This window comes from Gopherus evgoodei, chromosome 2 (genome assembly GCF_007399415.2).
Source record: "Gopherus evgoodei ecotype Sinaloan lineage chromosome 2, rGopEvg1_v1.p, whole genome shotgun sequence".
NCBI classification, from domain to species: domain Eukaryota; kingdom Metazoa; phylum Chordata; order Testudines; family Testudinidae; genus Gopherus; species Gopherus evgoodei.
The window spans coordinates 250,392,695-250,536,873 of NC_044323.1; the positions used below are offsets into that span (position 1 = coordinate 250,392,695).

At 42.0% G+C, this 144,179-nt stretch overlaps 2 protein-coding genes and 1 pseudogene across 8 annotated transcripts; all 3 read left to right on the plus strand.

The window, feature by feature from the left end:
• The first annotated feature begins 32,070 nt into the window (after positions 1–32,070).
• On the plus strand, positions 32,071–70,990 carry RIPK2 (receptor interacting serine/threonine kinase 2). Of its 2 annotated transcripts, XM_030553408.1 has the most exons (11): positions 32,071–32,491; positions 40,573–40,726; positions 50,782–50,937; positions 55,663–55,820; positions 59,430–59,479; positions 59,679–59,840; positions 64,052–64,137; positions 64,291–64,386; positions 65,854–65,959; positions 68,161–68,340; positions 69,411–70,990. In XM_030553408.1, the coding sequence occupies exons 1-11, from the start codon at positions 32,304–32,306 to the stop codon at positions 69,761–69,763; spliced, it is 1,689 nt and encodes a 562-aa protein (XP_030409268.1). In that variant the 5' UTR covers positions 32,071–32,303; the 3' UTR covers positions 69,764–70,990. The 2 variants fall into 2 exon arrangements, with proteins under 2 accessions (XP_030409268.1, XP_030409269.1); XM_030553409.1 differs by lacking the exons at positions 32,071–32,491; positions 40,573–40,726 and adding an exon at positions 48,388–48,491.
• A 10,046-nt stretch (positions 70,991–81,036) lies between these two features.
• On the plus strand, positions 81,037–117,015 carry LOC115646941 (Y+L amino acid transporter 2-like). 6 transcript variants are annotated; one of them, XM_030553410.1, is made up of 11 exons: positions 82,054–82,138; positions 88,101–88,296; positions 89,157–89,664; positions 95,017–95,142; positions 100,221–100,365; positions 101,238–101,361; positions 102,130–102,233; positions 104,679–104,775; positions 112,231–112,380; positions 115,134–115,317; positions 116,592–117,015. In XM_030553410.1, the coding sequence occupies exons 2-11, from the start codon at positions 88,261–88,263 to the stop codon at positions 116,681–116,683; spliced, it is 1,566 nt and encodes a 521-aa protein (XP_030409270.1). In that variant the 5' UTR covers positions 82,054–82,138; positions 88,101–88,260; the 3' UTR covers positions 116,684–117,015. The 6 variants fall into 6 exon arrangements, with proteins under 6 accessions (XP_030409273.1, XP_030409271.1, XP_030409270.1 ...); XM_030553413.1 differs by lacking the exons at positions 82,054–82,138; positions 88,101–88,296 and adding an exon at positions 81,037–81,334; XM_030553411.1 differs by lacking the exon at positions 88,101–88,296 and having other exon boundaries at positions 82,052–82,138.
• Positions 117,016–131,904: 14,889 nt separating this feature from the next.
• On the plus strand, positions 131,905–132,033 carry LOC115647373 (annotated as a pseudogene).
• Positions 132,034–144,179: the final 12,146 nt, after the last annotated feature.

The following is a 144,179-nucleotide window of genomic DNA, read 5'->3' on the forward strand; positions in this document are numbered from 1 at the left end:
TTTTCTGGGAGGTGACCAATGCATTGTAGTTTCCTCAGGAAATCAGTGATGTCACAGAGATAGCTGGGAGTGCTGGCGGCATAGGGTCTGAGTAGAGAGTCCATATATCCAGACAGTCCTTCAGTGAGAGTGCCAATGCCCGAGATGATGGGGCGTCCAGGATTTCCGGGTTTGTGGATCTTGGGTAGTAGATAGAATAACCCTGGTCGGGGCTCTATGGGTATGTTGATTTCTTCTGGTGTTAGTGTAGGGAGTGTCCTGAGTAGATGCTGTAGTTTCTTAGTGTATTCCTCCGTGGGTTCTGAGGGAAGTGGCCTGTAGAATTTGGTATTGGAGAGTTGTCTGGCGGCCTCCTTTTGGTAGTCAGACCTGTTCATGATGACAACGGCACCTCCTTTATCAGCCTCTTTGATGATAATGTCAGGGTGGTTTCTGAGGCTTTGGATGGCATTGCGTTCTGCACGACTTAGGTTGTGAGGCAAGCGATGTTGTTGTTCCACGATTTCTGCCTGTGCACGCCGGCGGAAGCATTCAATGTATAGGTCCAGACTGTCATTTCGACCCTCAGGAGGAGTCCATGTGGAGTTCTTCTTCTTGTGCTGTTGGTGGGAGGGCACCTGTGTATCAGTGCACTGTTCAGTGTTGTCCTGGAAGTATTCTTTGAGTCGGAGACGGAGAAGGTAGGCTTCCAGATCGCCACAGAACTGTATCATGTTGGTGGGGGTGGCAGGGCAGAAAGAGAGTCCCCGAGATAGGACAGACTTTTCTTCTGGGCTGAGTTTGTAGTTGGATAGATTGACGATATTGCTGGGTGGATTAAGGGTACCACGGTTGTGGCCCCATGTGGCAGGTAGGAGTTTAGACAACTTACAGTCCTTTTTCCTTTGTAGAGAGGTGAAGTGAGTAATGTAGATCTCCTGTCTTATTCTAGTGAAGTCCGTTTGTATAGAAGTTTGGTTATTAATGAGAGTCTCCAGGTTGGAGAGCTCTTTTTTGATGTTTTCCTGTTTGCTGTATAGGATGCTGATCAGGTGGTTCCTCAGTTTTTTGATAGAGTATGGCATAATCTCTCACTGTGGTCTGTGTAGTATGTAGATAGCAGTGGATTTTTTACCTTTAGTCCATTTGGTATGATGTCCATCCATTTGCATTTGGAAAGGAAGATGATATCTGTCTGTATTTGTGCAAGTTTCTTCATGAGGTTGATGGATTTCCACTCCATATGGCTAAATGCAGTGCCTTGCATGGTGTCAAGTATCAGAGGGGTAGCCATGTTAGTCTGGATCTGTAAAAGCAGCAAAGAATCCTGTGGCACCTTATAGACTAACAGACGTTTTGGAGCATGAGCTTTCATGGGTGAATACCCACTTCCTCAGATGCATGTAATGGAAATTTCCAGGGGCAGGTATATATATGCTAGCAAGCAAGCTAGAGGACTCATAGGGGGACACACCTTGGAGAACTCCAGTTATTGTCCTTCTTTGCATAGCATCTCTATGAGTGATCCATGTCAGGAGACACTCAAGCAGTACCTCTATCACGGAAAAGGGTGCCCAGGAGGTGAGTTCAGTACAGATTGTAGGACAGCATTTCCTGGAAGCAGGTATGAAAGCATCATGCTGGCAAAACCTGTGCAGCAAAACCAGATGCCTACCCCGCAGATGTTTGAGATTGGTACATTTTTGAGAAGTGTTATTGAGATATGAGCCCTGGTGGAATAAGCAATAACTCTTGAAGGTGATTGAACCCCTGCCCTGAGGCTTCAAAGCATGGCAGGACACAACCTGCAATCCATTTGGACAGTCTGTGGATTGGATGTCCCTTCATTTGTTTTGCAATAGAGATGAAGAGTCTAGGGGAAACCCAAAAGGGCCTAAACTCCTGTTGAGGTAAAAATCAAGAGCTCTTTTAATATGCAGTGCATTGAAGCTAGCAGTCAGGCCTGGTGGTTGGATCAGTGGTCAAAGCCAGACATAGGGGTGGACTGGGCCGAGACAGGGGCAGTGCTGAAACCAGGGTCTAGGGATAGGCTGCATTTCAGACCCATGGTTAGACTCCATGGACAAGCCAAATCGGGATTGTATTCAGAATCAGGTCAAAGCCAGGTTGGCATAAGTCCAAGGGCATGGGGGTCAAGAGGTGGGTGCAAAGTTAGAGAGGGTCAGGAACAGGGCTGGATCAGGATCTGGGTAGGGCAAAGACAAGGCTGAAGTGGGCTGAAACCAAGCTTGGGCAAGGCTGGAGCAGGGACAGGAAATGGATTAAGGGCAGGCTGGAAGCCTAGGGAGTCTGACACCATGAGGCAGAAGCAGGGCTGGATTACCCAATAGGCAGACTAAGCACATGCTCAGGGCACCAGCAAAGCAGGGGGCACCCAAAAAAATAAGATTTTTTTTTTAAATTGATATTTGATATTTCAAGAAAAGCATCGAAGTAGTCATCATGGGAAAAATCAGAACTTTGTCAGACTTCATTACACTCCACTACACACACTTCCCCCATTTTTCTGTTCTCTTTTTATTACTTATCCCCACCTAAACCAGGGAGGTGTCCTACTAATGTAGATCAAAATAATGCAAGGAAAGCAGATCCTGTCATGTAGTGCAATAAATTTGTTTTATTATTGATATATTCTTCCAAGTTATACGTACTTGATTCGTTTTTTCCCCTTTTTTATATAATATATATAAAAAATAGTGTACATTGTATAATTTGGGGGGGGTTGAGTTCAGATAACTAAGATAAGGGGCAGGATGAAACTGAACCAACTGAGTGGAGCACAGAAACGTGAACTGGCAGGAGAAAAGAAACAAAACACTAGTGAAATTTTCCAAAATCTTCCAAAGCTGACATCATTTTTCAAAACCAATCCATCAGAAGCAACATCTTCTCTCAGTAGCACAGACATCGTTCCAAAACCTGTGGGTGTTTTAGATACTGACCCTTCTTCTATTGGTGAAACAAACACCATTCCAGAACATGTGGATGAAATAAGTACTGCTGGGCACTTCCGTTTATCTGTCAACTCTACACCTGATCTTTCACATATTGATCAACTGAGTATTGTACTAAGATATGTGTCTCCCACAGATGGAAAACCATTTGAATTATTTATAATATTCCTCAATTTGAAAAGCCACACTGGTGAAGAAATTGCAAATCAGGTACTGCATTATCTGTGCCAAGTTTGCAAAATAGATTTCTCAAAGTGCGGAGGTCAATCTTATGACAACGCTGCCAACATGTCAGGTGTTATCAAGGAATGCAGAAGAAGCTTTTAGAATAGAACAAGTATGCCATATTCATACCATGTGCTGCCCACTCTCTCAGTTTTGTTGATTGTTGTCTGGTGGCAGTAAGGTTTTTCTCAACAGTCCAGTTACTTTATACATTTTTCTCTGTCTCAACACACCGATGGGCAGTTCTTAACACATATTTGGGCAATGATTGTGTGTTGAAATCTCTTTCTAATACTCACTGGGAGGCACATGCAGTGGCAACAAGTGCAATTTTGGAGTCCTCAAAGATTGTAGATGCATTAGAAAGTATAGCTGAAGACCAGTCATAAAAGGGAGAAACTATATGAGAGGCAGAAAACATTGCAAACAAGATGCAAGAACTAGAGTTTGTATTCATGTTGACCATGTGGAATGAAATTTTACAACACTTTTATCACATAAGTCAAACTCTTCAAGAAAAAGAATTGGATTTGAAAACGTGCAGACCTTTGTGAATCATTAGCAGACCACTTACTTTGAGGAATGATTCTGAAAGATTTGAAGACATATCAAAAGATATCTTGCCTGATACTAACTACAAAGAAGCTCAATCCCGCAAGCGAATCAGGAAACAACAAGCAAATGATAGCAGTGCAACTGAAACAGCATTGAATCCTAGAGACAAATTTTGCGTATCTACTTACTACGGTATAGTTGATATACTCGAAACTTATGAGAGTTTACAAAGTGTACAAAGAAGTATTAAGTAGATTTTCTTTTCTAAAAGATATGGACTTATCTGATGAACAATATTCACAAGGTTCCCAAAGGCTAGTTGACTCATACCCTGTTGACTTGAACATGAATCTCGGTGGAGAAGTACAGCAGTTCCACTGTTATATGCAAGCAAAGTTTAGTGAAACAGAAAAAATGAAATTTAGTCACATTGATCTTCATGACACCATATTGAAAGACAGAATAAAATGTGTATTTCCATATGTAGAGATCACACTACGTATTTTTCTAACATTGATGATTATTAACTGCTCCACAGAACACTCTTTTTCTCAGCTGAAAAGAATAAAAAACCCAAGAGAACAACAATGTGTTAGGACAGACTTGATTCACTTTCCCTATTGTGTATGGAAGCAGACAGGTTTTGTCGAATCAGCTTTGATGAACTTATCCAGAATTTTGCAGTCAGAAAATCTAGAAAGAAGCTATTTTAATTTCAGCATACATGTAAGTTTTGTGTCATTTCAAAAAAATAAAATTTTATTTTACAGTATAGTACTGTTATTATTTTGAATTACATATGGGGGGCACCATAATCTTTTCAGTGCTTAGGGCCTCTGAAGGTCTTAATCTGGCCCTGGGCAGAAGGGGTGTTTCTGGCCAAGCAGTGCTGTTGCTCAGACTAACTTGCAACTCTTGAAGGGTCAGTGAAATAGCTGTACCTGGGGGTAATCTGATGCAGGCTCTGCTCAGGGATAGGCTGCTGCAGCATGACTGAGTACTGAGGGCTTGGCTACACTGGAGAGTTGCAGCGCTGGTGGTGGGTTTACAGCGCTGAAACTCAGTAACTGTCCACACCTGCAAGGTACATCCAGCACTGCAAATCCCTGGCTGCAGTGCTGGCTGTACACCTGGTCTGCTTGGGGGGTAACGATTGCAGAGCTGGTGATGCAGTGCTGCTCATCAAGTGTGGCCACCAAAAGCGCTGTTATTGGCCTCCAGGGTATTAGGAGATATCCCAGAATTCCTGTCCACAACAACTCAGAAGAATGGCTGAACTCTGAGCTCCCCAGAGCTCTTATCTAAAAAACAAATACAGCTGCTCTTTGCTCCAGCGAGCGAGCGGAGGCAGGGGAATTGCTTTGGAATGTTCATAGCTGTTTGCTTGAGGAGAGAGGGGAGTCCGTGTTGAGCAGCTGCTTATGTGGTCTGAAGGCTATTTAGGAGTGCTTAATTTGCATTTAGTGAACAAGAGAGGGGTGGGGGAAGGTGTCGAAACTTTTAAAATGATTGAAGGTAGGTGCTGTGTATCTTCCAGTCCTTAGAACTTGCAAGGCAGGGAGCTGAGAACAGTGTCAGCTCCAAAAATCCACTCTCTCTGTCTCCCCCACACTCCCTGTCACACTCCACCCCACCCCCCTGTTTTGAAAAGCACGTTGCAGCCACTTGAACGCTGGGATAGCTGCCCACAATGCACCATTCCCAACAGCGCTGCAAATGTGGCGACACTGCAGCGCTGGTAGCTGTCAGTGTGGCCACACTGCAGCACTTTCCCTACACAGCTGTACAAAGACAGCTGTAACTCCCAGCGCTGTACAACTGTAAGTGTAGCCATACCCTGAGTCACTGCAGGATCTGCTTCTGAGATCACTCAGCACAGTACAGCTGAGTTGCTGCAGCATGTTTGAGTGATGAGTCACTGCAGGCTTTGCTGGAGGGATGAGTCATGGCAGCTAAGTGAGTAGCCCTGGTCTGGCTGTGGGTTTGCCTCATATTTCTACTCTAGAAAAGGGAGGCTTGGGGTAAAATACTGGTAGGTGACTCTCCTGATTAATGTGGAATTCAGAAGATACTTTAGGAAGGAGAAAAGGATGTGGATGTATAATGTCAGTCTTTAAGGCCAGAAGGGAACGTTGTGATCATCTAGTCCAGGGACGGGCAACCTTTGGCAAGCGACCCATCAGGGAAATCCACTGGTGGGCCGGGACAGTTTGTTTACCTACAGGGTCCGCAAGTTCAGCGGAACGCAGCTCCCACTGGCCGCGGTTCGCTGTTCCAGGCCAATGGGGGCTGCGGAAAGTGGCGGCTAGGATATCTCTTGGCTGCCAATCCCTGATTTAGTCTGATTTCCTGCACATCACAGATCACAGAACCTTACCCACCCTCTCCTGTAATAGACCCATAACCTCTGGCTGAGTTACTGACGTACTCAAATCATGATTTAAAGACTTCAGCTTACAGAGATTCTTCCATTTACACTAGTTAAAACCTGCAAGTGACCCATGGCCCATACTACAGAGGAAGGCAGAAAAAAATCCCAAACAGGTTCTCTGCCAATCTGACCTGGAGGAAAATTCCTTTCTGAACCCAAATATGGTAGTTGGCTGAACCCTAAGCATGTCAGCAAGAACCACCAGCCAGACACTGGGAAATAATTCTCTGTGGTAATTCTCAGTCCTCTATATCTAATTTCCCATCTACAGCCGTTGGGGATTTTTGCTACTAGCAATCACAGATGGGCCACATGCCATGGTAGGCAGTCTCCTCATACGATCCTCTCCATAAACTTATCAAGCTCAGTCTTGAAACAAGTTAGGTTTTGCTCCCTCTCCTCCTCTTGGAAAGTTGTTCCAGAACTTCACTCTGATGGTTAGAAACCTTCATCTAATTTCATGCCTAAACTTGTACTTTGCACTGGATGGAGTTGTAAAGGGATCTACCTGTGCATGGCTCCAGGTAAGATATATCTCTTAGAACACTTTGTTGTTCATTTCTCAATCATGGTCAATGCTGAATGTCTGCTGAAGGAATCTGCCACTCTATTCTGTAGTCCAAGAAGATAAACCACTGAGATCTGTACGTGGTGTGATATGCATCAGTACCATAGTTTCATGGCTTCAGCACACAAGGATCAAGATCTTACTCCTCCTTGCGGATTGATGTAATACATTGTTGCTCTTTTATCCAGAATTATTTTGATTGAGTGGTTCTGTTACCCACACAAAATTCTCTGTTACTCACACACTCAAGGGCACCCACCCTTTCCCAGTTCCTAGGGCTCCAGGCAAAAAGCACTAACTTATCCCTCAGTGGGCTCCGGGCTCTATTCCTCCATGGGCTCCGGGCAAATACCCTTTCCCTGTGGACTCAGGGCTTAATCTTTTGTGGGTTTACCGGGTCTTTTACCAGTGAAAGAGCGTTACACAGTAATTTACTACATAACCTCTATTTATTAACAAGCACCAAACACAGAATGCACACACTACACATACAGTGCTCACCACTCCCAATAAGACAGATGAACTTTTCTTGATGGCCAGCCAGGATCATGTCCATCTGGGGGATTCCAGTTTCTGCACAGTGGCAGAGTGTTGAGATTTGGCTGGTCTGATCATTGCGGCTGTGTCCTGGAGGGGTTCCCAAATAACTTCTTTTTGGACCCAGTTAATACAGTGAAATTTGAGTTCTTTTTAGTTATAACTTAACCAATCATTATACTAAAATTTTACTAATCAATCCTAACATAGTGTAACAAAATTCTTTAACCAATCCTATCCCACCACCTTAATTAATTTACACCTAGCAAAAATAGTTATGTAACAGAAACAATTAAAGAACCAGACAGAGACCATATAGATCAACAATAGGGAAGTGGGGACCATAATGACAAAACAATGAGAAATGAGGATTTCACAACCACAATTATTTATAAGCGATTTCTTGACAGAATGCTATCAAACTAAGTTTTCTTTAACCATCTTAAGATCTGTTTCTTTATCTGGTCATAGTGGGTGCCATTAGGATGGGATCTCCTTCTTAACAACCTGATATTACATTGTTTTAATGTAATTTAGATGGAATGTGAGGATGTGACTTTCTGCTTCTCAGCTAATGGCTACTGTTTGGCTGCTCTTTAAATCTGGCTGCAGGCGAAGGCCTTAGGCTTTAGGCCTTACAATATGGCTGCAGACAAAGGCCTTATCCTTATAGTTCTTGATGTGTGGTAGGAAATGTGGGCAAGTGTAGTGGTCTGCTCTGAGCTCCAATATGTTGATATAAAGGTTGTCTCCTGAAGAGTCCATTTTCCCCTGAGCTATGATGTTTTGGAAGCATGCATCCCCAACCTATTAGAAAGGCATCTGTGCTGGTAATACTTGTGGGAAGAGGATGTACAAATGGAACTCCCATGCACTTTGGGGATACTTCCACCAGTTCAGAAAGAATCAAGGATCTGCAGAGGTACAGACACCTGCTTGGATAGATTGTGTCTGTTAGGTGTTTGGAACTGTAGACTGTTCTCAACCATGTTTCAAGATATCCAAGAGTGAAGTCTTGCTAGGGAAGTCACAAACGTACAGGCTGCCATATGGCCCAGATGTTGTAGGCAAGCCCTTACAGTGGCTTGTGGACTCTGTTGGGTTGTTATAACAGAGCTGGACATTGTGGTGAATTTGTCCCTGTGCTGTGGCAGAAGAGAAATACCAGAGTGGTGCCAATGAAGTCTATACATTGTGTGCATTTTAGGGTAGATTTCTCCACATTGATGTGGAGACCCAGAGAGTGAAACAAAGACAGGGCCTTGCTGGCTGTGCTTCAAAAGGGAGCAGCCTTGCAGGAGCAAGTCATCCAAGTAGGGAAAGATGATAATGCCAATCTGGCAAAGATAGGCTGCTGCGGTTGACCAAACTTTGATAAAGACCCTTGGGGCAATGGAAATGGCTCTACTTGGCTTCTCTGTGCACAACACTGTCTTCTTAGTTGGTACCATAGTTATGGTACCAAAAGGAATGGGAGCCTCAGCAGTACCCATATTAGGACATAAGGTCTCCGGAGACCCAGATCAAGGAGATGACTTTCCCTTTTTCTTTTCTCATTCCAGAGAATTGGGGTCTCTTCTTATTAGAGGGGCTGGAGAGTACCTCAGAGCCTCCAAGGTCTTTGCTTACCATGGAAGCAGAGGTGGTCAGCAGAACCAAAGGGCCTCAGAGCGCACACCACAAGTAGGAGTTCAACTCAGATTTTTAGTTCTTTTAAATCCTAAGTAGATCTTATATCTAGAAGGAATATGGGTTTCTTCTAAGCAGTGGAGGCAGTGTGAATGTCTGTTGCTGATAGGAAAGGAGTTGTGGCAAGTCTGGCAGGGTTTGAAGCCCAGGATCGTGGGCGTAATCTGCACTCGATGCTGTGGATGAGGCCCAAGGGAAAAAAATCTCTGAGGGCCCAAAATGGGAAAACAAGAAAAGGGGACAGGGAATCCCCTTAGAGCATAAATTTGTGCTAATAATAGAAAAAATAAAGAAATACCTAAGGAAAAAGGTATAACAAAGCAAGGTGTAGTGAGCTGAGTGGCTCAGCTAACAGATACCATGATGCCCCATCTCAAGCCACAGGCAGATGAGAAGGAACTGGAGTGGCAATGGTTCCAGTCTTCCCTATATATCCTCGTATTGGGGAACAGGGTGTTTACAGCACAGTGCAGATCCATGGGCTCTGCTGCATAGACATAGTTTGAGGGGAGAGGGGAGCATTCCCCCCCCCCAAAAAAAACTGCAAGCCTCAGGCAGGTATGGAATTTGTCCCCTCATAAGCAGCCCTGTTGGCCTGACTGGAGCTGCCCACCCAAATATAGAAGTCAAACTACACCTATGCTTTGCCAACAAAAATCTCCAGTCAAGAGCACATTGCTGCATACATATCCTGACATGGAACACGGACAATACTTGAAGAAGAATATGAAGTTTTGTCCCTGAAGAAAGCAGGATTTGGGGACAATTTCTCTTTGATGCAACTTGATTATCTAAGGCTAGGTCTGCACTGGGGAGGGGCAGGGGGCAACCAAAGATACACAACTTCAGCTACACAAATAGCATAGCTGAGGTCGGCATATTTTAGGTTGATTTACCCGGCCGTGAGGATGGCGGCGAGTCAACTGCTGCCGCTCTCCTGTTGACTCTGCTACTGCCTTTCACCACGATGGAGTTCCGGAGTCGACGGCAGAGCGATCGGGGATTGATTTTATCGCGTTACACTAGACATGATAAATCGATTCCCAATAGATCAATCACTACCTGCTGATCCGGCGGGTAGTGTAGACGTACCCTAAGCAAAACAGACTTTACAGAACCAGTCACCAGAGTTGGTACTTGTGATATGTAAAGTTTTGAAAAAATAATATCTGGAATAATTCGTGATCAAAAATAATAGGATTATCTGTTGTGACCCTATACCTTGCAGTGTGCCTTGGAGGTCAACAGGGCTATTTTGGACTATGGAGTTGGACTGGGGAGCTTGTTCCAGAGCTGATTAGAACTGGGTTATGATGCTGGTGTGTGTATGTAAAGGCTGATTCCCCACACTGGCCATTTGAGTGCAGAAGGTGGGGGCCCGCAAGGACTTTAAAAATTAATAATGGCCACTTCAGACTTGTATTACTTGGGGGGAGGGATAGCTCAGGGGTTTGAGCATTGGCCTACTAAACCCAGGGTTGTGAGTTCAATCCCTGAGGGGGCCATTAAGGGAACTGGGGTAAAAATCTGGGGATGGTCCTGCTTGGAGCAGGGGGTTGGACTAGATGACCTCCTGAGGTCCCTTCTAACCCTAATAGTCTATGATTATTCCCAAGGTTACAGCTTTTCTCTGCCATTGGATTGGTAGATGCTGTCACCACCCAAGTGCAAAACCCTTCTGATAGCCCAAGAAGGTGCATTTGGGAATTCCTTTCTGTGGGGTACCCTCACGCTCTTTCACCATCACACCTCCAGGGAAGAGCTGAGACAGGGGAAAGAAGGAAATTACCTGTTGCCACCAGATCATTAAACAACATGTGCACAACCTTTTAAGACATAAAAACGCAATTCTGTTCTTAAAAAAGGTAAATTTTATTTAAAATAAAAAGAAAAGAAAAAATACATCTGGGAACTCAGGCTATTGCTAGATTTTAAAAGTGCAACTACAAGGATTAAGCACCAAAAATAGCTTTATTCAGGTCCAGCTTAAAGGTTACAAGCAAAACAAAAGCACCTGGGGTTAGCACAGAGGAATCCACAAGCCATAAAGAAATAAAAGGGATAAACCTAACCATGTCTTACTAGACATTTTCTGATTTACTTACATATCTGGAGTTTTAAATGAGTAGTTTCCAGGTATGATACTGATGATATTTTATACCTGGCCAAGCTTCTTACAGCATGGCTGTTTCCCTGTCCGCCTCTCCCTGGGAGAACAACAGATAGACAGACAAAAGGGAGTCTCTTCTCAATTTTAAAATGTTCTAGCCTTCCCATTGGCTTTTTTGGCCAGTTGCTCACTCACTTCCTTTTGCCTATGCATAGTATTGAGAGTTTCTAACCCTTTACAGGTAGAGAAATTAGAGAACAGCTACTAAAAGGGATTTTAGAGCTACTGGCTGGATGGGTGTCCTTAAAAGGTAGCTACCTCCGACCCTTCATATATCACATGCCCCACAAATCACAGACAGTGTTAGCCAGTCTGGTTCAGGTTGGTTCACAATGGGTGGGATTTCTTCCTGGAGGTTTAGGAAAACAGTAATAAGTTTTCCTAAAACAGTTACATGCACCTTTAATTTTACTACTAAGTACATGAAGAACTAAACAGCATTTTCCACATTTTAAGGACTACAATGACTTAGAATACAGGGACATTTTTACCCAGCTGATGGTGGGAAACCTTCCTGGGAGAGTGCATCAGCTGTTAGAGGCTTCTGAAATGTGTTGTATCTCGAAATTAAAGTTTTGAAGAGCTAACCTCCACCAGGCACCATAGAACCTGCATGTGCAGCAGCAGCTAAACCAGCACAAGAAGCTCAACCAGAGCCTAAAATACAACCAAGTGCACCAGTGGAGAGTGGTTCACAGTCGACGGAGACACTCTCATCACCTGCATCGCTTCCAGTGGGACCAAGCCAAGTCAACTCAACCCAGCGAGGAACTAGTGTCTCCAGCATCAAGGGAGAAGTTCCAGGCAGAGCAGAAAGTGCATTTAAGCCTCATGGAAGCTTGGATGGCGGCACAGGATTGACCCACCACCTCTCACCTCTTCTAATAGGTCCAGGTTTGTTGTAGAAGGAGAACTCTTATACAAGGAAACCCTTTCTGTTGGGCACAAGGAGGCATCCTGGCATCCTCAGAGTTGGTAGTTCCATCTAAGTATAGGGAAAAGCTCTTGAGCTTAGCCCATGATCACCCTAGTGGCCATGCTGGGGTGAACAGGAACAAAGACCATTTGAGGAAGTCATTCCACTGGGAGGAATGGGAAAGGACATTGATACCTGTGAGGTGTGTCAGAGGGTGAGAAAACCCCAAGACCAGGTCAAGCCACTCCCCATAAGTGAGGTTTCATTTCAGCATGTAGTTGTGGATATTCTGTGTCCTTTCCCTAAGACGACACCCAGAGGATGTCATGGATTTTGCCACCTGATGGCTGGAAGCAGTAGCTCTTAGGAAAAGCAGGGCTAAAAGCATGAGCCAGGCAATGGCAGACATTTCTGCCTGGGTAGGTTGGCCCTCCGACATCCTTATGAATTTGGGAACTATCTTCCTGGCAGGGACCATGAAACGTCATTGGGGAGATCATGGGGTGAACCACTTGGTTGCCACCCCTTACTACCCTCTAATTAATGGCCTAGTGGAGAAGTTTAATGAGACTTTGGGGGCCATGATACGTAAATTCGTGAATGAGTATTCCAATGATTGGGACCTAGTGTTGCAGCAGTTGCTCGTTGCCTACAGAGCTGTACCACATCTCAGTTTGGGGTTTTCACTCTTTGAACTCGTTTATGGCCACGAAGTTAAGGGGCCATTACAGTTGGTGAAGCAGCAATGGGAGGGGGTTACATCTTCTCCAGAAACTAACATTTTGGACTTTGTAACCAACCTGCAAAACACTCTCAAAAACTCTCTAGCCCTTGCTCAAGAAAACCTACAGAATGCTCAACAAGAGCAAAAGGCCTGGTATGATAAACATGCCAGAGAGCGTTCCTTCAGACCAAGTCATGGTCCTGAAAGTGCTCCAGACCAATAAGATGGAAGCATCGTGGGAAGGGCCAATTATGGTCTGAGAGCACCTGGGAGCTGTTAATTACCTCATAGCATTCCCAAACTCTACCCTAAAACCTAAAGTATATCAAGTTAATTCTCTAAAGCCCTTTCATTCCTGAAAAATCAAGGTTCTCCAGTTTACAGCCCAGGAGGGAGACAACACTGAGTGGCCTGAAAGAGTGTACTATGAAGGGAAAAGCAAAGGTGGTGTAGAATATGTGAGCCTTTCTAGACTCTGGGTCGTAAGCAGTGACAGCAAATCCAGAAGATGTGCACCAGCTTCATGCCAATGTTTTCAGCCACTCCAGGATGGACAGAATGGGCATACCACTCCATTGACACAGGTGATGCTCGCCCAATTAGAGCCCAATCCTACCGGATGGCTCCTCAAGCCAAAACCGTGATAGAAAGGGAGATCAAGGACATGTTACAGATAGATGTAATCTGCCCCCTGAGAGTGCATGGGCCTCTCCAGTGGTTCTGACACTGTTGGGATTGCAGGCATGGATTCTGGTGCTGACTGCTCTGCTAGTTCTGATTCTTGGGTTGGTTCTGGCTTGGTCCCAGGAACTGGATCTACAACTGCTGCCATTGACTCTGGTCTGGGGTCTGGTTCCACCACCTCTGGTTGGGTCCCCGGGCCTGTGATTTCAGGGGACACAGATTGGATCCTTGTAGGAGGCTCAGGAATGGAGTTAGATGTGGAGGCCTGGCTGTGGGTGACCATTCCCACCCTTTTTGTTAGCCTCACATGGTTGGCTAAGTCTTCTCCCAGCAGCATGGGAATGGGATAATTGTTATAGACTGCAAAAGTCCATATTCCTGACCAGCCCTTGTACTGGACAGGCAACTTGGCTGTAGGCAAGTTCAAAGAGTTGGCCTTAAAGGGTTGCACTGTCTCTTGGGCCTCTGGGTTGATGAATGTGGGGTCCACCAGGGATTGGTGGATAGCTGACACCTGTGCTAGCCTCATCCTAATTCTGGCCTTTTGTTTAAAAAGTTTGTACCTGTTCATGTCTTCTTTAGGCATTTCAGCTGCCCCCTCTGCTAAGGGTCCACTGAGTAGTGGCCTCAGCTCCACCATATAATGGTCTGTAGGGATGTTGTATCCAAGGCAGATCCTTTCAAAAAATTTTAAGGCCTTTGAATCATCGCTTACCTTGTATGTGGGGAATTTCTTGGAATGGGGAGCAGTATCTGGAGGAGGACTGTTAGGGCTCCCTGGTTGATCCAGCTTAGCCCTTTCCAGCTCTAAGTGCTTCAGCTCCATTTCCACCTCCAAGCGCTTCTCCTTTGCTTCTGCTTCCAAGCGCTTCATTTATAGGAAGAAAGTCCTGTCTTCCTGTCATAACTTTATTCCCAGATCTGGACCTTAGCGTCCAAAATATGGGGGTTAGCATGAAAACCTCCAAGCTTAGCTACCAGCTTGGACCTGGTACTTGCTGCCACCGCCCAAAAATTTAGAGTGTTTTGGGGCACTCTGGTCCCCCTGAAAAACCTTCCCTGGGGACCCCAAGACCCAAATCCCTTGAGTCTCACAACAGAGGGAAATAATCCTTTTTCCCTCCCCCCCTCCAGGTGCTCCTGGAGAGATACACAGACACAAGCTCTGTGAATTCAAACAGAGTGACTCCCCCTCTCTGTTCCCAGTCCTGGAACAAAAAGTACTTTCCTCTTCACCCAGAGGGAATGCAAAATCAGGCTAGCCACTTCAACACACACAGATCTCTCCTGATTTCTTCCTCCTACCAATTCCCTGGTGAGTACAGACTCAATTTCCCTGAAGTAAAGAAAAACTCCAACAGGTCTTAAAAGAAAGCTTTATATAAAAAAAAGAAAGAAAAAATACATACAAATAGTCTCTCTGTATTAAGATGACACAATACAGGGCAATTTCTTAAAAGAATATTGAATAAACAGCCTTATTCAAAAAGAATACAAATCAAAGCACTCCAGCACTTATATTCATGCAAATACCAAAGAAAAGAAACCATATAACTTACTATCTGATCTCTTTGTCCTTACACTTAGAAACAGAAGACTAGAAAGTAGAACTACTTCTCCAAAGCTCAGACAAAGCAGGCAGCCAGAAAACAAAGACCTCAGACACACAATTCCCTCCACCCAAAGTTGAAAAAATCCGGTTTCCTGATTGGTCCTCTGGTCAGGTGCTCCAGGTGAAAGAGACATTAACCCTTAGCTATCTGTTTATGACACGCCCCCCAAATTGCAGACAGTGGGGAAGCTCACTGGCGGCGATTTCCTTCTAGAACTTGAAAATAAACAGATTAATACAACACATGCACCTTTACATATACCCCTAAGTATATAACTAACAGACTTCTACATTTTAAGAACACTTTTTAACTACTGGATTCTGGGAAACTCTCATGGGAGAGTGCATCAGCAACTTTGTTAGAAGCTCCTGTGATGTGTTGAATTTCAAAATCAAAATCTTGGAGAGCTAAACTCCAACGAAGAAGTTTCTTGTTGTTCCCCTTGGCAGTATGAAGCCACTTTAGTGCAGCATGGTCAGTTTGTAGTTTGAATCGCCGTCCCCAAACATATGGGCATAGCTTTTCCAGGGCGTACACAATGGCATAGCATTCCTTTTCACTGACTGACCAGTGACTTTCCCTCTCAGACGGTTTCTTGCTGAGAAACACGACAGGATGGAAGTTGTGATCTGTTGCTTCCTGCATGAGCACTGCTCCTATACCACGCTCAGATGCATCTGTGGTTACTAGGAATGGCTTGTCAAAGTCCGGGGCCCTGAGCACAGGGTCAGACATGAGCATCGCCTTAAGCTGGGTAAAGGCCTTTTGACACTCATCAGTCCACTTAACGGCATTTAGCTGGGTCTTTTTGGTCAGGTCGGTCAATGGGGCAGCGATTTGGCTGTAGTGTGGTACAAATCGCCGGTAGTATCCGGCCAAGCCTAAGAAGGATTGGACCTGTTTCTTTGACCTTGGGACAGGCCACTTTTGGATAGCATCCACTTTGGCCTGTAGGGGGTTTATGGTTCCTCGACCCACCTGGTGCCCCAGGTAAGTCACTCTGTTTTGGCCTATTTGACACTTTTTGGCCTTAACAGTTAGAACTCGGTCTGGGTTAAGGGCATCCCTCCATCTTGGCACCTGGATCTCAGGGTTGGGAAGGGCTGACCATTCCCTCTGGGGAAATCTCTGGTCCCCCATCCCCTTCCTGCATTTCTGTCATGGAGCTGGATGTCTGGGCTTGATTTGGGTCTGTCTTCTCCATGACGAGCCACTTTGGGAAGACTGGTTGTTCTAGGGTTTCAGTGCCAAACCGCAACCTCATGCACAGGGCTGCCCTACTCTAGCCTAGCTATTTTGTTGCCACAAAGTTAGAAAAAAAAATAAACTGCTTGTTGGACTCCGTGGCTTTGCAGGCTGAACCCTTTGTGTGCCTGTTCCCCCTCAGGCAGCAAAGAAAAAAAGGAGGAGGGAAAAACCCTCCCTGGCTTTGCAGACTACCAGAAGGAAAAATGTGTCCTCCTAAAATCCTGAGGTCTGTGCCTCTGGTTCAAAATGATCCCTCCTTTGCTACCATGATTATTTTATACGTGGCTCAAGCTTCTTACAGCATAGTTGTTGCCCTGTCTGCCTCTCCCCAAGAGAACAACAGACAGACAGACAAAAGAGAGTCTTTTCTCAATTTTAAAAAGTTCTAGCCTTCCCACTGGCTTTTTTGACCAGGTGCCCACTCACCTCCTTTTACCTGCATAACAGTGAAACTTTTTAACACTTTACAGGTAGAGCAATTAGAGAACAGCTACTAAAAGGGATTTTATAGCTACTGGCTGGCTGGGTGTCCATAAAAGGGAGTTACCTCCCCCCTTCATTTATCACAGTGTACATTTAGGGTGGAGGCATCATGATTTCCCAAATATTCTTCCTTCTATTTAACAGAAAAAAACTTTCATACTTTAAACTTAACAGAAAAACAAGTCTTACCTCTAGAAAATTCAATATATGAAGCTAAACAGTCTTGCAAATCAAAATGCAAACCTCTCCTTCATTCAGATGTAACCTGATAATATCTAGGTGAGTATGCCAGTATGTACATTTCACCAAACCAGTCTGGCTACTTCATCTGATCTAAGGTTTGTCTGAATCCTGGGAATTCCCTACACCAGCAGAAGTGGTATAAAAACTAGAGGAAGTATATGCACACACAGAGCTTGTTCTTGTCTTTCACTTGCTGTCTAATCCCAACTCTACTCCATATAGGTAAGTAATTGAATAGCAAACAAAAGGCCACATGGTCCTCTTTGTAGTAGAAAAAAAATACAGCAAGGGCAAAGAGACCTAAAATTATATTGCAGAGAACAGCTGCATCTGTATCATGTGAGACAGTCAGGAGAACAAAATGTAACAATCAGTGGGTGTGACTACAAACACCCACTGAAGAAATTTTAAAGAAAACCTTTTAGACGATGTGTTGGAGAAGATACAGAGGACTGCTCTGAAACTGAGCATATAGTTCATAACATGACCAATAACTAGTTGAATTTCATATCTTTTTCTGTTCCCTTAACAGGCAGATTGTGTAATTCTTCAATTTTATTAACATTTTGCCTATATGATAATCTTGCAAACAGTTCACTGCAAATATTCAAACCTTGAAGAAATTCATGCTGTGTTAATTAGCTATATAAAGTATGTTCTATGATTGGATAATTATCTAACAGAACATGAATTTTGATTATAACTGAAAATACAAATTGAAATTTGCTTATCACAAATCTTTGAACACTTTAACTTAACATTCTCCTTCCATTGATATGTGTTAGTTAAGCTCAGAAGTTCACTTAGAGCAAACACAAAAGAATTGCAGTCCTGGTCAAATCAAAATTTATTTATTAAAACACTATTTTCTCTGTTCTACCCTGACTACACGTATGGCAGCAAGGGCCACAGAATATGGAAATGTGTAAATGTTAACAAGAACTTGGCATATTTTCAGATTTAATAGATAAGAGTCAGGTCGGTCTTCCATCTACCAGTAAGCATCAGCAGCAGCTAAATGCAGAAGAGGGCTGTGTTCTGAGTTCTTGACATGCTTTGGTGTTGCTTCATATGCTCTTGTAAATAGTCTTATCTAGGTGAGCTAGATTAGCTGCATTTAAGATTAACATTTGTTTATTCTTATGTTAGTCATAAGTAGTAAATTGTGATAGATTACTAGAGTTTACATTTTTAATATAAAGTTTATTTAGCAGTAAATTATTTTGACAAAACACAACCACCTTTACCATTTGATTTTAATCACTGAGTCATGAAGTTCCTGAGTTATATGGCAAAACTGTAGCAGTTTACTATACTGTCTGCCACAAAATTCTACACACAAGCTAAAAAATTCTTAGTTATTATACTGTCATACCAAAGTCCAGCACAAAAATGATTCCACTCAGAATACTTCCAAAACATCTGCAAACTCCACAAAAGAAGGTGTGGTTCAAAGAAAGGTGTGAAGGAGTCAGGACAAAGCCAAAGTACTGAGAGCCTAATTTTGCTCATTATTTTGATAATTCTAGTTTAGTTTTAATTATTTATAATATGTTTGTAGATTCATAGATTTTTAAGGTTAGAAGGGACCTTTATGAGCATCTGCTTTGACCTCTTGCATAGGCCATAAAATTTCAGTAAGTGATTACTTCATGCAGCTCACACCTTCTGGTGAAACTAGAGTAATTTTTATAGAAAAACATCAATCTTGTATCCTGTAAAATTAATAAAATATTGTATGTGACCACCTTAAGTTTGCAGTTACTAAATTTTTGCTGAGGAGGAGGAGTAAGGTTGCTAGTTCTGTGGCCTTATTAGTAAAGTATGGATCAGAAATGTTTTTATCATGAATTATTAAAAGAAAGTGACAGCCTTGCTATCAGCAGAAATATGTATGTCAGTGTGGCAAACTATAAGTGTCAGTAGATGCCTAAGCATACAGCAGCCACCAGTGGACTAAAAGCATGTGTGTAATCTGTCTCCGACTGCAAGGTGCTCAGAAAAGGACATTACATATTTCCATATTGTGTGCCCTCTTTTTACCATATAAGTTAGTTACTTAATTAAATGGGAAACCTAACAGGTCTTTGAAGTTCACATTGCTCACAGGGAAGGATGTCAGGAGTGACACTGACCTGAATTCCTACTTTATGTGACTGCAGTAATGGGAAACTTCTGAAAACCTTAGTTGTTCTATTTATCCATGATCATGTAGAGAGAGACATAACGTGTGCACTCCATTTTGAATGGTGACATCATGACATACTGAGAATATAATAGCTGTCCTGTATGACCTCACAAGCTTAAGACGTAAGTGGGAACATCACTACACATTATTTATAATATGAAAAACTGCCATGAAAACAATCACAGAAGAGGCAGGTAGTCAGCATAGGTGAAAGTGCTTCTCAGAATAGTTTGTTTCTGTGATGGTTTGGGGAAACTGTCCAATTTATGAATTCTGGGTGATGTTTATGAAGTTATGAAATACTGCATTTTTAATGCTTCTATGTGAATGTGGAATCCATGATTTGCTGACAAGATCTGTAGCATGTACCTATCAGACTAGGGACAACCGAGAGTCATTAAACTTGGCAATTGTGCTCTGCACCAAACAATGGGTATGCTAAGGAGGATAACTGGGATGGGAAACCAATGTGACCAAATGTCTATGCAGGACACCGTTGGAGTGAAGGGAGTAGAAAATTCTCACACCGGATATAGTCAGAAGTAACAAAGCAGGTATTTAAAAAGGACTCATGGGGAAGGCTTTAGGAGAAACAGGAAGCTTTGGACAAGAGAGGGAAGAAATGACCTTGCTTTTGTAGCAGAGGGAGAGGGCTAGTTTAGCTGTGAGACTAACCATGTTAAAAACCAGCTAACCTAGTTCAGAAGACAAGCCATGAGCTGCAGGAGATGGGTCCTGGATACCCCCAGAGGACTCTGACCCCTGATCAAAGAATTCTCTGAAGCAGTGAGAAAACTCAGGCAGATAAATGTGTGTACGGTTTTATTATTTTTGTCTAGAGCTGGGTATTTCTGTGCAAAGTTTGTGTGTCTTATCTGTTACAGTTTCCTCTTCAGGAACATGATGTAAACCCAGAGGCTGTGCTTAATCTACAGGAGAGTTTGAGGGGTCAGCACTAGTCTCAAAAGCTAGGCAGTCGGACCACACGGTTTAAGCTCTCAGGAGGTGATGCTACACATAGGATCCAAGCTCACAGGAAGAGGTGCTAGACAGAGGATCTGCTGCCTGCGAGTGCACCCCATAGCAATCTGGTGAGTATCTGCTAGATCTGCAGCTTTAAGACCTCCTGCAACTTTAACTCTTCACTTTGATGTCTGAAAACAGTTTCCTAAAATTAGGAAATTCCAGTTCCTTGAAACACAAATAAGTTTTAACTAGGAAAGCAACATTTCTTATTAGCAATATCACATAGGCACCAAGTTACCCCAGGGATGGGAATTTGACTAGCTATCATCTCAGGCACTCACTTGCTCTTGTAATCCAGGCTGGTTATTTTGCAGTTCTGATTAGAGCCATTGACTTTGGAAGTCTAATGCCTACTATCATCCACTCATACGGTATTTATATTCCCATACAGTGTGACCCAAGTTTGAAAACAAAGGCTGCACTGCTGCTGTTCAACAAAATCACAGAAGTATGGATTCTTGCATGCAAACTTTTGGACAGGAATACCCAACTTTGCAGGTGTTCTTCAGCCTTTAAAATTCCAAAAGAACAGATCATTTCTAGTCACTGTCACCTATGCAGCCAGTGATAGCAATGGTGGGAGAACCAGTGTAGGCAGGCTGACGGTAGTTGCTGAAATCATCAGACTCTAGACCTCTTTGAGCAGCATTAGACAGGATGGTGGCTAACACATGGAACTGTCTATTGCCGGTGCTACGTCTAATTTTATCACAAGAAGTGCAGTGCTAGATAATTTTGAGGAACAATGCTAGGGTAGACACATGTCCTGTTATACTTTATACTTTTGCAATTCTGCTGAATTTGAATGGTTTCCATGAGCATAACTGCAGTCAGAATTTAGCAGTGTGCCATATTCATGCATAATTGGTGAAATCCTGGATCCACTGATGCTAATAGCAAAACTCATTGATTTTGATGAGGCCAAGATTTCACCTATTATATTGAATGGTGACTCTCACAAAATTGACAATGTCCTTTTAATATCACAGTCCACCCAGAAAATATCGTCAATCTTTGCTGATTAGACTTTGCAAAAATAGATGTCACATTAACAGTGTCTTGAAACAAAATATTTTAAAATTTCAGTTTGCAGCATTCTGCAACTTTTGAGATGCAAAACTATCACTTTGTTTTCTAGCAGCAGTTAATGCCACACATCTTAAATGTACAGTGATGTGAAACCCAAAGCCTTTCAAATTACTTGGTAGGATGCCAAGTAAAATACCAAAGAATAGGATTTTCCAGAATCAGTTGCAGATTCTTCTAAACCATCCATTTACTCACTCCTGCCTGGGGAATTCCCACTAGATTACATATATTTTAAAAAGGAAAAAAAAAGTTATTTAAATATGAATGAACTGTTGGTTTTAGTTCATCAAATAAAATATATAGCTATATAAAATAAGATAGCTACTGCCACAGAATTTGAATCAGATGGAAAAACTCTGCTTTCCTTCTGTCTTATATTTTAACAAGTGGAAGTGCTATTCAGTTCAAGCCCCTGAGCTGTCATTCTTTAAAAAAAAAAAAAAAAAAAAAGTGTAGTCAGCAGCAACTGGCTACTGCTTCCTATCAACCATTTGTTTTCCTTTTATTTATTGTTCCCAAAGTGGGGCGAATTCTGCTCACACCCAACAGGCAGAAGTTGGGAAGGCCATCATTGACTTCAGTGGATTTTGGATCAGGGTCTAAGTGTAATTTACTGTACTTTTGGAGTAAAATCCTGGCTCCTTTGAAGTCAATAGGAGTTTGACACCCAGGGTAAAACTCTCATTGGCTTCAACTTGGCCAAGATTTCATCTCTGGTTAATAAAACAGGTGTGCAATATGTTTTACGCATCTTTACAAACTGTGAAAATAATCTATAACAACAGACTTCAGACCATAGTGATATTGTACAGTAAATGCTGAGCCATTGTGAACATATTTTTCTGTTACTCTTCTGTTTGTTTGTTTTGTTTTAAAATGTAATGCTCTTTCGCCACTTTTAATCTCTATCTTTTTGCAAGTTTACATTTTACATAACACAAAATATCAATATAAAAATGGACAAAAGATACCAAGATACATAATATACTTTTTTGTATGAATTCCTTGAATCTTCAATAGTGATATTTGTAATTTGTGATGAACAGTTAGAATGGGTGCCATTAAAACTACATTTACTATTTAGTGTGGTTAAATTTATCACAGTATTTGAATTAGTTCACATTCTAAGTATAACAAATACCAGCATAACAGTAAAACTGCAGTGTAGTTAAGGCATATTTTTAATAGTTCCCACTATATTTTCATTGTTGAAATGTTAATATTGTTATGAGCCAGGTGAAACTTTGTTATGGGTTGAGTTAAAACTGATGCCCTTCAAGTAACATAACTGTAAGGATAATTGCCCACCTGGAACAAAAGGAGTATGTGAACCTGCCCTAGCTGGCTGAGAGAGAGAGAGAAGACAGACAGAACACAGAAGACAAGAGAGAAATGCAAACAGCCAGAAGGAGCAGCTGAAAGCATGGTGTCTGACCCTGAAAAAAAATTGAGGGAGAGGTTTTTCGGTCAGGGCGCAGGATGAAAAGTGTGTGCCTGGCAGTGTGAGCAATAGAAACTGTTTACTGCTACTTGATTTTTTTTCTTCTGTTTTCAGAGACACAGAACTTTGTACATTCCTTGTAAATAAACAAGATTGCATTAAGGAAATACCTGACTATCCCCAATTTCTCCTTCTAACTGGAACACTCTAAGGGCCCTGAACTCTGACTAGCCAGTCATGTTGTAAAGGGGCAACAATATTAAAAAAAAAACAGTTTGATGAATAGCACAGCAGTACTAACATGCAAATAAGGAGGAATGTATATGCAAAAACACGCACATCCTATGGCAGATTGCATCCATCTGGGAAAACCACAGTGTTCTTAAACGACAGATGAAAGTGAAAGCTGAAATTAGAGTAATTCTGAGCTTCCCCTATTACTTCCACAGTTTACTATGTACAATATAATATTGAAACACAGGAAGTGAACCCTCTGAAACTCAAGAACAGAGAGGTTGCAGGTGGCAAATGCAGAGAGAAAACAGAGATTGTGCTAAAATGGCATCTAAACAGAGAGGTGCAAATAACTGTTGTTAGGATATAGCTATTCAGGCTTGTCTGCAAAGGCCTATACTTTAAGAATTTAGGTGTATTCTTATCACTTAGCTAGTTATAGAGGTATAAAAGAAAGAATCAAAATCACTGTCTGCCAGTATAAGGGCCTTCTCTTACTGTGACAGTCTGAGGCCTGCTTCTTAGGCTAAGGCCTTCAGCTAAGCAGCAGAGGCAGACATAAGCTGGGAAGGGTAAGGTCACATCCTTACATTCCAAACCAGTCACACTGAAATAAGGTGTTATTGGGCTGTTAGGAATATCAGGACAAGATTGTATTCCTATCACCTCCAGAGAAAGGGAAGAGCCTAGAACACGTGAAAGGAAACTTAGTTTGATAGCATCCGTCTGGCAAGAACTCACTTATCAATAGCTGGGATGTGAAATCCTCATTTCTGTATTGTTCTGTCCCTGTAGTCTCCACTTCCCTATTGTTTGTCTGTATAATCTCTGTCTGGTTTTGTGATTGTTTTTGTCCGCTGTATAATTAATTTTGTTGGGTGTGAACCAATTAAGGTGGTGGGATATAATTGGTTAAATAGTCATTTTACAGTATGTTAGGATTGGTTATTTAAATTTCAGTAAAATGATTGGTTAAGGTATAGCTAAGCAGAACTCGAGTTTTACTATATAGTCTGCAGTCAATCAGGAAGTAAGGGGGGAATGGGGATCATGTTTTGCTAAGGGGGGAATGGGAACAGGGAATAGGAACAAGGACACAGACAAGGCTCTGTGGTGTCAGAGCTGGGAAGGGGGACACTAAGGAAGGAAACTGGAATCATGCTTGCTGGAAGTTCACCCCAATAAACATCGAATTGTTTGCACCTTCGGACTTCAGGTATTGATGCTCTCTGGTCATGCGAGAAGGACCAGGGAAGTGAGAGGGTGAAGGAATAAGCCCCTTAACAATTGTCGTGCATCACCATGTTGCAACAGTGAATAATATAATTTTATTGCAATTTATCATCAAGTATAGATGCAATGTCAGTATCTGAAAATTTAGCATTCTCATCTTATCTTCTGACCTTCACTGGCTGCTGGAAGTAAAGGGATGGACAGAAGGGATATCCACACTCCTTATTTTCTCCTGGCCATAGGCTCCATTCATGAAAGAAGGGTAGGCATTTTTCTTATTCACAATGTCCATTTGCTTAGCACTCCACTTTTTGATTAACTTGCATGAAGTCTTGCAAACACCAGTTTACTTGCTTTGTTCAGGATGAAGTAGAGCTAGTAGGACACAAAATGCACTGAAGAATTACATGTATAGCTTTGAAGAGTTGCATTCATAAGAACCACAGGTCAAGCATCATTGATCTGGATATTTTAGTCTTACTCCAATGTCCCCAACTACTTCTAGATTTTCTTTCATGAAATATAGAGTAGTTCATTCTTTCTAGATCATGAGGTTGATATAGTATGACTGAAAAAAAGCACTTAAGGGGTTCAGGAGCAAGAGCATCTGTAAAAGTTGACTAGCTCAAACCAAATTCTAATTGACAAGTTGAGCCTTTCTGAATCTGTTACTATTGTATAAGTCCCAATGGTGCAGTACTGGGGCATTACTGAAGAACAAAGAAACCTTTTTATCTGTGAAGTTAAGTAAGTGTTAACCAGGGAAGAAAGACCGTACAAATTGAGGCTCATCTACACTACAGAGTTTTGTCGACAAAACAGTGGATGCATATACACTACAATGTGACTTTTGGCATCAAAAATGCCCTGTTTTGGCGACAAAATAAAACCACCCCAATGAGAAACATAAGGCTTTATGCACAAAAGTTTTGTCAACAAATACCAGTGTAGACTTTGTGCTTGATTTTACCACTTTAATTGGCCCCCAGGAGGTGTCCCACAATGCCCATCCTGACCGCTCTGGTCAGCAGTTTGAACTCTATTGCCCTGCAGCCAGGTAAACAACCACCCGTCCCTCCTGCTTTAAAGCCCCAGGAATTTTTGAATTTCCATTTCCTGTTTGCTTGGCATGGAGAGGTCTCATCACATCTTCCCAGGTGACCACGGCAGCCTCCCGCACCAAACACTCTCACTTGGACCACTGTGGAGCTGTTGGCTCTGCTCAATATTTGTGGAGAGGGAGGCTGTGCAGTCCCAGCTGCGCTTCAGCCATAGGAATTTCTATATCTACAGGCAGATTTCTTGAGATTTGTGCAAAAAGCGGTATGACCAACACACAGTGCAGTACAGAGTGAAGATAAAGAAACTGAGGCAGGTGTACCAGGAAGTGAAGGAGGAAAACCATGGCTCTGGTGCAGCACCCAAGACCCGCCAGTATTATAAGGAGCTGGATGCTTTCCTCGGCGATGACCCCACCTCCACCACTAAGAATCCCATGGATACTTCGGCGAGCCTGGAGGCAGCAGCAGAAAGAGGACCTAACCCAGAGGACAAAATTGTTGATGAAGAGGTGGAGTTAGACAATGATTTTGAGCCCATGCCGGGTCATCCAGTGGGGAAGGCAGCCAGGAACTGTTCACCACTCCAGAGGAGACTAGTCAGTTTCAGCAGTTGCTCTCCAGCGAACAAGAAGCAGGAGAGGAGACACTGGGAAAGAAGTTTGTGTAGTGCAGAGCTGGGTTCAGGGTACAGAAATATACAAGGCTTGCTGTGTTTCTGTGCACTGGACACTTCCCTGTGCTCCTAATCAGTACGGCGGAACAAGGTGTTGATGCACTCCAAGATCTGTAGAAAACTTTCTTGGAGGTACTCGGCAATCCCCCGCTAAAGGTTCCTGGGCAGAGCTGCTTTATTCCTTCTCCCATCATAGGAAACTTTCCCATGCCACGTGGCAATCACTTGTGCAGGGATCAATGTGGCAAAGAGGCGAGCAGCGTAAGGACCAGGGCAGAAGCCACAAGGATGTAGTAGATGTACTCCTGCTTCCCTCTGCAGTGAGATATCTGCTACAATGACCCCCACCTGTGGAAAAGTGTGGGAGATTTAGAATTTTGTCCATAGCTGGATGCACTGTGACCCTTCCAGAGTGCTCTATTCCCCCGGTAGATCACCCCTGCCCCAGCCAACACTCACCAGGCTTGGGGTGTTCGCCAAGGTTTGTGCTTGCCAAAGGTCAGTGAGAAAGTGATTTGTTATGTTACCAGAGATATATTTTACTGAAATGTTTCAATGCTGTGAGTGAACTTAACGATCATGCTTCTGTGTATTATTTATTGTGCTTTCAGAGATGTGGCCTTCAGGAGCACCCTCTACACACCAGCGGAGCCTCTCCGACAGATAAGAAAGTACCCAGGATGAAGCAAAGATGACTTGTTTCGGGGGTACTGCAGTGCTCCAGTGCAGAGAAAAGGAATACAGAGAGTGGAGGAAAGCTGAAAGGCAGGACAGAAAAGAAAATCAGTTCATTAAGGATGCTACTGTGCAGATAATTAGTCATGGAGGAGCAAACACAAATGCTAAAGTCCTTAACAATGCTGCAGATACATTCCCACTGTCTCCTGCAGCACATTTATAACTCTTTTCCGTGCCCACCCCCAAACTCCACCCATACATTCCTTTCCACTTTTGGGGACTTCTCGGTTTCCCATTCACTTCACCCCCTCGGACAACTTTCAAAATTATAGCTGGACCTACACACAGCTCTGAAAGTCTGCCCCTTCCCTAGTACCTCCTTTCCCATCAAGCGTGTTTGTGTGTGTGTTCTTTTTCATGTAATAAGAGCGAAGTTTTTGCACAATAAGTAATCTTTATCTGTGTCCTACATATTGAGATAGCAGGCACTACCAGGACACATACAGGCAGTTTAATCATTTATTTACTGGAATTTAAGGTCCCAAAATACACAATTGCTTCCTAGGATAACTAAAAGTAACATAACATTGCAGTACCAAGCGCAGGGATATACAATACTGGTTCTCATTTTCAAAGTGTTGCCTCAAAGCCTCTCTGATTCAAACCGCCCCCCTCTGTGCCCCTCTGATAACCCAGGTATTTGGCTGCCCAAAATCAGCAACCAGGCAGTCTGCCTCAGCATTCCACCACGAGCAAACCTTTCACCCTTAGCTTTACAAATATTATGCAATGTACAACACATGGCTATGACCATGGAAATATTATCCTTATTGAGGTCTAACCTGCCATAAAAGCATCACCAGCGCACCTTTAATCTTCCAAAGGCACATTCCACAGTCATCTGATATCTACTCAGCCTGTTGTTGAACTGCTCCTTACTGCTATCAAGGTTTCTCGTGCAAGGTTTAATGAGCCATGGCTGTAAGCGGTAAGCTGAGTCTCCCAGAATCACTATGGGCATTTCAACAATCCTCACTGTAATCATCTGGTCTGGAAAGAAAATCCCCACTTGCAGCTTTCTGTACAGGCTGCAGTTCCTGAAGATGCATGCACCATGAATCTTCTGGAACCACCCCACGTTGATGTCAGTGAAACACCCATGGTAATCCACAAATGCCTGCCATACAATGAAGAAGTACCCATTCCTATTGATTACTCTGTCACAAGGTGGTCTGGTACCAAAATTGGAACGTGTGTGCCATCTATTACCCCGTCACATTTAGGGAAACCCATTTCTGCAAAGCTGTCCACTATTTCACGCACATTTCCCAGAGTCTTGGTCCTTCATAGCAGAATGCGATTAATGGCCCTGCACACTTGCATTAATGCAGTCCCAACAGTTGACTTCCCAACTCCAAACTGATTCACAACCGACCGGTAGTAGTCTGGAGTTGCCAACTTCCACACTGTGATCACCATGCATTTCTCTACCGATAGGGTAGTTCTCATTTTGGTGTCCTTGCACCGCACTGCTACCGTGAGCTCCTAACATAGTTCCTGAAAGGTGGCCTTCCGCATCTGAAAGTTCTGTAGCCACTGCCCGTCATCCCAGACCTGCATGACAGTACAATCTCACCACTCGGTGCTTATTTCCTGAGCCCAAAAGCGATGTTCAACCTGGTGCAGCTGTTCCTTGAATGTCAAAGAAATTCTAAAGTTGCTTCTATCCGTATCACAGCAGGTCAGGCAACTGGGAGTCCTGTTCAGTTAGCAACTTCATAATTAACTGAACTGCCATTCACAATGTGTTAATGACAATAATCAGAGCATGGGAGAGCAGTGAAGGATCCATCCCTTCACATAGAAATGCCGGGGAGCACAGCAAACCAACGGAAAAATGCTACAAAAGAAAGCTGTAAGCCCGTGGAATCCTAGGATAGAAAACAATGCCTCATGGGACTTTGAACCCAGTCCCAAGATGTGCCGCAATCCGCTCTGCCTTCCTGCAAGACCTAGTGGCAGTAGGTGTTGAGCTGGACTGTGGGACTGTACCCTGCTCACACTGTCAATGTTAGGGCTCCAAATGTGGATGGGCTCTGCCACCAGACGGAACATAGTGTGAAAATGAAATACTGATTTTTATTATAGCACTTTTTTTTAGTGTTGACATATCATTAGTCAACAAAATTCTGTAGTGTGGACAAGACCAGATGGAGGGAAGGAAGCAAGGTAGCTGAGGCTGTAGGACTGGAAAAGAAAGCAATAGTTTTTAAACTGATTCTCTCCCTCCAAAGTGACACACTGCCTTTTCAGTAGCAGTTTGTAGCTCTATAGCCCCTTTTAGCTCACTTTCTGTTTCAAAGACTACAGTGGGGATTATTAAATATTCCAACTTTACTTCTTTTAATAGAAAATGAAATCAGTTATTACAAACTGTGACTGAAAGGGCGACCAAGCTTCTTGGGGCACAAAAACACAACAAGGAGATATAAATAATCCAATGAATCAATAGAGGAGCAGGGGTGGGGGGAATTGAAAAATATTTAGCAGATATTAGAAACGGCACTTTTTTTGTCCTCCATTTATTAGAAACCACTTTTCATAGGAAGACACTTAGAATCTCTCTCTTCTTCCTTTACCTCAACTTCCCAGCTTCTTGAAGTTTTAGGGATAAGTTGCCAACTTTCTAATTGCAGACAACCAAACATCCTTGCCCTGCCCTCTACCCAACCCTTTTCCTGAGGCCCTGCCCCTTCTCCAAGGCCCTGCCCTTGCTCACTCCATACCCCCCTCCCTCCATCACTCGCTCTCCCCCACCCTCCTTTACTTTCACCAGACTGGGGCAGGGGGTTGTGGCACGGGATGGGGTGATGGCTCTGGGTTGAGGCCAGGGATGGGGGGTTTGGTGTGTAACTGGGCCTGAGGGGTTCAGAGTGTGGAAGGGCACTCCAGGCTGGGGCGGGTGAGGGTTCTGGGGTGGGGACAGGAATGAGGGGCTTGGAGTACAGGAGGGGACTCCGGGCTGAGACAGGGGGTTTGGGTGTGGGGTGCAGGCTCCTGGAGTTTGGGTGTGGAAGGAGAGCCAAGCTGGGGCAGGGGTGGGGGTACAGAAGGGGGTACGGGGTGCAGGCTCCAGGGAGCACTGACCTCAGGTGGCTCCTGGGAAGTGGTGACATGTCCCTCCAGCTCCTAGGCAGAGAGGCAGCCAGGGGTCTCCGCACATTGCCCCCGCCCATAGGCACCATCCCTGTAGCTCTCATTGGCCGCAGTTCCAAGCTGGCGCCCAGGGCAGGGGCAGCACACTGAGCCTCTGTGGCTGCTCCTCCACCTAGGAGCCAGAGCCACATGCCAGCCACTTCCTGGGAGCTGTGTGGAGCCAGTCAGGGAGCCTGCCAGCCCCACTGCACTGCCAATTGGACTTCTAACGGCCTGGTCGGTGCTGCTGACTGGTGCCTCCAGGGTCCCTTTTTGACTGGGTGTTCTGGTAAAAAACTGAACATCTGGCAACACTATGTAGGAATCTTTTTAAAATAAAATTGAAATATAATGCTCCTTTAATGGCAATAAAACCACAGCAAGAGAAATGAATTAAATTGCAGGCTACTGCCATACTCCCCAGATGGTGTTGCATATCGCCTTCAGTTTCAACATGTGACAGGTAGGCCCACTATCATGATTTAAGTATCTGTCAATTCTGTTTGAAAAAATATATTTTTTACTTTAAACTTCTTCATTACAATAGAAGAACTATAACTGGTAAATATGCAAATACTGGTCCTGATCCTGCAACGATGGACACACGAGTCATATTAAGCATCTGTATAAAGTGAATCAGGTAGATACATTTTTGCAGAATTGGGGCCATGGGGAGTTAATTATTTTCTACTTTTAAAATAGCAATACACAGAAAAATCTCTAAGAAACAAATCTAAATAATACAAGAGCTGCCATACTGGCAATTATCATTTTAATCTGGTCCATCTACCCTAGTACTTTATGTCAGAGAGAAAATATAAGTGGACGTGAGATTCAGAAAAACCCAACAACCCACAGCTTTCAATTACCGGCTTTCATTTCTCAGTATTTCCATAGTGGAAATGAAGATTTTATTCTGTTGATTTCTTATACCACACCCATTACCGCAACTGAAGGGGGCAAAAGGAAGAACTTTTAGTATTAGGTCACTCAGCACAAGTTACTTAATAAGGTTAGTGAGCTTTATGTTTGCAGCAGCTCAACATGCAGAAAGTCGCTGAAAGTGACAAGGAAGAGTTCACGCTTGTGGGTCCACTGACTTCCCAAAAGCATCACCTCTAAAGTCACTTTGAAAGTAAACACTTACCCGATTTTTCCTGATCTAAAGTCCACTTGCAAAGCAACAAGAGTAACAAAAAAAGGCTGTCAAGGAAAAACGGCAAATTGCAACGTTTTAATAAATTTTATGGAACAAAGGCGTTATGCGGCGGCTGTCCTTCACTTTGCCATCCCTTATGAACAGCGATTCTTTTAAAGTTTTGTTTCAAACGTTTCCTTCCGAACAGCGCACGCCTCCCTTGCCTGGCATGTACACGTGATCAAAACCAGTTACAAGACAGTAACACCCTGGGCACTGATACTTATGACAGTTACCAAAATGTTGCTACAATAATGACGCGCTCGAGCTGTAGTGCTCGCCTCGCTTGTATTCCGAGAAAGCACGTGGGAAAGCAGACAGCGCCCGACACTGAGCCACTGGTTCTGCCCTCCCGCAAGCCCGCCCTGCCGCGCTCGCTCCCAGCCCCGGCCGGCCGGCCCGTGCGGGGCTTCACGCACCGCTCTGGTTCGGACTTCCCTGAATACAAGCCGCCGATTTCCGGAAAGGGAAGGGTGAGGGCTCCCGCGCTGCCGCCGAGAGCAGCTGAGATTGGAGGGTCGCTGTGTGTGCGGCTCCCTGGCTGGGGGCGGCGCTCGGGCCCCGGCGCTCTCCGAGGCTCCCGTCCCCAGCGAGTGGGGCTCCCCTTACTTTTGATCTTTGAAGATCTGGTGCGCGCCTATCCCCCTCCCTCAGCTCAGGCTGGTAGGAGGCTCCCCGCGTGCGATGATGCTTCTGGGGGGCTCTTTTGGCTGCAGGAAGAAGCGCCCGGAGACGGGGAAGCGGGGGGCCGAGTTCTAGCCCCTGGCGGCTACGCTCGGAACCGTGAAGGGGCTGAAACCGCAGCCGCGCTTTGTTGCTGGAGGGAGGTCCCGGCGGAGGGGCAAGTGCGCTGGGAGGCTGTGGGGAGGTCCCGGCAGCTGGAGGGGGGGGGCTAAGGGGGCTGGGAGGCTGCGGGGAGGTCCCCGTGGCTGGAAGGTGGGGACTAAGGGGGGGCTGGGAGGCCGTGGGGGGGTCCCCGTGGCTGGAGGGGAATAGGGGGCGGGGGTACTTAGACGGGGTTTTTAGCGGGACCCCCTGACGAGGCTGGCGACGCGTAGTGGAGGGGAAGAGGCGAGGCCGGCCCGGGGGCGCTCTGGGCAAGTCCCCGCTCTCTTTGCCGGTGCGTGGGAGGCCGGAGCCAGCCAGCCCGGAAGCCGGCTTCCTGCGAGTCCCTCTGGCCGCCTCCCAGCCCTAGTCAGCGGGGCAGCAGCTGGGCCGTGTCGGCGGCCGCGGAGCCTGGCGCCAGGATGAGCAGCGGGGTCGGCGGCGGCTCGCCCCACAGCATTAACTGCGCGCTGCCCACCATCCCCTCCAGCAAACTGCCCGACCTGTGCTTCCTCAGCCGGGGCGCCTACGGCACCGTGTCCTCGGCGCGCCACGCCGACTGGAGGGTCCCGGTGGCCGTCAAGTGCCTGCAGGGGCCGCTGCTAGACAGGTAATTGCGGGGCGCGGCCTGGGCCGGCTCCGGGGAGTTTTGCTCCTGACTCTTTTCCAGCCGCCGCAACGGGTCCTTCCCTCCCCCATGGGGATCCCCTGCCGCCCAGTCTGGTCCAGGGAGCGCCTCCGGGGCCGCCACTCCGCCTGCACCCATGGCCCCGATCCTTCTCCCCGGGGGGAACCAGCGGGTGCTGCTCGGAGACTCGCCCCAGGGAGCTGATCCTACCTTAATCTTTCCGTGGCTTTGGCCCGTTTCAAAGGTCTGGGTTGGTTACCCGTGTTCCCCATGAAGGCTAATGGGACCTGGTGGCTACTATTCGAGCGCCCAGGGCTGTGATATGTTGAGTACTTTTTCGGCCCCAGTGAAGTCAAGAGCAAGGATCAGAGTGAGATGGAGTGTGTATAGTACAGCAGATGACCCTGCCAGTGTGCCCAGTCTGACCTGCACCTACAGAACCCCTGCTTATTTCAGCCCTCCACCTCCTCTTAATAATTACCATTTATAGAGAGGTAGCACATGGAGGCCCACATCTTCCCCATTGTTCCAGCCACTGCCCAAACATAGTGAGAAGCAAGGAAAGCCCTGCCTCAAATCGTTTACAATCTGGTTTAATCAGAAGTGAGTGTGCTGACTGTGCTGAATTGCTTGGTGGAGTTTATGATGATACAGGTTTCAGAGTGGTAGCCATGTTAGTTTGCAAATTAATTCTAGTTCTGCAGTTTCTCATTGGAGTCTGGTTTTGAATTTTTTTTTGTTGAAAATTGCCACTTTTAAGTCTATTGTGTGTCCAAGTAGTTTGAAGTATTCTCCTACTGGTTTTGAAATGTTAAAATTCTTGATGTCTGATTTGTGTCCATTTATTCTTTTGCATAGATACTGTCCAGTTTGGCCATTGCTAGCACATGATGGCATATATCACATTGGTAGATGTGCAGGTGAATGAGCCCTTGATGGTGTGGCTGATGTGATTAGGTCCTATGATGGTGTCCCTTGAATAGATATGCAGACAGAGTTGGCATCAGTTTATTGCAGAGAATGGTTCCTGAGTGTTTTTGTTGTGTGGTGTGTAGTTGGTGGTGAGTATTTGCTTCAGGTTGGGGAGTTGTCTGTAAGGGAGGACTGGTCTGTCTCCCAAAGTCTGTGAGAATGAGGGATCCTCCTTCAGGATAGGTTGTAAATCCTTGATGATGCACTGGAGAGGTTTTAGTTGGGGGCTGTAGGTGATGGCTAGTGGCGTTCTGTTACTTTCTTTGTTGGGCCTGTCCTATAGTAGGTGACTTCTGGGTACCCTTGTGGCTCTGTCAACCTGTTTCTTCACTTCAGCAGGTGGGTACTGTAGTTTTAAGAACACTTGATAGAGATCCTGTAGGTGTTTGTCTCTGTCTGAGGGACTGGAGCGAATGTGGTTGTATCTTAGAGCTTGGCTGTAGACAATGGATCATGTGATGTGGCCTGGATGAAAGCTGGAGGCATGTAGGTAAGTATAGGGGTCAGTAGGTTTCCAATATAGAGTGGTGTTTATGTGACCATCGCTTATTTGCACTGCAGTGTCCAGGAAGTGGATCTCTTGTGTGGACTGTCCAGGCTGAGGTTGATAGTGGGGTGGAAATTGTTGAAATCCTGGTGGAATTCCTCAAGGGCCTCCTTCCCATGGGTCCAGATGATGAAGATGTCATCAGTGCAGTGCAAGTAGAGTAGGGGCGCTAGGGGACGAGAGCTGAGAAAGCATTGTTCTAAGTCACCCATAAAAATGTTGGCATACTGTGGGGCCATGCGGGTACCCATAGCAGTGTCAATGACTTGAAGATATAAATTATCCCCAAATCTGAAATAGTTGTGGGTGAGGATAAAGTCACAAAGTTCAGCCACCAGGTTTGCCATGACATTATCAGGGATGGCTTGTAGTCCATCTTTGTGTGGAATGTTGATGTAGGGAACTTCTGCATCCATAGTGGCTAAGATCGTGTTTTCTGGAAGATTACTAATGATGATACAGTTACTTCCTAATAGGAGGTCATCAAATCCATTTTCATTTGCATATCAGTCTCCCCTGTATTCCAGATGCATTCATTGGCTGACAGTATATCCTCATGAACTTTTAAGATAGTGTTTTCATGTACAATGAAGTTGTGATTTTTAGCACTGGAAAACAAATCCCAAAGGGTGACAACCCCAAATATTTCAGTGTAGCTCTCTCAGTCAGAAGTTGATTGGAGTAATGATCATTGTCTTTGTCTTTGACAACAAAACTTTGACCAAGATATGTCAAAAAAGCCTGTTGGCTTATTATTTTTTAAAATTGAATTGCCAAGTTCAAAATATTCATCTTTTGAGTTTTTCCTGTTTCAGCTGCTGAAGAGTAGTAGCTGCTGAGAGAAGGGTTTATTGGTATTAGTCTTGGCATCCCCAAGAGTAAATGTAAGGCTTTCAAAAAGATGAGAAATCATTCTGCTGAAATTAGACAAAATTTAGCAAAGAAGGGAACTCCAAATGCTGCTAAGTAATATGGTAAATTTTAAAATATAAGGACACGTTGTTTAGTGTCTTGTTATTCAAACTCTTTTGCTTCTCATCAACCAGGTGCAAATATGCTTTATTATTGCCTTGGAAAACTTACCACCATGAAGCATCAGATTCTCAACCAATTTTGTGGCAGACCTCTTATTCATGTCTTCATCCTTTCTACCTGACCACTACAATTCTCTTCTTTTAATGTCTCCTTCAATTCCACATCATCCAAAATGAGCTGTCTCATCCTATCAACTTTCCTAGAAACAAGTACACATCACTTTCTCCCTCTAGAAATTTCCATGGTTTCCCGTTTACATCAGAGTCCAGTACAGCATGAATATTCCTTGTGGAGTTAGGCTGGGTAAACCCCTGCTCATATCTCTCTCAGATTTAGTCATTTAGGGATTTTTCTCCATACTTCAAACTACTTTTTCTATAGCATTTTCATTTTCTATAGTGTCTAATAGCAAGATCCTGCCTTCTTGCAACATCAGGAACAACTCCAGCTTCTCTATACCTATTTGGCTGCAAGATCTGATGACTACACTTCTTTTCTAAATACCCTATTTTGTCTCACAGGCCTACAGATTCTAACCTTCTCTGTAATAAAATAATCTAATCTTAGTTTCAGAAACACTCCCTTTCCCTTCCAGAACCTAGTGGGCTCTTACCCTTTAGGGCAGTGGCTCTCAACCTTTCCAGACTACTGTACCCCTTTCAGGAGTCTGATTTGTCTTGTGTACCCCCAAGTTTCACCTCACTTAAACTAGTTGCTTACAAAATCAGACATAAAAATACAAAAGTGTCCCATCACACTATTACTGAAAAATTGCCTAATTTCTCATTTTTATCATATAATTATCAAATAAATGAATTGAAATGTAAATATTTTACTTACATTTCAGTATATAGTATACAAGTCATTGTCTGTATGAAATTTTAGTTTCTACTAACTTTGCTAGTACTTTTTATGTAGCCTGTTGTAAAACTAGGCAAATACCTAGATATTTATCCTCTGGAAGATCTCTGTGTACGCCCAGCGGTACACGTACCTCTGGTTGAGAGCCATTGCTTTAGGGCTCCAAATCCTGCAGTCAGATATCATGGGAAAATCCTTGTGCTTGTGCAGAGCCCCACTGACCTAGAGTCTGGGTTTAGTTTCTTTTCATTGCTCAAGCTATGTAAACACTACCGTTTATATTGGTATAAGTTATGTCTCAGTCAGTGTTGCCACAGTTTTTTTAAATATTTTAATACTCTTTTTAAAGAGGTCAGCCTCCAAAAATGATTTGTTTTAAATATCATGATATTGAAAACATCTCCCTCCCATATTTTGAGGTTTTTACCCTCTACCTCTTTTTTTTTTTTTAAATATGTACATCCACTCAGATCACATTATCAAGCTTTACCCTACAATCTTGAAGGCAAGAAACTTTGTTTTCTTAATATCGTTCCCTGGAATTAAAGACCAATATTAAACTGTAATGCCTTCTTCCAAACAGCACAGACAGTATATTTCCAACTGTACAACACATCTTCCCGTGCAGCTGAAAAGCATCTCCTGTGGATAGCGTTGCTTTTCATGTCTTTCAGGGCCACAACAGGCTTTGGTGATATTTTTTTATTTGATAAGCAAGATTGGAAAATTTTCTTGGTAACCAAGAATAGTTAATTTGAAACATTTCTCTTTTCCCCTCTTTGGATAATTATGTTTTCACGGAATGTGTTTATCTTAACTTGTATTTTCCTACAGTGCACTGGTGTCTGCTCAGTCAAAGAAGCTAGAAACCTTTTGAATTCCATTAGCTTTGGCTCATGAGATGAATATGGAAATTCCTCACTTTATACTAAAGAACATAAGAACGGCCGTACCGGGTCAGACCAAAGGTCCATCTAGCCCAGTATCTGTCTACCGACAGTGGCCAATGCCAGGTGCCCCAGAGGGAGTGAAGCTAACAAGCAATGATCAAGTGATCTCTCTCCTGCCATCCGTCTCTATCCTCTGATGAACAGAGGCTAGGGACACCATTCTTTACCCTCCCTGGCTAATAGCCATTTATGGACTTAGCCACCATGAATTTATCCAGTTCCCTTTTAAACATTGTTATAGTCCCAGCCTTCACAACTTCCTCAGGTAAGGAGTTCCACAAGTTGACTGTGCGCTGTGTGAAGAACTTCCTTTTATTTGTTTTAAACCTGCTACCTATTAATTTCATTTGGTGACCCCTAGTTCTTGTATTATGGAAATAAGTCAATAACTTTTCCTTATTCACTTTCTCCACATCACTCATGATTTTATATACCTCTATCATATCCCCCTTTAGTCTCCTCTTTTCCAAGCTGAAGAGGCCTAGCCTATTTAATCTTTTCTCGTATGGGACCCTCTCCAAACTCCTAATCCTTTTAGTTGCCCTTTTCTGAACCTTTTCTAGTGCTAGAATGTCTTTTTTGAGGTAAGGAGACCACATCTGTACACAGTATTCGAGAGGTGGATGTACCATGGATTTATATAAGGGCAATAATATATTCTCAGTCTTATTCTCTATCCCCTTTTTAATGATTCCTAACATCCTGTTTGCCTTTTTGACCGCCTCTGCGCACTGCGTGGACATCTTCAGAGAACTATCCACGATGACACCAAGATCTTTTTCCAGACTCGTTGAAGCTAAATTAGGCCCCATCATATTGTATGTATATTTGGGGTTATTTTTTCCAATGTGCATTACTTTACATTTATCCACATTAAATTTCATTTGCCATTTTGTTGCCCAATCACTTAGTTTTGTGAGATCTTTTTGAAGTTCTTCACAACCTGCTTTGGTCTTAACTATCTTGAGTAGTTCAGTATCATGTGCAAACTTTGCCACCTCACTGTTTACCCCTTTCTCCAGATCATTTATGAATACATTGAATAGGATTGGTTCTAGGACTGACCCTTGGGGAACACCACTAGTTACCCCTCTCCATTCTGAGAATTTACCATTAATTCCTACCCTTTGTTCCCTGTATTTTAACCAGTTCTCAATCCATGAAAAGACCTTCCCTTTTATACCATGACAGCTTAATTTACATAAGAGCCTTTGGTGAGGGACCTTGTCAAAGGCTTTCTGGAAATCTAAGTACACTAAGTCCACTGGATCCCCCTTCTCCACATGTTTGTTGACCCCTTCAAAGAACCCTGATAGATTAGTAAGACCCGATTTCCCTTTACAGAAACCATGTTGACTATTGCTCAACAGTCTGTTTTTCTATATGACAATTTTATTCTTAACTATTGTTTCGACTAATTTGCCCAGTACCGAGGTTAGACTTACCGGTCTGTAATTGCCGGGATCACCTCTCTAGAGCCCTTTTTAAATATTGGTGTTATATTAGCTAACTTCCAGTCATTGAGTACCAAAGCCAATTTAAAGGACAGGTTACAAACCTTAGTTAATAGTTCCACAACTTCACATTTGAGTTCTTTCAGAACTCTTGGGTGAATGCCATCTGGTCCCGGTGAATTGTTAATGTTGAGTTTATCAATTAATTCCAAAACCTTCTCTAGTGACACTTCAATCTGTGACAGTTCCTCAGATTTGTCACCTACAAAAGCCAGCTCAGGTTTGGGAATCTCCCTAACATCCTCAGCCATGAAGACTGAAGCAAAGAATCCATTTAGTTCCTCCGTCTTTAAGCGCTTCTTTTGTATTTCGATCGTCAAGGGGCCCCATTGGTTGTTTAGCAGGCTTCTTGCTTCTGATGTACTTAAAAAACATTTTGTTATTACCTTTGGAGTTTTTGGCTAGCCATTCTTCAAACACCTCTTTGGCTTTTCTTATTACACTCTTGCACTTAAGCTGGCAGTGTCTGTGCTCTTTTCTATTTGCCTCACTAGGATTTGACTTCCGCTTTTTAAAGGAAGTTGTTTTATCTCTCACTGCTTCTTTTACATGGTTGTTAAGCCACAGTGTTTTTAGTTCTTTTACTGTGTTCCTGAATTTGGGGTATGCATTTAAGTTGGGCCTCTATTATGGTGTCTTTAAAAAGGGCCCATGCAACTTGCAGAGATTTCACTTTAGTCATTGTGCCTTTTAACTTTTGTTTAATTAACCCTCTCATTTTTGTATAGTTCCCTCTTTTGAAATTAAATGCCACAGTGTTGGGCTGTTGAGGTGTTCTTCCCGCCACAGGGATGTTGAATGCTATTGTATTATGGTCACTCTTTCCAAGTGGTCCTGCTATAGTTACGTCTTGGACCAGCCCCTGCGCTCCACTCAAGATTAAATCTAGAGTTGCCTCTCCCCTTGTGGGTTCCCGTACCAGCTGCTCCATGAAGCAGTCATTTAAAGTATCGAGAAATTTTATGTCTACATTTCATCCTGAAGTGAAATGTTCCCAGTCAATATGGGGATAATTGAAATCCCCCACTATTATTGGGTTCTTAATTTTGATATCATCTCTAATTTCCCTTAGCATTTCATCATCACTATTACTGTCCTGGTTAGGTGGTTGATAATAGATCCCTAATGTTATATTTTTATTAGAGCATGAAATTTCTATCCACAGCGATTCTATGGAACATGTGGATTCGCTTAAGATTTTTACTTCATTTGAATCTACATTTTCTTTCACATATAGTGCCACTCCTCTCCCTGCATGACCTGTTCTGTCCTTCCGATATATTTTGTACCCCAAAATGTGTCCCATTGATTGCTCTCAGTCCACCAGGTTTCTGTGATGCCTATTATATCAATATCCTCCTTTATCACAAGGCACTCTAGTTCACCCATCTTATTATTTAGACTTCTAGCATTTGTGTACAAGCACTTTAAAAACTTGTCCCTGTTTATTTGTCTGCCCTTTTCTGATGTGCCAGATTCTTCTTTATGTGACTGTTTATCATCTGATCTGGCCCTTACATTATCCTCTTCCGTCCTCTGTTCCTGACTGTAACCTGGAGAGTCCCTTTCATCAGACTTTCCTCTAAGAGAAGTCTGTGTCCGATCCACATGCTCCTCTGCAACAGTCGGCTTTCCCAACAAGCAATGAATATAATTGAAAATTCCCATTTGTAGTTATTGTGGTACCATAATATGCCAAAAATACGAGATACTAATTGTCACTGGAGTGATACATTTGGAAATATTAAGGGCACCCACTGTATTACCCATGTTTCAAGTATTATTGAAATACACCCGAGAGTATAAATACTAGAAAGACAACCTGCCACAGCAAGGCACAATTATTCTTGCTGAAAAAATTAATTCCTGCTGTGGCATATCTATCAGTGCTACTGTGTAGTAAAACATAACCCATCAGGTTTACATGTATTTGTATCTATAGATTGTAATCTGTTGTGAAGTATTTTATGATAATTGTATACAACAGTCCAGTAAAAAATAAATTGTAGTGCTGTCAGTGTTTTCGTATAGTGAGATCTTAATTTTGTAAAGCTAATTCAGAGCACCTTTCATCTGTGTATTTCTTTTGTTACCTTAAAAGTAAACATAATATATTTAAATGAACTAAATCATAATTGCATGTTTCTTAGCACTGATTTAGTCGTTTAACTTTTTTTCTTGCAGTGAAAGAACCAATCTCTTAAAAGAAGCGGAGATTTTACACAAAGCCAGGTTCAGTTACATTCTACCAATTTTGGGAATTTGCAATGAGCCTGAATTTCTGGGAATAGTGACTGAATACATGACAAATGGTTCATTAAACCAACTTATACATGGGGTAAGTGTATGGTGTTTTCTAAAGCTTTTTGTGTGTCACTTCAAGTTGTTGTTGTTAAATGGTCTGTTTTGCATGCGTGAGGAAATTAAGTAGTAAACATTTTTTTAATGGAAAAAAATATTGGGTTCTAACCTGCAATTTACTCTGTGCAGGCAGACTACATCTATGAAGAGCCCCTTTAAAGTCAGTGGGGCCTTGTCTGGGTGCAGCAGTCTACTCCTATTAAGACAGTTGCAGTATTTGGGGCTTTAGAGAAATTACAGGGAAATGAATGCTTAGTTAAAAACAATCAGCTGTGATTTGCAAGTAATTAGAAACTCAATGAGAGCTCACATAGATGTACTCATTTCTGTACTGATTTCAGAATCTCTGGCCTTTCTTGTGCATGCATGCATTTATTCATTACTCCTGGGGGAATCCTGTGCCACTGCACACGTGCAGAATTCATGCCCTCCTTTCCCCGCCCCCCCATCAGATTTTTTTTCTCTGCAGAATATAGATTCTGCTGGAGAGGCTCTGCAGTTATGCCTTTCGGCCACCCGGGGCTGCTACAGCACCAGAAAAAAGGGCAGTCATTTGGCAGCTGCATTCCTTACAGCGGCGCCACGTGAGGAGGCACAGACGGGACAGGGTACAGCACACAGGGTTGCTGGGGGTCACAGACTGGGGTTCAGAAGGGCTGATGGGGCAGAGGTAGGAAACAGACTGGGACGCAGGCTCAGGAGCTAATATAGTGACAGCTTTGAGGCAGGAGCACGGGGGTTGCATGGCCACATAGGGACAGGGCGTAGGCAACATACAGAGATAGGGGCAGATGTGCCTGACTGATTGGGAGAGGCTAGGGGTCAGCCAGGGTCTGCATGGAGGAGGCTCCCCAACTCCCTAACAATCCTTCCTCTCCCCCCCCCCCAAAAAAAAACCCTTTTCCATACTTCTGCCACCCACACCAACAACCCTCCAGGTTCACTCCCAGGCTCTTTCCCTCTCTCTCAATTCTTCCATTACCTCGACTTCCCTAAGCCTTTGCACTGCTTCTGAGGGGTGTGGGAAATACGTTTCTGTAGTGTAGTTTAAATGAATTACTCAAAGTTCTGTTTTTATATGCCTAGTAAGGAATCTACTTGTCAAAAAATCATTTCCTGAATTTTTTTGTTGTTGTCTGTATCATTACAGACATGCTTACTGAGAAGTATTTTGAAATAAATTACCAAAATTGAAACTGATGTAGTTATATTGTGTTATTTTGACAAAATATCCAGAATATTACAGAATTTTAAAATATTGTGCACAGAGTTTAATTTTTTGGTGTGGAATTTAATTAATTTTTTGTCAGGAGTAATTCATTCATGTGAATAATGTGCATTCATTTTCTTTTTACTGCGAATAGTCTTTTAAAAGAATACTATGACTCAAATTGGTAAGTCCAAAATTGCAAAACTATAACAAGCATGTCTTTCAGGCACTCAGTTGTGCTTTTTTAAAATGAAGGATTGAACTTTCATATTCAGTTTGTGAAACATACCCACAAAAGCTGAGAAATTCAATCATAACATTTTTAAAAGATAGTGTTTGTGTTTAGTTTTAGGGTAGTCTAGCATCACTGGAAGGCAGTATTGTCTGGCGGACAGGGCATTCGATTGGGACTTAGAGGATCTCAGGTCTCTTTTTGCAACTACCATTGGCCTGCTGGGTGACCTTGGACATGTCATTTTGTCTGTTCCTCTGCTTTCCCATTTGTAAAATGGGGATATTATACTTGCTTTTACTCGGAAGACATCTCTTCTTGGAATATTGTGTATTATTTTCTGTAGCCACAAGTAGAAGTTTTCTTTTTCCTCTTGGCTAGCTTGATTTGCTGGAGCACAAAACATTGAATAATGGGCACTTTCTGAAACTTTGATGTAAATTGTACTGTTATAATCCTTTCCAGAACTTGTGCCCATTCTGTCAGGCTTTTGATTGCCCTCTTTTGATAATATAAAACCTTTGCCATCTCTGCATATGTCACTGGCATTTGGTAGCCCAGAATATAGTAAGATGTGTTCAGTTGATAAAAGGTATTTGTCTCATTTCCCTTAGGCCTAGTATATCTAGTTCATATCTGTCAATTTCTGTTATTTGGACCACTTTTCTAGGCTTATATAGTATCCACATATAGGAGGGGTAGCACTCCCTAGACACATTTCCTCCCCTCCCCCAGGTCCCACTGTCCTTGGTTTACTCTCTCTGTTCCCCAGTGGCTGCCCTTAGGGGAGTTTTCTGGGGGTAATTGCTCCCTGGCAGAGGGCTGGTTCTTCTTTGTCCCTGCTCCTTGTTAGAGGAGGGTCTGGCTGAAACAGTGGTCAGCCTCTCAGACAGTCCCTGGATAGGTCTTTACATGCTCAGTTTCTGAAAGTTTATTGCGCCTACATAAGGTTTATATCCCCCACCTTTCTTTCTGGGGTGTGTTACTTGGCTGTCAGCCGGGGCGGCTCTGTTCTGTGACTGTTTGTTCTTCACCCGGCCTGCCTCCGTTACTCACAGCCTCTCCCTGGTCACCGTCCCTTCCTATGGTAGGCTTCCCCTACCCCTCTCCTCCAGGAACAGGTGCACCTCATTAGAGCAGCACAGGCCCAGAGGAGCTTGTTAACCTCCTTGCGGCTAGTAGAAGGGTACGTCCCTTCACTCCACATATTCTGCATACCAATTTAGTAGAGAGAGAAAATTCTTCAGTGGAGTAACTTCCTTGTGTGTTTGGCCTTTTCATGCCATCATCTCTCGTAAGTCTATTTGAATGGGGTTGAGTTGGATTGAATTGGTGAATTGAGGAGTAGCGCAGATTTCTCTAACAACTTTGTTTCTTACAGTAGTGGCTTACTAGCAAGTGGGCTTAAGTCTGGCTCTTATCCTTTGACCTAGACATGAATGCTAAAGTAGGGAGCAATAACACTGTCAGGGACGCTATTTTACAGAAACAAGGCATCAGTGGAAAGAAAGTGGCAAAGTGTTTGCTGATTTTTGTGAAACAAATGGCCTGATCATTGGAGGAAATATTTTCCTTCACTGTAGTATTACTAAGATAACTTGGAGGTCACCGAACAGAGAACCAAATGGATCACATTACAATGTGGCTTAAATGAAGAAGAACGTTAGAAGATGTACATAGAAGGAACAGGGCAGATATGGGGACAGACCATGAATTAGTGGCAGATATTTTGAGAATAAAAATAAAGATGTCTGAACAACAGCTATAACAACATTATAACATCACCAACCTAAAACAGATGATAATGTAACCAGAGTTTAGAACTCCATTAACAGGTGCTTGAAGATGATGGAACAGTAGAAGGCAAATCATAGAATCATAGAATCATAGACTCTAGGACTGGAAGGGACCTCGAGAGGTCATCGAGTCCAGTCCCCTGCCCTCATGGCAGGACCAAATACTGTCTAGACCATCCCTGATAGACATTTATCTAACCTACTCTTAAATATCTCCAGCGATGGAGATTCCACAACTTCCCTAGGCAATCTATTCCAGTGTTTAACTACCCTGACAGTTAGGAACTTTTTCCTAATGTCCAACCTAAATCTCCCTTGCTGCAGTTTAAGTCCATTGCTTCTTGTTCTACCATTGGAGGCCAAGGTGAACAAGTTTTCTCCCTCCTCCTGATGACACCCTTTTAGATACCTGAAAACTGCTATCAGGTCCCCTCTCAGTCTTCTCTTTTCCAAACTAAACAAACCCAATTCCTTCAGCCTTCCTTCATAGGTCATGTTCTCAAGACCTTTAATCATTCTTGTTGCTCTTCTCTGGACCCTCTCCAATTTCTCCACATCTTTCTTGAAATGCGGTGCCCAGAACTGGACACAATACTCCAGTTGAGGCCTAACCATGGAAATGGGTAAAGGAAACTATCACTAAAACTTCTGAAGAAATGCTGGGATTCAGGAAGAAACACCACAGTGAATGGTTATCTGAGGATATATGACAAGAAATAAAAGATACCAAATTAAATGAACTAAATCAAGCAAGACCAAGAAAACAGACACAGACATATACATACACACTCTCACTCTCTCTCGGAGGAATGTACCATAAAGAGCACAGGGGCCAACATGAGTGCTAGGAAAGACAAATGAGAACTTATAGATAAAGTGGCAACAGATGCACAGACCACGGCAGCACAAAATGATATGAAGACAGTATACAACATCATTCAGTAGTTATCAAGAGGAAAAACAAATGCCAACTGACCAATTCAAGACAACAAGGGCAACATAATGATAAAGACATCAAAACAATTCAATGTATAGAGGCAGTACTTTATTCAACTGCTGAATGGTGAGCCAGTGGGCATACCCCCCAGATATAGAGGAAAGAGAAGATCTGGACATCAAACTAGAACCTATCACCAGCGTAGAAATAGAGAGGGCAGTCAATCAGTTAAAAATGGAAAGGCACCAGGTCCAGGTAACATTCCAACAGAGGTTCTTAAGGCAGACTTGAGGAAAACAGTAGACATTTTGATAGGCCTCTTACAAAATATATGGAAAGAAGAAAAGTTGCCAAATCAGTGGAAAAGAGGTCATATAGTGAAGCTGCCAAAGAGAGAAAACCTCAGTGTAAAAACTGGAGGGGCATAGAATGGATATCTTTCACAGATAAGGTATTTACATGTATTATTCTGGGCAAAATAAATAAATCAGTGCATAAGAAGAGTCATACTGGGTTAGACCAATGATCCATCTAGTCCGATATCCTGTTTTCCAGCAGTGGCCAATGCCAGATGCTTGAGAGGAAATGAACAGAATAGGCAATAATTTATCCCCTGTCATCCACTCCCTCCTTCTGGCAATCAGAGGCTAATAGTACCCAGAGCATAAGGTTGCATCCTTGACCATCTTGGCTAATAGCCATTGATGGACCCATCCTCCATGAATTTATCTAGTTCTTTTTTGAACTTCATTATTGTTTTAGCCTTCACAACACCCCCTGGCAAGGAGTTCCAGAGGTTGACACTGTGTTGTGCAAAGTACTTGTTTGCTTTAAACCTGCTACTTATCAATTTCATTGGGTGACTGCTGGTTCTTGTGTTATGTGAAGGCGTAAATAACATTTCATTATTCACTTTCTCCACAGTCACGATTTCATAGATTTGATCATATCCCCCCTTACTCATCTCTTTTTCAAGCTGAAAAGTCCGTCTTTTTAATCTCTGTTCATATGCAAGTTGTTCTATACCCCTAATCATTTTTGTTGCCTTTCTCAGTACCTTTTCCAATTCTAATATCTCTTTTTGAGATGGGGTAACCAGAACTACAGGCAGTATTCAATGTCTGGATGTACCACGGATTTAAATAGTGGCGTTATGATTTTGTGTTTTATTATCTATCCCTTTAGCAATAGTCTCTAACATTCTATTAGTTTTTTTTGCCTGAGGCTGCCCATTGAGCAGATGTTTCCAGAGAACTAATCACGATGACTCCAAGATCTTTCTTGAGTGCAGCAGCTAAATTTAGACCCCACCATTTTGTATGTATTCTTGGGGTTGTTTTCCAGTGTGCATTATTTTGCATTTATCAGTGTGGAATTTCATCTGCCATTTTGTTGCCCAGTCACTCAGTTTTGTGAGGTCCCTTTGTAACTCTTCAGTCTGCTTTGGACTTACCTTGAGTAATTTTGTATCGTCTGCAAAATTTGCCACCTCACCGTTTTGCCACCTTTTCCAGATCATTTAGAATATGTTGAGCAGCGCTGGATCCCTGGAGGACACCTCTATTTACCTCTCTCCATTCTGAAATCTGTCCATTTATTCCTACCCTTTGTTTTCTATCTTTTAGCCAGTTACTGATCCATAAGAGGACCTTCCCTCTTATCTCATGACTGCTTAGTTTGCTTAAGAGCCTTTGGTGAGGGACCTTGTCAAGGGCTTTCTGAAAATCTAAGTACACTATATCCACTATATCCCTCTTGTCCACATGCTTGTTCACCCCCTCAAATAATTCTAATTGATTGGTGAGGCATGACTTCTCTTTACAAAAGTCATGTTCACTCTTCCCCAACAACGTGTATTTATGTATGTGTCTGATAATTCAGTTATTTACTATAGTTTCACCCAATTTGTGAGATACTGAAGTTAGGTGTACCGGCCTGTAATTGCCAGGATAGCCTCTGGAGCATTTTTTAAAAATTGGTGTAACATTACTATCCTCCTGTCATCTGGTACAGAAACTGATTTAAATGATAAGTTACATACCACAGTTAGTAGTTCTGCAATTTCATGTTTCAGTTCCTTCAGAATTTTTGGGGGAATACCATCTCATCCTGGTGGCTTGTTATTATTTAATAGGGCTATCCATTAATCGCAGTTTACTCAAGCAATTAATTCCAAACAAATTAACTCAATTCAAAATATTAATCGCACTGTTAAACAATAATAAAATGCCAATTGGTTTTTTTAATAAATATTTTTTTCTACATTTTCAAATATGTTGATCTCAGTTACAACACAGAATACAAAGTGTACAGTGATCATTTTATATATTTGATTAGAAATATTTGCACTGTAAAAGAAACAAATAGTATTTTTCAATTCACCTCATACAAGTACCGTAAAGCAGTCCCTACCATGAATGTTCAATTTACAAATGTAGAATTGTTACCTAACTGCACTCAGAAACTCTAAAATTTTATAGCCCACAAGTCCACTCAATCCTGCTTCTTGTTCAGTCAATCACTAAGACAAACAAGTTTGTTTATATTTATGGGAGATAATGCTGTCTGCTTTTTATTTACAATGTCACCTAAAGGTGAGAACAGGTGTTCACATGGCACTTTTGTAGCTGGTGTTGCAAGGTATTTATGTCAAATATGCTAAACATTTGTATGCCCCTTCATGTTTTGACCACCATTCCAGAGGACATGCGTCCATGCTGATGACTCTCGTTAAAAAAAAGTGTGTTAATTAATGTATGTCTCCTGCTCCATGAATTTACCTGCGTTCTGCCATATATTTCATGTTATGGCAGTCTCAGATGATGACCCAAACATAAGTTGTTCGATTTAAGAACACTTTCATTGCAGAATTGACAAAATGCAAAGATGATATCAATATGAGATTTCTAAAGGTAGCTACAGCACTCAACCCAAAGTTTAAGAATCTGAAATGCCTTCCAAAAATCTGAGAGAGACGAAGTGTAGAACATGCTATCAGAAGTCTTGAAGAGCAACACTCTGATTTGGAAACTACAGAACCAGAACTACCAAAAAAGAAAAATCAACCTTCTATTGGTGGCATCTGATTCAGATGATGAAAACAAACGTGCGTCAGTCTGCACTGCTTTGGATCATTATCAAGCAGAACCTGTCAGCAGCATGGAAACATGTCCTCTGGAATGGCAGTTGAAGCAGAGGCATAGGACTGTTTAGCAAATCTGGCACGTAAATACCTTGCAATGCTGGCTACAACAAGACACTTTGTATTCTGTTTTGTAATTTAAATCAATATATTTGAAAATGTAGAAAACATCCACAAATATTTAAATAAATGATATTCGGTTGTTTAACAGTGTTGTTAAAACTGCAATTAATCACAATTTTTTAAAAAACTTGGTTAATTGAAATTTTTAAAAAAAATATTTGACAGCTTTACTATTTAATTTATCAGCTTATTTCAAAACCTCCTCTATTGACATCTGGGACAGTTCCACAGATTTGTCACCTAAAAAGCTCACATCCTCTGTAGATTCAAGATACAGGCACGGTTCAGACAGGATAAATCAGGTACATATCAAATAATAATCTTATGTATCAACATAGAACTGTTGATTGTATGACAATCACCACTTTATATTAATTTTTTAGATTTCAAAAAATCTTTTGGTATAATGGATAGAACTGTTTTATGGAAATTACTACACCATTATGGAATCCTTCCAAAATTTGTGAGGCTCATTCAGAGCTTCTATGAAAATATGACATGCCAAGTACTACATAATAGCGAACTGACTAAACCATTCAAAGTCACTCTGGGCATCAGGCGAGGATGTCTTATGCACCCAGAATTTTTTTTACTGATAGTGGATTGGGTAGTGAGAGGGAGTACAGAACAATGAAAGGACATACAATGAATTTTCAAACAGAAGTTAGACCAACTTGACTTTGTGGATGACATCAACATGCTATCACTTACCCATAGAGACATTCAAGCCGAAACAAATGATCTCCAGGCTTATGCACAATTAATAAGGTTGAAAATAAATACTGAGAAAACTAAAACCATAAGAATCAACACAGCACACCAATAACATTTTCTGGGACTGACACAAAAAAGGTCCAATATTTCACATATCTTGATGGCACTGTAAGTACAACATGCAGCAGACTGACAATATCCTGCACAGTCCTTATGGAATTAGGCTAAGGTTTAACTTAACTCTGTAAACTTGATTGAATTATGTTTGATACTTTGGGAGTCCATTGCATTAAAAATGCAGTTGTGCATATTTACTTTGGAATTGTAGGTCACTCCTCTAGGAGGAGGGGATGCTAATGTAATTCCTCAGGTTATGAGCCCCTTTGAACTGACCCCTTAGTGAGGTCTGCATATACTAGTTGAAAATGGATTTTCCATGGACCAATAGACAAAGAAAACACTTTTGGATGACTGTCCTGGTCCAGGCCCTTCTTCCTGGTCCAGCAAATAGACAGGATCTCTGGTCCATTGTTTAAGGAAGGATTGGAAGGACTTAGCCTACTGAGGCGCCATAAGACTGTGTGCTTGTTCTGAGCTGAAGCTATGATGAACTTAAAACGAGAGAAACCTCTTTGGGGGGTTGGTGAATGCCAGAACCCATGTTAGGGTTAGGGTGATATCTGGTAATTGTATTAGCATGCATGTAATTTTATTATTTTTAACATATTCTGAGTAATGTTTTTTACCTTAAGAATAAAATAGGCTTGCTTAAAAAGAACTGTGTGGTAAATTACAACCACGGGCTGGGAATAACACAGCAAAGTCTGGGAACTTCTCAGCCTGGAAATACCCTAGTCAGAAGGGAGTGAGATATAGGTCTCCACCCAAGAAAGGCACTGGCTGGGGAGCTGCAAGCCTGACAGTGGGTACCCAGGCTGGACTACTGAGAGGAAACAGGAAAATGCCCTGATCTGTGACACAACAGGTAGAGCAGATAAAAACATTAAAACCAGAGTATCAAGAGCCAGACATGCCTTTGTAACTCTAAAGCCAATCTGGAGAAACAGAAATCTTGCTTCCAAACTAAAAACTTTGAATATTTAACACTATTGTAAAACTGGTCTTACTATATTGTGCTGAAACTTGGAGATTTAAGACTTCACTATCTAAATTCCAAGTTTTAATAAACAGCTGACAGAATAATCCTCAGTATCAGATGGCTGGGGGAAGAAGAGTCACAAATAAAGAATTCTGGAAGAGGATAAAACAGAAGCCACTAGGACAAGAAATTCTGGAACGAAAATGGAGATAGCTAGTACATAGAGTTAGAAAACTAAATAACATAAGACAGGAATTGGATTGTAACCCCTAGGGCAAGAGGCAATGAGGTAGACCAACAATAACATTGAACTACATAATATAAGCAGAATTGAAAACTAAGACTGAAGGAGGAGACCAACAGAGGTGGAAGGCAGTGGTTAAGACCCTGTGTTCTGCAACGGAATAGAGCGGTTTAAGAAGATACTTGACCACTTACGTAAAGCACTCTGAATCTGTTGATGATAATATCTAAATCTTATCTAGAACTTTATCATTGCAAAGTCATACAATATGTGTATTAGTAACAGCATATATAATGATTGTGAATTGATAGAGTAAAGAACAGGAGCATACTATTGAGTGATTAAATAGTTCATAATGTTAAAACAAATATAAATTAACACCAATCACTGTGATTTGTCACTTTTTAAATTTGTGAATAAAAGATGTAAAAAATCTTCTTTTCAAAGTGCGTCTCCTCTGACTCAAAGATTGTTGTTAGAATATTTAAATGAATGATCATATTGTGATTTTTTGGTTTTCTTTTTTCTTTGGTAGAAAAATGCATATCCTGACATTGCGTGGTCACTGCGATTCCGTATTCTGTATGAAATTGCTTTGGGAGTGAATTATCTGCACAATATGAGTCCTCCATTGCTGCACCATGATTTGAAGACCCAAAATATTTTACTGGATAGCGAGTTTCACGTTAAGGTAAGGTCCTGGTTATTTTAGTCCCTATATTCCTCTTCAGTGAGCATACGTACACGGGGGGAATGGTCCTGCTATTGTGGGGAACTTTCCTGGCTACCTCGGTGAAGTGAGCTAGCGAAAGGATCCAAGTCTTCGCTCCCACTTTTTACCCAGAGGCCTGCCTGACCTCAAGGGCTCCCCTTCCATTCTCCTATGCGGCAGAGTCCTCATAAGCCCAACAAGGCTGAGCCCAGGATTCCTGGGGGGCTCGACCCCCAACCTTGTCATGGTCACTTAGGGCAGGGGCTAGGGTGTCCCCATTCTGGGGTGCTCTTTCTGCAGTGGATGCTTCCCTGACCCACTGATCATGACATTACTACAGTTCAAAGAAAATACATTTTATTAAACAGCAATCAATTGAAAAAAATAAGGAAAACATGGAAAAGGTTAAAAGAAAACCCGTCACCCCACTCTGTGGCACAGGGACATCACAGCCAGCATCTCTGGAATGTAAGGGCAGTTCAATCTGTTCCTCATATTCCCAGACCTCCTCAGGCCCTGGCTGTGCTGCAGGGATGCTGTGAGTCGGACACTTGCTCTGCTTGTAGCCACACACTCTCAAGTTCTAGGTTGCGGGACTCTTCTTCCCAGCGTCGCCCCCACCCTCTCGGGGTTACAATCCCCCTCCAAGTGTGGCCTGCCAGGCACCTTGGCTGGAGGTGCCTCCCTGCGCTGGGCTTGCTACCCAGGGCCCCCCTTGCTCTCCCCAGCTGCTCAGCACACCCAGCTCCGGACTGCTCCAGCGTCTCTGCCTCAGCTACAACTCCACTCTGCTGCCTCAGCTCCAGCTCCACCACTCTGCTGCCTGAGCGCAGCTACTGCTGCTGCTCTGCCTCCAGCTCCCTGGGCTGCTTCTCTGGCTCTGGTTGCTGAGCTCTCCTCCCAGCACAGGTCTGCTCTGTGGGCTGCATCTGTGACTCTGCTCCCAGCTCTGACCTGCTTCCTGGGCTGCTTTTCTGGCCCCTCTCAGTGGCGCAGCTCTGTTCCCCAGCTCTGCTTGGGCCCTGCTTTCTCCTTAGCTTGGCCCCACTCTGTCTGACCCAGGCAATTGTAGCTCACATGGAGGACAGGATCCCCTGGCCTCCTGATTCCCAGATTAGCCTGCCCGTCCTGTCCATCAGGCTGACCTGGAGCATTGGCCTCTCACCATTGTTGCTGGGGGCTGTCAGTCTCAGGGTCCTGATTTCCCATCAACCCTTCTCCTTACTTTTAGTACTGGGAGCTAGCCACCCAAAACACCCCACTGAGTTTTAGTAAGGGAACAACAGTCTCCTTACACATAACGGAACTGAAGTGTGTTTAATATTACAGACAAGGAATGAGGATAGGAAGGGACAAACTTATACTCCAGTTCTGCAGTTGTGTCTTTGAAGGCAGAGCCTCATCATCTTCAGGGAAGTTCCACACAGAAACGGGTTGTCTTGCACCAATCCAGTTACAGATTTCTGGCCTTTAGCAGCACACATGCTTTCCATAATGTTGGCCTATGCAGTACGCCATACAGATTAAATAAATTAAAGTTAGTAAATGAGAAATTTAACTGAGATGAACCTGTGGATATCTGAAGGGATTATACCTAGGGAAAATAACCAAATTCTCATCAAAATTAACATAAAAGTAGTCGTGATTTCACAGGTTTAGTTACAGAGAAGAGTGGTTGGAGGTACTATAATAAGACAGTGTTAAGATAAGCAAAATGTTAGTTCATGTTAACAAAATAGAGAGAAATTAGAGAATTAGGCAGTGCAAGAAATAAAAGCAGTGGCTAATATTCAGAAGTGGTAACACTTTCCTATGAAAGTCCTTGAGGATAACCCTTAATGTGGTCCTTTCAGAGTAGAAACTCCTTCGAAGGACTGCTCAAGTTCTGAAGTCAAGAGCTCAGGTAGGCCCTGGCAGGTTTTCCATTCCCAGCAACAGTGTAATATGTGATGTACTGTCTTGCTTCCAAATTGCTTCACTTAGCAGTGCTTAATGTAGCCTTAGAACATCTCTTCAAATATGCACATGCTGGGTTTGGATCGTATGGGAAGGCGAGAAACCTACCTGGCAGATACTTCCTGAAGGAGAATTGATGAGGGGATGATCAAGGCCTTGGTTGCTTGTTAGGCTGTATATTCACCTTAAAATAGAACAAAACATACGTGAAATTGTTTCTCAACCATCTTAACTTTCATGGTTTATTATGGACCTTTAATTCAGAGGCAAAGAGAAGGAAGTATTGGTGATGAAGAATCCATTTGTTGAGAAAACTGTTGGTCAGTTTTATAATTTGAGTAGAAATAAAAACAGTTTGATTAAGTTTTGTTTCCTTTCATCAACAGTTTGAAAATTTGAACTGGACGATCTGGAACATTTACTATTACAGTAATTGAGGGAGATGCTTTGCATTAAATTTGGATAGTTAATGTTTTAAGATGAATTTTTCTACAGATGCTTTATTTGGGGGTTAAGTGTTCATTGTTTATTAAATAGCTCTCTAATTATTTGAGCTACCTTTGCGTGGAGTGAAATTAAGATTTTGATAACTGGCAGAAAATGGAAGGAGTAATATTAGATGCATCTGCTGTGTATTATAAAAAAGGAAGTATTGAACATATGTAAAATATGCAGTCATACAGTGCGTCTGATTGCATCAGATATCTGCTAAATGAGTAAGATTTCTGTTGAATTACGAGACCAGACACACACAAGTGCATTATGCAAATTGGTTTTAAAATCATTCCCTCTCCCTCAATCACCTCAAAAGCTAGTCAGGAGAAAGCTCTTGTAGACAGGCCATGTACTCCCTGACACAGTGAAATCAAGCCCATTACAAGCACCTTAATTTTTTCTGTTCCAATTAAATATTCTTCCTTCACTTCCACCCGTCCTACATAAATACACACAACTATGGCCCAGTCAGTCACATGACACCAGTCAATAATTATTTTTGACTTTTTTTGCCCCTCATGTATTCTCCAGGAAACTCATATCCATAGATCTTAGTTGTTGCAATGTTGTCCAGGCAGCCTTGCTCAGAACTCTTTCCCTCTCGTGTGTGTACCAGGAAAGTGGGGAGTTTGTAGCTTGCTTCATCTCCTTGGATTCCCACCCATTAGCCACTGTGCTGTATTCTAGGTATCTCAACTGGACAACCTATACTTCTGGTTCTCTCTCCCCCATGCTGGAAGCTGGAGTCCAGCTCTTGCTCACTGATCCCCTGCTGCCTGGTTCAGTGGAACAGTGTGAGATGCTGTGACAGGTTGCTATATTCACTGCTGGGTGATGCCACCTCCTGGCAGTTCTGGGGATTAGCACAATCACAGCAACGCCCATTCTAGTGGTTAAACCCCATCAGTTTCTCTTCTGCTGCTCTTCTCACTCTCAGGAGCCACAGCTGTCCTCTCTGTGACTCGGCCTCTGACCAGGTTGCTCAGCATTCCCCCCTTCTGGGTTTTAGTCTTCCAAAGTTTCTTGTCAATCCCATAGTGGCCAAAAGAGTCTTCCAGTTCATTCCCTTGCCAGTGCCACTTTCCCAGTGTCAGGTAGAGGAACCTGGGCCTACTCTCTACTCCGGGTTCCAGCCCAGGGACCTACAACACGCAGCCAAGGTCTGTTCAGTCCCCAACCTGCGTGTTCCCTGGGCTGCTTCCTACCCCAGCACTCCCCCACTCTCTGGGGTTTGTCAGTCTCTTTACTCCTTCCTCCCAGGGAGCAATAGTGGGCTACTTGTCTCGATAGCCCCCCCTCAACACGCTTCCCTTCTCCCAGAAAGTGACTACAGACTCCCTTCCTGCAGTCTTTCCTACTATCAGCTCCCTGGCTTTATAGAACCCCTGCCTATTCCCACACAGGTTCACTTTCCTTTTGGACTAAAAGATTAATTGGCCCATCTGGCTTCCATTAATCTCTTCAGGGCAAGTGGAGGGGTGAGGTGGACACCTCACCACAGGTGCATGCATTGCAAACGAATTAACTCTTCGCTTGTAGGGAAGGATAGAGAACAAGAAGCAGTTTCAGGCATGTCCCAGCCAGACATGGAAACAGCAAACAAAATATTGGGTTCTTGTCTGCAGCAAAATGGCAAATTTCACAGACAAAATGATTAATTCTATGGCATCTTGGTCCAAGGAGCTCTGATTGAGATGACATGAACTGCACCACTCTCTGAGTTGTTGTTTTTGGATAGTGCTGCATCGTTTTACACTTGATTAATGTTTTCAAGACTTTCTTTCCAACCGTAAGGGCTAGAAACATAAGTGTTTGGTCTTTGGAAATGAAAGCTGATATGCAGAAATTCAGTTTTTTAGCAAGGGTGGATTCCACAGCCAAATCACGGACTACATGGGAGGTGTTGCCCACAGGGAGCAATGGGAAGGAACATCTTTTTATTCTATTTATTTTGTACACCACCTAGCACAGTGGGGTCCTGGTCCATAACTATGGCGATTAAGTGCTACAGTAATTCAAATAATTAATAAATAATAATACTGTGGTGACAACATGAACCCTGATTTGGAAACATTTTCTAAATCAAGGTTGGTGGTTTTTGTAGCTAGCAGAACACCATAGCTGCTTTCATTTCAAGCGGAAATTTTTATACAAACTCTTCATTCAGTTCTATTTTTGACAACTTGCACTAACATCAGTGCATAGATGGAACCTGCTGCTCTCTCAGAATGACAGATTTTTGTTTTTTACCAGATTGCGGATTTTGGTTTATCGAAATGGCGCATGGTGTCCACATCACAATCACGAGGTGACAAATCTCTGCCAGAGGGAGGGACTATTATCTACATGCCACCTGAAGACTATAATCCCAATCAGAAAACCCGTGCAAGTGTAAAGCATGATATATACAGGTACTGCCTGTTATCCTACAGTGGCACTGCAAAATGAAAAGTAAAAATTGTCCAAGGAACTTGCTTATAATGAACCAGAACAAGTTATTTTGGGAGACTGTATGGATAAAGTACAACTTTTGAAAACCTCTTTCCATAGCAAACACTAAGACAAATATAATGATCGAGAGATTCGGGTAAAACCAGGATAACTAGAAAAGGGGATTGGTTGGAGTTAACCCAATGTTGTTTAGTTTTCTGAACATCCCACAAATCAGGGCTTGCAGGGAATAGAATTACCCTGCTGAAAACAGGATGGAGGAGGGGAGAGAGCAAATGAGTAGCAAAAGAAAGTGCAAGCATCCAGGTGAACAAACTATGCACACCTACTTAAGAGATCACTGTGGCTTATGTGCAGAGATTAATATAGTTTGCAAGACAAACATGCGGTGAGAGAAAAAGCATTAGCTTACAAAAGGTCAGGAGAAGGGACAGGCAAAAACAGAATATACATCAAATAGAAATTCATATAGGAGTATATATCATACAGAAATCCAGGAAGAGCTACTCCAGTAAGCTTTTGAATGGCACATATAGAATAATAGCTACCTGTAAAAGAAACAACAGCAGTTGCTTTCTAAGTGTAAGAGATACTGAACAAGTTAGCTCAGAAGGGTACCAACTTAAAGCCTGTCTAAACAATCAAGAAGGGGACTGAGTTGAGGAAGTGGATGGTTAACAGTTGACAGATGACCTTTGGCAGTCAAACATAGTTTTTAAGAATATCTATTAAGGCTGCATTTTTACTACTTCAGTCACGGATTCCATAATTTTCATATCAGAGGGCTAGCCATGTTAGTCTGGATCAGTAAAAGCAGCAAAGAATCCTGTGGCACCTTATAGACTAACAGACATTTTGGAGCATGAGCTTTCGTGGGTGAATACCCACTTCATCAGATGCATAATTTTCATATATTTTAAAAATATCTAGGACTTCTGACACTTTGGGACTCTTGCATGTAGGTGTGTGGATGCAGTGATAAGAGATGAATCAGTTTCAGAGACTTAACTGACAAGACAAAGCCTGGGCTTCCTGGAAGATAGAGCATTAACTTTCATAATTAGCTCTTCCCCTTGAGATTCAGAGGAAGCACCTGGCATTCCTAGCAAGAAATCAGGGCAAGAGACTATCCCTATAACTCTCCCCTTTTGAGAGGTATGGGTGGGTGGAGCAAGAGAGAAGAATCAGGAGCTCAAGGCAATTCATTGGAGGAGCAGGAGGGGGAGTGAATATTGCAGCAGGCCCTGTCTATGCTTATGGTTTTAGAAGGATGTGACAGTATTGGTTAGAGTGAGGGAGAGCCTAGAGAGGTTGGTTAGGAGAGAGAGAAGAGAGGGAGAGTAAAGGGAAAGAAAGAGTAAGTTTAGAGGGAAACTAGACTGAAAAAGAGGTTTGAAATGAGGGAACAAGGAACGAGGGAGAGATTGTCCAGAAAGAGGAGGAGAAGAAGAAATTGAGAACATAGGTGGAAAGAAGGGAGAGAACCCAAACCAAAGGAAGAGAGAAGAAGACAGGAGGAGAACATCCATTGAAGAAGAGAGACAAGGTGGGTGAGGTAATATCTTTTATTGGACCAACTTCTGCTGGTGAGAGAGACATGCTTTCCAGCTACACAGAGCTCTTCTTTGGGTCTGGGAAAGATCCTCTGAGTGTCACAGCTAAATACGAGATGGAATGCTAAACAATCTGTTCCACTTTGTATTTAGCTATGATGCACAGAGTACCTTTCCCAGACCTGAAGAAGAGCTCTGTGTAGCTTGAATGCTTGTCTCTGTCAGCAACAGAAGTTGGTCCAATAAAAGATATTACCTCACCCGCCTTGTGTTTCTAATATCCAGGGCCCAACACGGCTACAACACTACATACTAAAAAAGAGAACAGAAGCAAATCAAGCTATACAGTGGTAGGAAAGAGAAAGGTGTGGTGAGGGAAAGAGGAACACGAGCCAAAGGAAAACAAATAGGAAGTTGCAGACTACAATGTCACAGAAGAGATGAAAATGTTTAATTATATCATATCTCAGATTGAATGGGAGAGTGATGTTGGGGGTTTCCCAGGCTGTGGCAGAGTTCATTCACCTCTCTGAATGCTCTTAGGCCTTCCTGTCCAGGATGGCTCTTTGTGACTTCTGTACCAGTTTGACTCCGTTACTCTTGTTGAAAAGCAGAATTTTTGCCTTTAAAATCCACTGTTTTCTACCAAATATCAGGGACAATGAACTCTCTCTTAAGTCACTACTCAGGGGACCAACAATGTGTTGCTGCATATAGGTAGTGTTCTGCTCCACCTTTATTAAAAGTGTAGTTATGAGCCTATTCCTGCTCCCTTGGAGGTTAGTGGGGAAAGTCCCATTGATTTACATATTAACATGATTAGGCTTAGTAAGTTTGGAGTTATTTCTGATGGTCTCCTGAAGATTCTTTTCTGCAGAGTGAATATGGAGTGTATTACACCTAACCCAACTGATCATTGTTTATATTCAGAGTCCCAACAGCATACATTATGGACAAAAATATTTATTGAATTACTTTTCACTCCTGTTAGCACTGCATAGGTAACACAGCTCTGGAGAGGGAGCTATATTCTATTTTGACTGGCCCATAATTAATAGAATTATTAACTGAGTTCCAATTGCAGGACCAAATTTTTTCACTTGTTTCCCCCTCACAGACTGTTTAAAGGCTTTGCACAGGTGTAACTAAGGATAGATGGTGGCCTGCTGAACTCAAATTGCTTTAGGCTTGTCTGTGCTACAAAATTAAGTTGACTTATGTTAGGTCAGCCTACAGCCATTGTGGTAATTAAATCTGCTCTTCCTGTCCACACTATGCTCCTTCTGTCAGTGTGCATCCTCGCCAGCAGCGCATGCAACAACTTAAGTCGGGCAATGACGGCTGGAGCCCCAGTCCCGCCGCCCTCGGTGCTGACCCCCCCAAGCTGTGAGCCCCTCCACCTGAGGCAGCGGGACTCTGGCTGTCAGCCCTGGATCAGCCGGGCTCCAGCTACCAAAGGCAGCAATAAGCAATGTAAGCAACTCAATGTCTACATGGACACTGCATCAGCCTAACTATATCGACCTAATCACTACACCTCTCCTGGAGGTGGAGTTGTTAGGTTAGCCTAGCGCATGAGTTAAATTGGGGAGGAGCATTGTAGTATAGACACTTAGTTAGGTCGACGTAAGCTGCCTTATGTGGACCTTCTCTGAGGTGTAGAACGGGCCTGTGAAATAAATTCCTCTTAACACTGAGAGCCCGGGATGAGAAGGGCTAGCAGTTAGAAAAAAAAACTCTACTTATAGACTAATTTTTTTTATGTGAAATCAGTGAGATTTTCAGAGGCACATATGGCCACCATAAATAAAGTCAGCTATAGCACATTGTTCTTTACTCAGTATTACCCTTGTTGTTGGTTTTCATAACATGTATGAAGGGGGACATTATTATAGTCAGCCATTTAAGTTGGTGTTGTGCAAGTTTATTTTAATGAAATATTTTGTATGATGCTGAGTGCATTGTCAGCATAAATAATAAAATGTTCTAAAGTAATGCACATTTTTACTTTAACAGCTATGCCATTATTATGTGGGAAGTGATGTCAAGAAAACAGCCTTTTGAAGGTGAGATGTGTTTAGTTTTCTTTTATAGCCTTATTTATATTTAGGTAAAGCCTCTGTGCAGTAATCTGAAAACAATTATTTTGGCAGAATTACAACATCCCTAATTATTGTCTACAATTTTAATTTATCCTCCTATAGTAAACAATAACTATCTATAGTACATATATTTCTAATAAATGCTTGATATCTATTTTGACAGAAGTTATAAACCCCTTGCAGATTATGTACAGTGTGTCACAAGGAAAGCGACCAGACACTAGTGAAGAAACTTTATCAATGGACATACCCCACCGAGTGCTGATAGTAACATTAATGGCAAGTGGATGGGCACAAAATCCAGATGAAAGACCTTCTTTTTCAAGTGAGTTTATTTGCTTGGTATAGATTAAATGGAAAACTATATTCCCCAAAATACCTGATTGTTAATACAATGTTGAGATGGCTTAATTGCAGTCACAAAAAGGAGATATAAACAGCTGCATCCAAAACAGCTTTAACTCAGCCTTGTCAAATATCTTATATAATTTACACTTTACATTTAACAGCATATACATTAACTTTAAGCTACTCATGCTAGAAGTCAAACAATAATAAAAAATGGAACATGCACAATGCAGCCAGGTTTATATTGTAGTTGGAATCTTCAGTTTTGTATTTCCTGTCCTTTTTTTGTGTGATTAATTGTGCAACCTTAACATGATTTATTTATTTGCACTTAATTTACTGCTTGTTTTTGAAGGGGTGGGAGTTTTAAGGAGGAAAATAATTAGAGGAAAACAGATAAAATAAGGCTAGTGGAACTTGTAAGCAGTCAGAGATATTTTGCTTCATGAATTAACTGTGAACCCTGGATTATAAATTCCTCTAAAAAAACTGAACCAGCCTTTTACAAACAAACTTTTACCCTTTCATAAACAAATGGGTGTGTTCGTGGAACACACCTGTGTTCAGGGGAAGCCATGTGAAAACACTGTCCCACCTTCCAGAATGAGGGGCTGCTGTTGCACAAGCCCCTTCAGCCCGCTTCATATCTAGCTCATCAGCTCCATTGCACAGTAGTTCCACTGCCAGTGGGATTTCATGGCTGTAGAATTGGTAGCTGGCTCTGCCCCTAAGTGCACCCATAGAATTAAAAATGTCTATTATGCAGGCTCAGTACACAACTCCCAAAGTCTTAGTTTTTCATGCAAGACACTAGTGCCAATTTTCAGCATATTGGTACAGCAATGTTTAAAAAGTTGTGGTTAGATTTATATATTTTTAAAACACTGGGAACAGTGCTTTCTGGGTTTACCCTTCCTCCCTCACTCATTTTGCTTATACTTTTCCCTGCAAATCACCATTAGGTAGAGAGCTGAGCCTAAGTGCAAATGAGCCTGAAATATAGGAAACTATAATGTAAACAACATTGCAGTCTTTACTAGATCAATCCCTACCACCATTGCAATGATAATCGGAAACTAATTGTATATTTAAGACTTAAAGTGGCATTGAGGGGGCCATTTGGGGATTAGTCCTGCTTTGAGCAGGGGGTTGGACTAGATGATCTCCTGAGGTCCCTTCCAACCCTAATAATCTGTGACTCTGTGACTCTATGATTTGGCGGATTTTAAATGTTTATCATACTGACTAGGTGACTCACTCCAGTTATAAATATCTTCTACGATTCTCACCTTTAGTGCTGTCAAGTTTTACTATGAAATCCTATCTTAATGCTTTTAGCTCTTTTACAGTGAGTCCTACAACCTGGAACACTGAATTCAGAAGGCAGACATGACATTAAAAATCTATATATATTAGAGGGACAAAGCGAGGAGGAGGACTTTGGTTTTGATTTTGCAAATCCTTGTTTATCAGGCTTCTATCTTACAAAAAAAAAAGGTGGGGGGAATTATACCTCGGTCCCATTTTATCCATTACCATCTCAGCTCAAGGTAGAGTTGTCTTTCTTCTTTTTTTTTTTTTTTTGGCCCGTTCCTAACATTAATTACAGCCACGTTGTGTAATTACATGTGTATTTGTATCAACTGACTATCCATCTTGTGAATGTGAAAGCTGAGAGCACTGTATTAACTTCCATCTTTGGAAAATCTGATCCTAAATGTCCAAGGGAGATTATCTTGTAAAAGCAGAAAAGTAGCAATCTTTAATTGTTCAAAATTTAATGGCCTTGGTGCTGTTCTTCTCCCCTCCTAATTGGTGTTGCAAAATGAAAATGGTAAGATTGTGCTGGGGTACAAAATTCTGTATTTTAGAAGCTCTGTGACATTTATATGCCTAGACCTGCAGTTTCCCTTTTTAAAAAAAGTGCTTTCTGTTTTAAAACATCCCCAGTATGAAACACTAAACCTTTATGTTTTGAACTGAGGGCTTCAACAAATTTAACATCTCAATTTCTAGGGTGGTTTGGTTGCACAGTAGCTTCATTTCTCTAAAACTGTTGCTGGTTCTGTTCATTTGAGCTGGAAAGTGTTTGAAAGTTGCTTTCCAAAGAGCTCAGAAAGCAGACTGTTTTGACAATTTCACTTCCTTCAGTGAAGCTGGCAGGAGACAAAAATGAGGCATACTTAGGTCTTTAATTCAAAGCACACAACACAGCATACTAGTGGATGGTTTAATGGGAAACTCAGTCTAGTATTTGGGATTTACAACCTTTTGTTTGGATCATGAACAAGTCTTTTAATACTGGCGGATGTTTTGATATAGAATGTCAGTTTTAAGACAGAGTCCAGTTTGGGGCCTATGAACTTTTTACCTTGTCTCTTGTTTTAACCCAAAACAAGGAACGTGTCATATCACAGGCTTTTATAAAAGCAGAGAGATGTTTCTGTGCTTTTATACTTCTTGGGTATTCTTATTTTATAATGAATTGCATCAGCTAAAATGTTGTTTGTAGTGTTAGCACAATGTTAGAACTGTAAGGATTGTTTAATTAATGTTATAATTATATTTATCTAGGTTTCATAATCAAAATAGTATGTATCTTATGTGACTTCATAACAATAAATACCCTCACTTTTTTTTTTTTTTAATAAAAGGAAGAAAACAGGTGGTTTTATTTAAGGGGAAAACTTTCTCTGCTGTCCTATTGTAAAAGCAGAATTTTCTACTCAGTTTACTTTTACTTCCCTTCATTTTGCAATGGTACTTGTAAGGGTTGAAATGTCTACTTTTTTGCTTCCTCTTTATATTTCTGTGATACTCATTGATAGTAAATTAGGAGAAGTAGGGATGCCAAGATAAATCAGCTACCTTCTCTCTGACCACCTCTTCACCATTTGTAGAGTATCGTGCTCGGTTTCTGGAAAGTGCTTTTCAGTTTGAAAGAGAGAGAATTGAGAAGGAATTTTGCTCATAATCTATCGGTATTATGTGGGGATGGTTTTTTTATTCACTCAAGAATGTTTTCCTCTCAGTGCATCCTTGTAATGCTCACTATTGTTCATAGGAATTGTGTGTGCATCAAATAACTTGTCCCTTTGTTTCTACAAATTCCTGCTTTAAAACATAGTTTGCATGATCAGAAATAGCTTATCTTCCTTATTTTAACTTTAAATGGTACTATGGATCATTTTGCAAGTTTTCTGTAAAATATTTATCTTTGTTGATGTTCTGTAATTGTTTTGAAATACTGTCAAATGGACTCTGAGTTTTGACATGTTATATCATGTATACCTGCCCTGAAGGGATACTGTAATTTAAGATCAAAATTTGACCCACCTTAAAGCTTTTGATAAAGAATATCTCCAAATTATAAATATCTTTTGTTGTTCTAAATTAGAGAGTTCACCATACTATTGCAAAGGAGGTGAAGGGTTGTTTTGTTTTAAACCAGCTACTATATTTACATTATGTTGGCCTTATACCAGAGAAGCACTTCATGATGTTTTACTCCCTCTGGTGACTGTTCAGAAGCAGTCAACTACAGAACATTATTCTTGAGAATGCCATTGCTCAAAGAAGGAAATATGTTGGTTTTTTTTTAAATGAAAATTTTGTCTCCACTATAAAAGCCAGGGGGAAAGTAGAAGAGATAATAATTAGAGGGGAAAATTGGTTGTAAGCTTTCAACAAGTATCACCAAAAGAATAGAGACTAAATTAGAAAAGACAAAGAGCCAGATTATCAGTGTAAATCAGCACAGCACTGTCAATGAGATTTTGCTTAGTCATGCCAGTTGAGGATTTGGTGCCAAGTATTTAATAGTTCCGTTTTAACAAAATTATGTGGTATATTGTCAGATGGAGTGGAAGTTGTGGGGTTTCCTGGGCCCTTCTGTTTGCTTAAATATATCACTTTTTGTAGCTGAGCTCAACTTAAATTAGACATTCCTGCAAGTAACAGTCATCCAGAAATTTTAAAAATCAGCTATGTAATCTCTACATCAACACACACATGCTGGGATGGAGTAGTTGAACTTCCCGTCATCTAATTATTAAAATTACATAAAATCACTAAATAAATAGGTGGCATTAATCTCCCAGGGATGTCAATCTATCACTTTTCATGAGCATGAGAAAAATTACTGTTATTAAAAGTTAATGTTAAACTGAGTATTCTTTTCTTATTTAGAATGCATAATAGATCTTGAACCAGTGCTGAGAACATTTGATGAGATATCTATGCTTGAAGCAGTAATTCTCTTAAAGAGAGATAAGGTAAATAGCTTTTATTACAATGTAATATGAAAATACACTGAAATGGCAACTTGTGCTTGTCACAGTGTAACTAACATAAGAATTGAGTCTGTAGTGTCCTGGACTGGTAGATTTATAATGCACAACTAATAAGAATACCAATGTTTCTTTCAGTCAAAATATGAGTCTCAGTGTATTCGCTTCAGTCACAAGACAGCCGATGTGGAGCTGACATCTGTAAATATACCTCTGAATCTTAGTCCACAGGAGGTAAAACTTTTTCTTCTTAATTTTGAATTCAAGCTCTTTCCCAAATGAGTTGGGGTAACTAAAACATTTTGAAATGTTTTTTTAGTTCAGTATGGGGAAAGCTTTTCTCCCCCTCCTCTTCTGCAGCTGCACAGCCATGAACTAGCAGAGTCAGTGGGGCAGGCAGCAGCAGGGAAGTCTGTTTCTATCTTCTGCACATCAGAGTGCAGTGTTTGCATAACAGCCTGGATGGAGTTAGTTGTGGATGGCCCAAGGGAGCTGGAAGACATAACCATATTATCCTCTGAATATAGGGAGCACACACATACCTGTACAGAGAGTGTAGCAGACCACAGATGCTGCAACAGCCTGTTGTTAGCCACACAATGGGTGCTTTCACGGTTGGAAGAGAGGATTTCATCCCCCACTCCCAGTGATGTTGCTCATGCAAAGTACTGTGGATTTGTTTTTAAATTATCATGTCCCTTAGTGCTGCTGTTTTTCATTCTTACTACTAATAATTAAAATAGCATGTAAAATCTTGGTAAGGTGGTGGAAGAACATCTGCATTTGGTTTTTTACTTCTGTTAGGATATAGATATTCAAGCCTGTCTGTAAAGGCCTATATTTTAAGAATTTATGTTTATCATTTAGCTAGTTATAAAGGTATAAAAGAGAGAATCTGTGTAAGGGCCTTCTTTTACTGTGACAGTCTGAGGCCTGGTTTTTAGGCTAATGCCTTTGGCCAAGCAGCAGAGGTAGCCATAAACTGGGAAGCATATGGTCACAATCTCACATTCCAAACTAGTCATATTGAATAAGGCAACCTGGGGCTGTTAGAAAGGTGATCCCACCTATCACCTCCAGAGAAAGGGAAGAGTCAAGAAGATGTAAAAGGAAATTTAGTCTGATCGTTTTCTGTCTGGTAAGAACTCACTTATCAAGAGACACAGCTGGGAAATCCTTATGTCTTTATAGATGTAGTTGTGAAATCCTCACTTCTGTATTGTTTTGTCATTATAGTTCCCACTTTGATATGTTTATTTGCATGGTCTCTGTCTGGTTCTGTGATTGTTTGTTTCTGCTGTATAATTAATTTTAAATTTCAGTAGAATGATTGGTTAAGGTATAGCTGAGAATATTAATATATAAATTCGGGGCGAAGAAGAAGTAAGTTGGGATCCGAAAATAAGGAAAAAGGAACTTGGATTTAAGCTTGCTGGAAGTTCACCCAATAAACATCGAATTGTTTGCACCTTTGGACTTCGGGTATTGTTGCTCTCTGTTCATGCGAGAAGGACCAGGGAAGTGGGAGAGTGAAGGAATGAGCTCTCTAACAACGTCTTTTTAATGTCTTACTATATTTTAATTGTGAAGTAACTTGAACATCTTAATAACAAGAAGAAGACAACAAAAGGAAAACACTTCAGAAATTACTAAACCATTCCAAAAATGTACATCTTCACTATATAACTGAATTCATTTCAGGAAACGTGTGCTCCCTTCCTGCAAAGTGGTGCACTCCCCCTCCGGAGCATGTCACCTGAATTACCAAGACTCAAATCTATACCAAAGTATAATATCCTCTCAACAGGTATGTAACCTTGCTGCACAATATTGATTCATGATAGTCAGTTATTATTGAACTGCAACTTTATACTCTATTCGTGGCACTGCATTTGTACAGGAGTACTCACCCTACACTGAGATCTCAGCTCTACTTAAGTAGTCCTCTGCAGTTGGAATAAATCACTCTAACTCCATTACACTCCACTGGGACAACTAATTGCCCCTATATGGCCAGATCATGGGCAAGGATGAGGAGTAGCTGCTAGATCATGGAGCCATGACAGTCCGTTAATGAATTCTTTCAGAGTAGAAACAAAAGAAATGGAGAAGGATTGTTTATAGTGATACAGAGTAGTTTAATCAGAAGTATGTGGTGAAACGGACATGGGAAAATTAGGCTGAGTATGAAGGATGAGTATGAATGTGATTGGGTAAGACACTGGTGAGTCTCAAAACCTCTTGACATTGACTGTACTGCCATGTACAGAATCTCCACTGGGGGGACTGTTCATTGGTGGTGGTATCTGGAGCTTCTGTCAGACTTCAGGTTTCCATCTATAGGACAGAAGCTCTGCTGATGGCATTGGCCAATGATCTTCATCTAGCCATGGTATGAAGATTAAATGTCAGTAATGATTCTTTTGGCCCTGTTTGCACTCTGTCACGCAGCTGACTGTGAGGTATTGTTGGCATACCTGTGCTCTCTATGGGGCACGTCTGAAATTTCTCAAGTGGCTCTGATCCTTTCTTTGTGAAAGGTCACAGAAGATAGTTTTGAACAATTATTATTTATTATGATAGTACCCAGAGGCACTGGTCTGGATCAGAGTCCCATTGTGTTAGGTACCAGGCAAACACAGAAGTAGGAACAGTGTCAGACCTGAAAATCTGACAATCTAAGAAGACAAGAAATTTGTAGAGGCGGCAGGGGGAGACAATCAAACATACTTTGTAAACACTTCAAAAATAAAAATTGACTTCCATCAACTGCCCATAAATGTTGGCTGACTTTTATTTTAGGAAGCACAGCAGAAGCATGCTGTTAGTCTTTGGCTGCCATGGGCAAGTAATTCATACCAATGTGTTTTTTAAAAAGTGTTGCAAATAAAACATTCAGCTATTTTACTGCTTTCCCCTGATTGAATAATCAATACAGATTGTGTTTTAACCTTTTGTATATGATCAGTTTCAACTCTGGGGTTTTCATGACCTGGCACAATGTTGCAAATTTGAGTTTTTTTCTGTTTGTTCAGTGCCTGGCAAAAGGGGACCCTGGTCCATAACTAGAGTTCTAGGCACTATGGTAATAAAAATAATAAAATACAAATGCTGCAGGGAATGTTTGTGTTAAACCTGTTTGTTTTGGAGTTACACTCTTGGTAAAAAATGGAAACATATCTGTTGTTTGGATGTGTCTGGATACAAACTTGACATAAAGGGTCCTTTAAGTGACATACAGTTTTAGGCTTACACTAGTTAATGTGTCCATATAAATTCTATGATTTTATTGTTTATCAGGCCCTGAATTAAGGTAAACCTATTACCATGCTGCTGCATCTCTTTCACAATGTCATTTGTTCTTATACTCAGTCAGTTCTGCAGTTGAATGAATTGTCTATCCGTGAATTAAGTTAGACATAGTTAGTATTCAAACCTATATTGCCATATGAATTACATAAGAAGATTTCATATGAATTTTTTTTGAAGGCATATAGGGAATCCTCATAAGAGAGAGCTAATAGAACAGATAAAAAAGTAGATTTTTCCATTGGACTTCCAATAAAGATCGTGATTAGTCTTTGAGATGCTACCATTCTACTTGAGTCTCTTTTAGGGAGGTTTAGCCCCTCCGCACTTGTTCTAAAATAAATAAAAGGCACTAAAATAAATCTAATAAGAAGAAATAATTGACAACATGAAAGTTGGAAGTCAGAGCTCTGTGGAATTTTCTACTGCTTAAGGCTTTTTAAAGTTGGAACAGACCAAACCTGATTTTCTCAACCATGTTTTGCCCCCCCCAAAAAAAAAATAATCCTCCAAAGCTGACAGAAAATAAGAAAAAAATGTAAAAGCGTCATGAACCTTAGCTTCATGAAAAATCTGAATGTTGTTTGTAGAGAACAGACATGCAACTAACAATTTTTTTGTAAAGGTGCTGTAAATAATTTCTAACATGTTTTTGTTTCTTTCCTGAACCTAAAAGTGATTCTTTATCTTTTATTTAAGGTAAAGACAACAGTTCTGAAGGACCATGCTCTCTTGTTAGCATGGATGAAAATATCTCTCCAGCCCAGAGTGCTAAATTGTATGTGCCCTACCACAGCTACCCTTCCTCATTTGGTGCAGATCGTTCAGACGCATCAAATCCTATGACACACATGCTGCAGTCATCAGCAGTTGTCTCAGGTACAACACAAACTGATGGAATTTTAAGTCCCACTGATATCAGAGGGAAACAATGAATGGTCAGTGAGATGCCTGCTGTTAGGTTTATTCACAATCTTGATATATGTACAACTACCAATTTGTGTGTACGTGTGTGAAGGGAAGACTAGGCCTATTATTATTTACTAAGCACTAACAAAACAATACAAAACACAGTATGCAGACAATACTGGTCTAAAGAATTTACAGTTTAGGGTAAGGAAGATTGCACATACAGTGTGACTGAGGTGTGTATTATGGTTCTCCTTCAGTATGATGCAGAATGGTACAGTTACAAACACTTACCAGGGATGGTCAAGGTATAGCTAATCCTGTCTTTCGCCTACAGGCATGGGGTAGGAGAAAGGAAGTGTTATACTTCTATTCTGCAAATGAGGACCTGAGGCACTGAGAAGTGGTGTCTTGCCCAAGATTACACAGGAAGTCTGTGGTAGAGTTAGGGTTTGAACGCTGGTCTTGGTTCCTAGTCCAGGGTCTTAACCAATTATCATTCTTCTGTCTGTAATCTGGTAGTTTTGGCCCTAATATAGTCATGTTAATTGTAAGCAAAGCCAGCTTTGATTTTAAGAAACATAAGAAAGGAATAATAAGGAAAGCCAGAAAAGGTGAAAGGAATGACATTTTTAACAGGAAAAAAAAAAAAAGGCGTCATCACAGATTGTTGTGATCCATCTTGTAGCTGTTTCAGGAGGAAGTGGGTTTGTGTGGGAGGGAGGCATTGGTGGTGGGAGTGGTTGAAAGAATCAAGTTTCTCTTTCAGAATAATGGTGGCATTTTAGGAAAAGCAGCTGTATTTCTTAAGGGAAGTAAAAGTTATGAATAAAGACCCGGCATTAGAATAACTAAAGAAATATTTTAATTAACCAGATTTAATCTGGATTAATGTAGCAACATTTTGGCAGAGTATTATGAGGCTTTCATTTTAACTACAGGTATAGTTTTGGACCATTCTTTCTCAACTCTTCATTTTACAGCACTATAAATTCACTGTAACTATGACACTAGATTTCTGAATCTTTCTTCAATTTTAGGTTTTGCTGTGGAATCTATGCAACAGGATGTAGCTCACCAGTGGATCCAAATTAGGAGAGAGGACATTGTCAGCCAGATGACTGAAGCATGTCTGAACCAGTCTCTGGATGCCCTCCTATCAAGGGATTTAATCATGAAAGAAGACTATGAACTTATTAGCACCAAACCTACGAGGACGTCAAAAGTCCGACAACTGCTCGATACTACTGACAGCCAAGGAGAGGAGTTTGCTAAAGTTATAATACAAAAGTTGAAAGACAATAAACAGATGGGCCTTCAGCCTTACCCAGATTTGTCATCTGCTTCTAAGACTGCATCTTTACATTTATCATATCAGTATAAAGCCATGTAAATGTTTCCTTACAAGTAGGTTTCTTTTTCTGAAAGGTTACTTTATATCTGTATTTCTTTTGGTCTTTATTGCACTTATATAAGTCTGGTAAGCGAAAGAATTAGATGTAACTAAGGTTACATTGTAAGGTTAAAACTAGTCATTTTGAAGAGCAACTGGAAAGATACACACTCTAATGAAGTATTTGAAAGTATTTTGTTTATACATAAAAAGAGAAAATGTTCCCTATTCTCTATTTTAAATAATCATAATTATTCCATTTATAAATATTCTTTAAGTTGTAACTGTCTTAAAATGATGGAGATGCTGCTCTCACTCACTGTCATGGTAGGATTGATATAAAAGGAAAAAACCCTACAACAAAACCTGTAGAGTTCTGCCAATGTTAATTTCTGCTGTAAGCTATTTTCACATTACCCTTCTGGGTAGATTTGTTCCTTCCTAAAGAACACTAAGTCTGCCATATGCCTGTATTTAGATTTTAATTTTGTCTCTCCACTCAAGTAGTTAGTAGTGGTAAATCTAATGATATAAGACCTGCACCTGGTCCCATTTCAGTCAAAGGGAGTGTGATTGGATCCACAGACCAGCATGTGATCTAGTAGAATGTTGCTGTCTTTAACTCATCTCTTGCCTCCACAAGCTTGACACAGAATCACATTTTAAATGTTGAATGTTGCATTTGATTCCTCAAGCTTCTAATTCCAGTTTATTTTTAATGTCTACATAACCTGCAGTAAGCACTGATTTTATGTGGTGTATAATGATCAAGCATATGCTGCCCAAGTGGGTTAGCAGTGACACAATAAACACACATGACCTCCTTTGACACACAAGCACTAAGAGTGCTGCAGAGCCAGTGTACTTACTTCCTGGAGGAAAAGTGTTGTGTGCTGATCTGTAGCAGTCCCCTCTGGACAGAGTAAATATCAGCACTGAAAATAGTGCTGTTCAGCACTTCTATAGCTGAGAGGGCAGCTCCAGTCAGGCCAATGGGGCTGTGCGGGTTTGGGGGTGGGGGAGAATTCTGTGCTTGCCTGAGACTTTCAGTTTGGTGGGCAAATGCCCCTTTCTTACCCCCTCTCTCCCTCCAAACTAAACCTTTGGTGTCCCGCCTTTCTTGTTTTGAGGGAAGGCCATTGGTGAGAGAGAAGTCTGAGAGGAGGAATCTGATTTTGTTTTAATTCTCTTTAGCACAATTAATACAGCGTGAATGGTTATAAATCCGATTTATAGCTTTTTAATTTTCGTGGATGCAGCACATACACACCATCTACATTTTACAGCAGTAAGAAGTTGAGTTCAGTTATGCTGTGCGCTGAATGCCATTGGCACTAACAAGAATTTTGCAATTGAAAATCCCACCTCCCCATCCAAAAAGGTTACAATCAGCATTAGTAGTTTACTGCCCTTGTCATAAAAGCCAAATCAATGAAGAATCCAAATTATTGATACTTGAAAATCTTGGAGGATAAGCTAGGGACTGACCCATTTCAAACTAGTTCAGAGTCTAAATTGTGCATCACTGCTTGTCTATGTGTTCAAACATGGCAATGATGTTTTAGTATCTGTCTTCACTTGTTTTGTGAACTGAGTCACCAGAATGTGACGTATAATTTCCTGTAAACTTTTGCAGACTTTACTAGGTAAATTAACATTTTTGCAGTAAATTAGAATTTTGCATTTCATCCCTGTTTCTGTGCAGATATTTAAACTTGTTATCAATGTAAAAGTTCTAACGAGGGCACCAGCAACACATAATGGGATAGTGTGAAGGTCCAGTGTGTGTGCTTTTTATAGAATAGATTTGAAGATGACCTGGTGGAATATGGCCATAGTGAGCTGTGCCAGTCTTGCTAGTGATGCCAGACCTACATAATGTCCATACAATGTGCCTTTTTTAAATGCAAGACTGTTGTACCAATAAATAATTGCAAAGCCTCTTTCTTTAGGCTCATCCTATACTATAAAATTGTCATAGGGCCCAGCAGCACTTCAGACGCAGAGATGAGCGGTGCCAAATATCTAGAAAAATCAGTAATTGACTGCACCGGACATGTTGCTTGCAAATTTGAGAGCAAAATTGAAGACAGTGCTAAATGATAGTGAGTAAATCGGAAGTGGACTGGAACAGTAAAGTGAGAAAAGAAATATTGTAACTATAGGTGTCACCTGCATGCCTGAATATTGCTTCCATTTTTCCATCCCCAACTCCTTCCCATTCATTGTCTCAGTCTTGCCCTCTGAAATGGTGCAGAATATCTTGATTTTTATAAAATACATTTCATGAATGGGCATTGCTAAATATATGGTAGAAACAGTATCTGCTTTGGGATTGGGTTCTCTTGTGGTCCACTAATACAAGATTGAAATTTTCATTTTGCTAGTTTAAATTCATAACAGATGACAATGTTCTTCAATAAGCTATACACACTATTATTACATATCTTGATTCTTCATCTTTTTAGGTCTTGGTGAAAGAAATAAACTTTAGCAGGGGTAAAGGGGAAACCTAGTAAGAGCATTAGCATAGTTAGGTATAGGTTTGTCCTTTCTTCTCTTCCTTTTGAAACAAAGACTGATTTTCTTCTAGACTGTTCTCAGAAGGGGGGTGATACCTCCACCAGTCTCCATTTTTGCTGTTTTATCTGAATGTATCTTTTACAACACTATATAAGTGTTCACTGTGAGAATATGGATGACACATTCACGTTTGGTGGAGAGGAAAATAATTGCATTTATAACTATCCATTTATGGCAGATTCTACTTGTGTGTGTCTATGAATCTACATTCATCTGGTTCATGGGTTTTGCTGAAAGGGAGTAAATGGGGGAAGAGTCTTAAAAACCCTGCTGGGCACATTTGCTGACAAGGGAACTAATCCTGGCCCCAGTGACAGACAAGAACGTCACCCTATGGCATTTCTAGAGCCAAAGTATACTAGTGTGCCACTTGGAAACTTTTTAACTTTTTTCCCCTTTTAATTCTTAACTATGTATTCTAATATAAGGAAATAAATTGCACAGAGTAGCTAGGAGTCTATGATCTTGTAATCAGTAGTCTGAGGTACTATGTGACACATGGAGAGGATGATGATGGAGGTATGGCTCTTGTCCTACTGTGAAGTTACATTGGAGCAGCCCAACTGTACCAAACTGGGAATTAGGTATTCATTTATTGCTGCTGACCTGTTCTTTTAAAATGTCAGTTTCTTTTCAATTGAAGATGGGTAACTAATGAGTCATCAGAAGTGACCAATACAAAATTTTCAGCTCTTGACTGAAAATTGAATACGCAAGAGTTTGGGGGCATGTTGTCAGCTGTGCAGTGATGAAATAGCTGGTAATCCAGTTAACCATCCCAATAGTAATTCAAATAACCATCTTCCTGATGCTCCCCAAATCCCAGGCCTGGCCCTGTGCAAATGGGAATCTGTTCTCTAGGATATAAAGGCCCTAAACATAATTGTTTTGCAAGCGTCCCCTTAAACACCAACACCAGCTCTTCAGGTGAGTACTTGTCTGCCTCAAGGACAACAAAGAGAACAGAGGGCTGTGGGGAAAGCTCCGAGGAGTTTGGAAAGCATCTAGCACAAGGGTGGTACTGCCACAACCTCTGCAAATAATGATAATTTTAACTGAGGTTTGTAAAATAGATTTTTCTCATAAACCAAATCCATAGCTGTGATGGAATTAGAGGTGCTCTGTAAAAAATGTGTGAATACTGTATGTTGACCTGGTTATTGGTATGTTTATTGTCTGAATATATTGATTTGGTTCAATAGGGCCTATAAGGAAGAACAAGCAGGAAGGGGGAAAGACTGGCTCAAGATAAGCCATTTCTCCACAGATACTTGAGAATTGTTAAGAGACAATGCCAGGACAGGAAACAGCATGGGCAGAGAACTGTCAGATGTAAAAAGAAACCCCTCTCAAGGTTAGGGCAGTTGTTTGGAGGAATGAGTCTGAGATAGAGGTACTCATTGTGAGGGGTCTGAGGAAGTCTGTCCTGTCTAGGTTACTCAAAGACTTACCATTCCTTAATGGTAAGATAGATGTGTAAACTCTGTGTGGTGTGGAAGTCCTTTTTTTCTCTAAATGGTTTTTCCAACTGTGAAAATAAAGAATACTTTGGTTTGAAGAAGGCTGTTTTGTCACAGGATACCACTGGTCACGGACTCCCAAAGGGAAGAATTGCAGGTGCTGAACTCAGTTGGACCTACTAAGTAAGCATGACTGATACACAGGGTACAGTAGGCCAGGGGCTGCACAGAGTGTGGCAGGATTGTGAGCCCCAGGAGAGGTAAAGGCCCAAGGCATGACACATGAGGGGGTGCCCTCAGAGAGGGAACAGAGGTGCAGCTAGTCCCGCAACTATGGCAGGAGCTCTCAGCTGGCATCACCTATTGCTCAGCATATTGAAAATGAGAGAACATTAAGGATATGCTGTTGACTGGATTTAGAATGGTTGGAGACCAGTCGAGAGATTTGTCACCCTACCCACCTCTATCATCGGGGTTTAAGATTGCCCAAAATAAAAACTAACAAGGAAGTGCAGGAGAAAAGCTGCGGTAGGTTTATTAGACTAACAACAGTTCAACCAAGTAAGTAAACTGGATATAGTATAAAGGATTCTCCACACAGGTAAGTAAATTAAATAGGCAAAGGTGACATTATAACTGTACTGACTGTGACCAAAAGGGTTTACTCCATCCCCAGGACGGGTCCCAGGTAAGGGCTATGGAGGACTTAAAAGGTCTCTACCCTATCTTGCAGCTTGTCTGGAGCCTCCTCACAGCGCAAATCGGGTCCGGGACTAACCAGGTGACTCGGCAGGGTAAGAAGTGCACCTCAGGCAACAGGTAGGTGGTAACTCTGCTTAATGCTGGTGATTCTTCTTCCTTCTTCCCTGCAGCATCATGGGTGCAAGTAAGATCCGGATGAGAAGGTGGCAGCTGGCAGCTCACCCTCAAGTGCAAGTGTGTTAAACCCTCCCACAACCCTAAGGCGTGGTGCTCTGGCATACACATCTCAGTACAGCACTTTGCCACTCAGATGGGCAGCACCCTCCCTCAGATGTGCTAGCCCTTATATGCCCTGCTTTTACTGGGCAGATCACGTCACATGAAAGGGTGGGAAACTGTCCCTAAGGAGGGGGAAGAAAGGCAGCCAAGATGGATTCCTAGTTGTTCTTGTCAGGGATTCAAAATGGGATGTGGGTATTAACAGCCAGAACAGAAATACAGAAATTCTCCCCTTACAGTGCCACACTTATGCTGTGCTAAATGCTGCAGTGAAAGGCAGGCTGCATGCACACTTGGCACTGTGGGGTGTAGCTACACATGGCAGTGAAAAACTCCAGGAGCAGGGAAAGGCTTCAGCAGCTCCATGTTGCTGGAGTCTTTCCTTGCTGCCTCCTCTCCTGCTAGGGCCTTTCCCTGCAGCAGAGGGTATGTCTACACTACGGGATTATTCCGATTTTACACAAACCGGTTTTGTAAAACAGAGTGTATAAAGTCGAGTGCACGCAGCCACACTAAGCACATTAATTCGGTGGTGTGAGTCCATGGTCTGGGGCTAGCGTCAATTTCTGGAGCATTGCACTGTGGGTAGGTATCCCGTAGCTATCCCATAGTTCCTGCGGTCTCCCTCGCCCATTGGAATTCTGGGTTGAGACCCCAACGCATGATGGTGCAAAAACAGTGTCGTGGGTGATTCCGGATAAATGTCATCACTCATTCCTTCCTCCGTGAAAGCAACGGCAGACAATCATTTCACACCCTTTTTCCCTGGATTGCTCTGGCAGACGCCATAGCACGGCAACCATGGAGCCCATTCAGCTTTTTTTTACTGTCACCATATGTCTACTGGATGTTGCTAACAGAGGCGGTACTGCAGCCCTACACAGCAGCATTCATTTGCCTTTGCAAGACAGCAGAGACGGTTATCAGTTGTTCTGTATCGTCTGCTATGCCATTATAAATTGGCGATGATATGATGGTTATCAGTCGTTCTGTACTGTCTGCTGCTGTCATGGGTGCCCCTGGCTGAGGTCGGCCAGGGGCGCAAAGACAAAAATGGGAATGACTCCCTGAGTGAAGCCCTCCTTTATGTTATCTAAAAATAGAGTCAGTCCTGCCTACAATATGGTGCAAGTGCACTAGAGAACCAGTGTACCAGAGAACAAGAGAGCACAGCCACTCCGTGTCAAATCCCGCAGAAATGATGAGCTGCATGCCCTTCTAGGGGATGCCCCTGCAACAACCCCACTCGTTGCTTCCCTGCTCCCCCAACCCTCCTGGGCAACCGCTGCAGTGTCCCACCATTTGTGTGATGAAGTAATAAAGAATGCAGGAATAAGAAACACTGACTTGTTACTGAGATAAAATGAGGGAGAGGCAGCCTGCAGCTGCTATGATAGTCCAGGCAGGACATTAAACAGTGGAGGGGAGAGGAGCTCAGCATCCCGCTGCTATGATAGTCCAGTCAGTACAGAATCTTTTCTTTACACATGAAAGGGAGGGGATGGTGCAGCTCAGTCCCCAGTTGCTATGATGAAGATGGTTACCAGCCGTTCTGTATCATCTACTAGGAATGACTGGGAGTCATTCCTATTTTTACCCAGGCGCCCCCGGCCAACCTCACCTGAGGCCAGCCAGGAGCATTCATGGGATGATGATGACGACAGATAGCAGTGATATTGTACCGTCTGCCACCGGGGAGGGGAGAGGAGAGGATACTGCTGTTCACTGTCGCAGCATCGCGTCTACCAGAAGAATGCAGTAGACATAGGGTGACATTGAAAAAAGTCAAGAAACGATTTTTTTCCCTCTTCTTTCATGGAAGGGGAGGAGGGTAAATTAACGAGCTATACCCTGAACCACCCTGGACAATGTGTTTGACCCTACGGGCATTGGGAGCTCAGCCAAGAATGCAAATACTTTTTGGAGACTGCTGGGGACTGTGGGATAGCTGGAGTCCTCAGTACCCCCTCCGTCCATGAGTGTCCGTTTGACTCTTTGGCTTTCCGTTATGCTTGTCACGCAGCACTGTGCTGTGGACTCTGTATCATAGCCTGGAGATTTTTTTCAAATGCTTTTTCATTTCGTCTTCTGTAACGGAGCTCTGATAGAACAGATTTGTCTCCCCATACAGCGATCAGATCCAGTATCTCCTGTATGGTCCATGCTGGAGCTCTTTTTGGATTTGGGACTGCATCACCACCCATGCTGATCGGAGCTCCACGCTAGGCAAGCAGGAAATGAAATTCAAAAGTTCGCAGGGCTTTTCCTGTCTACCCGGCCACTGCATCCCAGTTCAGATTGCTGTCCAGAGCCGTCACAGTGGTGCACTGTGGGATACTGCCCGGAGGCCAATACCGTCGATTTGCGGCCATACTAACCCTAATCCAATATGGTAATACCGATTTCAGCGCTACTCCGCTCGTCGGGGAGGAGTACAGAAACCAGTTTAAAGAGCCCTTTATATCGATATAAAGGGCCTCGTTGTGTAGACGAGTGCAGCGTTAAATCGGTTTAACGCTGCTAAAATTGGTTTAAACACGTAGTGTAGACCAGGTCAGAGAGAGGCTCTGTTAGTGGGGAGGCAGCCTGATGCTACACTACTAAAAACAGTAGTGTTGACCTGGGAGGTACTGCTTGGGCTGTACAGAGCCATAGCTTGGACAGTCAGAAATGTAGGGCACTCTGTTCTACTCAACTCACTTAAGCTGGACTTCGCCATCTACCTGTTGTTTATACCCACACTAGCTGGGTGAGCAGTGCTTGTACTCTGTACACTGCCACCAGGGTAGACGTGTATTAAGATGCTGTTGCGACACTTCCTGGGGTATCCAGAGCTGTGAGGCACTCATTACCACCTGTCCTTGGAGGAAGTCTTGTCTGTGCCTGCCAGAGGTCAGCTCCCCAAAAACCACTGGTCACAGGCAGCACAAGCACTCCCATTTAGGCCTATACAGGTCCTGCTCTCTCTATGAGTTAGCAATAGGCATGCTCCCCTTGGCTGGAAATGTGGAATCGTGGCCAATGGGAGCTTTGGGGGTGGGACCCGCAGTCGAGGGCAGCATGCAGTGGAGCCACCTGTTCCACCCCACCCCACCCCACTCTCAGGAGCCATTGCCATCATGCTGGCCACTTCCGGGAGCGGCACAGGGCCAGGGCAAGCAGGGAGCCTGCCTTTGCCCTGCTGCATGCCGCTGCCACCCTGGAGCCACTCGAGGTAAGAGGTGCCAGTGCAGAACACACACCCCAAACCCCTCCTGGGCCCTGCATCCCAACCCCCTTCCCTGAGTCCCCAACCTCCTGCCTTGAGTCCCCTGTTGCACCCCAACCCCCTGCCCTGAGCCCCCTCCCTCACTCTGCATCCCAACCCCCTGCCCTGAGCCCCTGGATGCACCCCACACTGCTTCTGCACCCCAGCCCCTTGCCCTGAGTCCCTTCCTGCACACTGCACCCCCTACCATACCCACACTCCCTCTCACACCCCAATCCTCTGCCCCAGCCCTACATTCATGGCCCTGCATACAATTTTCCCATCCAGATGAGGCCCTCAGGCCAAAAAGTTTGCCCATCCCTGGTTTATAGTGAAACAATTGCAAGTTTCCTTAAAGTACAGAGGTTCAAGTGATGTCAAGTAGAAGTATTGTAAACAAATAGTTACATATAAAATAAAATCACAAGATGCATTCTAGAACATAAACTTATTTAACTAGATACTTTCATTTTTTAATAGAGCAATGTTCACCCAAAGTCCCTCCAATGTTTGACAGCCAAGCTTGGCAGTGACTCTCCATTCATAAGACATAAAGCCTCAGTGAAGGAGCTAGGGGGAGGAGCATGAATCCCCAGATATACCCCAACAATCCATTGTCTTTACTTTAAAGGCAGGATCCCCTCCTATTGTTTGTTTGTTCTTGTAAATTTCCTCTCTTGAAGATTTCACAAACACTTTATTAGTATTTGGCTCACTATACAAACAGGTATCTGCTGAGTCAGACAATGCCCACATGACGGAGCAATAAACTTCTATTACCTCCTGCTTGAAAGGCACCTGTCCAAGATATGTCACCTTCTGGTTACTTGCCTTAAGAACATAATTTTCAGTATAGACACGTAACTTCTTAAATATTATGCGTACATAGATTTTGCAGTGATTATGATGGGATACTGGCTCTTGGTAGAGACCTCATCCTTTAGTGAATTATTATGCATACATCCAGTCCAGGGGATTCCTGTAAAACTCTATGCACCTCTGTGCTCTCTGCCAGTTGCAACAAAGAGGTTCTTGAGTCACAGCTGTCTTGAAAATGTAACATTTTAAAAAATAATATTGCTCATGTATTTTTGAGCCTGTGTAACAAAGCCAGCACAGAATAATGTAAGATGGGTGAAGGGTTACCTTTTTGTTATATATTTTGAAAATACCTTGGAGAATAATTTGTATAGCAGGTTTTTAGCTTGGACATTTAGTGTCTTATATTTCTTCTGGCTCTTAATTAAAAATCCTGAATAACCTGGATGAAGTATTAAGATTTTATTCCCCCTCCTCTACTCTTCTTCCTTGGAGTGTGCAATCGTAATGTTCTAGCACCAGATAGTACCAGATAACATTCGGTGACTTTCCTGAATGAAGGTCTGAAATCTCTGGTAACTAACTAAAATAAACTTCTATTGATGTCTGTGGGTGCTTGCTATGAGATATTGTCGATTCAGTGGGATTGGGATCAAAGGAACAACATACAGAAAACGAGTATGAACTAAACACAACATAAAATAAATCCTCTCCCCCTTTTTTGAAATGAATTATAAATGGATTCTTGTTCTTTGCCAAACTGTGAACAATTGCTTAAGATTTTGAGGTACTAATGCAGTATCATAAACTCCTCTGATATTAGTGTGATCATCAGCTGTGCATTTGAGTGAACTTGCTGGATTATTGCTGGTTGCAAATACAAGGGAAATGTGCTTATCTTATATTCTTTATTGTTTGATTTTGTTTTCTCTTCATGTTGACCAAAGCACTTTTCCTTGTAGATATTTGTGAAATTTCGACCACTGTTTGGGCTGGAATGTTCTAAAAGTAATATAAAAGACATTTTTACTGAGTCAAAATGGAGGGCAGAATTTGGCTCATGCTATGGATATTTGGCTCATGCTATGGTATGACCATTTAATATTTTCCAGATAAATATACAAAAAATACCTACACAGGAATAAGAATCTGATAATAGAGGGCTCTTTAACCTGGCAGACAAAGGCATAACAAGATCCAGTGGCTGCAAGCTAAAGTTAGACAAATTCAAAGTGGAAATTAGGCACAATTTTTTTTAATAAAAGGAATAGTTAATCATTCTTTAAATCAAGATTGGGGGCCTGTTTCTCAGGTACACTTAGGCCCATTTACACTTGTACTACTGAGTGTAGCAGCATGGAAAGGCCTTTAAATGACTGTAAGGATATGTCTGGAGTCCAGGCTCTGGGATTCTCTCCCATTGCACGGTACCAGAGCTCAGGCTCCAGCCCGAACCCAAAAGGTTACACTGCAATTTTACAGGCCCACAGCCTGACGTGGGCCAATTTCAGGTGTTTATCTGCAGTGTAGATATACCCTAAATATAACAGAGTTTTGCCTTATTGAGGCATGCGAGGCAGGGCCTATCATACTTTTAAACAGAGTAACATGTCTTCAAAACAATTTTGTTGCCAAGAAGCCTCTTGATATATTATAATTTACCTAATCGCAGATTTGTGTAACTCTAAAGAGATGCAGCCAGCTAATGAACGTTGTACAATCCAAGTATTCAACATATACATTCCTAACTAAACTTAGAAAACTTAATGAATAAATACCTGCCGTCCATGGGCAAAAATAGCTTGAGTGTTTCATTAAAATGCCTCGCATAGTCTTGTTTCCTTTAATACTGCTTTTAAAAAAGCACAGCCATTACTATATTACATTAAGTATAGACTTTCTCAGACCTGTATTGTCCTTTTTTTTTAAAGAAACATGCCCCAATATGTAATAAATTTTTTTTACAAGCTTGTATTTGAAAAGTAACGAACAGCACAAATCTGTTCTAAATGCTTTTTGTTTTGCAATTAATTTTAGCAATTTTAATACTATGTTGCCACTTGCTTCCTTAGGGCTGGGATCAGTGGAGGAATGGGAGACACAGCCACATTAATTAAACATATTTTTATCTTTTTACTAGTTGCTTTCCTATTAATTCCCATTGTCAGATGTCTTGACACAGTCCAGTGGCCAAACACTCTTGACCTGCTTGATCAGCTCTTTCTAGATGCCCTTTGATTTCTGCGTGTAAGCTCTTATACTCACACTGGCCTCTCAGTTCACCAGCAGATCATGGAAAACAAGGGTTCTAAGTTAGTGTTCTTGCATTCATTAACTTATTATTCTGCTCTCCAGAGATTATTTCCTTGTTTGGCCTTTTTGGCTTAATACTGTACCTTGCTTCATCCTGGACTTTGTATTCCAAGAGTACTTTATAAAGAGGGTACTATATAATTTCAGAAGACAAATTCAAGCACCTTGGTAAGTCCTCCTTTGCTTTACTTATTTTTAAATCTTAGTTGAAACAAAAGCACATTCAATTGAAATAAGATTTACACAGATTGCCAGCGTGCTTGTCCCGTAATGAATAACTGTGTTGTAAATTCTTGGGTGGACTAGAGAGATAATTTTCAGAAAATATACTTGGTGTAAAGTGAGATCTATTGTTTTCATTTAGCCAGCTGTCTTGTTTTAGTTAATAAAGTGTTTGGGAAATTAGCAGACAACCTCCTCTCTCCCTTACCTTCTGCACAGTAAACAGAGATTTGTGCCCAGCTCTTCCACGCACTTTCCTGAAAACAGACTTCTTCCACCATCACATTGTCAAAAAGCTCACTTTATGATCATTGCAGTAAACGAGAGATTCCATTCGTTTTGAAAATGTTAACTTATCACTTGGGACACTATCCTTGAGTTCGACAGTGGCTGTGGATAAATGCGTTGAAGTAAATAAACTTCCGTTGGTCTTGATAAACATGCCTTTCTAAGATATTGTAATAGGGCCTCTGACTTTTACACTGTCTCTTCTGGTTCACTTGGGTTGTTTGGAGACACCCTGTTTCATAGAAGCCCTAGATCTTCTTTTTTGGTAGCTGCTGCTGGTTTTAATATTCCTACTAAAAATAGCAGCTGACAGCAAAGCTAAATTGAACCCCTTATATCCATATCACTTTCCACTCCTAGTGAATCAGCTGCTTTCTTATTTAGACACAGAAGGAAGTTAGAGTCACTGTTCTGTTGCTTAAGTTACAGCAGCCTTTCCCCTAAAGGAAGCAGCGTCAACTGGTAAGCTTCTACTTTCTCTTTTTAATACCACTCTTAAAATCAGAGTACAGTAGCTTCTCCCTTTATTTTGTCCATAATGACATGCTTATGGTGGTAACGATAAACTGTGGGATTGAGTGTGTCTGTAATATAAGAACCCACAAACACTTTGAGCATAGTAACCAAGCAGGACAATTACTAGGTATTATTTTGCTGCATATTTTTAAGAACGTAAAAGTGAGAACAACAATCTGTGGAGCTGGTAAGTTCCTATTGAATAATTATGTATTCCCATCATAGAAGATAAAGTTTTGCTTCACAGCAAAGTGTTTTTGTTGCTGTTGCTTCTTCACAATGTATAATCTTGTTTTGTTCGCCTGGCCCGTTCTTGCACTGGAATGTGTTCAGTGGCATGATCATGCCATAAGTGCTCTATTTAGAATCTGCTGTAGCTCATGTTCAGTGTCAGTGTTCTGAAGTTTGAGCCACACAGCAGGATTTCCTAAGGTACAGCGGTGACTCTCGGCTCATCTGTTCTTTGCACATCCAACCAAGCATATTCATATCAATGTGTGTGCCTTAAAGATGCGTTGCTATTTTTTCAATCATTATCTCTGCTGTTAATATGCTGTTACTGTTCTGTTTGCTTTAAGAATACAATGTGATGGATTATAGCCTTTAAAACAGCTTTTTAAACTTGCATTTGTTACTGATAATCACAGTGGAACTGTGAAAATAGATTTCATTCTTAAATGGCATTTTTTCTTTGATATCACTCACTTTATGTGTGAAACTGGAAAGCACTTGTTTACCTTGATTCTACAGCCTAGTTCATGTGCACTAGATTCAGTGATGATGACATAGCAGAGGTCTCTGATCTGGGACTCTCTGATGGTGGGCAGCTGATCATCCCAATTAAGAGATTGTCCCCCAAAATCGCCTGAAATACAAGAATAAAACTGATGCATATTTGATGCATTTCATCTGTATTTCATCTTTATTAAGGTTTGACTTTCCAAGGTGCTCAGTGCTCTCAATTTCCACTGAAATCAATAGGAGCTGGGAGTTCTCAGCACCTCATAGGAAGTACTCAGCACCTTAATCTTTATTTAGTATTGTCTGCATTAAACGCTGGGGATTTCAAAGGTACCTAAGGAGTTAGGCAAGTAATTCCCATTGAACCAAACTTTCAAGGTCCTTTGATAATTCCAGGCTGAATGACTATCACCTAGTAGAAAAGTTCACACCTTTTAAACCCCTGGCTGAGCATTGCCGATCACTTGGCACTTGTTGAATATGTCTCCATGATGCAAGTTATAATTTATTGTTGTTATATAGGGTAAATCTACACTACAATGAGAGAGATGACTGCATCACATGTAGACATACCTGCGAGACCTTGGATTGAGCTAGCTCAGACAACAATGGGTATCTCTACACTGGAGTTGGAGGTGTAATTTCCAGCTCAAGTACACATGGCTGTACTAGCTGTGATCAAGCTAATACATTAAAAATAGCTGTGAGGACTGCTTCAAGTGTATATCTAGGGTTTCAGATGGCATTGTACTCAGGCTAGTCCATTCCACCACCCGTGCAGCTGTGGCTTGTGACAAAGTTCCTTCCCAACGTTGGTGGGTCCTGCGCTTACTGGCAGATTTGCGCACCTTGGTGATCTTCCCCTCTGGTGTAACTCACAGTCTGGGTCAACTCCTCCTGTGTCTGATCAGGAGTTGGGAGGTTTGGGGGGAACCTGGGCCCACTCTCTACTCCCGGTTGCAGCCCACGGCCCTGTGGATTGCAGCTGTCTATAGTGCCTCCTGTAACAGCTGCATGACAGCTGCAACTCTCTGGGCTACTTCCCCGTGGCCTGTTCCAAACACCTTCTTTATCCTCCCTACAAGACCTTCCTCCTGGTGTCTGATAATGCTTGTACTCCTCAGTCCTCCAGCAGCACACCCTTTTACTCTCAGCTCCTTGCGCCTCTTGCTCCCAGCTCCTGACGTGCACGCCACAAACTGAAGTGAGCTCCTTTTTAAACCCAGGTGCCCTGATTAGCCTGCCTTGATTGACTGCAGGTGTTCTAAACAGCCTGTCTGCCTTAATTGGTTCTAGCAGGTTCCTGATTACTCTAGTGCAGCCCCTGCTCTGGTCACTCAGGGAACAGAAAACTACTCATCCCGTGACCAGTATATTTGCCCTCGACCGCACTCCTGTACCCCACTGGTCTGAGTCTGTCACAGGCTACATAGCTATTTTTAGATCTCTAGCTCAATCAAAGCTAGCATGGGTATTTCTCCTGGAGCTGGATTTACACTTCCTGGATTGCACTGCAGAGAGAGTCAGTAGGATGATAATCCTAGCATTGGGATGTCCAGCATTTAGAGATGAGGGGTGTCATAAACAGATAGTTAAGGGTTAATATCTCTTTTACCTGTAAAGGGTTAAGAAGCTCAGTAAACCTGGCTGACACCTGACCAGAGGACCAATAGGGGGACAAGATACTTTCAAATCTTGATGGAGGGAATCTTTTGTTTGTGCTCTTTGTTTTGGGGGTTGTTCGCTCTTGGAACTAAGAGGGACCAGACATCAATCCAGGCTCTCCAAATCTTTCTGAATCAGTCTCTCATGTTTCAAACTTGTAAGTAATAGCCAGGCAAGGCGCATTAGTCTTATTTTTGTTTTCTCAACTTGTAAATGCTCCTTTTTTGCTCAGAGGATTTTACCTCTGTTTGCTGTAACTTTGAAGCTAAGGCTAGAGGGGGTTCCTCTGGGCTATATGAATCTGATTACCCTGTAAAGTATTTTCCAACCTGATTTTGCAAAGATGATTTTTACTTTTCTTTCTTTAATTAAAACCTTTCTTTTTAAGAACCTGATTGATTTTTCCTTGTTTTAAGATCCAAGGAGATTGGATCTGGACTCACCAGGGATTGATGGGGGGAAAGGAGGAGGGGATGGTTAATTTCTCCTTGTTTGAAGATCCAAGGGATTTGGATCTGTGTTTGCCAGGGAAATGGTGAAGTCCCTCAAGGCAACCCAGGGAGGGGAAAGTTTTGGGAGGGACAGAGAGTGCTCCAAACACTGGAATTCTGGATGGTGGCAGTGTATCAGATCTAAGCTAGTAATTAAGCTTAGAAGTGTCCATGCAGGTCTCCACATCTGTACCCTAAAGTTCATAGTGGGGAAGCAACCTTGACAAGGGGGAATCATTCACACCTGGTCAAAGATGAAAACTGGCCCATCCCAGACTGAAATGTCCTGGAACAAATTATACCAGGCATGGCAAGAAGGGTAAAGACAGTGAAGGCATGCATATTTAGCCCTTGATACACCTAATATAAATAGAACATCCATAAAAGCTATAGTAAAAGAACATTGTTTGCAATGTCAAGCATTCAAATGTTAGGAGATGCCAGAATTAAGGCTGCCTGTGCAACCTCAATTTGGTGCTTTTGTGCATGTATAACATGAGGCTTTTTTTAAACAACTAACAAAATCATCCAAAGCACAGGACTTAGTGGTGATGAGGGACTTCAATTACCCAGACATCTGTTAGGAAAATAACACAGCAGGGCACAGATTATCCAACAAGTTCTTGGAATATATTGGAGACTATTTTTTATTTCAGAAGGTGGAGAAAGGTACTAGAAGAGATGCTGTTCTAGATTTGATTTTGACAAATAGGGAAGAACTGACTGAGAATTTGAAAGTGGAAGGCAACCTGGGTGAAAGTGATCATGAAATGGTAGAGTTTATGATTCTAAGGAATGGTAGGAGGGAGAACAGCACAATAAAGGCAATGAATTTCAAGAAGGCAGACTTTACCAAACTCAGGGAGTTGGTAGGTAAAATCCCATGGGAAGCAAGTCTAAAGGGAAAAACAACTGAAGACAGTTGGCAGTTTTTCAAGGGACGTTATTAAGGGCACAAGAGCCTTGTGTAGGAAAGATAGGAAGTATGGCAAGAGACCACCCTGGCTTAACCAGGAGATCTTCAATGATCTAAAACTCAAAAAAGAGTCCTACAAAAAGTGGAAACTCAATCAAATTACAAAGGTTGAATATAAACAAATATCACAAGTATGTAAGGACAAAATTAGAAAAGCCAAGGCACAAAATTATATCAAACTAGCTAGGGAGATAAAAAGAAACAAGAAACATTCTACAAATACATTAGAAGCAAGAGGAAGGCCAAGGACAGAGTAGGCCCGTTACTCAAGACGGGGGGAAAGACAATAACAGAAAATGTGGAAATGGCAGAGGTGCTTAATGACATATTTGTTTTGGTTTTCACCAAGAAGGTTGATGGCGGTGGACATCTAACATAGTGAATGCCAGTGAAAATGAAGTAGGATCAGAGTCTAAGATAGGGAAAGAACAAGTCAAAAATTATTTTAACAAGTTAGATGTCTTCAAATCACCAGGGCCTGATTAAATTCATCCTAGAATACTCAAAAAGCTGACTGAGAAGATATCTAAGCCATTAGCAATTATCTTTGAAAAGTAATGGAAGACAAGAGACATTCCAGAAGACTGGAAAAAGGCAATTATACTGCCCATCTATAAAAAGGAAAATAAGGACAACCTGGGGAATTACAGACCAGACAGCTTAACTTCTGTACCTGGAAAGATAATGAAGCAAATAATTAAGCAATCAATTTGCAAACACCTAGAAGATAATAAGGTGATAAATAACAGTTAGCATGGATTTGTCAAGAACAAATAGTGTCAAACCAACCTGACAGCTTTTTCTGACAGGTTAACAAGCCTTATGGGTGGGGGGAAGCAGTAGATGATGATATATCTTGACTTTAGTAAGGCTTTTGATAATGTCTCGTATTGCCTTCTCATAAACAAACTAGGGAAATACAATCTAGATGGAGCTACTATAAGGTGGGTGCATAACTGATTGGAAAATTGTTCCCAGAAAGTAGTTATCAGTGGATCACAGTCATGCTGGAAGGGCATAACGAGTGGGGTCCTGCAGGGATCACTTCTGGGTCTGGTTCTGTTCAATATCTTCATCAATGATTTAGATAATGGCATAGAGACTACACTTATAAAGTTTGCGGACAATACCAAACTGGGAGGGGTTGCAAGTGCTTTAGAGGATTGGATTAAAATTCAAAATGATCTGGACAAACTGGAGAAATGGTCTGAAGTAAATAGGATGGAATTCAATAAGGACAAATGCAAAGTACTCCACTTAGGAAGGAACAATCAGTTGCACACATACAAAATGGGAAATGACTACCTAGGAAGGAGTGCTGTGGAAAGAGATCTGGGGGGTCACAGAGGATCACAAGCTAAATATGAGTCAACAATGTAATGCTGTTGCAAAAAAAGTGAACATCATTCTGGGATGTATTAGCAGGAGTATTGTAAGCAAGACACAAGAAGTAATTCTTCCACTCTGCTACTTGCTGATTAGGCCTCAACTGGAGTATTGTGTCCAGTTCTGGGAGCCACGTTTCAGGAAAGATGTGGACAAATTGGAGAAAGTCCAGAGAAGAGCAACAAAAATTATTAAAGGTCTAGAAAACATGACCTATGAGGGAAAATTGAAAGAATTGGGTTTGTTTAGTCTGGAGAAGAGAAAACTGAGAGGAGGACATAACAGTTTTCAAATACTTAAAAGGTTGTTACAAGGAGGAGGGAGAAAAATTGTTCTTCTTAACCTCTGAGCATAGGACAAAATGCAATGGGCTTAAATGACAGCAAGGGCGGTTTAGGTTGGACGTTAGGAAAAACTTCCTGTGAGGGTGGTTAACCACTGGAATAAATTGCCTAGGGAGCTAGTGGAATCCCCTCATTGGGGATTTTTAAGAGCTGGTTGGACAAACACCTGTCAGGGGTGGCCTAGATAATACTTAGTCCTGCCTTGAGTGCAGGAGACTGGACTAGATGACCTCTCGAGGTCCCTTCCAGTTCTATGTTTCTATGATAGTCTTTAATTAAATGATCATGGATTATTTTGTTCACAGGACCTCTGCTTCATTCAGCTCACAAGGATAAACAGAGCTACTCATCCCAGAGCTGGAGCAAGCTTAGCAAAGATGAAGTTTTGTAGAATTTTGTTATCAAATGCTAAGAAGTCTTTACAAAGTGCAGTTTTTTGGAAGCTTATGACTGGACCAAGTTTTCATGGGACTGGCAAAAGCCACATTTTTTGATACCATGGTAATGCCCCTGCAAAATTTCAAGCCCCACTTTTCTTCATAGAGGTGCTAAAGCATCTCAACAAAGCGGTTGTAAGATTTTATTTTAATGAGGGTCTCACAATGGTTTGTTTTGTTTCCTAATTTCATTCTGAGAAACAATTGTACTTTTCAGCTGAAACTATATATATAAAAAAATCAGAGTGAGTCAGGCACCTGAGATGGAAAATTTTAGCCCAAATGGTTGGAGTTTGACAAAATTATAGGCAACTGATGATAGGATCTTATAACAGAAAGTGTTTAGGCATATTCGACATAGGCAGAGCTACCTTCTCCACCTATATTTGTCAACTTAAAGTCAATAGACATTGACACAGTCTTAAGCAGCATAACTCTTATGTACATAATTAAATCTCGGTGGTGGCACTTTCAAAAAAGCCAGGTGCTCTGCATTTTCCTATAACAATCATAAGCTCTGGTCATTTTATCATATTATGCTGTGCAAAACTCCTATTTGGAACTTGTTTTTGGTAATAGGTTAAGAGTTCACAGATTGGCCCAACAAAGTCAATTCATTCTAACTTTTCCCTTTTTATTTCTAGTACTCAAATGGACAAACTTTAGGGATAGTAAATAGTTCATTGAAGTGGCACTGTGTTGCTGAGGGAAGAGAAACAGAATATGAAATTTCACAGTTTTGTAATTGTAGGAGTCCTACCGATAAGGTAGATTTTGTTTTTTAATCAAAATTAGCCTATCAATAAGGCCCTACCAACAAGTACTAATCATGATGGCGGATTCTGTTAATCCAGTTAATCACAGAGTTAATCACATATGTGATGTCCATTAAAAAATTGTCTCTTTCTCATTACTCATTTTCAGGTAATGTCAGGCTCCCGGATCATATGCTGTAATAAAAAAAACTCATCCAAGAATGGAGTACATGAAACGGACAAAATGGCTGAAAATGTGCAAGAAAAAATGAAGATGAAACAAGAAATTACTTTGCTTAATGGTGTTTCTTTAATAGTAGGGAACATGATTGGTTCTGGGATATTTGTGTCACCCAAAGGTGTTTTGATGTATAGTGCCTCTTATGGACTCTCGCTATTCATTTGGGCTCTTGGCGGGATCTTTTCGTTGTTTGGAGCTCTGTGTTATGCTGAACTGGGAACATCCATTGTTAAATCAGGAGCTAGCTATGCCTATATACTAGAAGCTTTTGGTGAATTCATAGCCTTTATCAGACTGTGGTCTTCCTTGCTAATTATTGAACCAACAACTCAGGCTGTAATAGCAATTACATTTGCTAATTATATTGTTCAACCAATTTTTCCATCCTGTGAGCCACCATACGAAGCAGTCAGGTTGATTGCAGCTGCTTGCATCTGTAAGTAAAGTTCTGATTGGTAGAAATGAATTAATTTAATGCAGGTACTCATAAAAGCCTTGTCAGTTTACCCTCCCCCTTAATTTTCTGTGAAAATAACAATTTTTTACCTAGGACAAATTCACAAGAATGTATTCTCTCTCTTCCGGATTGAATTTTTGTGGGAGGAGGGGTTGGTAGTGGGAGTTGGGGGGGGAGGGAAGGGAGGAAGGGTTTCCAACATTTTGGCTGAGAGGCGCTATGATTGGTGATAGAAAAGAAAACATTTTGCTATGGATCAAGAGACTGACCCAAAGCCTGCATTGAAGTCCATGGGAAAATTCCCTTTGGCTTCAATGGGCTTTTAAATATTCACATATCCTCAGATTAATCAGTAACTGCTTGTAAGTGAAAACTGGTGAAATACTGACATTCTTCCTTAACCCCTCCCAACCTAGCAAAAAAATAATAAAATTAAAAAAAATAAAAGCAAAAGCAAAAGCTCTGCCTCAAGCAGAGTTTTGACCCCCAAAAGGTAGAAGTGCCGGACACTCCATGAAGTCCACTAGGGACTTTGCTATTGCTATGGATTTTAGGTGGAAGCCTGAAAGGTAAATGTAGGTACATAGAACTGGAAGGGACCAGCATTGAGTCCCGTCCTCTGCTATCCAGATACTACAGTGATGAATGGTGGTAATAACCTTATGACCCACATCCACAGAACTGTGTATAATCTATGTGCTGCTCTTCGCATATGCAACAGCATGATCAATTGTCCATGAAACAAGACAGAGCGTTCCCTAAAAGACAGCTGACGCAGCTAGTGGTTGTTGAGTGCTGAGTATAACAGAGTAGTGTCTCCTGTGAATTCTGAGAAAATGTCTCCTCTTTAATTAATTCTGTTTATACTTTTAACACTCCCCATTGAGGCAGGCAGGAAGTAAACTTCTGAAAAAGAGAGACCATGATTTACACTCCTCATTCTTCAGTATTCTAAATGTCTAATTTATTAAAAAGTAGATCTATTCTAATATATTTTATTAGTTTAACTGTGATTTGATCATCTCCATACTTGCACACACCTGGGATCTATTTCTCTCTCCCCACCTGACCTGGTATTGTTCCATAAACTACTAAATAGGGGTGGGGGGAGGAATGGTGTTTAATTACAGCAGTTTCTTAGACAGAATCCAAAACGAATGCTTAGTGATTTTTGCTGTATTCCTCATGTGGATCAGTTGCTCTGTTTTGTAACACCGTTAGTTACAATGTGCTGCTATCCCACAATCTGCATGGTTTTAAAATGAAATAAAGATCCTTAAAGTGAAAGGATACATCAACAATCCTAACTTGAATATTTTTCAGTGGTCAAATAATTTCAAGTGGGGGGAAAAGACTCTTTATTCACTTGAGCTAACTCCAAAAGCTACAATTTTTCACCTACAGCAGCCTCCTTTTTGGGCAATTACATTCATATAAATCTACAACTCTGCCTCTAAGTGCTAGAAAATATTAAAAGAATGAGAGTGCTCTAATTCAGAGGTGGGCAAATTGTGGCCCATGGGACTCTCCTGCCTGGCTCCTGGTCCGGGAGGCTAGCCCCTCCCCCGCAGCCTCAGCTCACTCTGCTGCTGGCACAATGCTCTGGGCAGCAGGGCTGCAGAGTCACAGCCTGACCTGGTGCTCTGTGCTGCATAGTGGTGTGGCTGGCTCCAGCCGGGCAGCGCAACTGCGTGTCCTGGTGCTCTGAGCCGCACAGCTGTAGCACCACCAGCCACCAGTGCTCCAGGCAGCACAGTAAGGGGGCAGGGAGACGGGGGAAGGCTGGATAGAGGGCAGTGGAGTTCGGAGTGGTGGTCAGGGAGTGTGGTGATCAGGGAACAAGGGGGCTGGAGGGGGCAGGAGTCCCAGAGGGGGCGTTGGGGCAAGAAAATGGGGGGGCTCTGATAAGGGGTGGGAGCTGGCCCACACCTGGAGGTATGGGGAGGCACAGCCTCCACTAACCAGCCCTCTATACAATTTCAGAAACCCAATGTGACCCTCAGGGCAATAAGTTTGCCCACCCCTGCTCTCTAATTGCTTTCTCTGCTGAAACAAAGGGAGATAGTAAAGGAATAACATTTATTTTCTAGATCTTTCCCAATACAGATGTGTTAGAGTAGGTGGCTTTCACAGCATTTAATCTGTCCATATGCAAATATAGGATCCTGGAATTTCAATTATGTCCCAGAAAATAAGGCCCCATTGCAATGCCCATTGAAGTCAATGGGAATTCATCCATTCACTTCATTCAACATTGGATCAGTTCGAAATGAGAAATTTATTTTTTTAAAATAGCAAAACTTTGGGGGTTCAGTTCCTTACTATGAAAATTTTCATACCCTTATCAAGAGAGTTCCTGATTCCACTCTTTTACAGACATAAAAAGAGGGAGAATGTAAGGTGGGGAAGTGTTAGATTTGGATCTAAAATATGGGACAGCTGAGAGAGATGTTTGGTTTGGCAGTTAAAATATATAATTTGACGCTTGGCATTGTCATGGTCTTAGCTACAAAATCTGTCAAAGCAAATGTTCCCTTCTAGGAATAAGGAATATTGTACGTTACCAGTGCCTAGATGGTGATTTTAGATTGTAGAAAATGGAATCCTATTTTAATGTGCACATCACATTTGTTAATAGAGTGGGCTTTATAAAATCACTCAGATAGATATGTTTCAAATTAGACCCTACTCTGACATTAAAAAGGTGTTTGTCTTAGAACAATTCACTGTAAAATCTAATATTTTTTAGACCAAGAGCCTGTTACCACTGCATTACTCCAGTTGTGTGCCAATGTGTAACACCACTGATTTCATTGGCATCACAGTGGTATATAAAAGAGAAATGCCATGGTGTATCAAGCCTCAAAGGGCACAGTAGTCCCACTGAAATCAACGGGACTACTCACAGTAATAAAGGTAAGCGTATGTATGTGTTCACAGGATTGGAGTATTTATATATTGGATACTATTTTCACATTGTAAAGAATAATTTTTAAGTTACAATATAATTTAAATTGCTGTAATAGCTTTTCTCCCCATTTAAAACTAAAGAAAAGTGAGGCGTGGATGAAACGGTAAAACCCTGGAGCAAAGCCCAAATGAGAGAAATTTTCTGAGAGAAAATTGTGTCAAAAAAGGCCTACTAAAGGCTACAGAAAAAGGAATCCTTGTCCCTAGCCAGTGCTCCAGAATACTCTACACCTCATAGCCAGCTGCTGTTGAGTTGAGGGAAGAGTCAGTTAGCCCTGCTGCTGGTCTCTAACTTTGCTGATTCATGCTATGTGCCCACATCCCCTACTTATCTCCATTTTGCAGTGCTGAGTTGTACAGTGTCGCCTCCTCTATGTCTGTGTGTTCTCTTGGAGACTGGGGTAGGATATGATGGCAGAGTGCCCTTCCACTACCTGAGCTTCTAGTGCTGCTGACATGTGGCAACTGATTAAACTATTCTGTCACCTCATTAGGTTTTAACTTCTCTGACTAAACTGAATGGCTATTTCCAACAGCACAGGGCTCAGTGGAGATCCAGTTTAGCAATAAAGTGACTTTACATTGGGTCAGGGACAGGAATAGACCAGGAATAGACCAGTTTCACAAGGAGTCACACACTGTTCCTTGTTCTGAGACGGGAGTAAGTTACTAAGTTTCTAATAGGACATGGCTGCTAATAGCTTCTAAATGATCTTTGGATATTGCTACAGCAGGTTGCTCCTTCCTGAGATCCAGTCTGAAGTTCTAAGGGCCAAATGCTTTGCTGACTTGCAACTTCAGACACTCCCCGCGCAGTCCACATGTTTGCACAAATGTTTCAGTATAGAATCTGACCCCAAAGGAGAAGCATTTCTGTGTTGTAGTTTCTTTTTTCTTCTCTCTGTAAATGTAAGGTGAGCTTTAGGAAAAGCATCCTAAAAGTGTGATCTGTAATATTATGAAAGTCTCCCTCAAAGGAAGTGAGCAAAGTCCCATTGTTCATCTAATTTTAAATGTCTCAAGCAAAGAATTGGAGAACATATTGCAATGGAAAATGCTGCATTGACGAGCACTGAGTAGATGAGCTAAATGGGTGACCTAATAGGCAACTGCACATCCACCCTCCTACCTCATAAATAGTGTGTGTCTCATCCCTGCCTCCTTCCTAGATCATTGCCCCAGATGGTAGGTTGGCCATAGTGTTGAGGTCAAGCTGGAGCGTTGGAAGAAAGATTGTCAGGGCTGAATAAGGCAGGACAAGGGGACGTTTCCCAAAGAAGTGTGTGCACATTCACTCTGCATCTGGAATTCCTAGGCACTGGCTAGTAGAGCTGACAGGAGGGCAGTTCCATTTCCAGGCAAGATTTGAGATTTGAAAAATTTGTTTTTGTTCTACATTGGAATGAAAACAAAACCTTCTGAATGTTTTCACAAAAACCTACACGTGTAGGCTGGTGGTTAAGGCCTGTTCTGGGAGACCAAACTCACTGTTTAGAGCAGAGTTTTTCATCCCAGATCACTCCAAACAGGTAAAGACTTAAACCCCAGTCTTTCGAGGCTAATACCCTAACCAACAGGCTACAGAGTCTCTCTTTGCTCAGCCTCAACCTGGACCCAGGAATGTTTTGGCTTTGACAAAACAGTCTATTTGGCTGAAAATGTTCAAACCAGCTCTACTGGCTAGCAACAAAGAAATACAAAGTGAGGGCCCAAGAGAAGAAAATTGGACTTGTGATTAGGGAAGGGACTCAGGTAATGTGGATTCAAATCCCAATGCTGCTACAGACTTTCCTGTGTAACCATGGAAAAGCAACATAATTTCAGTTCTTCTGATCTGAATTGTAGATTCCTTTCTTGCATTCTTTGTGTATTTAGACTGCAAAGTCTTTGAGGCAGGGACTGTCTCAGAGCCTAACACAATGGAGCCTTAATCTCCATCATGGAGTTTAGGCACTACAGTAATCCAAATAAATAATAATAAGAATCCTGCCTGCTTCATGTGAGTAGCCCCACTGAAATCAAATAAAGTAAAGAGTGGTTGGTCCTAAAATCAGAATTCAGAACCCAGTGCTTTCCCACTGATTTCAATGCAGAATGTCTTCCTTCCTCTCCTAATTTCTCTTCCTTACAACCTGTTACCAGGAAATGGCAGCCTCCATGCAGTAAGTTTTACTTCTTTTTAAAAAATAAACAATAAAAACTGACTTAAAAATTATTATAGTCAATTTCTATTGCTTTCAGTAAAAGTCTAGATAATTCTGAAGTGTTGAAAAAGTTTTTCTGTACTTGTAACTTTCATTTTCTTGAAAGGTGTATTATTTAAGAAAGCACCTATCTCATTTGTATTCCTTTTCTCAATAGGTTCCTTAACATTTATTAACTGTGTCAACGTAAAGTGGGGAACCAGAGTACAAGATCTGTTCACATATGCAAAAGTTATGGCCCTTATCGTGATCATCTCTGTGGGTCTTCATAAAATTAGTAAAGGTAAGAATATATTTCATTTTAGACATTTTTAAAAAAACTAAACAGTATCTGAGAGTCAAAATCTATACAGTAGTATCCAGAATCCACACTTTAATATAAAATGTTATGCACTGGGAAATTGCTGTTAATCTCCTGAAAAAGAGGTGACAGCTATATTGCTCTGTAGGACGCTTTAAGCTCCATCAACACTGCGATTAAAAGACCCACAGCACATCTGGGCTCACAGGGCTTGGTCTGCAGGGCTATAAAATGTCAATGTAGACATTTGGGTCACCAAAATGTAAACCCGGGTTTCAGACTCAGGTTCGAGGCTAGCCCCCTTCCATCTAAACACAAATCACGCTAACCTAGGCTCGGACCCAGTATCTCAATAGTTTGCAATATGAGACCAAATATTTTCATGAGAACAGAACAAGTTTTCAGTGCCAGCAAATCTGAACCCTAGTCTTCATACAACCTTGAAACCATACTTTAGCCTAAATTGCCTTGGTCTACCCTTGGTCCATTTTTAGTTGTAAAGGATGAATAGGGATTACAACATGGTTATAATCTAATACATTATTCTGCTTTCTAGAGCATATTTGTTGGCTGTCAATGGTTCCAGATCAAATTTTCCTCGGGGTTCCAACTACTAGATTTTTTTTAAATAAATGCCAGCTCTGCAAACTTAACCTGGGATATGATAGGCAAACTACATGCTTTCTGGCTTGTGCATCATCAGCAGAATTGCTAACTAAATTCTGTTTGTAGAATCTTTATTGCTAGTGATGATGTGTGAATCAGAAAGAGGACTGCTCAAATTTCAGATTCCAGGTTCATTTTGCAGACTTGCTATCACATAGATAAAACTCTGCAATGCTAACAAATGTAAAAAAAAAAAATAGTAAAAAATTATGTTTGTCAGAAAAGAAGCAGCCATAAATGTGTCAATATTAGGGCTGTCAAGTGATTAAAAAAATTAATTGCAATTAATTGTGTGATTAATCGCACTGTTAAACAATAATAGAATACCATTTATTTAAATATTTTGGATGTTTTCTACATTTTTCCAAATATATTGATTTCAGTTACAACATAGAATACAAAGTGTATAGTGCTCACTTTATATTTATTTTTACTACAAGTATTTGCACTGTAAAAAAGCAAAAGAAATAGTATTTTTTCAATTCACCTAATACAAGTACTGTAGTGCAATCTCTTTATCATGAAAGTTGAACTTACAAATGTAGAATTATGTACAAAAAATACATTCAAAATAAAACAATGTAAAATTTTAGTGTCTGCAAGTTCACTGAGTCCTACTTCTTGTTTGTCTGAGCAATTGGCTAACAAGTTTGTTTACATATTCAGGAGTTTATGTTGTCCACTTCTTGTTTACAATGTCACCTGAAAGTAAGAACAGGCATTCTCATGGCACTGTTGTAGCCGGAGTCACGAGATATTTACATGTCAGATGTGCTAAAAATTCATATGTCCTTTCATGCTTCCACCACCATTCCAGGGGACATGCGTCCATGCTGATGATGGGTTCTGCTCAATAACAATCCAAAGCAGTGCAGACTGACACGTGTTCACTTTCATTGTCTGAGTCAGATGCCACCAGCAGAAGGTTGATTTTCTTTTTCGGTGGTTCAGGTTCTGTAATTTCCACATCAGAATGTTTCTCTTCTAAGACTTCTGAAAGAATGCTCCACGCCGCATCCCTCTGATTTTGGAAGGCACTTCACATTCTTAAACCTTGGATCAAGTGCTGTAGCTATCTTTAGAAATCTCACACTGGTACCTTCTTTGCATTTTGTCAAATATGCAGTTAAAATGTTCTTAAAATGAACACTTGCTGGGTTATCATCCGAGACTGCTATAACATGAAATATATGGCAGCATGCAGGTAAAAAAAGCAGGGAACATACAGTTCTTCCCCAAGGAGTTCAGTTACAAATTTAAATAATGCATTCTTTTTTTAGCATTATATTTTTAACAAGCATCATCAGCATGGAAGCATGTTCTCTGGAATGGTGACCGAAGCATGAAGGAGCATATGAATGTTTAGCATATCTGGCACATAAAAACCTTGCAATGTTGGTTACAAAAGTGCCATGTGAATGTCTGTTCTCACTTTCAAGTGATATTGTAAATAAGAAGCAGGCAACATTATCTCCTGTAAATGTAAACACACTTGTTTGTCTTAGCCAGTGTCTGAACAAGAAGTAGAACTGAGTGGACTTGTAGGCTCTGAAGTTTTACATTGTTTTGTTTTTGAGTGCAATTATGTAACAAAAAAAATCTACATTTGTAAGTTGCATTTTCACAACAGAGAGAGTGAACTACAGTACTTGTATGAGGTGAATTGAAAAATACTATTTCTTTTATCATTTTTACAATGCAAATATTTGTAATAAAAATATACACTTTGATTTCACTTACAACACAGAATACTATATAAAAATGTAGAAAAACATCCAAAGTATTTAATACATTTCAATTGGTATTCTATTGTTTAACAGAACAATTAAAATGGTGATTAATTGCGATTAGTTTTTTTCATTGTGATTAATTTTTTTTGATTTAATCGCATGAGTTAACTGCGATTAATATGTACAGGGAGCAGTCCTGTGGCATATGCAGGAACCATTTTATGTGGTCACTTTTTTGACCATAATGTAGATAGGACTGAGGAGTTTCAGTTTAATAGAAGAGAAAATGTTATTGGACTGAGGCCTATAATAAAGACAGGGTTTAGAATGATATTTTATTGTCTGTATTCAGGGAGAACTAAGGTCCAACCAGGGTTATAAACTCCATTGTGCTAGTCACTGTATTATCACATAATAAAAGACAGTCTCTCTCTTGAAGAGCTAGCACTCTAAAAGACATGACAGACTAATATAAATAGATAAGCAACAAATTACTTATTTGTTGTTCCTGTTCAGAAATAAGCTACACTGGCACAAACACTTTTATACTAATATTACTGTCTCCGTGCTCAGGGAGCTGAACTATTTATACTGGTACAGGAAAAGTAGTATAGCTTTTGTGTGTAAACTGGCCTTAGTAGGTCAGATTATGTGAGTTGTCTCTGACCTATCAGCTCTGATCAGAAGCAAACTGCTGAACATAGCTCTAAGGACAAGGAGTGAGAATGGGGGAGGAGAATATTGCTGATAGTCATTTTCTGTTATATTTCTAATCTGCTTCGGAAAACAGAGATGGAGGAGTAGCAAACGTTATTGTTGTGAATGAAGTATGCTAAGAGCCTTCAGTGGGAGTCAAGTCATCTGATAAGACAGGGATTGGCAATCTTTTTGGCACATGGCCCATTAGGGAAATCCACTGGCGGGCCGGGATGGTTTACCTGTAGTGTCTGCAGGTTCAGCCGATCACAGCTCCCACTGGCTGCGGTTCACTGTTACAGGCCAATCGGGGCTGCGGGAAATTTCCCACAGCTCCCATTGGCCTGGAACAGCGAACTGTGGCCAGTGGGAGCCACGATCGGCCAAACCTGCAGATGCTGCAGGTAAACAAACGGTCCCAGCCAGCCAGCGGCTTTCCCTGATAGGCCACATGCCAAAGGTTGCCAGTCCTTGTGATAAGCCCTAGTTTACACTATGAATTTATGTCTGTATAACTATGTTGCTCAGGGGTATGGAAAATCTGCACACCTGAGCGATGCTTTATAGTGACTGAACTCCCAGTGCTGACAGCACTGCATCGATGGGAGGGTTTCTCCTGTAGACATAGCTACCGCCTCTCAGGGAGGTGGAGTACCTATATCACCAGGAGACACTCTCCATCTTCACTAATCGCTACAGCTGCTGCAGTGTTGTAAGTGTAGACGAGCCCTAAAGTAGTAGGGGATGAGCATAACCTAATCTATATTATATTTAAATAGATTCAGGGTATTCAAATGGGGAAGCAATCGGAAGTTGGGGATGAAGATGAAGGAAACTCAGAGGAATTTGTGATCGGGTCAACATTCTTTCACTCAGCAGTTATTTTACTAAGTACAATTATGTTTTTCCCTAGCTTCCATATTCCTGATATAGTCAAATGTGTTTATTTTTTGGACATTATGAATGTTTGTGATTTGAAACCATGCTGTTTTTAGAAGGTAAGTTTCTTGGCCCTGTCACTCTGTTTTGATACCACTGAAGTCAGAAGTGTCTTTCTTTGTCAGCACAGACCCCCCCCATCTGCAGTCCCTCTCCATGGAGTGTAGATGGATCCTCTGATTTAACCCCACCTATCCCAATTCTAACAGTAACTGTGTATGAGATTTTGTTACAAAGGTGAAACACTAGTAGCTGCAGACTTTACGCTGTCAGTCTCCATAGCTTACTGCTTGTGTGTAACCCATGAATTCCACATATTTAACTACTTTCTTAGCGTCCAGGGTGACTTTATAAAGAAGGCTTCCCTTTGCTCTTAACTGGGTAAAGTGTCTGAATGCTCATCTCACCCATAATACATAATTCCATTTCTATTCATAAGTGATTTTTCAATTTCCTTCTGCATATTTGGTAATTTTAAGTCTTTCCTCCACTTCCACTTTCCCTGGGTATTTGAGGTAAACATTTTTATTCAAACCAGTTTCTTTAGCATGCTAATGAAAACCTGGACCCCAAGAGTTTTTCCCCTGCTGGATGCTTAAACAAAGCTACAAAGATATCTGTAGATAATTAAAATTACATCATATCAGATTTCACATTAATAAATGCATTACAGAAATTAACTTCTAAAAATGATATTATGCTTTTATATAGCAATTTTATTCATAGAATTCAAAGTGCTTTAAAAAAGAAAGTAACTATAATTATCCCCATTTTATGGATGAGGAAATTGAGGCACAGATGTGACATGATGTGAGTCACACAGCAAGTCAGAGAAGGGGCCAAGAATAGAACTATAGCTTCCTGATTCCCATCCTATCCACTGGTGACACTCTCCTATATATTTTTAAAAGGTTTTATTATGATCTGAGAACAGTAGCTTTTGTTTTATTTTGTTTGGCTGAAGTGTATATATTTAAAATAGAAAAACATTTAAACATAACCTATAACTGCTTTTTAATATTTACATAGGAGAAACAGAAAATCTTAAAGCTCCATTTGAAGGTTCAACAACTGATGTAGGATGCATAGCACTTTCTCTGTATTCAGCCCTCTTTTCCTACTCTGGATGGGATACCCTGAATTATGTCACTGAGGAGATGAGGAATCCTGAAAGGTTTGTGCATACTCTCAAATCCCCCAAAGAGTGTTACAAAGATTATGAAAACATGACAAGATAGATTGTTCAATAACCCAATGGATGAGTTCAGCGTGTATTTTGGGGGGTGAGGGTCCTAATTTTGAAATTAATCAAACTACTATCTATAAAAAATTCTTAGCTTTTGAAAAGACCTACTAAGCACCATATAACTATGTGATTTCCCTTCATCTCTTCAGATGTATTATATCAAAAGGTCAATAGCTCCATATGTGACATTATTTTCTTTACTTTTTAGGATGGGATTTTCAAAGGCACCTAAGAAATTAGGGCACCCAACTTCCACTGAAAATGAATAGGATCTGGGTGCCTAACTTCCACAGGCCCTTTGAAATTCCCCCTTTTTTTTGATCAGCCAGTGCTGTATTTTACTTTCAAGGAAATGAGCCAAAATCAATTGTAATAATAAATGGGGGCAAAAGGAGAGACAAAAGAGTTATACTAGTGTTCTGGAAACATGTTCATTTCCAAGGCCTGGTCTATGCCTAAAGGTTAAAAGGTTCAAATTCTTAGGGGTAGTATTCGTTACTAGATTACTTTGGAAAGTGTAGACATAGTCTAAATCAGCATGAAGAGGCACATACATTGACAGGAGCCAAATTTAAGTGAAGACACTTCCACAGCTAGGTTGGCAGCTTTTATCGACCTGTGGAGCAAGCCTGAATATGTTTCCCATACCTGCAGAAAAGTTCTGTGTAAGCACGAAAGCTTGTCCCCCTCTCCAACAAAAGCTGGGCCAATAAAAGATATCACCTCACCCACTTGTATTTGGGAGGAGCATTTCTCATTTTAATATGATGCAATACCATTTTCTCTCTCTCTCTTTGTAGGAATCTACCCCTCTCAATTGCAATTTCAATGCCTATTGTGACCATTATTTACTTGCTGACTAACATAGCATACTATGTAGTGTTGGACATGCCAGCGCTCCTAACAAGCGATGCAGTGGCAGTGGTAAGTTGTGTGCAGTTTATTAAGGCAAATGTTTATAATACATATAATGTTGTGGAAGATTCTCATTTGGTCCCCTATACAGATTTCTTACCCTGTCAATTAATGTGTTTTGTGTGTGTGTGTGTGTTTAATGGCTATAACTACTTGTTTCTGTGTAATAACACCAGTACACTGTGATGACTCAGACATAATGCATATCTCTTTGTGAACTGATGCTTGTTAAACCATTTTATAATCTCTGAAGATCTTGATCCTAACAATGACCTAGCTGTAGCGGTTGTTTTAAATAAACCAATTTTACAATAGTTCTACTTCATGATGTTCAGTATTGCCACTGAACACTCTACACTGACAGAAATAGTTTTGAGACAAATTGTTGCTAAGCGCTGCTCTAACTCCTATTAGTATTTCACACCCCCAGAATACAAACAAATATCGCCAACATATTATACAATATGGAAAGTCTATAGTTATTAACACACAATTCAACAATTGATTTATACATCCTAATCTGCCTGAAAATCACCATTTCAAACCCAAATCACAGAAATTAACAAAAATCCAATTTTGTTTTATTGCAAATGTAGGATTTATCTTAGCGTTGATCAGCCTTTCAAAACTCCCATCACACACTCAGCAGGAGCAGTTTTCATTATTATCATGGTAAAGAATGGGCTAGGAGACTCTGTGCTTGGACGGATAAAATTTGCAAGGCTGTCATTGCATATTTAATGTAATTAGCCTCATGCTTTTTCTTTTCTATTGCAGACATTTGGTAATGAAACCCTTGGTTATGCTAAGTGGATAATTCCTATTGCAGTGGCCATGTCCTGTTACGGTGGATTAAACTCATCAACTATTGCAGCTTCCAGGTATGAAACATCAAACATGTAAAAGGCAGGCAGTACTCAAAGGGCAATCAATAGCACTTTGTAGTAAGTGGCATCATTTAATAATACATTCCAGTGAGACCTGCTGAAGTTAAGAATCTGTGACTATCTCCATTTCAGGTGTTTAATATTGTAGGATAAAATTAATGCACTCTATAATGCTAAGAATGCAGTCTAAAGATAGCAATAGAATGTTAACAGGAGTGACTGTTGAGTTTCTTTCTACTACTTTGGTCTAACTTGACTGGCAGACTTGCTACAAGAAATTTAGGGTAACGATGGAGCAGGCCTAGGGAGGGAGGGTGTAAGACTTCCATGCATGGCTGACGCCAGATGCATTCCTCGTGCACAAAGAATGTTCCCCATTAGTGCCACCTGGGGAGTGAACCATCCCAAAAGAAATGAGGAATGGTAGGGAGAAGGCCTTGTAAAATTGTCCTTCTGTGTATACTGCACGTTCTAGTTAATGACACAGCAGATTCACTACCCCTTAATGTCATGGGTGGGGTGCTTTGGGAGGTATCGTATGAGGTACACTCATGTCTTGGCATAATGTTTCCAGGTGCTCTGGCTGCAGCAGAACAGCTCAGCACAGCCTCCTTTGCCAAGCAGTAATTAGCTGCCATAGTGTGGCCCTATGATTGTAGGTCGCTTAGGGCATGTGCCTCTCTTCTTTTATTTGTATGTAAAGCCTGGTGCAAATCTCTGTGGCTCAGAGAGCTTGTAGGGTAAAATCTGAATAAATAAATCAAAGATCTCTGAGCACACCTCCAGATTCCAGTGAGAAATAGCATGACTGAGTAGAGGTGTTATTTTAGAGTCAATTAATAGTCCAACTTTATTTGCATTACACTGAAGAACATTTGTATTCTTCCTTTTTCATCTGTCAAAGACATTTGTCATGCTGGATATTGCTATATTGTGATATTTGAAACTGATCCAATAATAGTGTCTGTTGATAATTCATAAATAATAAACAGTATTGGAACTGCTTTAAACAGAAAAACAAGGACTACCTAAGGAAAAAAAAATTCCTTTCAGTCAAGCCAGAATTGAACTTTCATAGATATCTACCATCAATCTCATGAATTTGACACGGATCCTATTCAACAGAATTGAAAGTCTGCTAATGTTGCCATGTGCGTGAATATATTAGAAGTACCAAACCTGAAGGAATGCCACAATCCAAGGATATCAGGACATCATTTAGCACCATCTTTGTCTAATAATATCATGTAGTTCCATGGTCCTCTTTCTGTAATGCCAAAGCAAAATAATTCAGAATATGCAAGTTTAGTGTGGAGTTATTATTCATTTGTGGGGAGCAGCACTGCCCTTGGCCTAACAAATGTGGTGAATTTGCTGTATATAGCTGCAAGTTAATCTGAATCTAAATTAAGTTTTTAATATTTTGGGTTAATAAATATTTATTTCAGCGCTAATAGTTCATGCTTTATAGTTAAGTATTTAGCATAATTGCATATTGTCCATGGACAGGTATATACTTGAGACACTAGAAGAAAACCAAAACACTTAAAACCAAGATGCAGCTATAATACTGTAGATCTTATCTTCTGTGTCTGCAGTTATAAGTATTGAAGAACCAAATTCAGGAGACAGTCCAGCACATTCCAATGCTGTTTGTTACATTCTCCCTCCCACTGCTATTCACAGTGTATTATTTAGTTAATTAGTTAGTTAAACACTGTGCTAGTGACTAGAGACAAACCAGGTCAAAGCCCCTTTGTGCTAGGGCTGTGCCAACATATAGTAAATGACTATCCCTGTCCCAAAGAGCTTACAGTCTAAAGGGACTGCATGGAGCTTGTCCACCTATGCAAAGGTGCAGATATGTCTCCCCCCTAAAAAGAAAGCATGCTCAGCAGAGAATTGGACTGGACTATATACTTTTTTGCTGTCAAATTGCCCCTCTCTAAGCATTGTGGTGGCTTTTGATAGTCCTGATAGGACTTTTGACAGTATAGGAGCAAGTAGCATTCAGTATATTTCAGGCTACCGGAAGTTATTTCAATAATATTTAAGGCAATGTGCAATGTTTCCACAATAAACGTATGCTTGCAGTGAAGTACTATTTTCAGTAGCACAGATTTTATTATAGCAACTCTCAAACGAAGGACTACTTAAAATAGGGCAAGTGCAGTCTTCTGAGTACCTAGCAGTCTGATCTACATTTGTCACATTAAGTCCAATCATTCCTGAATGATGGAGATGTTTTTGTGCCCTGGCATGTACATTAGCGCTGTCTATTATCCAGTGAAAGACAAAGGTGGACAAAAGAATGGTACTTACAACAAAAAAGCATTTTTCTCCTTAAATGTTTACAGCAACAAATATAATTGGTTCTGCCTTTGTGGAAAAGCAGAACTCTGCTTGGCTAATTAGACTTTTTCTTTCCTTTTGTGTTAGGCTTTTTTATGTTGGAGCCAGAGAAGGACACCTTCCTGACAGTTTGAGTTTGATTCATATTAAGTGTTTCACACCAATCCCTGCTCTTTTCTTTAATGTAAGTAACAGTACTTTTCCACTTCTTTCCCCCCTATTTTAGGAATCTGCAAATGGTAAAGTATTATGAATCCCCTTCACACTCAATTTCTCCAGGCCTGTCTGCACTGGGGAGGTTTCCCCAAAAGGGCTAGTTGAACTAAATTGTTTTTTAAAACAGTTGGAGCCACACGGCCTGATCTCATTTACACTAAGGCCACCCAGGTAAAGTGATCTTAGTGTGAATGAGAAGTAGGCCCAGAGGGTAGGGTTAATCAGCCCAAACTAGTTATAAAATCACCTGCAGGGGTTTATCTGAATCAGTTTTAGAAACAATTGGGATATTGCAACACAAATTCTCGATTTAGCCAGGATTTAACATTAATTAGTCTCTGTGTTCTGATCTAGGTTAGAAAAAAGAGAAGGTTTAAAATGCATAACCACAGAGTTTACAGCAGCACTGCTGTACCGATGCAGCTGCTAGTGCAGACACTCTATGCCGATAGGAAAGATCTCTCCCGTCGACTTAATTACTCCAGTCCCCGCAAGCGGTGATAGCTATGTTGGTGAGAGAAACTCTTCTGCCGACATAGCGCTGTCCACACCGGCACTTAGGTTGATGTAACTTACACCATTCAGGGAGGTGGCTTATTCACACCCCTGACTAAACTGATACCGACTTAAGCTGTAGAGCATACATAGCCTAAGTCTTTGTGTGGGTTTCCATATTCACAAAGCCGCATACTGAAATTCTCAGGTGAATACCACACACTGAAAAGAGAATTAGTTTAGTTGGCTTTGGGTAAGAGGAAGATTGACTCACAATGAAATACTACCAGCTTCCCAGTGATGAATGCTTTATGTAGTCATGTGCTAAAGTATATAAGAATTTTAAAACAATATATACCCACATTTGTCACAGCACTTAAAATACTTGGATGAAAGTATTTAAAATTGGGTTCTTAAAGTTAGACTTTTACATCCGTATTTACTTTGTTCTTCTCTAATTGCACAAAGGAATCTTCTTTCTGATGGGCACTGATTGGTATTTTAAAAATCTTATTTACAAATTAAAATGAGATATTATGGAGCCAGAGCGACATTTCATTGTAAATTAGATTGTGGGACACAGGGACAAGGAGCTGTAAAATACAAAATTAGAACAAATGATTGCAAGCATTAATCCACAAATCAAATAGATTAAAGTGAAGGGGAAAAATCCATCATAAAGCATTATTAAACTATTCATTTCACTTGGTGAAATTCTATAGCCTGTCTTATGCAGATGATCAAAGTGCCTTTTTGCCTTACTATAGGAATCTAGGAATGAGTCATTTGCAGGGCCAACTCCAGGCACAGCATTCCAAGCAGGTGCTTAGGGAGGCAATCTGCAAGGGGCGGCAGTCCGCGTGTTTTTGCCCCCAAGCAGCACGCTGAATTACCACACCAGACAGCAGAGGCAGGCCTTGTGCCGTTAGGGCGGCATGCACGTTTCCACAGCAGCAGAAATTCTGCGGCAGCTTCTATGTTCAGCTGTCTATGGCAGCACAGCTTCTGTCTTCCGACTGAAGACAGAAGCTGACGCCAAATTGCCGCCACTGCGGAAATGCGCGTGCCACCCTAACGGCACACGGACTGCCCCTGCCGTCTGCGGCGGCAATTCGGTACGCTGCTTGTGGCAGCAAAAACAGTAGAGCAGGCCCTGGTCATTTGAGTCTGAATATTCCCACTAGAGGGAATTACACTTGTATCAGTGGGAAGAATTTGTTCTCTTAACATCTGAACATAATTCCCATTTATCAGAATGGAAGTTTTCTGTGTTTATTGAGGGAAGAATGCACTTCTTCAGTTGTACTCTTTAATAAATCAGTGGTTAAGAGTCAGAGATTTCAGGGCTCATTCACATCTGGACTCAGTTCTGCAGTGTTTGGGGCCAAATACCATAACTCTCATTGAAGTCCAATTGTTTGTAGAAAGCTCAAAAAGAGGAACATTCTATTACAATTCTAGAGGGAGAAATTTTTGCTTAATTGTTCTCAGTGCACAGGAATACAATGTACTGTACAGTGTTTGTTTGAAGGCAGATATTTAAAAGTTAAAATCTTGTATTGTGTTGTCCAGGGGACTTGTGCAGTGGATTGTGAGCTAGGACCACTTATGAGTCTGATATTGACTCTTCTTGTAGCTTTGGGCAAGTCACTTAAACATCTTTGCCTCAGTTTCCTCCTCTGTAAAGGAGGAAAACAATACATATTTGCCTACCTTACCAGAGAGATGTGAAGACTAATTAATATTTGTAAAGTGCTTTGAATACAAAATAATTATATAAATATTTGTGTTGTTATTGTTACTATTAAATGTAAGGGCCTGCATCCCTAGAAGCTCATGTCATAACTCCCATTGACTTCAATGGGACAAGATCAAGCCCTGCATCACTAAAGTACATTAGATAAAATGAGTAGTTTGAAAATTTGACAATCTAGCAGTCCATAGAAAAAAGAAAGAATGAGTGATGACATTGAACCCTGTGGTAAGTAATCACCCAGAGGACTGACTACGTTTTTTCATAAAGGTCGCCTTACAGTTTACTTGAACAATTCCATGACAAAGCTCCTGGGGCTCTTAAATGCTGAATATAAATAGGCTAGTATGGAATGGTTCAGCTTCTGCGACTTGTCATTCACAGATACTGTTTGCTGCAGATCAAATTTCCAAATTCAAAACAAATGGGCAATATCGAGCTGGTTAAAATTTTTCAAAATTAAAAAGGAGATGGGAGGAAATATCCCTTTTTGACAAACTCCAATCTCATGAGCATGTGAGGTGTCTTCCTTAGCCCCACACAGAGCTTTAGGGACAATGCAGTAGCGGCTGTAGAAGAGGATTTGGCTGTGACTAGGACTAAACATAGGCAGTCCCTGGTAATGTTAGTGAGTTGCTCACCTGGCAGGGCCGCCTAGAGGATTCCGGGGGCCTGGGGCCATCGGCGGCAGGCGGCTCCGGTGGACCTCCCGCAGGCGTGCCTGCGAAGGGTCCGCTGGTCCCGCGGCTCAGGTGGAGCATCCGCAGCCATGCCTGCGGGAGGTCCACCGGAGCCGCGGGACCGGCAAGCAGCAGGGGGCCCCCCGCGCGGCGAAATGTCTAGAGCCGGCCCTGTTCGGCGGCGGGGGGCCCTTCCGTTCCGGGACCCGCCGCTGAAGTGCCCCGAAGACCCGCGGCGGGGACCCCCCGCCACCGAATTACCGCCGCAGCGGGACCCGCCTCCGAAGCGCAGCCCGCTCTTCGGCGGCGGGAGGCCCCCGCCGCGGGTCTTCGGGGCACTTCGGCGGCGGGTCCCGGAACGGAAGGGCCCCCCGCCGCCGAATTACCGCCGAAAACCGGTTTGCGCTTCGGCGGTAATGCGATTCAGGGGGGTCCTTCCGCCCCGGAGCGGAAGGACTCCCCCGCCAGCGAAGACCGGGAGTGGAAGAAGCTCCGGGGCCCGGCCCGGCCCCGCAAGACTTTTCTGGGGTCCCCGAGCGAGTGAAGGACCCCGCTCCAGGGGCCCCGAAAAACTCTCGTGGGGGCACCTGCGGAGCGCGGGGCCTGGGGCAAATTGCCCCTCTGCCCCCCCCCTCCCGGGCGGCCCTGTCACCTGGTAAAGGTAAATTTGCATTTGAAGGTTCTGGGGGATACTTTAAGGTAGTCCCTTAGTCAGATGTTTCCTCGAAAAGTGTGGACACTAGCCAGGGCTGGCTCTACTGTTTTTGCTGCCCCAAACAGGGTGCCGAAGTGCCGCCGCAGACAGCAGGGGCAGTCCGTGTGCCCTTAGGGCGGCACGCGCGTTTCCGCGGCGGCGGCAGCTCGGGGGCAGCTTCTGTCTTCCGGCTGAAGACAGACGCCACCGAATTGCCGCCGCGGGCAGCTGAACATAGAAGCTGCTGCCAACTTGGCGCCCCCGCGGAAACGCATGTGCTGCCCTAATGGCACACGGACTGCCCCCGCCGGTCGCGGCGGCAATTCAGCATCCCTTGCAGACTGCTGCCCCAAGCACCTGCTAGGAATGCTGGTGCCTGGAGCCGGCCCTGTCACTAACACAGATTTCACTGGATAGAAGAATGTTACTATGCCAGCATTAATTCCTCATTATGACATCATTGCAGGATGAGGAGACGAAAAATAGGATTCAAGGGAGAGAACTTCTCTTTAAATATTAATAGATTTGAAAACAAATGAAAGGTAAATTACTTAATGTTTTAGTCAAATATATATATTGTCTGCAGAACTGCATCCTCGCCTGGTTCACCAGAACCTGGATTTGGTGACCTTTAGGGTACACTTAAAACCTAGACTATTCCTCGGAGAAGCATTCATTAAGCGGAGCAAGGAGCATGATAGAGAGATACTGTAGAAAGTTGTATAGGCCTGAGTACCCTATTTTAATATGCTCTTAAAATATATCCAGGGCCGGTGGCACCAACTGTTACTGAGGTTGCCTAATAGTCCCCATTATGAGGTTCTGGTTAGTGTTGCTGATAACTTTGCCAAAATTTAACCATTTGGGTTGAAATTTTACATGCCAGATGTCTGCCTCAGGCATCAATATTTTGGAAAATTTTTGTCAGAACAGTCCAGCAATTTCTGAGACTGAGGCTAAGGAATGATAATGTTTTGCCCAATTTAAAAAATCCTGGTGTCTTTTTAAAATTTTTGTTTTGAACAGCTCTAGTGCTCGCATGCTTTGGAGCAATTAACTGAAATTTGGCAGAGGAGTGGCCTTTGTGTCAGGGTTGTGCTTTTTGCTAACCATGTGAAAATCTGCCCAAATTTGGCCAAGATATAAGCCTTTTCAGATTCTCCATTAATACATGCTGAGGAGAGACAGCTTCTACTGTTAGTCAGACTGACCGTCCCCATAAAGCAATTGACCATGCTTCCACCAGCCCAGAGCAACAGGGATGAAGCAGAACTTTCCTTGTAGTGGCTGCTCCTGGCTGTTTTGGGCTGTAGCTGGGCTGGGCACTAGAACAGAGAGCAGGGAGTATCTTTCTTATGTTCGTAGGGTACATGTACACAGGGACGAAAGACCCACGGCATGGCTGTGGCTGTCTGGTCAGCTGACTTGGGCTTGTGGGACTCAGACAGTGGGGCTAAAAAACAAAATTGCTGCATAGACATTCAGGGTCAGGCTGGAGCCTGAGCTCCAGAACACTCCAGTCTTGCAGCCCGACCAAGCATCTTTTATCCCAGTGTAGACATAGCCTCAAAGATACCCCACATCCCCAATCCACTCAAACTGCTGGCACCCAGGCAGAATGGAGGTGTAAGCTTCCAGACTCAAATGCAGAGAGGACAAGGGGTGGGCCTGTGAGGAGGGCAGGTGGGAGAAAGAAATAGATTGGATAAGGAGTCTGATGAGACTGGGACTGGAGAGTGGAGGAGAAGAGGGAAGAGAAAATAGGATTAGGTAGGCCAGAAGACTTGGATTGTGAGCCAGTGGGGTGGGGAGGTTGGGAATGATTGGGAGCCAAGGAGAGACTGGGACAAGAAGTCTGAGGAGTGGAGGCTGGGACTGGGTAGGCAAAGAGAAGGAGCCAGAGACAAGGAGTGGAATGGGTATAGATTGGAAGGGCTGGGGAAACAGGAGTCAAGCTTGGCGGTTCAGGAGAGGGCAGGCAGAAGGCTCTGTGACCACTAGAAAACACTCCCTTCCATCACCTAGAATGGAACCCAAGATTCCTGAGTCTCGCCATTCGTCTGCTGTCAGCATAGCTGTAAAACCCACTGGCAAAGTGGATGTCTCATCCCCCTTTAGTGCTGGTCTACAGAGCAGATGGCAAACTACTATTGCTACCAGTTACTCTGCTAGTTTAAGTGGCAGAGGTCTGTGAAGTGGGTTCAAAGGTTCCAATGTGGCTGATGAACCATGTGAGTGTCAGTATAATGCCACATGATGGAATTTTTTTTTCAGTTTGCTTCTTTAAAAAATGAGGAAATTAGACACAAAGTACATCAAAAGAACATTACTAAGGTTGCATAGTCAAGCATTCAAAAGCTAAGACAAGCCAGAAAAACTGCCTGTGCCCCTTTGTATGCATTATGATACAGTCTTTAATTGAATGATCACATACTATTTTTAACTACTGGACCCCTAACTCATTCAGTGCCCACAGTAGATCTGCTCTGGGGATAGATCAGGGCTGTGTTCTGAATGAGGTGGTTGTTTGTTGGGCCCTTGCCTAATTTAGAAGTTGGAAGGAGAGTCATGAATGAGTCGGGATTTCAGGAAGAGAACGGATGGCCTCATGGTTAAGGCAGCTGAATGTCACCCTGGAGAACTGGATTCTATCCCTGCCTGTGCCAGAGTTTTCACTGTGATGCTAGGCAAGTCCCTAAACCACATTTTCCACAGGTAGTCACTAATTATCTGTTCTTCTTGCTCTGTGTTCCTGACTTGAGAGCCTGGATCTGATTTGCAGGAGTGTTGAGCACTCACTGCTGCAACTGAAGTCAATGAGAGCTGTGCTTTATAGAGAGCACTATATAATGTTCAGAACTCTGACAACACAGGTTCTAGGTGTCTCAAGTTAGACACCACGTAGGTGGAAATTTTTGGACCTTATTCCTTCTATGCCTCAATTTCCCATATGTAAAATGGAGATCAGGGCCGGCTCTAACTTTTTTGCCACCCCAAGCAAAAAAGAAGAGTGCCGCCCCACCGTACCCCCCCCATCAGTGCTGCACCGCCAAAACCCCCGCCCCCGCAAGCACCATGCTGCCCGAAGCCCCGCCCCCTCAGAGTGCCATGCTGCACCAATGCCCTGCCCCCTAGAGTGCTGCCCCAAGCCCCCATCCCCCTCCGAGCACCATGCCAGCCCCTGCCCCAGAAGCCCCGCCCCCCCGAGCACTGCACCACCCAAAGCCCCCCCCCGAGAGCCCCGCCGCCGAACCAAAAAAAACTCCTCCAGTGCTGCCCCAATGAACCAAAAAAAAAAACAAACCCTAGCGCCGCCCTGCCCCAAGTGCCGCCCCAAGCATATGCTTGGTCAGCTGGTGCCTGGAGCCAGCCCTGATGGGGATATGACCCCCCTCAGTTCCCATGGGTGTTGTGATGATAAACGAATGTTTGTGAAGCAATCAGATACTATGCTAATGGGCACCGTAGACAAGCCCATGAGGAAATGAATGGTTTTGTCTTCAGAGCAGGATTTGACTGGTGTGAGGTAAAAACAGCATGGGGCCACACATTGCGCAGTGAGGAGAAAACAAAATATAGAACAGCTGCCCATTCCCTGAGCACTGTCCATCAGTGCACTTACAGATTTCTTAGCGGTTCTGAGAACACAGCTCACAGTGATTTTGGTTGGAACTTAGGAGCTCGGCACCACTAAAATCAGGCCTTTGATATATAGTGCTTAATATATAGTATGTTTTTGTTTCATAAGAAAACTATTCTGTTACTTAAAAAGGCCTTCCCCCCTCCCTTTTATGTCTGTAGGGTTTAATGACTTTGCTCTACCTCCTTGTGGAAGATGTCTTTCTCCTCATAAATTACTACAGCTTCAACTACTGGCTGTATGTTGGGCTGTCCGTTGCAGGATTAATATACCTGAGACGTACTCAGCCTGATAGGCCACGGCCTATTAAAGTAAGTACATTACAGAAGGAAATAAAACATAATATACAGTCAATACATCTGTTTGTATATACATTACAGTATTGGCAGGGCCGGCTCCAGCTTTTTTGCCGCCCCAAGCGGTGGAAAATAAAATAAAATAGAACAAAAAAGCTGACTGACTACAAGTGGAATGACTGAGTTGCTGCTGAAGTGCCACCGAAGAAGAAAAGAGGGACCTGAAGGAACCATTGCTGAGTTGCCGTTGCAGGCCAGGATGTGCCGCCCCAGTAATGTACAGAGTGCCGCCCCTTTCTATTGGCCGCCCCAGGCACGTGCTTCCTCTGCTGCTGCCTGGAGCCAGCCCTGAGTATTGGTACTAAGAATGTGTCAGAACTTCCCTTATATGCTACTCTTTTAGCCACGAAAGTCCTTTTAACACACATTGTCACAAGTTAAGGAGCCAAATGTATCCCAGCTCTCAGAAGGATATCTATTATGGCATTTTTGCTACATATAGTATAAAAATTGACATTTATTGATTTTGTGACTCATTTTTCCTTCTGTTCAACTTAAAACCCTCTTCGTTCTTAAAATGAAATGGTCTAGGCTCCTTAGTCCATAGTGTGTCGCTGGATAGGCCCTTATTTTTGTTTAGTCATTTTTTCTCATAGTGGATCTTTACATTGCCATAGTTACAGGGTGCCTAGGGCTCTGGCACAGTTTGGTATTCAGGTGTGATTACACCTCTTATAGTTTGGGAAATTCTGAGCTGCCAGACAATAGTTCCACCTCTCCTTTGTTTGTAGGACTAGTACTTTACTTCCTCTTCCCTTCGTCCATATATATTTTGCCATCCAAGACACACATGGTAGTGGGAGAGTGAGGTGTATTAACGCTACTTGAGTCCTCCAAGAAATGGTACCCTATACACACTTCAAGAATAGAAGAGTGTTACCTAGTAACATTCATTTAGCCAAGTGAATTTAGAATACAAATTAATACCCCTTCACGAGCTTTTCCAAAGACCTTTTTTTTTGACTCTGTCTTGTCACAGTCTCCTGCACCATCCTTACCAGCATCAGTTTTTGTTTGTGTGTTATTAGAGAGCGAATTGTTTTGGTTCCTATCCAGCATCTACCACAAAAATAGAACTCCTGTGTACAATCAGCATTGAAATACATTCTCTAAAGCCAGTAAATGTTCTAATTCTCCAAAGCTAGTCAATTTTTTTTTAATTTCAAGTTTGACAAGATCTTTCATTCACATTTTGAATGTAAAAAGACAACAAAAAACCCACATCACAACAACCAGCAAGGGAAATTTTACTCAATCTTTTTCCTGTTTTTTGACCAGCCATTTCTACTTTCTGTTGGACATCAAACTGATGAAACACAAGGTGTTCAGGGGTCTGCTCAGCCCACAAATCTTTAAGTTATAAAAATCAATTATTGGATTTCACGCTTTACCATATGCAGCCCTGCTTGACAACAAATAGCCTTGATAAAACTTATCATCTTCACACTTCATTTACAAACTCTCCAGATAATAGGCAGAAGAGAGGAGAGAGGGTGAAATCCTGGCCTTATTAAAATCAGTGGGAATTTTGCCATAGACTTCAGTACACCCAAGATTGCACCCAGAGAGTTTATCTAAGCTGATTGTGGGTGCCAGTTTATGAATTTCTGTTACTCTTTGCCTGCTTAGCTGACCTCACATTTTTGCATGGAGTTTTGTGCACGCACAGTGGATTGTTTTCCTCAATTTATATTTTACTTACATAAAAATAATAATTATACAAAAACCCTTTCTCTGTTATAAGTTACAGCTAGCTCTTAAAATGTCATGACATTTTGAAAGGCCATTCTTGAGAACAGTGGCTAGATAGCAAAGTGTGGTTCTACTTTAAGAAATGAATCTGTAAAAAAGTTTATTATGGCTTCCCTACTTGTTTTCCAATTATTTCCATATCAGATTTGCTGATTTTACAAGTAAAATGATGTGTTTCTAACTGCCACCTCTGCACACTCAGCTAGACTCTTGAAAGTCAAGCTGGATTCGTTCAGTTTCTGACATCAAATGATAAAAATTCTGCACGAGAAGCTTAGCAAAAAAATTCCCTACATGGTAGTGCTCGGCTTCAGTGCTCTGCTCTTACTGCATTTGTGGATCTCCCATAAGTGTCAGTTGGAGCTGAGTTTGTGCAGTCCTGGAAACAAGATGGACAGATACAGACACACACATGTATTTACACCTAGGGGGCAGAGGGGAATCCCCCAGTTCTCCTCCAGACTCTTCAAGCCATTTATAATGTCCTTCCCCTCACTTTGTAGCATATGAAGGGTCCTCAAGTTATACCAGAAAAGAGACAAAAGAAAGGTCCTTTCAAGTGAAGGGAAAGGTGGCCTGTCTCTCAGGCCATCTTTCTAGATTCAGCTCTTTGGACTTGGCCTATTAATAGCTCTATTGTCTTTTATTAGGATCCAACTCCAGCCTCTTATCTTGAGGCATCTTGCTTCACAGCTGGTCAATATGGCGTTAGCAACAGTGTTTCCCTCTTGGCTGATGTGTGTCTATTGTCAGCAGTCTCTGAGGTGAAGCAACCGACCTCTTCTTCACCACTCCTTTCTGTAGCAGCTTTCTCTTTTTTAGCTCCTCTCCCTCATCCAGGAAGAGCAAGCCTTACAAGCAGGCCTCATTAGTGCTTCAGTTCATAAGGCCTCACATTTTTTAACAGTATGTTTTGTTGTTTCTTTTAATTCATGTTGATCTTTTTGTATCTGCAGCTCAGCCTCTTCTTTCCGGTAGTATACTGTTTATGTTCCATTTTCCTGGTCATGGTTCCTCTCTACAGCGATACAATCAATACTCTCATTGGAATTGGCATAGCCCTCTCTGGAATTCCTGCATATTATTTGGGAGTTTATTTACCATATGAAAAGAAACCTAAATGTCTTCAGTGGCTCTCTGGTAAGCAATGTAGTTTTACATCAGTATGTGATTATGTACATCTCTACATGCAGGCACCTGTAAATAGAAATTGTGAGAACCTTGTCAGAAAACATAAAAAAACACCTTAACTATCTTTTCTGGATTTTTTGTAAATTTTTTTCCCTCAGAAATTTTTAATGTATAATACAGTACGTGTGTAGGAAGATTTGCTGGGTTTGTTATATGTTTTAGAGGAAAAAATAACCTGAACTACACAACTTTACAGAATTTTCCTGCATGTAGATTCAATAGAAATATTACAGTGACCAGATGTCCTGATTTTATAGGGACAGTCCTGATATTTGGGGCTTTTTTTTAATATGGGCTCCTATTACCTTCCCACCCCCATCCTGATTTTTCACACTTGCAGTCTGGTCATCCTACAATACATTACTTATAAGTCATTATGGAGGAATAATTTACATTGGCTTGGTCAAAAGTCCTCCTAGTGTTGAAGACTGAAGAAGAACTCTGTGTAAGCTCAAAAGCTTGTGTGTCTCAACAACAGAAGCTGGTCCAACAAGATATTACCTCACCCAACTTGTTTCTCTAAAGACTAAACTCACTCATTTTTGCTCTGGAGGACTGAAAGTACCACATCACTGTATTGTTTTGCTGACTGACCAATTAATGTAGTATCTGAGTTAGATGAGACCACCTATTTTGGTACTAGTTAAAATGTGAATTCTGCTATAATGATGGATATTTGAGATTGGTAAGGGGCTAACATTTGCATTGGGGAAAAAATTGGTGGTCCTGTACACATGCTTATTTCTGGGTGCTCTCTTCCAGGAACAATTGAAAAAGTGGTTGTGTGTGTGTGTGTAGGATGGGACAGATGCCATAACTTGTATAAATAAACTGATGAAAGTTTCCTAAATTTATTAAATCATTAATTTAGTGGACTCAGGTTCAGAAGCTAGTAGCTGCAGAGGATTATCCATATCTCTGCTACTGACTCTCAGACTAGTCTTGAAAGGCTCAGTTCTGAGCAACTTGTTCAGTTTCATCCCAGCTCTTACAAATTTCCATCAGTGAAGGGCTGATTAAAAATTAAGAATTTCAAAGTTGGGCTTTGATGTCTCTGTGAATGATTTATCCATTGGAAACATGAATTTAATCCTCCTCACAGAGATGTTGCAAAGCTCAACTAATGTTTGCAAAGTGCTTTGGGATCCTTGGATGCAAAGTTTATAAAAGACCAAAATTCTATTGTAACTTTGTCTCATCTATGTGTTTTTTTTATTTTGCAGCCACAACAACAAAATATGTTCAGATGTTGTTCTACTGTTGTCTGACAGACTTGGACACTGAAGTGGATCAGACAGAAGCTAAAGCCAAATAGGGTTGTCTGGGCATTTACATACTTGAAGCATTTTTACTGTCTGAAATTCTTTGTGTAGGGTTGGTTGCACGAAAGTACCAACAATTACACTGTGCATCAGTTTGATGTTAGTTATTTTTGTGTTTATTTTATTAGCCCCTTCACTGCCAAGGGTATTTACCAATCCCTGTTCTACAGGATTTTTTTTCTAATTTTGTTTATTAATGCTGATTGATTAGCTCGTGATTGTGAAGTGCTTTGAAAATATAAAGCACTGTATGAATAAGCTCTTCATGCAGGGCCGCCTGGAGGGAGGGGCAAGTGGGGCAATTTGCCCCAGGCCCTGGGCCCCGCAGAGGCCCCCACAAGAGTTTTTTGGGGCCCCTGGAGTGGGGTCCTTCACTCGCTCCGGGGCCCCCAGAAAACTCTCGCAGTTCCCAGGCCTCCAGAGCTTCTTCCACTCTGCGTCTGGGTCTGGGTCTTCAGCAGCAATTCAGCCCCAAAGACCTGCAGCGGGGGGGTCCTTCCGCCCTGGGACCGTCTGCCGAAGTGCCAGGTCTTCAGCAGCAATTCAGCAGCGGGGGGCCCCTGCCGTCGAAGACCCCAGGCCCCCTGAACCTTTGGGCAGCCCTGTCTTCATGTTACATAAGTGTTAGTTTTTGCAAGCCTTTTGGAATAAATCTAGCCAGTGCAAAGCAAAATCTTGAGAAATGAAAAGACAAATGAAAGAATACAATGCAAATCAGACACTTATTAGATTTACATTTCTAAAGATATGACGGGAGAAGAAAGTCACAATATAAATTTAAGAATTGTATTGCAATTAGAAAATTTGTTTCTCGGCAAAAAAAGTTTAAGTAGGCAGGCAAACATTTTCAAGGTTTAAATGCATCGCTCGAACAAAAAAATCTAATCCGTGTTCCCCTAAGTAGATCCCAGCAGACACATTTAATTTGGTTACAAGAAAAATAAAAGCTCTGTGCTAAACCTTATGTGAGGACATACAACAATTGTCATCTTTTTGCAGTAGAGGCATTTCAGATGACAAATTAGTTCACATGGTTGTTGTCACAGGTTTGCTAGATCTCTTGCAGATCAGCTTGCCATGGAATAGGATAAAAAGGCTGTAAGTTCTACTTCCATATACGTACATTCACGGGTAAGCACATCACCTTGCTATAGTGGTCCTGTGTTCGCCTATAAACATCAAAAATTGTGGCCTCATAAACCACAGTAGATATCCTGACTGACTTTCATTTAGGAAGGAACTAAGCATCTATCTCCTGAAAACGTAGAAGAGAAAATAAACATCCAGAAAGAACTATCTGGAACTTAGGCCCCAGAGGCAATTCCTCTAGCCTTTCTTGATAGGCGTGATACTTTTTCATCCTGTAGGATGTGTTACACTTACTTTCCATAATGCTATTGGAATATATATATAATATTCTGTCTGTAGCATCATCAGTGCTCCTTTCAGTAGCTCCAATTAATCCAAGACATCTGATCCTAAACTGATCTCTAGCTTTTAGCTTGGGGCAGGGGGAAGGGGTACTACATTATCCTTCATTATCGCCTACTTGGAGAGAGCTATGGGAAGGGGGGGGAATAGGATTGTAATGGGGCAGAGTTACTCACAGCAAGTGCCACCTCTTTGTGGCTGCCCTGGGGGGATCAGCTCTCACCCCATCTGGCATCCTCTTCTGTCATCATTTACATACCCTGCCATCTCTCTCTCCCTGCAATTCAGGATGCTCTCTCTTCCTGACTTGGCACTCCAGCCATGTCACTATAGTCCTTTCACCCTTCCAGGGATGGAAGACCCACTGGATGACAGTTCTGTGCAGTCTTCTGCTTCAGTGCCTGGGCTGGGCCACTTACCCAGTGGCTAGGGTGACCAGATAGCAAGTGTGAAAAATCAGGATGAGGGTGGGGAGTAGTAGGCACCTATATAAGAAAAGCCAAAACCTTGGCTGCTGATTGTAGGGCTGGAAACCAGAATAGTAGGAGGGCCCAGGTTCCCCTACCAGTCACTAGTACAGTGATCACATGTCCTGGTTTTATAGGGACAGTCCCTATATTTGGGGCTTTTTCATATATAGGCGCCTATTACCCCTCAACCCCTTCTCCCAATTTTTCACACTTGCTATCTCATCACAGTCCCAAACCCTGCAACTGTTTCCCTGGGCTGCTCCTACTTCTGTCTTGGTATCTTTGTTTATCTACCCACAGTACTTCCTTCAGCACTCTTTCTTTTGTGGATAGTTTCATATTGGAATTACTACTGCATGTTTCTACCCTCCTAGTATCACTCGTTTTTCCCAGATAATTGGTTCCAAGATAGCACTAAAAGTGATTTCAGAGAGATATGTGAATATTATCTTACGTAATAGATCATGACTCTCTTCAGTGAATTGTCTTCTAATCTGGAGGAAAACTTCACTTTGGTTTTCATCATTACTCATCCCTTAGAAAGTTTGTGCTAGAATTTCTGTTTTCTCATTATCAGAACTTCTAACTATGTTGTCACTCTCCATAACACCTGGGATGTGGCTACTCTCAGTCTGAATTCCATTCATTGTAATTTGCCTGTATACTTCTGATGTCTTGGTATCTTTGTTTATCTACCCATAGTACTTCCTTCAGCACTCTTTCTTTTACGTATATATATAAATATTTGTACTATTGCCTTACTTCTTTTATACTTCATTAGATCTTCACTATTTCATTGTATTTTTGTTGGGTTTTTTTAATAGGCTTTGTTCCTTCTTTTAAATGCCATTTTGCATTCCTCATTCCACCTGGAAATGAGTTTTTATTTTGGGATACTCAATATCCTAGATATGGCAGTAGCTATTAATTCCTTTATATTACCGTTGAAATTGTCTATGTCATCACTCACAAATTCTGTCCATTTACATGTAAACAGCTCCCAGTTAGCTTTTTAAAAATCCAGGAGGTAATTTTCCATTACCTTCAACATTAGCTTGCTCTTGAACAGTAATAAGTAAGGCCCTATGTGAATTGCAGGATGATCTTCAAATAATTGTGCTGAGTTGCAGACAAGACAAGGGAAAAGTAATAATGGACTTTATTAATAGCGGTAATTTGGAAAAGCCAAAGTAGACCTATTTGTGTAAGAAACATTTGCTGGAACAATATAAACACTCAAATATGTTATGCTTGCTAATTTTTTTTAATATATAACCAGACATTTTTGCTGCAACTATTCACTAAAACAGAAAAAGTGAGTGGTACAATATAAAATTCAGAAGACTAAAAGTCTTAATACAACTGCTGTAGAAATTGAGTCCAGTCACTTTAGCCTTTTATGTCTTACAGGCATTGAATATTAGTGCAGTACTAACTGCATACTCAAAATGCATGCAAAACTATGGACTGTGCAAAGTAAGCCAATTTAAATCAAAATTGCAGTGGAAGCCTAATACTGTGGGATCCATAATTTCGCAATATCACTAATGAGGTAGAGCCGTAGTAATAAGTATACCTCTACCCCGATATAATGTGACCCAAAATAACATGAATTTGGATATAATGCGGTAAAGCAGCACTCGGGGTGGGGGAGAGCAGGGCTGCTCACTCCAGTGGATCAAAGCAAGTTCAATATAACACGGTTTCACCTATAACGCGGTACGATTTTTTGGCACCTGAGGACAGCGTTATATCAGGGTGGAGGTGTATAGGGAAATGATAAATGCCCATTCCTTCTTCCTTATATATTTCCCAGTTGCATTTCTTTGCAATAGCTGCTATATATATATATTATAATTCCCAGCTCTAAGCAGGAAAAACTACCATCTGCTGCATTTAATTTAGTTGGGGTGCCATTGTTTAAAACCACTAGATTGTTTTCATCAGTGAACTTTTCTAAACATGCACCATTGCTTGATCAGCTGTCTTACTTCCCCATAATTTATTATGACTAATTAGGTCATCACATATGATATATAGTAGTTTAGCATTCTTCACTATTTCTTGTCACTCTGGACTTTCAAGTTTCCCACATGGGTTATAGCTATCATAAATCCTTAAAGAAGAATTACTCTTCTGCATTGGGATCTCACCAGCATTATATTCTAGGCTTACTTCTTCATTCATTTCTTCATTCTCTACTGCTATCTAGTTTAAATTTTTTTCTTATGAAATTATAAATGTCTCCTCCTCTTCCTAGTTTTCAGTTTTGCCTAGAGGCAATACACCCTAGAATTTTAAAAGTAAGCTTTTCAACCAACCGTGTGTCCTGGATATATATGACATTTTCAGACTGTTTTCTTTTCATTCTTGACTATGTGCTATCAGACTGTATGCATTCCAAGAAAAGACTGAGATCCTCACACTAGTCATATTTCAGCATTAATTTCATTCAAAATTGCATGAATATGGTCCATTGCCAAGTTGCTGATATAAAGGTAGTTTCCCACTGCCCTTGTTATTTTCTTTGTTTCTGATTTTTCCAAGTTTGTGGTGTAAAATTTATCATTATCATACATGAAACAAGCCTTCCTTTTTTCATTACTAGTATATCATTGGCTATTCCTTCCACAATGTTTATCATATTATTTATAGAATGAGACTGTCTGAAGTTCCCCTTTTCCTGTGCTGATTGTCTCTTCCTTCTCCACCTGATGTTTTGAGAGTCTCCTTATAGTCTACACATAAGATATGTTATTAACAATTTTTGTCTTTTTGTATCTCTTTAGCTTGCATAGCCACAGTACACCCTCTATGTGCCTGACTGTGATTGCCACCACACTCACTACACCTGAGGGGAGAGGGAGCTATATGACTTGGTTCTGAATATGTGGGACCCTAGTATTACTTTCTCAGGTAGAGTCTGTCCCTTAAATGTAATCAGTACAGCTGTTAATGGCTTGTTTTCTCCTCCTCATTTACTAATTAGTGGCTTACTTACTAACACTTTATCTTCTTCTATGCTATTGGTTATCTCACCATTGGGCATCTCCAATGGCACTGCACATATTACCCTCTTGATTTCAGTCAGATACTTGGGTAGCTGGCAACTTATTTTAACTTTCCCTAGCATTTCAGTTTTTAGCCATTTTATCAGCTTGTTTTTACAGTGAATTAAAAGACCACCATTGTACAGTCTCGTAACTCATAAAATAACCCCAATGGTGGGGTGGGGTGTTTCAATCCAGTAAGCTATTTTCATAGGGTTATCACCACCTACTCTTATTTCTTTGGCTACAGATCTTACAATTATAACATTTTGGTTTATTTCCTTCCTTGGCTTTGCTTTTTGCTGAAATCATCATCATCATCTGCTTCTGCTCTTTTTCCTTCTACCTTGTATCCATTCTTCCTCTCTAACAGGCTCTTCTTCAGTTTCCAGAGTGATTTCACTGGGGACCAGAAAATCTTCCAGCCATCCCAGGCCCCCTCTGCTGCCAACTTCTGGGCTTTATCATAGCACTGTCTGTTTCTTGTCAGCTAGGCTCTATTCCTAATCAGAGGTGGTTTAGCCAGCATAATTCCCCTCAGGTGTGGCCTAGCAAGTTAATTGGCCCCTTTCTCAGCTTCATTAACCCTTTCAAAGCTGGTGTGCAGTGAACACCCCATTACAGGGGGTAAAAGAAGTGACTGGTGGCTTATTCCACTCAACCTCTGCCCTCCCCCACTATGCCAAGGCCACAGGTAGATTCTGATTAGTGCAACTCCTTGGCAGCCTTTGTTGACAGGGCTCCTATGAGCCTAGGGCAGAGGCTAATGCTCCACTGCCCACCTGAAACTCCAGGGGAGAGCAACAGCGATATTGCTGCCGGCCCTCATCTGTGACAGTCTCCTATCCCCTCTGATTCGCTGTGGGCAGAGAGGTGTGACAATAAAAATACATTACATTTAGGTAAATAAGAACATGTTAGAAGTGGGTACTGATCTGCCTAGCAGATGCAGCATTAAAGTCTGCACATTACTAAATTCATTTATATATAATAATAGAAATAAACACCTTTTTTGATCATTTGGTCCAGCCAGCCCAGAGTGCCCCAACATCTCCAGATATGTAGACCATGACACAAAGTCTAGAATATGTGTCCTCAAAGGCCTGCTCTATCACACATCAGGATGGTGTTCATGCCTCTAACTTCATATATAACAGGTCATCTGTAACGTACAGAGAGCCCAAGTCCCCAGACATTTCGAGCTGGCCCCTAGGCTTAGCCACAACCAATAGGTACAACTGTAATTATGACAGGCCCTGCCTATACAGAGTGCTATGTCATGTTTGATGTTAAGCTGTATGTCCTGCGGAACACATTACGCCAGTGATTTGTAGTCTGAGGTGGTTACTTGGCAGATTCCTATAAAGTGTTTCCGTATGGGAATACAAACACAAGGAAGCACTACATGGTTTGAGACTTGGATACCTGAGATAGCACCTCAGCAATGGAGATGGAAAAGTCATCTTGGCAGGATGATTCCTGCAAAGGATCCTTAACTACAAAACTTGCTTCCCTCCCATTGTCTGGTAAGAGCCTGAATTTGTTAAACTTCTGGATGTTCTGCAAAGAAGCTTATCTTTTCTTTCAGGATATTTGGCAGGAGCTGGGTTGAGGGATATAAGCGATCAGATATGAAGTTATGAGGACAGGCAACATTACTGAGATCTATGGACAGTTGACTCTATTTTGTTAATATGTACTTTGTGGATATTATTCCTTGAAATTTGTATATTTTACTTATTGTAAAGAACCTAGAACTAAGCATAACTGTCTAAATAAATCATATTTGATCTTTGGAAAGTGCAAGGAAGTTGTGTATGTTTAATCTATATGCACAACAGATAAACTGCACCACCTTCCACTCCAAGTATAAGGTGCTCTTTTTTGACCCTTCCTTCTCTAACATGAATACATTGCAACATGTGTATTTATTTAAAAAAATATATATAAAAACAAAACATTCCACTGCACATGTGTTTCCCCCAGGGGAGAACAAACAACGCATGAAATATATTAGTCATTTTGCTTATGTACTATTAGGTGCTTGGATACTGTGGCAATGAGCACAGTACAAGAACCTATCTAGAACAGAATAGGGTCAGAGCATTGCAAGCCAAATTTGCGTTTTTTAAACTACCCTGACACGTCTCTGTTTTTACAACTTGACAAAATGAGAATTTATGGGATAGAAAATTGTTACCTGCTTCAGATTAAAGTCCTTTCTCAATTCAGTAATGAGCATTCCACTTTCTGAATACTTCCTCATGATACATAAAATCATATTTTCCTATAGCACTTATGCTCCCAAACACATTCAATTTTTCAGAAAAAGTCCCAGGGTGGAAGACAACAAGCACCATTTCCTTTTTCACACAAATATGTGAAGTAAGATACTTGACACCCAGTCCCACATGCCACATCAGTGGCTGAACAGTGAGAGAGATTGACACATGAATAGCATTGCTCAAAGGTGTAGTAAATGGCAATTCTAGGAATGCACAACTTAACTTCAGCTCTCATTGTCCTCTAGCATTTCAAGAGATATCGCTGACTACAGTGTAAGTCTTCAGTTTTCACAACTTCTTCATGTAATGCAAGTCTGCCCCCTTCAGGCATGGCTGGGCCTAACCCATTCTTTTTTCAAGGCCCTTTAAGGCCAAGGATTTGGGGATTTGCAGCTTCTGGAAATGTCAGGCAAGGCTGCAATACATGATGGGAGATGAAATAGCATATAACGCAGTCTTTCATCATTCTGGAAGATGCTCTGGAGGTAGCAGCTACTTCTTAGGGGAAGATCTTCAGAAAGCTTAGATCCGTTGTGATGGCTCTCTGTTAAGTGAACCTGGAAAGCATTGAGCCCGGGGTGCTATGAGGAGGTCTGTCAAGAGGCAGGATGGAAGGAAAAGGCTTGGGGCAGTACAATACTATGGGCTGGAGGCCCAGTGTTGGTAGTGGTTCTTGTTTAGCATCCCTGACTGGAGCTTCTGAAGATGAAGGGAGGAAGCATCCCTTTCAGTCCATACAGCAACAGAGAAGAGAAGTGGGCAGACCCTGGTGGGGAAAGGGCTATTTAATTTTCTGCCCAGGATGACAGCAGAAACTGTCTTGTATGAACAGGGCCAGCGGGTGAACCTGGCTTCACCGTTCTTTTCAATCTGCACATCCTGTCAGGTTGTATATGTCAGGCCTCAGTCTCCCCTTTGTGTCGCCTCTTTACCGCTTCAGGATTCTGTCATGATAGAGTGGAGCAGGAGAGGGGGACCCAGGCCTCCCTCCTCCATCAGGTTCCAACCAGGGCCCTAAAGGGGAGTTGCAGTGTGTGGACAGCACAATGTTCCACCCCAAGTTACACTCTCTCATGGGTCATTTCCTACCAGGATCTGGCTCCTCCCTTTGGAACATGGTCACAGTCTTATTAGAATCTCTTATGTCTTCCAGGGCACAATGTTCCAGAGACTCTTGTGGGTTCTCAGCTCCAAAGTGGGGCTAGGTGTGTGCGGAAAATATGAATATCTGCTCCTGGGGTGGCTTTACCTCAGTTGCAGTTGCTCTGCCCACAGTTCCAGGCATCAGTCTCACTCTTTGGTACAGCCTGTAACTCCTTCCCCCTTCTGACTGGGCTACCATTGCCCTTTCAAACTGTCCCTCCCTGTGGAGCATGCCCTGCAGCTGTTATGGGGCCCCTCTGGCCCAGTACTGTTCCACGCCTTGCTCTGCTTTAGTGTTAGGTCTGAGAACCACATCACACATCCTCCCCTTGAGCTCCAGAGTCACCAAGTGAACTTGTGTTAACAGACCCCCACCCCTAGTCATTTTAATTATCTCTGCCAGCTCAGTGTAGGTTCAGTGTTGTGGTTTTTCATGGACTGTAGCCATGGTAGGGATGTTTGGTCAGTCACCAGCCAGACCAAGTGACCCCATAGGTAGTAGCATAGGGCATCTACAGCCCACTTTACTACTTGGGCCTCCTTCTTGGTCACCAGATAGGCTGATTCCTGCGGGAACAACTGCCTGCTAAGATAAAGGACAGGATATTCCTCTTCCTGCACTTCTTGTGACAGTGCAGTTCCAAGGCCAGGGTCAGATGCAAAATACAAGGCCTCAAAGTCAGGGTGAAACAAAATAGGTTCCTGAATCAGTCACCTAGAAGGCTTTAATACCTAGCAGGTTTTGGCATAGGCTTCAGTTCAGTGGACCCTCATTGGTGAGGCATCTTTCACCAGAGCTGTTAAAGAGGCAGCAATTGTGGCAAAGTCAGGGATGAAATGTCTGTAATATCCTGCAAGCCCCAAGTGGAGTTGCACTGCATAACTAGAAGAGCAAGTTCACTTACGTTACCTGCCTAGTTTTTCCCCTTCTGACTCCCCAAAAAACACCCCAAAGGGATCCTTAACAACCTAATAATAGTGTATTTGTACACTGTAGTGTCTAGAGGCTACAGTCAAGGTTGAGGCACCATTATGCTAGGCCCTTTTCAAACAGAGCTGCTAGGGAACTCTTGGAAGAAAGCAGAGCAACCATGGATCACACTGTCTTCAGGCCTAAAAGCAATACTCTACATGTTCCCTTTAGCTAACTCTTATTAACTGCCACCCAAATGATAACGCTACAAGACCATCTTAAAAAACAAGGGGAAGGAGGTAAGGGCCATGCACAGTGCCTCACCCTTGTAACTGTATGCATTTTTTAATCACTTGTAACTTTATAAAAAAGGGATCTCCAGGACCCATGTGCATAGCCTATACCCAAGTTCCACTGGAGCAGGGCCGGCTCTAACTTTTTTGCCGCCTCAAGCAAAAAAAATTTTAAAAGCCCCACAGTAACAACCCCTCCCCAGCGCCGCCCCGCCGAACCAAAAACAAAGACAACACTCCCAGTGCCACCCTGCTGAACCAAAAACAACCCCCCCGCGAGTGCCAGCCTGCTGAACCAAAAACGACGACAAACCCCAAGCGCAGCCCCACCAAACAAAAAACAAAAAAATACCCCTGAGCACCACCCCTCCGAAACAAAACAAACAAACAAAAAAAACAAGCACGGCCCCCCATCCCAAGATTGGCTGCCCCTTACAAGGTTCCACCCCAAGCACGTGCTTGGTCGGCTGGTGCCTGGAGCCGGCCCTGCTTGGAGGCAATGAGATCACTTCTCATGAGAACAGAAATTACTCCCAAAAGCATTAGAAGGATCTTGACCAAAGTTCAGACATGACTTGGTGTAATGGTAACACACCCCTTGTGCAATTTTCTCAAAACTCCCTGCTTATATGTGCCTGACTCAGCTTTTTTCCAAATTCTTCTTTTTTTTTTAAATCTGTTTCATTTGAGGAAGAAGTTGTTCCCATTACTTTTATTAGACATGTCAGCTAGTTCTTTTCATTTTGTTGGACTCAAGACATTTAATTGTCAAAGATTGTGAAGTATTCTGTTCACCAGGTCATTGCAAGGAACTTGGAATGCTTTGAGAAAGCCACCATCCAGCAGTTGGATTCCTCTTCCATATTTCCAGAGCATCTTAAAGTCTGGTATGCAAGTTGCTAACAATGCTACTGAGTTTATTGAACTATGCACCCTCATAAGTAACACTTTTTTAGCTCTTCAGATTACTTTTAGTAAGGTAGCTGCTCTACGAGATGCAGTCTTCAGATCATCAGCTGGTGTAAATGTATATAGCTCCATTATAGTCAATAAAGCTACTGAGATTTACGGCAGCTGAGAATCTGGTCATGCTCTTCTTTATGTATTTTTCCTGGTTAAGTATTTGTCCTCTTTTTAGCCTCTGTTCACTTTCTCTATTCCTGCCTTCTTACTTTCTAGGGCACAGTGATAGAACAAGAGCTACAAGCTTACTTATAGGTTTCAGAGTAGCAGCATTGTTAGTCTGTATCTGCAAAAAGAACAGGAGTACTTGTGGCACCTTAGAGACTAACAAATGTATTTGAACGTACTGTGTTTTCCACTGCATGCATCTGATGAAGTGAGCTGTAGCCCACGAAAGCTTATGCTCAAGTAAATTTGTTAAGCTTACTTACTGCACTCTCACAGTACGCAGGGCCGGTGCAACCATTTAGGCAGACTAGGCGGTTGCCTAGGGTGCCAAGATTTGGAGGCACCAAAAAGCGCCCCCAAATTTTTTTTAAGTGGTTGAGCGGCTGCTGCTGCCGGGATCGAGAGGGACTTGGAGCTGCTGGCAGCATCCGCAGACGGCAGCCCAGGGTCTCCCCTGGGTCAGGGCGCCGCCGCGGCAGCCAGCAGCCCAGGGTTTATAGGCGGCAGGTTCTATATGTTTGCGGTGCTCGAGCACCAGCAATATTCAGGGCTGGGGGCCCTGCTCCAGCAATATTTGGAGCTCGCTCTCTCCCCCGGCCCCGCCTGGATCGGGCCCTGGCCCGACCCCCGTGGGTCTCCCCTCCACACACCCCGCCGCGTCCGTGCCGCACAGAAAGCAGCGCAGCACCTCTCCCCTGCCTGCTTCTGTTGCTGGAGCAGAACGGCTCCCGGCAGAACTGCTGTCTGCTGTCCCAGGGTCCTAGTGCCCCCCATCTCCTACTGGCAGGGCAGGCTGCCCTTACCCTGTGCTTCCGCCCTCGCCCTGAGTCTCTCCAACACCCCAAACCCCTCAGCCCCCCACACCCTAATCCTCTGCCTCAGCCCTGAGCCCCTCTGCATCATGAACTCCTCATCCTCAGCCCCAACCCTCATCCTCCTGCACCCTAATGCTCTTCCCCAACCCTGAGCCCCCCCTGCAGCATGAACCCCTCATCCTCAGCCCCAACCCTCATCCCCCTGTGCTCCCTCCTATCCCCAAACTCCCTCCCAGAGCATGCACCACCTCTCCTTTCCCACACACTCCTTCCCACCCCCAAACTCCCTCCCAGAGCCTACACCTCTCACCCTTTCCTACACCCCCATCCCCAGCCTGCACCCAAACTCCATCCCAAAGCCTGCACCCCTCACCCCCTCCTGCACACCCACCTCCTGCCCCAGCCCGGAGCCTGCACCCAGCACCCAAACTCCATCCCAAAGCGTGCACCCCTCCTGCACCCTAATCCCCAGCTCAGGGCCTGTACCCCAGAGCTTCCCCCCAAACCCCTCCCAGAGCCTTAGGCAAGTGGGGGCAGAGTTTGGGGGGCAGGTTCTGGGCACCACCAAAATTTCTACAAACCTGCCACCCATGCCTGGGTCAGCGTGCCACCGGCAGCCCAGGGGTTCCACTGCGCAGTTGCTACTTCACTTCTCCCGCCTCCCAGGCTTGCGGCGCCAATCAGCTGTTTGGCGCCGCAAGCCTGGGAGGAGAATTAGAGCAGGACAGCGTGCTTGGGGAGGACACGGAGCAGAGGTGAGCTGGGGTGGGGAGGTACCGCAGGGCTCCTCGGGCCAGGGGGAGAGAAGCTGCCGCGGGGGCGGCAGGAACACTTCAGGGTGAGAAGCTGCTGCAGGGCTGGGGGGACGCAAGATGGAAGTTTCGCCTAGGGCGCAAAACTTCCTTGCACCGGCCCTGACAGTACATGTTCTTTTTTTAAAGAGTCAGTGAACTTCTAATCTGTACCAGGCTGTGACTTGACTGTGCCCTGGATTACAACTTGCCAGCAATGACAAATTCTGCTGTTTTCTGAAATGAGACACCATTCAAAGAAGCAGACTGAGTTTATTTAGTGGAGATTTTTTTCAAAGTGGTCTTCAAGGCTCCCTTTTCTTCTTTCTACTCTCCTCAAGCCCACACCTTGTAATATGCCTGCTCCAGTGAAGATGGACTGAATACATCACCCTGTGAAGCCCATTAGCCCATATCTTAACTGTTGATAAGAGGGAATTACTTGAATTGTGGTCTTTTGTCTTGTTGTCTTTTGCTCTTTACATAATAGTAACACTATCAGGAAACCACAGGGGCACAGCTGGATCCAAAATAACACTGTTTATTGACTGTATACAAACATGAAAACTCTAGCTCAGGGGTTGGCAATCTTTCAGAAGTGGTGTGCCAAGTCTTCATTTATGCATTCTAATTTAAGGTTTTGCGTGCCGGTAATACATTTTAATGTTTTTAGAAGGTCTCTTTCTATAAGTCTATAATATATAACTCAACTATTGTTGTATGTAAAGTAAATAAGGTTTTTAAAATGTTTAAGAAGCTTTGTTTAAAATTAAATTAAAATGTAGAGCCCCCTAGACCAATGGCCAGGATTTGGGCAATGCGAGTGCCACTGAAAACCAGCTCGTGTGCCACCTTCGGCACCCGTGCCATAGGTTGCCTACCCCTGGTCTAGCTATACATACTGCTGATTTGACTAGGTTCTAGCAGCTTCTCAAATATCTAGCACAGTGAGTGCTCAAGAGGACTCAAATTATTTCAAGGGATACTCCTACATCGCAAGAACAATACAAAGTATGCCACTTTTTCACTAATAGGGTTTGATCATACCATCTCTGCTTTGTACACAGCCCTGGCTGACCTGAGAGTGCAACACCTAAGCTGAGATGTCTGAACAGCAGTATGTTGCACTGACTGCCAGGCTAGAGCAAGGAAAGCAAAACATTATATTTGGGCCAGCAGGAAATGCTTTGACCAGAAATACACACATTAGGTCACATTTGATTTAACAGAAAAAGAGAATATAATGCCCCTGGTTTTGGTACTGGGACCCATGGGCAGCTAATGGAGAGACTATCAAGGAGGTTCCAACAAAAACCTTTATTGCATCTTACCTGGAGAGTCCTCTGTATGCACACTGATTGGATCCAGCCAGTTGTACTTTCTGATGTGGGTCACTAATAGTACTCTTAAAGACAAACTGCTACAGGGAAAATGTCATTGTTTTCTTGTCCATTCTCTGTCTCTCCTGCCCCCTTTACCCCCACCACAAGTCTGTCTGTATCCACCTGGTGTGTAGTCTTAAACTTTACTTCAAGGCATGGGGTCACTCTTTTGTTTTGCTTGTTTTAGAGTAGAAGGATGGTTCAGTGGCTAGGTGCTAACCTAGCTGGACTTGCGAGTCCTAGATTCAGTACCCTGAATGGTGCGGTGTGCAGTTACTGGTGAGAATATGTCTTTGGGCGAGGACTGACCTGCCACCCAAGGCCCACACCATAGTAACTCTAGCTCAGGAACCAATCCATGCAACAAACCTCGATGCCAACTCTGCCCACATATCTACACCAGCAACACTATCACAGAACCTAACCAGATCAGCCACAGCATCACCTGTTCATTCACCTGCACGTCCACCAATGTAATATACGCCATCATATGCCAGCAATGCCCCTCTGCTATGTACATCGGCCAAACTGGACAGTCTCTATGGAAGAGGATAAATGGACACAAATCAGATATTAGGAATGGCAATATACAAAAACCTATAGGAGAACACTTCAACCTCCCTGGCCACCCAATAGCAGATCTTAAGGTGGCCATACTGCAGCAAAAAAACTTCAGAACCAGACTTCAAAGAGAAACTGCTGAGCTTCAGTTCATCTGCAAATTTGACGCCATCAGCTCAGGATTAAACAAAGACTGTGAATGGCTTGCCAACTACAAAACCAGTTTCTTTTCCCTTGGTTTTCACACCTCAACTGCTAGAACAGGGCCTCATCCTCCCTGATTGAATTAATCTCGTTATCTCTAGCTTGCTTCTTGCTTGCATATATATACCTGCCCCTGGAAATTTCCACTACATGCATCTGATGAAGTGGGTATTCACCCATGAAAGCTCATGCTCCAAAATGTCTGTTAGTCTATAAGGTGCCACAGGATGCTTTTCTATCTTTAAGCCAGTTAATCAAGAGTACATTGCAGTGTATGTAGATTTTGCACAGAATAAGTACACAGCATCTCAATATTTGTACGGTATGAAAATTACTTACTAGAAAAAGGGCACCAGCACTTAAGGATCAGTTCTAGAGGCAAAAGTCCCCAAATCCCAATGGTATTTGGATCTGAATGTCTGCTTCAGCCCATTTCTACTCATGGATTAAAAACAAATGCCTCCTTCCCCCAAAACACATGAGAGAAAGAGCTACTGTTATTTTTTCAGCCACTGGAAAAACTAAATAATTAACTGTTAAAATACTATGCTCTTCAAACTTATGTTCAGATTATTTATTTATTGACACATTACGTATATACTATATAGAAACCTTTAAAGAAGGATAACTACTGTAAATGGTGCAATACATAAAATGAAAGCAGTTCATATGATAATGGCCTGAATCACAGTGTAATCAATCTACCACAAGAGGGAGCCAAGCACTCTTTCATTTTGCACTGAAGGAATATGTACTAGTGGCAGTATCATAACCAATGAAGTTAATCTGAGATATGATTATTGCTAGTTGAAAACTAAATCACCAACACACTGTATTGTACATTTCTTTCCATCCTTTAGCATTCCTTAATGGAGAGATCTGCAGGCAGATAATGCCACATTTGCCATAGTGAAGGCTGGCTTGTGCTGTTGGTCTTAATGTTTATGAGGCATTGGGTGAAGTGTAGTAAACTGTCCAAAGTTGTCCATATCATACGAGTGGGTGGGTGGCACCAGCACAATTCCTGGAGGGCAGATATTGCAGGCACTAAGTGGCACTTGAGAGAGGCTAGGGATCAAAAGACTGTTGGAGATGGAACTACCTCCTAGAAGTGATTCCTTCATCGGCTCAGGCAGGTTGGAGGAGAGATGCAATGAAGTCTGTGCTACCATTGCCTATGATGTTTCCACTGGACGAAAAGCTGGAATTTTAAGGTAATATAAGGTATCGTTTTATTAGCGGGCCTGTCCAACTCCTGCTGTAATTTAGAGAAATCCTCAGGCTGCTCTCACTTATATTCAGCTGCATCAAAGATATTCTGCGAAACCAAAACATTAATCATCATGGGTTTGGCCTCAGAAAAATATAAGATTTTTAGAATACAATAAATGTTTGAGATCATTTTATTTGTCTTTTGGTTTCTACATCTTTAGGTCACACTTGGGTCACATTTTCAAGCTTTCCTCTGCAAAAGAAAAGGTATAGAAACTTTTTTTTTTAAATGACAACTGAAATTCTCATATAGTCCCAAGATTTCAAAACTGGGCTTCAGACGCCATAAGAGCAGCCAAAAAATGTCAGCACATCTGCTTCTGGCCTCAGTATGCAAATCATGCTAGTGTAAAAGGCTGAAAAACATGATAAAATAAAGTTAGCCAACTTTTTGTAATCTCAAAAAAAGCCTAAATTCAAGTTTTGATGGTTAGTTCTTCTTTTATTTAATTTCTTCTTTCTTTCCACTTCCTTATTCAGGGTAGGTGACTTCTATAGCCTTTTTCCAAAACTCATGATCATATCTAGGTTGTTGTACAGATTGGTCTCTCCAAGGTCCACTGATATCCGGTCCATCTACCAAGCCTTTGGTCTTCCATTTGGTCCCTTCCATCCACTATCACTGCAAGAGGCATCCTAACAATATAACTCTTAGGTGTCCACTGGATATGTCCATACCAACATAACTTAGCTTACCTCAACTTGTCTTCAACTGAAGCAACTTGCAACCTTCTTTTCTGCCCTATCTAACCATTGGTTAGAGATTGTCTAACCATTTGACCATCTCAGCATCTTCATGTCTATTATGGAGAGCATAACACAATTTCTTTTCTTGTGTCTGGCCAAGACTCTCTTCTGTACATTAAGATGAGTCAAATTACAGTTTTATACACGCTAACTTTTAACTTTATTGGCATATTTTTGTCACAGATAACTGGGATCAGCTCCCAACATTTGCATCCAGCTTTAGCATGATTGCAGGCCCCCACGTCAGCAACAACTGATCCTACATATTTAAATTCTTTCACTCTTCTAAATTCTCTGCCTGTGATATTCTTTATGGTGAGTCCTCCTCCCTTAGTTATCACAGCTTCAGTCTTACCACCCTTCACTCTAAGTCCAACTCCCTCAAAACTATCTTGCCACTTTTCAAAATTGGCTTGCAGGGTCTCCAAATCTTCCACATATATCTTTAAGTCATCAGCACCATGGAGGTGCTCTTTGGATGCTCTCACTTATCACATCCACGACACCTGCAAACAAAAAGGGGCACAACACTGACCCCGGATCCAGGCCAATGATTACTGGAAATTCACTATAGCGGCCCCATTTAGTTTTGACTACAGCAGTCATTTCATCATACATTTCCTAGATATTTCTGGCACACAACTCCATTGAAAACTCCATCAGACTTGTTCTCTTGGTGCACAATTGTATGCCTTCTCCAGATCCAAAAAGCCCACCCCCCTTGCCATCTATTTTCTCTGAACTACTTTTCCATGAAGATTTGGGGCACAAATATGACATTAATTGTACTCCTTTTGGCATGAATCCATACTGACACTTCAGAATTTCAATCATTCCATGCAGATACTTTTCTTCTCCCATACAGTCTTAGAATGTGACATCAGCTTAATTGGGCAATAATTAGCACACACATCTTAATAGCGCCTTTATGTTCAAAAACAGGCACCACAATTTTTTTATGCCATTCATCCAGCATTTTCTCTTGCTTTTGAATATCATGGAACAAATTTGTAAGATACTTGATGCCTTCCCTTCCCAATAATTTCACTGTATTCACTGATACTTTATGTGGCCCCGGTGCTTTCTCCTTTGGTTAAGGAGATGGGGCTACTATAAGGTGGGTGCATAATTGGCTGGATAACCGTACTCAGAGAGTAGTTGTTAATGGCTCCCAATCCTGCTGGAAAGGTATAACAAGTGGGGTTCCGCAGGGGTCTGTTTTGGGACCGGTTCTGTTCAATATCTTCATCAACGATTTAGATGTTGGCATAGAAAGTACGCTTATTAAGTTTGCGGACGATACCAAACTGGGAGGGATTGCAACTGTTTTGGAGGACAGGGTCAAAATTCAAAATGATCTGGACAAATTGGAGAAATGATCTGAGGTAAACAGGATGAAGTTCAATAAAGATAAATGCAAAGTGCTCCACTTAGGAAGGAACAATCAGTTTCACACATACAGAATGGGAAGAGACTGTCTAGGAAGGAGTATGGCAGAAAGAGATTTAGGGGTCATAGTAGACCACAAGCTTAATACGAGTCAACAGTGTGATACTGTTGCAAAAAAAGCAAATGTGATTCTGGGATGCATTAACAGGTGTGTTGTAAACAAGACACGAGAAGTCATTCTTCCGCTTTACTCTGCGCTGGTCAGGCCTCAGCTGGAGTATTGTGTCCAGTTCTGGGCATCGCATTTCAAGAAAGATGTGGAGAAATTGGAGAGGGTCCAGAGAAGAGCAACAAGAATGATTAAAGGTCTTGAGAACATGACCTATGAAGGAAGGCTGAAGGAATTGGGTTTGTTTAGTTTGGAAAAGAGAAGACTGAGAGGGGACATGATAGCAGTTTTCAGGTATCTAAAAGGGTGTCATCAGGAGGAGGGAGAAAACTTGTTCACCTTAGCCTCCAATGATAGAACAAGAAGCAATGGGCTTAAACTGCAGCAAGGGAGATTTAGGTGGACATTAGGAAAAAGTTCCTAACTGTCAGGGTAGTTAAACACTGGAATAGATTGCCTAGGGAAGTTGTGGACTCTCCATCTCTGGAGATATTTAAGAGTAGGTTAGATAAATGTCTATTAGGGATGGTCTAGACAGTATTTGGTCCTGCCATGAGAGCAGGGGACTGGACTCGATGACCTCTCGAGGTCCCTTCCAGTCCTGGAGTCTATGAGTCTATGAGTCTCTAGTCACAACTGTAATACTACTTCTGCTAATGTGTATGAGCAAAAACATACTATTTTAAAATGTATTAGTTCTTTTATTTATTTGCATATTAATTAATTTTCTATTAGAAAACATTTCTGATCATTACCATAGCTATGACTGCTTACGCTGGAACTAACCAATGACCACAGCTGAGCTGCAGCAGAATAACTGTTTCCTTTTGTGATTATGCCATTTAAAAAAATACAGAGACCCTGCTGTGATACACAGTGTGTTATGGCTAGATAAACTTAGCAAAGTAATGCTACAGCCAATGCCAAACATCTCACAATGGGCATAGTACTAAAATAATAAAAATAAGATACTGGAGCATGAGGTCAGCTGAAAAGGTTATTTTAGCTGTTGTTATCAAAATAGCAGCCTAAGAACGGGAAACAGTAACCCTCAGTAGCTCTGGTGAAATTTCTCCCACAAACATTGGCAAAAGTGCTGAAAGTTCCCATTGAAATAGACGATAAGTTAACTACTGGGAAAAGATGAAAGGCAACTGTTGGCAGAGAGCTGGCTGGAAAAAGTTCAAAACCAAACACACACAGGCACAGGGATAACAAATTCCCAGGAGTGAACAGTATGTTGACATTCCATTCTTGGGTACAACTTGGAGACCGTGTTATTCCAGGTGAGGGCATTCAGAAATTACTGCGTGCCAAAAATACTTAAAAATAATGGAGCAAGAATTGTAAGAAACAAACAAAACCCCAAAACACAAAACTCAAAAACCCAAATCTAGTTCAGACAGTTCTACTACCATCATATACATAGTACAGCTTCCTTTGCAAAGAATTAGGTTGCCGGGTCATGGAGTTTGGTTCATATATTGTACTGCCATTGAGTTATTCAACTAATTAAAATCCTTATTAATAATCTTAACTGAAAATCTTCTATTTTCAGGTCCAACTGCTGCCTGCATTCCTTTGCATGGTCTTGTAGTTCAAGCACAGGACTAAGCATCAGGAGAGCTGTCTTCTATTCCTAGCTACGTTCCAGTTTTCCTGTGTGACCTTGGTAAATGATTTCATCTCACTGTGCTTGCCCATTATAAGAATGTTTCACAGGGGTTTGGAGGCTTAATTCACTAATGTTTATAAAGTGATTTGAGATCCTTGGGTATAAGGTTCAAGAGAAAAATGTTGAGTATTTTCAAAAAACTTCTTGACCAGTATTTATGTGAGCAAATGAGGTAGCTGGCTGACTGTTCAGGAGTCTTTAGTTTCATACTGGAAAGGCTTTAATGGACAAAGCTAAAGCAGCATTCTGGAGCCAACCACATTAACAAACATGTGATGGAGATGTCTGGCATAGTCAATAGTACTATTCTGTACAGCCAGCACAGTCTTAATAAATTAAAAGAAGGATGTTGCACTTCTGAGCTTTACGGGACTACAAATTCCAGAAACTGAAAACCTCTGGCTGGCTTTTCCCAGAGATCCCTGCCAAAATATTTTTGCCTCTGATCACTTTAAAGGCCCTATTCAACACTTTCTGCTATTTAGCTAATCTGTTTACAGTACTGTCTTTTTAAGGTGCCTAGCATTTTGGTATCTAAGTACTGCTTGTTATTAACAGGGGGTTGAGGAAAGAGTAAGAACAGCCGAATATGAATCTTAGAATTTTTAAAAGCTGTTCATTCCACCAAGCCTGACTAGCGGGACTTGGAACAAGGACCTTCTTTGGGGGTGCTGTGACATTCAAGGGAGAGCTGGACAGAGAACAGAATGAACTTTTCATTTCACATTTTTCAACTGACTCTAACACATGGACTTTTTGCAGCCCTGGTGCTAGCTTCCCAAATCCTTTCCTTTTGGTGCAGTAGAACCACTCCTTAGAGATAGGGATTCCAGCACTTTGCACTCAACTTCTGTTTGTGAAGTTGCCATTTTTCCCCAGTGTATTTTGTATAGAGTGAGCTCCTAGTCAGTTCTGTTTTCTCAGTTATGTTCCCAAGTACATTTTTTTAAACTGTTATTTCTTGTTAAGCACCAACCATCTGCTAGGTGCTGTATAGGTTATAGTTATAAAGCCCTTTCTTAAGTGGCTTGTTTGAGCTTATGGAAATGTTAAAACTTTTTTCACATTTTTAAAAAGATATATTTTTATTTAAAAGATTGCAAAGTAATATAGCAAAAGCCTAATATAATGGGCCACGTCTCTGCTGAATAAATTATTGAAACTGTGCTGTTTTCTAACACCATTGGAGAGCTATGATTGTCGTCCTTGTCTTGTGAGTGTGTGCAGCCTCGGCACCCCAGGAACCAGAGTGACACCTGGGATATACAGTTTAAACCACAATTCTCTTTATCAGATACCTAACACCTAAAAAGATGGCTGCTTCAGATCCTGAGCACACAGACCCTGAGTGCCTGCAACATGTGAAACTAGGGTGACCAGATGTCCTGATTTTATAGGAACAGTCCTGATTTTTGGGTTTTTGTCTTATATAGGCTCCTATTACCAGGCGTGGCTCTACCTTTTTTGCCGCCCCAAGCACGGCAGGCAGGCTGCCTTCAGCGGCATGCCTGTGGGGGGTCCCCGGTCCCGCGGATTTGGCGGCGTGCCTGTGGGAGGTCTGCCGGTCCCGTGGCTTCGGCATACCTGCCACTGAATTGCTGCTGAATCTATAGGACTGGCGGACCTCCCACAGGCACTCCGCCAAAGGCTGCCTGACTGCCACCCTTGCAAGGACCAGCAGGGTGCCCTCTGCCGCTTGCCGCCCCAGGCATGCACTTGGAACGCTGGTGCCTGGAGCCGCCGCTACCTATTACTCCCCACCCCGTCCTGATTTTTCACACTTGCTGTTTGGTTGCCCTATGTGAAACACCTCACAATCAAAAGCCCTCTGGTGATAGCATATGACTCATTTTAAAGAGACAGTATACTGTACTACAGAAATTCCATTGAAATTAATAGTAGTGTACTTGTTTCTACCAACAAACAAAAGCTCTTCAACCCCTTCTTCCCTACTTTTGCCCTCCTCCCCCCACACACATACAGACACTCCATCCTATTAATTTTAAAGCAAGTTTAAATCAGGAAGCTAAGACTAGCTGATGCTTTTGTCTTTGAAACAAAAACTCGGCCCTCCTCATCTTTTGGCCTATGTAATCATTAGGCCAATAAAACATTGCTGTCAGCCTGCCTCTTCAACCTTCATCCAGATAAGCTCAGTCTCATGCTGACCAGAAAAGCAATACACTGTTGAGCTTACCACCATTTTTAAATTTCTATATGGCCAGCCACATGTTGCTTTTTTAAAAACTGACAGGGTCCTAATTATCCATTGCTGCTAATTTCCTCTTACAATTTTTGGGGAAACTATGTCAGGAAGGCAAAATTCATTCAAGATTTCACCAGCCCGTAGAAAGAACGTGTGGGCAGCCCTTCCAGGAGCACATCATACTCCTCTCCGTGTGTCTAGCCAATTCCGGGAGCACAGAGATTGCATTTGCACCTGGTTGCTGTGTGGACATGTAAGAGGTGGGGAGGCTCCTAGCCCTTGTGAAGCAACCAGGCAGAATGTGGGCCTGACTGTTTAATTAGTTAGGACTCTTGTGGAGCTGTAAAGCCCTGCATCTGGAAGAAGATACATGTGGAGGAGCATTCTCAGGAGAATGGTTCTATGACAGAGAGACTTGGGCAGAATGCCTCAACTACTCACTGTAACAGGGTTACCATCCAAAGTCAGCTAAGTCCACTAGCCCAAACAGAAGAGAGCATAGCCTTGGCTGTACCAAGGTGTCCCGTGCTGCTGTCAGAGCCACGGTTTCCCTGCTGTCTGCTCTTAGGTAATACTTATTTTCCAATCCTTTGATTTTATTCATTATGAATTCTTCCCACTTCATATGACGGGTTATTAAATATGCATAAATGTCTGTATAAAACTGTCATTTCATATGAACTATTTGTCTGCTTTCCCATTAGAAAAGAATGAGACACGTCTGCACTGGCCAGGAGTCAATGTGTGGAAAATGCCATTTGACGTTACAGCAGATCAAACGGAATGTAATTTGAGAACATTAGTCCTAAAAGAGGATGGTATTGCCAGATCAGATTGCATGCCACAAGGCCTTTGGAGCGCCACAAACCTCACTTTCCTTCTCTGGATGACAATCTTTCATCAAATGCTGGCAGCACACAGATATGTAGACTACAGTAGCAATAGTAGGTTTTATCCCCCCATGTTTCTAATCAGTTATAATCCTTGAAGCATATATTGGAGAACGTAATGCATCAGTGCAAGGTAAGACAGCTCCACAACATGAATGGGCTCTGCAGTGGTCGAGCCCTGCTGATAGTAGTGAGTGACATACAATTTGGAGATTGTCAAAATGGGGCATCACTACCTTATGTGACCTAATTTTCCTGTGAGCAGGTGCCTTTTTCACCTTTCCAAACACATGCTCCATCTGTCCATCTCTCACTTTTTATTTCATCCTGCAGAAGAGGCCTCATTCCAGGCTTGATATTGCTGTCTGATGTTACAGGGAAAGGCCAGCTTTGTTCCCTGGCTCCAGGACAACCCATTAACCCCTTTTTGCCAGGCTCCGTTATATGTTTGTCTAGCACAGGGGTATGTAACCTATGGCATGGGTGCCGAAGGCGGCATGCGAGCTGATTTTCAGTGGCACTCACACTGCCTGGGTCCTGGTCATCGGTCCGTGGGGGCTCTGCATTTTAATTTCATTTTAAATGAAGCTTCTTAAACAGTTTAAAAGCCTTATTTACTTTACATACAACAAGAGTTTAGTTATATATTATAGACTTATAGAAAGACCTTCTAAAAACGTTAAAATGTATTAATGGCACGCGAAACCTTAAATTAGAGTGAATAAATGAAGATTTGGCACACCATTTCTGAAAGGTTGCTGATCCCTAGTCTAGCCAATCAAAGGTCCCTTATAAAGCATTGCTACCTCCCAAGCATTCATAGAACGTCAGGGTTGGAAGGGACCTCAGGAGGTCATCTAGTCCAACCCCCTGCTCAAAGCAGGATCAATCCCCAAACAGATTTTTTTCCCAGATCCCTTAATAGCCCCCTCAAGGATTGAATTCACAACCCTCGGTTTAGCAGGCCAATGCTCAAACCACTGAGCTATCCCTCCCCACACACCAGGTCCTTCAAAATCCTTGAGACTTGCCTAGAAATCAGGTGATATTTTTTATAAAATCATAAAATTGAGGTTCTTTTTGTTTGCCTTCTGGGTTTTGAGCCATTTGCAGTCATGTTTTCAAGTCATTCTCTGCAACCATGTTGGCTAGAAAATTATATATAAAAGAAGAAGCTGTGATTATCATGCAGTAGTATGACTCCAGAAGCTGGAAATTTTTAAAAAACAAAACCCACTATGTTGTGAGACTTATGATAAAAATTGCACCAGCTGCCAATGCTACCTAGAATAGTTTACACCTTCAGACAACTGGCTAATCCTCACACCATTTGTTTGATATTAATAAGTATTGTTACCCTCATCTTACAGATGAAGAAACAGAGAAAGAGAGAGGTTAGTGACTTCCCCAGGCTGCACTATGAATGAGTATCAGGGTCAGGGGTGCTGGAACATTTTTTATAGTGGCAGCGCTGATAATGGAAATTATGGAAACTATGTATTTGGTGTTTGTTATTATTACTTCAAGCCAGGCGGTGTGGCAGCACCCTTAATTCCAACACCACTGATCAGAGTTAGGATTAGCGTTCGGGCATTCCTAGTTTGCATTTGCCTAATCAAATTGTTAGAGTATATTGGGAGAAGCGAAGTGGACATGGAATGCTATATAAATCAGCCACATACACAAATTTAGTGGGAAACGTCATATCCAAAGATTATTAAAGTTCCTTGACCTTATATACAAATGTAATATGCAAAGCAAGGAAAATATGGGAGCTGGAAATATTCGCATATGCAGGAGAGTACATCTGGGTAAAAGTGAAATTTGGTTAGAAAATAAGTTATCCACATAACTATAATGAAAGAGTAAAACATCTTTCTATTTTTAATTGACTCCAGACCAGTGAAGTGAACTAAACAATCTACTCCAGAGTCTGAACAACAACTTTGATAGCGAGCAGAGTACAGAAAGCGGATTTCACATTGCATGAAACAAGAAAGCAACTTAAAGCAACTAGCTGCACTTAAACCATAAAGGTGTATTCCATTATAACGTCTATACTTCTTGTCTTTCAACCACAATAAATGCATATTACATTGTTTTCTATATGCAAAGAAACCCTACTGAGTCAAAATATTCCGTGGTAGAGAGCTGGTTCGTATGAGAGTGTGACATTATTTGTGATAGACTATTGAATTTCTTTAAAGAGGACATTTAACAGAAACTGGATTGGTGGAAAATTATTATGGGTTGAGGAAGAAGGACTATATTACAGATTTTCTGAGATGAGAAAGACAACAGGATTATAAATCACTGCACAGATATAAAAGGCACAGTCTAGGAAGGCCAAAATACTAACTATAGTTAACTAATTATTTGGACTCAGGACGGATTATTTCAAGTAGAGGTGACAATGTCGGCTACTGGTATAAATGGGATGGGATTGAATTCTAATCCATCATGTGCAGCAGCCAAAGAGCCTGACTGTAACTAACAAAAGGGACAGCATTAAAGATTTAAATGCAGGGGAGAATCTGGTAAACATCAACCATGGGTTTAGGATTAGAACCAAACAGAAAGATAAAGGGAGGAAGGTAAAAAACACAACGCTGGAATGACAAATCCTTCTCTTCAGTCTTATTCAGTCCACTACACAAAGACTGTTGGACCACAGTGTAATCAGCACTCCTGACACAGTCAAAATGTGACAATATAATAGATCACACAAAGCCAACTGTTGGTATCTCTTGCTTTCCATTCTACCCATCGGGCTCCATTCTGTTATATGCAAAGGCCTATTCTTTTTGTGACACAGTCAGCCCACTGGTATTTTAATTTCTTCTCTTTGATTTGCTCCCTTGTTCATGCAGTTGTTCTGCTGTCTCTCTGCATGATATCAATGATTAATATGTACCAAATATGAGTATCCATTCTTAAACCCTTTTGAGATCCTTTAGATTTAAAGCAGTGCAATTTTTCCCTAAGGAACTTTGATTTTGACAGTATTCTTTTAGTGTCATATTCTTAGTATCATCTCCAACTTTAGCAGAAGCTGATATCCAAAGCTTATGTTACAGGAAAATGCTGTCCTTCTTTCAATTACATTTTGTCTCCATGTTGCCTGATGGCTGTACAGGTAGAAATGAAAGATTCCATGGCACTTTTCAAAAAGAACAGGGAATAACTCCTGTATCCTTTGCTATTCCTGATAATGTTTTTTTCCCTCCTGTAGCTTCTTAGTCATTATCAAGTAAACAGAGAGTACTCTTAAATTATTATTACTATGCTCTCCATTTCATCTCCCCTAGCTAGTATCCCTGTTCTCTGATAGACTCCTATCTTCCCATTTATACACCTGCTATAAAAGAGAATTACTGACCTCCTTCGTCAGTCTGTCAGTGCCTTTTATTTTTTCCAATAGTTCCCCATCTCCACCTCCTTGCTTCTCATAGACTCATAGACTCATAGACTAATAGGTCAGAAGGGACCAATCTGATCATCTAGTCTGACCTCCTGCACAAGGCAGGCCACAGAAGCCCACCCATCCAATTTATAACAACCCCTATCCCAGGATCGAGTTATTGAAATCTTCAAAACTGGTTTGAAGACCTCAAGCTGCAGAGAAACCACCAGCAAGCGACCCGTGCCCCACGCTGAAGGGGAAGGCGAAAAACCTCCAGGGCCCCTGCCAATCCGCCCTGGAGGAAAATTCCTTCCCGACCCCAAATATGGCGATCAGCTAAACCCTGAGCATGTGGGCAAGACTCACCAGCCAGCGCCCAAGAAGGAATTCTCTGCAGTAACTCAGTTCCCATGTCATCCAACATCTCCCCGCAGATCATTGAGCAGACCTATCTGGTGGTAATCCAAGATCAATTGCCCAAATTAACAATCCTATCATAACATCCCCTCCATATACTTATCAAGCTTTGTCTTAAAGCCAGGAAAGTCTTTTGCCCCGACTACTTCCCTCGGAAGGCTGTTCCAGAACTTCACTCCCCTAATGGTTAGAAACCTTTGTCTAATTTCAAGTCTAAACTTCCTAATGTCCAGTTTATACCCATTCGTCCTCGTGCCTACATTAGTACTAAACTTAAATAATTCCTCTCCCTCCCTAACGTTAACCCCCCTGATATATTTATATAGAGCAAGCATATCCCCCCGCAGCCTTCTTTTGGCCAGGCTAAACAAGCCAAGCTCTTTGAGTCTCCTTTCATAAGGCAGTTTTTAATGGAAGACTTAGTTATACCTTGGATACCATCTGGCCAGGAATTGTTTTGAAATTTTTTTTTATAATTAGAAATAATTCAAGAGGAAGAAGAATTAAAGTATTTAAAATTGATGGCCCAGAAAGAATAAAAAAGTACTTCAAGTAATACCTTTAGCCTAATCAATAGAAGATTAATTAGCATTCAAAAGAATTTCAGCCAGGAAAGGTGGTGATGGACAGAATCTTAGTTTTAGCAGGGGTGAGAGAGGTGCAACAAAACTTCATTCAGAGCCCAGAGAAAGTTCAGATCAGATATATGTGCTTAGGTGATGCCTCTCTACAGACAAATAAACTCTTGAAATTAAGCTGGGGAAAGTAAGAATGCAAATTACATGAGGAAAGAAGCTCCATATAATTCTGAATAAAAATGGATGTTTACAGTCATGTTAACATCCAGGATAC

Excerpts from the sequence above, each read along its gene's own strand:
- RIPK2 (XM_030553408.1), top strand. The coding sequence starts at position 32,304 with ATGAGCAGCGGGGTCGGCGGCGGCTCGCCCCACAGCATTAACTGCGCG. Across the intron at positions 40,727-50,781 it reads TAAACCAACTTATACATGGG|AAAAATGCATATCCTGACAT; the intron begins GTAAGTGTATGG and ends TTTCTTTGGTAG. Across the intron at positions 68,341-69,410 it reads GTCATCAGCAGTTGTCTCAG|GTTTTGCTGTGGAATCTATG; the intron begins GTACAACACAAA and ends CTTCAATTTTAG.
- LOC115646941 (XM_030553410.1), top strand. The coding sequence starts at position 88,261 with ATGGGACTGGCAAAAGCCACATTTTTTGATACCATG. Across the intron at positions 89,665-95,016 it reads GATTGCAGCTGCTTGCATCT|GTTCCTTAACATTTATTAAC; the intron begins GTAAGTAAAGTT and ends TTTTCTCAATAG. Across the intron at positions 100,366-101,237 it reads GAGATGAGGAATCCTGAAAG|GAATCTACCCCTCTCAATTG; the intron begins GTTTGTGCATAC and ends CTCTCTTTGTAG.